Raw genomic sequence first — 141,915 nt, 5'->3', positions numbered from 1 at the left:
TCCAAACCTGAGCATAAACATTAGCAAAAGGGTAAAAAAATCTGTCTGTCACTTGCTCATTTTAGGCAGCTGCACAGTTACAAATATTAGAACCATAACTACCGTGTTTCCAGGGCTTTTAGGCTCTTGTTGCGAGGCTGCTGTTCCAGACAGCTAACTGCTGGGTTGCCAGGAGTGGGAAGGGTCATGGCACTCAGCACCAGGCTGGTGATGGCTTGCACTGCTAACACATTCAACTGGGTACGCTCCAAGTCCTCCTAGAGAAAAACAAATAAGAAAGACATGCAATAAGACGGCAACAGATGTATTATCTTTTTGCAAGGCATCATAATATTTAGAGCATGTGCTAAATGACACATGACAAAAATATAGACTATTACATACTCCAATATAAACAAATAGTTCAGTCCATATGAGCATGCTGCAAAGTTTGTACTTCCATAAATCTTTCTTCCCAGTAACATTTCTAGAGTTCAAGTTGTGTGCATACCTCCTGTTGCGGGTCCTCCTCCTGGTCTTTAGTGATGGGTTGGGTGACCAGCACCCCTAGTAGAGTAGCCCAGGTCTCCTCAAATTGAGTCCTGCTGCTCCAGCCTGAACAACCAAAAACCCACACAGATGCTTAATGCATAGGGTTTTTTTTAAAAACAAAAAAATGTATACTTAAAAAAATAATGTAATTTAAAAAAATGAAAGCATCATCGATGTGATAAGAATGGACTGATTGTATGTTTCTGTACCCAACGTATTGATACGGTAAAGAAACTCTCTGAAGACATCCTTTTCCTGAAGGAAGTCCACAGGGATCTCAGGCAGCGTTGTGCCGAACTCTCCTCCTGGCTGAGGGGACCAGCCCAGTTTCCAAACCTAAACCACAAAGACAGAGCATATAAACAGGTTTTTTTTAAAAAGAAGAAGAAATGGATTTTAATTATGTGTTAAATTCAGTTACCTACTGGCACAACTTCTTTCAAAAACTCACCAGTGGAGGTACTCTGGTGTAGCTGTTGACCAGAGGAAGCCGAGACAGACTGATAACAATGTTGCGCAATGTTGGTGTGAGAAAAGTGGGTAAAATGGAGTTTCTACGATGACCAAGCGAAAGGATGCTCGGCAGACCCTCCACCAGCTCAGCCATGATCTCACATGCTTGCCACTCACACATGTCTGTAACACAAAGACTTAAATGTTACCCTAAGGCTTTCATCTGAGAAGAATTACTCACAACAACACCAACAAAAAAGATGACTGCAATAATAAAACTAGATGAAACAACCCTGAACTTTAACTCAGTGTCTAATTAAGATTCTTACGGTCAGCATGTGCTGCATCCACTTGGTCTCCATCATCTTTTTCTCCTTTTGCCATTTTCTTCTCTTGATGCAGCAACTGGTCACCAGGACTCACAGCCACTGCAAGGGAAAGGCGAAAGTGTTTTAACTAGCAAAGATATTACAAAAAAGTGCAAGAATGCATCTTTCTGCTTTGATTACCTGCAACAATAATAAGGCGAAGGCAGTAAATGAGGGAGCAGGTATGGGTGGTGTACTCTGGGGTGGAGAGCTTGTTCCAGACGCAGGGCTGCTGCAACGCCAGACACAGGCAAGAAAGTGCCCACTGCAAGTCCACGCTCAGGGGCAGCCGGTCCTGGAGCAGACGCCACACTACAACCTGTGTAACCATGATGTCACATTCACAAAGGTTTAAGACAGTTGTAAAGAAATCAAAGGTTGTGCAAAGCAGTCATATCATACTAATTTGACATGGTCTTCAAGCTTTAATTTTCTGAAATCAAATCAGTCGTTTACCTCAGTGGCAGTGCAGGTGAAGGTGGTGATGAGGTGCTCCTTGTCTGAGGGAATATGTAGTGAAGAAGGGAGCTGGCTCACACTTAGCAGGTATTGAGATAGTGCTCTACAGAGTGACAAAACTCTGGGGTAGAACCCTGGTTCATCTGAAACATACGGTAAAGAATTTAGGAAAATAATGAATCAAAACTTTATTTTGAATTAAATTTAATTAAAAGACTCCAGTGAACAAAAACCCAGACAGAACAGATACTTGTGGGGTTTTTTTGCTAACTTTTTTCTAATGCATTTTTCCCCTCCTTCCCAGTCTCACCATACACATCACCCAGCTGGTCCCAGTAGGGCTGGGGTTGGGACGGTGGCAGAAAAGACTGGTGAGGTGCAGGAAGTGACCCAGTGACCCCTGCTAGTTGTTCGAGGGTCACCTGCAGCGCTGTCTCCAACAAAAGTGACCCCTGACCGCGTGCTAACCGCTGCATTCCCATACTCAAGCATGGACAGAGAAGGCTTAGATTGAACTCCTGGGGGAAAAAAATGACAGAATTCCAGGTTCATTTGTGAAATCCTAAAAAAAAAAAAAAAAAAAAAAAAAAAAAGCCCTAATATACAGGAATTGACATATTTAAGATTTTTTTTTATCATCACTGTGGGCTAATGTTTGCGCACTGGAGCGCCAATGTGTCTGGATGCTTCTATTATGCAGATGATAAAATTTAAGTGCATAATAAGACAGTGTGTACGTTCTTTACCTTGCAGCTCATGACACTGAAGAGATCAGCAGGAGGTAGTTTGGTAAGAAGTTCTGTCGTCTCCAACAGGGAAACATCTCCACGGAGACAGCACTGAGACTTCACCAGAGCCACATACCACTCCTAAAATCAAACAAACAAACGGGTAAACAGATGGTCTGCACAGTCTGACAAACCTGGATTATTAGATTCATCAAGTCTAGTTCCTCACCTTGTCTGCAATGACCAACTCAGGAGCGGGCGGAGGATCCCCGTCCAAGGGATGTGATGTCACTGGAGGAGTGGGACTGCTTGTGTCAACAACAGTGGCTCTGAACCTGTCCAGCAGGGAGTAGAACCTCTGATGTCTGGGACAGAAATAACCAAACAAAAAAATTTACAATTTAAAAAATAAATCAATCAATCAATTAAAATTTGTTTTTAGTTAACATATGGATATAAGAACCTGCAGATTCAGTACAGCCCTCTCAATAACCTACTGGGTAAATTAACTCAACACATATCACATTTTAGTTTGTGTGCATTATTTGGGAAATCCAAACAACATACAATTCCTCAGTCTATCCTTTCAATGTGGTCTGAACAGGTGACTAATCCAAGGGCAAAACTAATTTCAACAGGCACAAAAAAAAAAAAAAAAAAAAAAAATCACACTTAAAACAAAAATACAAACTGTGGGGTAGCTCTCAAAATGGCTGCAGTACACAAGGTTTTACCTCTGAGCTAAACCACTGTTCTGGAGATATTCTTGGATCCTATCCAGTTCCTCCACAGGAAGCTGTGCTATGCTGTTCTGAAGGGTGAAAGAATGAACACAATCAGGGTTTTTAAACACACAAAAAGTTTGACTTTAACAGTTCTTCCCATCTGATCACTTTAAAATTCGAGAACAGGTCCCAAATTGGACCGGGAAAAACATAAGAAACATGTTCAGCTTTTAGATGCACTTCCAATGAAATACACACTTTACTAAAACGTACCTGTAAGGTCTCAGCCAGCAACATCTCTACCCTGCGACACGCCAGTGTGTCCACCATGCGAGCCAAAACGCGAAAGGGTGTATTAAGAAGCTTGTCAACATATAGCATCAGTAGAGATCCAGACTGACTAAGGTGGATGCCTTCCAAACACTGCAAGGTCTTTTTCAACATGGTAGGCTACAAAGACGAAGAGAACAAGATAGTAAGGGAGGGCAGTGGGGCATGAAATGAGTAAGATGCAGGGACGGGGAAGAAAGATAAATTGAGAATTAAAAAACAAAATAAAAATTTCAACCAGGTAGTCAAGAGATTAGAAAGATGAATAGGATGTCATCTTACAGTAGTGAGGTTGTCACAGCGGGATTGGATGGCCTGGATGAAGAGGCCACTGGCAGCAGAGTTGCGGTGGACAGCACTTATGAAGTCCTGCACTGGCGGCTCATGGGAAAGGCTGATGAGGTCACGAACATGATTGACAATCAGCCAGGTGAGATGCTCCGAGTCATGGAGATTCTGACACTACAAAGGTGAGAAAAAAAACAATGCTTTTATTATGTAAAGCACTTACAAATCTAATTTACTTTTGCTCATTAGTGTTTTGAGATTTAAATATTGTTCTTCATAGATAGTAAAGAGCAAATATATCCAAATGTAATTTTCAACATGTTTTCTAGCTGAGAATAGTATATCGTGATCTATGTATAATTTATCCCAACAGTATGGTCCCATATTCTTAGTAATCTTACCACATAGTCACAGAAGAGGATTACAGCTCCCCTGCGTACAATCTCTCTGTTAACCATTGCTAACTGGGACTCAGGCTTGTCCTCTTCACCTTCCCCTGAGGAATGAGGGCTCAGCAGCTTTGTGGATGAGAGACTGTGTCGTCTGATAAAAAGAAAACAAAGCACAGTTTTAAAAGGGAGAGTTTTTCCTCATTTTATATCCTCATTGACTCATTTATAATAATTAAAAAGTGCACACAAATACACCTGACCCCAGTCAATCCCCTCGCACTGTTCTTACCTGGGTGTCTGATGAACCTCAGCCCACCAAGAGTAGTTGGTGTAGTTAATGATGAGAAGAACTTGGCACCAGAGGAGCACAAGGGATGGGTGGGTGGTGATGAGGCACTGTACCATGCTGTTCAGACCTTCTAAGGGGTAGAAGAGGTTGGCCTCTGTGACTGTCTGTCCATTCTCACCCTTCAGGAGACGGCTGGCTGCAGCTGTGATCCTGCGAAACATTCCTAGGAGGGAACAGAAATGAAAAATAGGTAAAAGAACTTAATCTGAATTATATTTGATATATTATTTTTAAAATATCATTATGGGAGTTTGTGCATTTCCCAGATTTTACATGCTTACCACTTTTGAAGACATGTATGAGACACATGAGCAGCGTGCCCAGCTGCTGGCAGTAGAAGGTGTGCTGCTGCTCAGTGATCTCTACTTTAACCTGCCTGGTTGAAATGTCATCCAACAACACACCTACAAGCTGGAGAAGGAATCTAGATGGGAGGTGCAAAAGAGAGAAGTGAAAGAAAGTAAAAAGGCAAGAAGAGTTAGACCCTTGGAGGCAATCTGGTAGCTGAGAAAACAGAGCAGAATAGAAACCTTTCTCAGCCTGTTAAAGACAGTAAATAATAACCTGGCAAATGTTTCCTCAGGTGGAGCCTTTTGCGTTTCACCATTAGTTTCCTGTTTGTAGATTGTGTCAGCAGCAGGCGGGTCGTTTGGGGAGGGGCTATGCTGATGCAGGCGGCGGATAGCGTGGCAAGAGAGGAGATTTGGAGAGAGTGCCAGCTCATGGACACGGGAAAGCACAATGTCTTCAGTGGACTGCGAGACCAGTACCCTAAGCACTGCCAGGATACCAGATACCCACAGCTGGACTGTAGCTACAGATGCCTGCAAGAACCAATGTCAGATTTCACATCAAATCTTACCTTTTCCTGTTTTTTTTTGTTTTTTTTTTAATAAATCAGTCACTTAAAAACTAGAGGAATTGTGAAAAAGTGCACACTATCTGATGAGATGTCTCACCATGGTGGCTGGGATGGTGAACATACTCTTGAGCAGCATGTCAACAGGTCTGAGAGAGGAGGGTGCCACCGTCTCAAACAGAGTGTTTAATACTCCTAATGCCTCTGGAGAGTCCAGATGCATCTGTGTAGACCAAACATAAAAATATGCTTACTGAAACAAACAGAAATTGCCTGATCACGCATCTGTATAAATTACTGCAAAAATCAGTTGGCTTTAACCATCAAGGTTAACCCAACATATAAACTTGCAAACAATTTCCTACCTGCTGCTTGGCAATCATGGGAAGTATGACGTCTGCAATCTGTCTGGATAATCTCTTCCACTTGTCTTCATTCTCTTTGTGACACTGCTGCAGTACAAGAATGAACATCTCCAACACCTGCAGCAGACACATGAAAGCATGAGCAAGGCAGAAAACAAGTGGGTTGAATATCTGATGATGTAGCATGCTGTGTCTCTGCATCTACTTGTAAACATACCTGATGGTACTGCACAAGTCTTAGCAGCATGGAGACCACAACTTCTTTCTGTGTATCCAGCTCCTTGCCTGCATCAGCTTTGTTTGAGCCCCTCAAGACAAACAGATCGTGAACTATAGGCTGCAAGGCTGGGATGGCTGTAGACGAAGCAGAAAAGTGTAAATGTAACCATCAACAAGAAAACCTTTGGAAGTTAAAAGAGGAATTAAAAATTATATAAGTCATATGCATTCCTCTCACCATGTGTGACAGCTTTTCTGCCACTTGCCATAATGCCATCACACAGCTGGATGATCTTGGGAATGCTGATAATCTGCTTGGAGTGGTAGCGTTCATAAGACAGCAGCACCAGGAAGAAAAAGATGTTGGGAATGATGGCCTCTGAATCTCTGTAAGTGATGCAAACAGTTATTTTATTTCCCAGGAAACATATGTAACAAGCTTTTAAATAAATAAATACATACACACACACACACACACACACACACACACACACACACACACACACACACACATATATATACACACACACACGAGAAATCTGAAATTTTTACTGACTCAAAACATACCTGAACTGCCCCACTTCAATGTACTCAAACTGTTTCAGGACAAAGCCAATGAACACCTAAAACATAAATTTCTGAATGAGCCATACTATAAAATTTGAAGTTGGAGATGACCACAAAAAAAAAAAAAAGTACATGTGTTTGTCTTACCTGGTCTGAGTCTAGCAGGCAGTAGTTGACTCTGAGCTGCACAAGCTGAGCAAGCAGGTCCAGTACTTGTCTTTGCAGCGCCACAGATGTGCTGGTGGTATACTGCTTCAAAGCTTTGATCACCAACGGCTCAAACAGTCGAATGTGGTTATGAATGGCATTCTGAGAAAACACAAGATGCAACTCTCAAAACAGCAGCAGACCACATAAGCGACTCTTAGCGCATAATATCAGTATGGAACAGCAGCAAGACAATGAAAGGGTACCTTGTCTCCTCTGTGACGCGCTGCATTTGTGATGCTGGATCTCAGTTGATTGGATGCTTTTTGCATTACATCAAACCATCTTAAATTAAAGAAAAAAAGAAGAAGAAAAAGCACAGACTTATTATCGCACTTAGTTCATACATTTTATATTACTTACACACACACACAAGCCCGTTCAGCTATCTTAGTGAGGACGTTCATTGACATAATGCTTTCCCTAGACCCTTACCCTAACCTTTAAAAATGAATGACTAACCCTAACCCTTACCCTAATCCTAACCATAACCTAATTGTAACCCTGACACCAAAACCACATTTTGAGCCTCAAAAAGGCCTTCAAACTTGTGAGGACTGGTGTGTGTGTCCTCACAAGTGACTGTTGGTTCTCACAAGTATAGTAGAATGCAGATTTCGGTCCTCACAAAGATAGCTAGATAGGAACACACACACACACACACACACACACACACACACACACACACACACACACACACACACACCTATAAAACAACTGAATGCACACTATAAGCATGTGCAGGGGTGGAGAGTAAATATGTGCAGAAAGTCACAGAAAAAAAAAAAAGGAGCGTTTGCGATTTCCTAAATAAGGACATCTATGCATACGTATGGGAGACATGTGTTACTAGAACTCACCCAGAGGTATCCTGATCCTGTTCAGCCTGCACCATGTTACGGAGGCTTGCATCAGCAAGAGCCTGGGTGAAGTGAGTGTATGGAGCCATGAAGCAGTAGTGGTAGAGTCCTGGCCGCAAGCTGGAAGAGCCAAGACGTAGAGCTTTGCCCTGGGACCGACTGGGTCCACTCAACACGCCCTCATACTGGGAGGCCAGGTTGTTCCCAAATAGTGTCTTCAACAGCTGGAGAATAAGTCAACTTATTACCACAAGAACTCTTTTGCAAATATATATAAGCATAAATATACAAAAACACTATAATTTTTAACTTCACATAAAATTTGAGAATCCAGTTGATATATTTGAAGTATTCCCTTTCTTTCTTTCCCCCCCCCCCCCCCCAAAAACACAGCAATAATTAAGCTCCAGTGAAACCTCTTTTCTTTAGAAGCTCCTCCACCCGTAGGATTAATAGTTATATAACCAAAATCACTTCACCATTTAATTCTGCTTTTATTCATAATTGACATGCTGTGAATAACCCCTTAAACACTGACTTCCTACGCTCCCTTAAAGTCCCTTTAGTATGTCTGTGGACTTATCAAAGAAACTGAAAACTAGATTACCACTGAGACAGAATACTAATGTATGTTGTTCTATAAATACATGAATGTATGGAACCATCGCACAGGGGAACCAATGCCTTTACAGGCCCTGTCGGCAGGAACCAGCCTCACTTTGTGTGGAGTCACACCGGCTGCAGCACACTGCTCAGTGCTAGAACCACAAAGACTGCCACACATTCAAAAGGATATGCATCTAACATTCACAGGCATTAACACATGACATACTAACCTGTTGCACACAAACTGTGGCCATGGTTGGTTCTCTGGAGAAGCAGGACTTGAGGTAGCCCAAAATTTCCTCCACACACTAAAAGAAAAGAAAAAAAGGTTACTTCTTCTATTGATAAAGAAGAAGATTATCAATAAATTGGTTGTTAACAAGAAATGAACAAGACCCCTTGTTAAGGGATCGCACCAAACTTAACACTGAAAGACACTGAAATTCATCTTTACCTTCCCGATGTCATGAAGTGTGGCTAACTCCAGCAGCTGAGAAAGAACATCTAATGTAGCGCGCAGGAAACTTCCAAACTTTTCTTGGCTACTGTGAAGGTCCAACGTAACCTAGAAAACATTAGACCATCCATAAACCACCATACAGGCAGCAAAAATCTATTAAAATCATTTTAAGTTTAAACAAAGAAGTGTTCTGACCTTATAGTTGGCATGCGTAGCTTTGAGCACATCATGGAGCTTGAGGTAGGGAGGCAGGTGGTAGAAGTTGCCAAAGGTGGTCGATTTGTTTACAGTTGTTGAGCCTGTACTGTCTGTTGGCCTACCTGCTTAGAAAAACACTACTTAATATTCTGAGACTCACAGAGATGATCTGTACCCTTTTTTAAGCATGGTGAGGCATTTACCTGTGTTGGCCTCACTGCCTTTCTTTGGGCTCATAGGGGTGGCACTGGGGTCGGCAACCTCCTTCTCCTTGCCTTTCCTACGAATGGGACTGAGGGAGGGGGTGTTGCTCAGGGAGGGGAGAGTGGCCTATAAAGTTGGTATAGAATGCAACAACAGAACACAATATATCAGACATCCTGTGGATCAAACTTGTGGTAAAATGCACCTGAATGCATGGTGCCAAATATTTTCTTTCATGAGTCTGTTAAACCAAATAACTCTCCTTATCAAACGCACCTTCATTGCTGGTCCTGGTGGTGTATCATCCAACACATGGGCACAGATGTTGAGGACCTTCAGCAGATGGGAAAAGAGTTGCTCCACCATGACCACCAGGGAGCGTTCTGATAGCGCGGCCCAGGGTTCCTCCAACTTACTTGGGCCTCCACTACTGGTCCCACTGCTGCCTTCTTCCTCCCCAACCCAGGGATTGCGCATACATTTAGGAGCCACAGCTGAGAACATCATTAGGGTAGTGATGAATCAACAAATGTCAGAGTAAAACATCTTCATGTCATATTAAATTATATGTAAAATACCTGAAACTCTTGAAGTAAATTACCCACCAGCTATGAGGTTTCCAGAAAGTAACAGTGCATCCTGATGCGCAGAGAGATCCAGTGGAAACCAGGCAGAAGACAATAAGGAGAGCACTGTGTTGGCAATTCCTACAGTCAGAGTCCTCCGCTCTGCATCTGGTGCAGATGAGGTGGTTGAAGAGGCTGGAGCACTGCTAGGCTGTGATAAACTGCAGAAAGGAGTGAACAGACAGAAGGTAAGGGGAATCTAGAGAAAGAGTTGAAATGATTATGTAAAAAAATGTATTAATCAGTGCAGCATACAAACCTGAGGGTTCTGCCCCTACTGCGGTTAAGACTAGAACGGGATGAAAAGTTGCTATTGGAGCTAACGTAGCCACAGTGCCAGCCTGTGCTCCAATTGCCCACTGGAAAATTTGAAGCTAGAAGGCACAAAGCCTCACAGCAGCCAAACTGCAGAGAAGACAGCATGATAAATATTCAGATGTTATGAAACAAATGCCATAAACTTGCTTTAGAGCAGGCAAACAATGAGCTGAAAACCTACAGTTAGAGCTCTGGAGGTAGACGAGGTCAAAGCATGCGAGACGGCAGCAACTACTCTGGACAAGTTGTTCTCCAACGTGACATCAGAGATAGTGTTGGACATGTTGTAGCCTCGGTATGTCCTGGCGACAAAATTTTAAGTAATTATTCCAAGGTTCCCTCAGGAATTGTGTATTTAACTGCAAAATCTTATAAAAGCTTGTGGCTCAAAGCATTTCTTATCACAAGAAAAATATGTCTGGGGTTGAAAATAGCTCTTATAATGAGTACAATAAGACACATTGTAATAAAAAAAGGATAACCAGGTCAACAAGGTTGAGAACTTCTTCATAGTAATATAGGCTAAGCTGACCTTTGATGAGGCACGAGATATACTGGAAGTGTGGGCGCGTGTGTACCTTGTGATTGTGCTAACTGTGAACTGGGATGGGGGTTGTGTCTCATGCATAAGCAGCTGCAGATAGACTGAACTCTGGTCTCGGGCGATTGCTACCACTGGGTCAACCTGGCCCTGGTCACAGTCATAGAACAACCTGGAAACTAGTCTGTAAAGAGACAGGAAGAGAGATATGACGAAAGTCAAAAAGGGCTTATTTACAGTCCACTACATAAAGAACATAGCACGTGCTATATGTGAAGAGGCATGTTACCTTCTGACCACAGAGGCAGCCACGTGCCGTACTCTTGGATCGTCATCTCCCAACAGATGTATGACCACATCATTCAGGACTCTATCTTGCAGCCGCAGACGCTAGAGAAATGTAAACAAACAACACCAGTCAACAGCTGAATGCAGAAACCCAGAAAGGATATTTCAAAGAAAAGATCATTAAAAAAAAATTATCAGAAAATAACCTTACCCCAGTGTAGTGATGATCTCCTTTATGTAAAGTCTCAGTTTTCCTCTCCAAAAAATTAACTAATCTAAAACACGGGAAAAAGTAAAAAAAAAAAAACTTTAAAAAGCAATTATAGGTAATACAAAGTAAAGGCGAGCTTAAGTTTAAAGTTGAGTTATTATTATTTTTAGAAAACAGAGACTGTATATAACAGGCATCAGGATACAAAAGTATCCTACCGGAAGTCTAATTCTGCCAGAGTTTCCAAGAGCTCAGTGCGAACAAGCCAATAGCCGCAGTCCTTCAGCGCAAAGAGGTCAATCACCAACTGCAGGCCAATCTCACTCAGGGTACTGCTGCAAATAGTCGTGATGCAGTGCTGAAACAAAACACACACAAAAAACCAATGGGTCAGACTCACAAACAAAAGCACAGACACAAAAAAAGAACTTGAGGGACAAAGCAAGACAGAGATAGAGTAGAGATTACCAACACACTCACACAAAACCATCTTACCCTCACTGCAGAGCAAGCCATCTTGCAGGTGACAGAGGATTCATCTTTCAAAGTCTTCTGAAGCAAAGGCACCAAGTCCACCAGGGACAGTGGGTTACCTAGAGTACAGACAGACAGGTATGATAGGCATCTTTAAATACTCTCAATTCTTTGCAAAATGCAAGTAAGACAAAGACCAACACACAAACCTGTTGCACTCTGCACACTGGCCAGCCAAGTGTGTATGTTGAAACGTGTTTTGGTGAGCGCAGCCTGTATGATGGCTGCACATAGGATAGCTGTAGCTCCTCTAATCTGGGGGTCTCCATGGTCAATGAGGCCCAGGACATCACTAATATATTGTTGCTCTGAAAAGGTAAAAAAAAAAAAATAAAATAATAATAATAATAATAATAATAATGCCAAAAAGTGTTAAAAGACACACAAATACAGTTGTACAAATAAGTTACTATTCTGTAAATGAAAAATGCTTTCACTGTAACACATGTTGTGCAGAGCGCCTTCAAACAAGACATTTTTTTCCAAATCAGAGTATGAAATGCACATGTCAAAATGCAAGTAACAATAGCTGGAGTGTATTTAGCGACCGTGGCTCAGGGGGTTGGGAAGCGCATCTGTAACCGGAAGGTCGCTGGTTTGATCCCCGGGCTCTCTGTCCTGGTCGTTGTGTCCCTGGGAAAGACACTTTACCCTACTGCCTACTGGTGTTGGCCAGAGGGGCCGATGGCGCGATATGGCAGCCTCGCTTCTGTCAGTCTGCCCCAGGGCAGCTATGGCTACAACCGTAGCTTGGCTCCACCAGTGTGTGAATGTGAGAGTGAATGAATAGTGGCATTGTAAAGCGCTTTGGGTGCCTTGAAAAGCGCTATATAAATCCAATCCATCATTATTATTATAGTTTCAGTACTGGGAGCATACACACTGGTTTACTATTGCACATTACTTAGACATCTACTAGATAGGAGCAGTTTTTTGTTTTTTTTTCCCCCAGTTCTTACCTACAACTGGAACGCCGTCCAGCGGCTCCAAATAGAGGGAGTTAAAGAAGGCTTCGGGATGCAGCGCTGCCGCTGCTCCAACACAGCTGAGAGCCAAGGCTTTCACACTTACTCGCACCTCTTTGTCAGGAATCAAGCCTGAAGAAACACAAAGCAAATAATAACACACACAGATGTCAAAAAGTCACAGGAACAAGCACAACTCCGATATATGAGAGGCCTGAGAGTAGAAGTTGTACTTTGCTGTTAGATATATTTTGACAATCAGATCAAGGAGTCAAATTTTCAGTTTCAAAACGAAAAAAAATTTTTTGGTATTGAGCAGAACACCCACTCACCATTTTTTTGTCCTGTTAGTAGGAAGGAAGCAGCAAGAAGCCGGACACAGTGCACTAGTGGCTCCGCACTGTGGTCTGTATAGTGCCCAATTGGACCTTTTATGCGTGATGGCTGACAGAAAAGCAGACAAGTGACATAATGTTAACCTTTCACTTCAACCATATATGACAAGCACGGAGAGTTTTAAGTCACTTTACCTTATTATCGGGCTCGGGTTCAGCAGGTTCATCCTTTGGTATGAAACGGTCCACACTGCTGTCTGAACCCTGCCGGTTGTGACCGCGGCCGTCGAAGAGATGAGGCTTGCTAAGAGCTATACACAGAAACAATAACCACCATTAAAGCTTTCTATTAGGCAGAGCCCATCTGCGTTTATGTGTGCATAGCTGTGTACACAAACGCACCAAGTGCTGACTGCAGGAATGGTTCTTGGGGTTCTTCTTGGGAGGAAGGTGCTGTTCCTTCATCTTCTTCATCCTGTAGTGTTCCAATCTGCATTCCAGAGTACTGACTCTCACTGCCATCCAGAACCTTATGCACACACAAGCACACACACACAAATCAATTAAAAAGAAACCATCTTCAGAAGGGAAAACTCAAATTCATAAATGTATTAGAACTGGCAGTTTGCCAAACTTTGAAATGTAACCGCATGCACATGATACCTAATAGTTTCGACTCACCGAGTTAGTTACTGGACAGAGGAAAACATAACAAATGACTAAAACTACAAATTAAATTTAAAAAAAAAATTCCCCCATTAAACAGGTCTACTGAATCATGCTTGGGTCAACACAATTCACAGCAAATCAACTGCATACAGGAAAAAGCACAAGCTTAAAAAGTCAACAATCCAGAGGAAGACCAAGCTTTTGCTCCAACCTGACCCTGAAATCCTAACAATATTTTTTATTAAGCAGAACTACAGCTCTTCTAAAGTGCATGTTATTCTCTTGGTTTTGGTTTGCATGACTTCTGACAGTAAACCAGCTTGGTAAGAACAACTCTCCCTCACAAGATAAACCAATTTAATGGTACAATAAAAAAGAAGAGAGGAAAATGTGAATATTGTCTTATTCTCCAAGTTTGGCTGGAACAAAAGCCCGTCACAGCCTCTTCAAATGGTAGAGAGAACCAAATCTGAAGAATTACAACAACAAAAAAACAGTTGGCCTTCATGCCTCTCCTTTTGAACTTCACTCCAGGCCAGTCACACGGGATGTCAAAGCTGCTTGCTTTTATCAAAACGCATCTGATTTTCAGGAGGGAATACCTCAAAATGAGGGGGGAAAGAAAGGTGCATAATCTACTGTCGGTGACAACAGGAGGGGAAAAGAGGCAACAAGCTAGGAAAAGTCTTTGCATGGGTTGAGCCAACCAAAGGAGAAAGAATGAAGAAAGCCAAATGTATTGAAACAAGCAAGCCCATCCCAGTCTGTTCACTGTGTCCTGCAGGCTGACCTTGTCACTACTGCTGGAGGAGGAGGTGGTGGCATAGAAGGAGGAAGAGGAGTTGAAAGAAAATGAAGAAGACGAAGAGGAGGCAGTGTAGACAGATGAGTCGCTGTCTGCGGCATCGGGACCCTCAGTGGAAGCTGGCGAGGGTGGGGAAGGCTCAATCACCCGTGGCAATGAAGTGTGACTGGTACGAAGTGACTGGTACGAAGGATATAGGAAAGGGGGGGCAAGACCACAGAGGTAGAATTATTATGTAACAAAAGTTCTGTAGTCGGGGCCAGAAAGGCAGATTAACCTGACACTCCAGGTACAGCGGCAAAAATCTGCAAATTAAACTTTTTCTTAAGTAACATTTGAAAGAGTTAGAGTTTTATTAAATGAGTGGATGACAGAGTTAAAAATCTAAGATAGAAGTTTTTTTTTGTTTTATTTTGCTTTGTTTTTATATGTACTAGATTTTAAAGAAAGTGTTGCATTATGCATATGCAGCCTTTATTGTTTCAAGTCCTGAATGCATCATCTAGGAATGATGCTCGTGATTTTTTTAACCTTAGGAACATGTTTTGCTGCTGATAAGAAAACTGGTTCCAGAAGAGTGAAAAAGATTGAAAAAGCATCCCCCAAAATAATCCTAACAGGAGAAACAGACCGTGAACTTAATCCACAACCAAGTCCAACAGTCAAAATTACTGTGTCATGATTAGGAGCATAATAAAAAGACAAAAAATTAATGACATAGAAAACAAGTCCAACTGCTTCTAAAAGCATAACAGGGGAAAATAAGACTTATCCGCTTCTCAGTCTGACGTCATTAGCTGTTTCCAGGTCCAAATTCCTCTTCAGTTCCCAAACTCAAACAAACACTGGGGCATCATTGAGAGTTAGAAACTGTCTAAATCCTTTCATCTTTGATAAAAATGATCAGTGTGGCTGCTCTACCGGTTTAACATCCAGGCATTCATGAAAAAACAGAATTTCTGAAGTTTACCAGAATTAGAAGTAGGCTGGGAGTTAGCTCGTTGGTTTCCATCTGAAGATAATGTACAATGTTCTGACCGAGGGATTTCTGAAAAACTAAAAACGCACAGCTCTGCTATCACGTCAGACATGAATGAAGACAGAAAACTGAACAGCGGCGACGTTTGTAGGGTTACTGAAGTTGGACTAGCTGGTATATAATAATGTGCTACGTTGTGGCTAGCTACAGCGCTATGGTTAGGGTAATATAGAAACACATTAGCATAGTGAAGCTGAAGGATAGACGCAGACTTTTTTTCCCCTCGGTAAATGTTAACGTGAGGTTCAGGGATGGGCAGAGACAAATGCAATCGCATGGCAGGAAAAATGCTGAAAACGAGCCAAACTTCAGTCAGAAGTGATGATCCATCTCCATCACGAGGTAAGTCATTAATATACTGCTGCATGGTTTGGATTACTAGCTGTGACAAATTCCTCATCCTCAGCTTCATGTACCTGTTCAAATCTTTATTAGCCTCAGGGTGACCTGATTCAAATATTTGGTGTCCAGCAAATCGTGAGCCAATAGGCTGTAGTTACATCGCAAGGTTTTAAAAACTGAGCTTTAAAATGTCCTGCAGATGAACACTAGCAATAAAAATCCAGAGAAGCCGACAGTGATCACTGACTATTTTTTAGGGGCTTCTTCAGATTAAATTTAAGAAGATTCAAAGCATTAAAACACCATAAAAAGACAACAGCCTTAATAAACGCAGGGTAGTTTGTAAGCAGGGTTCATACATAATCACTTAACAACAAGATTGTGACTTATTAATGTTAGCATTATAGTTGAACACTTAAGGATTTCATGTTCCTTTTTTCCTGCACAAAAGATTTAAGGATAAAAACTGATCTTCTTGAAAGTATTTCTAGCTGCTACTCTGATAAGCTGCTTTTTATCTTTTAAAAAGTCTTCAGAAAGAAATGCTAGTGCAAAGGAAGTTGTTTTGTAATCACCTCCTGTTAATATGCTACTCAATATCACTACTGGAAGAAATATTTATTCTCAGGGACAAAGAAATATATTTGACCCCAAAATCTTTTACAATCAATTTAATTCATTTTAAATGTAATGTTATTTTTAGCACCAGTTCATAACAATATCATGGATTGTTATAGAATATTACAGGAGCATTCCCACCTCTGAAGAACTGAGCGGTAGTGGTGGTGAAGAGAGGAACACCATCTACCACAAGTCTTCAGGAAATCGAGGGGGATAATAAAGTTGTGTAATTACCAATATTACCAATATTCCACTAATGTTGAAGAAAATAAGATGTTTTCAGTGGGATACAGGTTTCGTAACTCATCCAAGTGACTCAATAAACTACATCTAGATCAACAGAATCAACGTTCTGGGAAGTGAAGCATCATTTTCAAACCAAGAAAAATGCCATCAGAGACACAAAGGTTCAGAGGTAATTAATGGATTGCATGGTAATTAAATCCATCATTGTCTAGGGAAGCACACTGTTCATTTTATTCAACAGAAACCCACACAATTACTGGATGTACAAGCTGTAGTCTCAAATAAAATTAGCCATGTGCAGTCCTACCCAGTCAACTTACCAGTTCTGCTACATCCGAAGGGGTGACAGCTGAGTCCGGTCCCTCTGTGGTGGTTTGGGAGGAGTCGCTGGGTGGAAGTGAGCGATCATTAGTGCCTAGCAGTGTCCCACTTTCTCCTAGAGGCCCTCCCTCTGGAGTCGCATTCTCTGGGGTGGTGTAGTCAGCAGTCTCTGGGGTAACATTTGCCCCACCACTGGAGCTCCGACTCAGCATTTCCTCCTCGTTGTCATTGGGTGACTCTGGAGTGCCTGATGTAGATGTCCCACCTCCGCCACCACCCTGTTCTGAGGAGGCACTGAGGTCCACAGAATCACCAGGCTGCAGAGCATGCTGGGAAGACCGAGGCTGTTCAGTGATGATGTCCACCTGGGCTGCAGAAGAGCCGTCTGCACCAACAACTGATGCTAAAGTAAGAAACACACAGAAGCTTTATTTTTGCTCCACATACTTACACTGTGAAATTAGGAACACAGTCAAAGTTGACATAAACTTGATAATTTGCATCTCACCTGTGAAAGCACCAGTTGTGACCTCAGTCCTCTCAGGGTCATCCTCCAACCCATCCTCCTCTCCAGAGAGCATTTTACCTGGAAATAACAGGTTTATTGTCAATATGAATCTGTAAGATTAACAGCAGTTTAAAAAAAGGAAAGGCACTCAAACCTAAGTGTGGTGATTTACTTTAAATTGAGTACAAGAATAAAATTTAGATATACAGGGATAATAATATGTAATTTTAGGCAAGTCCACGGCCTTTAGTGCCTCACAGTTGAAGGTAAACTTGTTCAAGCCCTGATTGGCACATCTGAGAGAGGAAAGAGGTGAACAGAGGAGATAAACAGACTAGTCACCTCTCTGTTTCCTGAGAAGGAGTGGACTGCAGGAAGACCCTCCCCCCGCTGCAAAAGGCATGAAAACAGGAAGCAGAAATAGAAGTTGAGGAGTAGGAAAGTAGTACAGGCTCAGAGAAGCTTATAAGAAACAGAAACTATTATTTAAGGATGTCAGAAAATTAGTTAAAATGCAAAGAAAAAGGCCACGAATAAAAGAAGAGGCTAGGGTGGAACCCCAACACAGTTTGTCCATGCGGTTCCCTGGCAAAGTCAGCATAAGTGAATGAATTATAAACTAGTTGAAACAGATAAAAATCGTGTCTCTAGAGCTGGTTAACTGTGTAAATATTTCTAGACACATATCTAAAGGGATGATAAAAAGCACTGTTTAGATAGTATTAGTCAATTCATGTGATTACCAATGAATTCAAGGATGCTGCCAGAACGTGAGCGGTTCTCAGTGTCCTGACGAAAAACGGTGGCATGTGGGATGCTACCAGCAGTAATGAGCATATGCAGAAGCTCTGGTGGGGGAGTCCTGAAGACCTGCTGCAGCAGCTCCAGAGCAGCTGTGACCACATTGTGATCCCAGTGCTGTGTGTAGTGTAGGGTTAGCTCATACACCTTTAAAAGACATGCATACAGAATTATTGCACATCCAATTATACAAGTGTATACAAACTCTTTTTTCATATTTAAACACAAACAAATTCCATCTCACCTGCAGCAGTTGTTCGGGTGTTGGCTGTACATCAGCTTCCTTTCTCATGACACCAAAGCTTCCTTTAAGACTAGTGGAGTTGACATGCTGCTGCAGCAGAGGCATCAGGTAACGAAGGGTTAGCAGCACCCCCAGTATTAGATGGCTGGGGTGTTCATCATCCACCGGAACCAACAGACCTGGAAAAAGGCGAAAAGGGCAAAAATTCTAAATTAGCTCACATATTTTAACACAAATGAGCTTAGTAAAATGTAAAAGGGTAGAAAAGACATGCCCAAGGTCTGTGCTTGACAGTGAGCCAGTGTGCAACCTACCCAGAAGCACATTAAGGAGCCAGGTGTAGAAGTAGCTGGTGCGTCTGGAGTGCTGGCAAATACTAACAGCTGAACTGGCTGCTGTCCGTCTAATGGTCGGGGAGCTGGACTTCAGATTAGCCACAAATGCCTTCAGCAGCACCTAAAACAGAAATAGTTGGATGATGTTAAAAAAAAAAAAAAAAAAAAAAAAAGAGTTTCCACTGGCCTATGATTTTTTTTTCTACTTTAGCACACAATCAGCAGGTGAATACCTTGATTTCACCATCATTGGCAAAGTGTCCCAGGGCAGACATGATCTTGGGCATTGCTGTAGCAAGTGTCTCCTGCACAGTCTCTTCCTGCCGCTTTGTGATTCTGGTGAGGCACGGCAACAGGTTGACCAGGTAAGGTCTGTGCCATAAGGGAGAGAGAAGAAGTATACATGAAGTAGAAGCAAAACAAAAATATGCATATGCAAGTAAAAAAAGCACAGATGATACTTTGATGTTGTCCCCACAAAAGCAGCAGACTATAAAATAAGACATGTTGTGGATAATGGTTTAAAAAAAAATGTAAAAATATTATAAGTTTGCATACCTGCATTTCTGCGGTCTGATGAGGTGGGCAAGCTCAGCAAACCTCCATAAAGCTGCCCTCAGACTCCGAGAGGCACCATTCTATTGAGCCACACAAGCACTGATATTACCATGTCTAATATCTGACCGTACTTTCTCTAAAGAAACGTCAAACAATTTCTTTTCACATCTAACACTGGCCTATAGTCTGAGAGTAAAGACATATAAGGTGTATTACAAAATGCTCACTTTACAACCCCATGCCTTACCTTTTTAATTTCTTTGTACAATTCCAGCTGCAGTCTAGGCAAGTTGGAGTCCATCAGTGCCTGAAAATTATCAAAATGAATGATTAACACTACCACCAACAACACCAAACTTATTTTGACAATTTTTGTCATTAATATTCTTATTCATTTGTCCCATCTTGCAGATTTTGCTCACTTTGATTATTTTGTTCAGGCACTCATCGGCTACCATCCGAACATCTGATTCACTGTCATCACTGCAGAGCAGGAACATCTCCATGGCAATGCCAAGCAGTTTCTGAAACTCTGGAGATGTTCTATTCCCAGGACCAGAGAGAGGAAAAGCCAAAAATATATACATTTTTTCCCTTTCTCAAACTGTTAACCCCCTAGCATAAACTCATAAAACTTAGGTGCAATAAGTTTTTTTTCAAAAAGGACATTACAGAAAAGAAAAATATATATATGTAAAGACGAACATGTCCCCACTTCATTCCCAAAATACAAAAGTGAAACCAAATATCACAGAAATCAGTGAAATCAGATGTAAAATCACTACTGAAGAAGCTCTGGTTGCAAATGACATCACCCTGCACCTCAGACATGCTTTACAGAAAAGCTATCTTACCGTTTATACAGTTAGTGAAGGTGATAGGAAACCCTAAAAGAATATAAAAAGATATGACTCACACCAACACATATTTAGATCAAATAACAAGGAATACCTCAGTGACTGAGCCACAATGTTTTCACATATTGTCAGACAGTGGGTCACCCTGTCCTTCTTTGTGGCAGCTTGCTCCTTTTTTCTGTGGAAGATAAGACAAAATGCAAAAGATGACGTGAGTGTGTGTGTGCACAAAGAAAGACTGAATTTAGGTATCTTGCTTATAGCCAAGGAATGCAGTGATTAAAATAATAACTATAAGTCAGAGCCATCCCCTACAACTGTATTCCTTACGCACTGATCCCATCAATTCACTTCTTTACAAGCTATATAAATGAATTCCTATCCCTGTGTTTCAACCAACAACGGACTAGATCTGTAAAACTTCTTGGAGATGAAGCAAGTGCAGGAAGCCCCGCTATGTTCATCATTCCATTCATAACCGTTTGCATAAGCAGTTTAAATATTATTATGAAACTCAATGTCCTCTGCTACTGAATACACAAAATTACGTCCTTGAAATTGATCCTCCTGACCCTTTCACGTGTTCTTGGCATCAGCCTTCTGTGTTAGCCATCATTCAGCTGTTCTGATCCTAAAATCAGGCTAGCAAACAATCAGATCGCGTTAGGATAGCGAGCATCGCTAAGCAGCGATCTAAAGCATGGCAACAAGTGGACCTAAATGGGCTGAGAAGTATGAATAACACCTTAGCCTCATTCCCAGTTTACGTTTTAGTGCAGCTGACTTAAAGCCATCTATTAAACGTTGGTTATCTACCCGAAATGGACCAACGCTGCTAGCACGATAAGCTAAGGGTCTAGCCTAACGGCTCCTCGCCTCCTATTCTGTCACCGCTGGACAAAAATCAACTTACTGCCTCTGAGCGAGCTCCTCGGCGGTCGGTGGTCCCTGCTGCTGCTGGAATGACTTCAGAGACTCAAAGGCCTTCATCAATTTCTCCATGGTGGCCATTTTAGTAATCTACAATAAGCAAGCTTGCTTGACGAGCTAATATTTACTATGTGAGCTAACTAGCTAGCAGAGTAGAGGCAAGTTAACGTTTGCGCACGTAGAGAGCAAGAGGTGCGTAGTGCGGCGAGAGTGCTAACACTGCTCGCGACAGCTACCACCAGCTCTCCGCCTTGTCTTCTCGGAGAGCGCCACTTATTCTTTCACACTACTATTCCTAAATAAATCAAATGCAGGTTGATAATAAGCCATCTTTGATGCAGCATTGCGTTTTCCCACCAATCACACCAGGAAGTAGCTTGTGTGACAGGTTTACCGAGAGGGGAAGGGTGCAACGTCAGCAGCCAATCAGAGTCCGGATTTTTGTTGAGTGGCTTTAGAAAGAACCAATACGACACTGTGATTTTTTTTTCTTTTGTTGTTATTGTTGCAGTCACGAGACCGCTGAAATCTGGAGTGCAGGACAGATTTGTTCAAGTGTAATTTACAAGTATTGACTTTAGTGTGTGCGCTGATAACAGTGGGTGTCAACTGATAAGAGAGCGTAGGAAGGAAAAACAAATGCACTGAAACCAGCCCCTCCTGACACAGTTATTCGATCATTTATTCATTTGTTAGTGCTATGATCTCTGACAAATTGGAAGAAGCAGGTAATGAATGGAACAAAGGTAGGTCTAATGGCATAAACTTTAAGTATTTTACTCCGGATTTCGTTTCTTTTTTATTATTATTTTTTTTTTCAGATCAAACTAATTTCAATATTAGACAAATATAACCCAGATGAATACAAAATGCTGTTTAAATGATTATTTCATTTATTAAGGGAGGAAAAGCCACCCAAATCTACCTGCTCCCTAAACCTAATAACTGGTTGTGTCTCCTTTGGTCGCATCAACTACAGTCAAGCATTTATTGGGATAATTGCTAATGCGTCTTTCACAGTGCTATGGAGGAATTATGGCCCACTCTTCTTTGCAGAATTGTTTTAATTCAGCCACATTGAAGGGTTTTTTGTTTTTTAGCGTGAGCGACCTGCTTAAGGTTATGCCAAAGCATTTCAATTGGATTTGAGTCCAGACTTTGACGAGACTGTCCAAAACTCTTTTTTTTTTTTTTTAGATGTGGACTTGTTGGTGTGTGTAGAATCACAGTCCTGTTGACCTAAGTGTGCTTGACTTTCAGGGTTTGAGTTAGTGGCCAGATTCTCTAATTCAGGATTGTCTTGTAGAGAGCAGAGTTCATGATTCCATAAATTACGATAAGTTGCCCAGGTCCTGAAGCAGCAAAGTAGGCCCAGACCATCATACTATCACTACTTTAGAATTTATTCTAATAGGCACCAAATCAAAACTGACTAAAGTTCCAACCAGAAGTCTTTCATTATCCAGTGATAACTGTGTTGGCACACCTTCCCCTCCGGTTAAGAGTCTTGGTGTCATCCTCGACAGCACGGCACATATGAATAATATCACTCAGTCTTCTTATTTTCATCTTCATCATATTAACCGCCTTCGTCCTTCAATCACTCCAAACAGTACCGCCATACTTGTCAATGCTTTTGTTCCATCTCGTTTAGATTACTGTGTGTGTCTGACAAGGTAATCAGCAACACAGGGGCACCACAAGGGACCGTCCTCTCCCACTTCCTCTTCACCCTCTACACCACAGACTTCAGCCACTGCACAGAGACCTGCCATATTCAGAGGTTTTCTGATGACTCTGCAGTGGTTGGGTGCATCAGCAGGGATGATGAGATAGAGTACTGGGCTGTGGTTAACTCCTTTGTCACGTGGTGTGAGCAGAATCATCTTCTGCTCAACATGGCAAAGACCAAGGAAGTGATCATGGACTTCAGGAAGACCAGGAAACTCTTGACCCCTGTTTCAATCCAGGGGGTCAGTGTTGACATTGTGGATGACTATAAATACCTCGGAGTATACATTGACAATAAACTGGACTGGGCTAAAAACACCACAGCACTTTACAGGAAGGGCCAGAGTCATCTGTATTTTTTGAGGCGGCTGAGGTCCTTCAACATCTGCCGGACAATGCTAAGGATTTTCTATGAGTCTGTTGTGGCCAGTGCAATTCTCTACGCCGTTGCATGCTGGAGGAGCAGGCTGAGGGTCGCAGATGCCAACAGACTCAATAAACTGATCCGTAAGGCCAGTAATGTTATGGGGATGGAGCTGGACTCCCTTACGGTGGTGTCGGAGAGGCGGATGTTGTCCAAAATAAAGACAATGTTGGATAATACCTCCCACCCACTCCATGACATGCTGGTCAGTCACAGGAGCACGTTCAGTGAGAGACTGAGATTACCAAAAAGCACCACTGAACGACACAGGAAATCATTTCTGCCTGTGGCCATCTCCCCGTACAACTCCTGCACTTAACACACTGTATACCGCAATAGCTACACCCTTTTTTGCACACGCTCTTCTTTCTTTAGATGTTGTTCTGGGTTTTTTGGTGACCTTCTGGATAAGTTGTCAATGAGTTCTTGGAGTAATTATGGTAGTCGCATCACTACTGGGAATGTTTACCACTCTTCTAAGTTTTCAACATTTGTGGATAATGTCTCTCACCTTGGTTAGAAATGGTTATGTAACCCTTTCCAGACTGACAGATGTCAGTGACTTTGCTCCTTAATTGTTCTTGAGTTCCTTTAGATTGAAACACAATGTGTTGCTTTTTGCAATATTTCTGTCTACTTCAGATTGGTTTCTATTTACATGATTTCCTGATTAAGAAGGCTGTGATTTACCAAGGGTAGCATTACCTTTCCACATATGGAGCGTGATGGCAAAATGCAAACTGCATCCAGGACAGAAACAACTCCGTTTTGCTGCTAACACAATTTCGGCTCTTTGCAAGCATCTCAGCAGACAGCATGCTAACGCTTAGATAGCCAACAACCCAGAGTGATGTTAAAGCTGATTGAATATTGACCACAGCCCCAGATATGCTGCTTAGTGATGGTGATGACTTTCAAAGCAGAGCCAATGAGAATCGATAAGGATTTTTAATCCATAAGTGATATCGATAATGGAATTGCTAAATTCTTATGAATTCCCATCCCTAGCTTCATCATGCCTTTAAAATGAAATAATTTAAAAATTGATTTTGTAATTACCTGGGTTATCTTTGTCTTACATTAAAATTTGATGAATGCTGAAACATCTAAGGGTGACAAATATGCAAAAAATAAGAAAAGAGGAAAGGGGGGGGATACTTTTTTTTCCCCCAGCACTAGATCATTACATTTTATACTCTTCCAATCGATGGCCTTTTATTCACAGTAATAAAACAAAAAACACAGATCAAATAAGTCAAGACACAAGTATTTTTATACAAATGGCAGTGTATTATTTCATAATTACAAATGTCAGATATGGTACAACAACCAGTGATACAACTTGTACAAGAATTAACAATGACTGCAGTGGTTGAACGACATGACTGTACAGATACAAAATAAAGAAGAAAAATCAAGAAGTCCCAGGCCGAGTTTGAAAACCCATAATCCATCCATCATTTCTCCCTTTCTCGAAAATATTACTTAACTGACAAATCTGGACAAAAGAACGTGAAACCCCGCAAAACCTCCCAGCCTGTGTCGGTGGTCATCCCAAAGCTAGACTTGAGTAAACTAAATAACTTGCGCTTCGAAACGTCGCTGGTGAGCGCCATCCCAGTGTTCGGGAAGTGGCTTGACTCACCATCAGAGTCTTGGAGGAAAGGCAGAAGAGAAGGAATGCGCTTTATGAATTCAAAGACTCAGCTGGTCGCCTTGCGATTCATAAAGATGTCCTCAGATACCAGTGAGATATGTTGGCACTAGAAGGTCATAATTTACATATACAAGGAACCTGAAGTATTACAAACTGATACATGCTTGAGTAATAAAACATATGCATTTTTCTAAACAGGCATTACAATGCACTTAGTGCGGACATTCAAAACTGTTGAGCTGTTTAAAGTTCCTTTACGCAAAGGGATTTCTCTAAGAATGGACGGAAGGATAAAGAGGCTGAAAAAAGGCAGGATGTCAAAAATTAACTTGGTTATTGGCACATTTAATAAAGGCTGTCAGTCTTTCTCTACTAAATTCTTCAGATAACAAAGAAATTCTAATTTAGTTTATGTCGCTTTTGGTATCACTGGCAAAAAAAACAAAATAAAAACAAACCAACAAAAGTTTAAAGACACTTTTCCCATAGTCATTGTCAAAACACACCATTAGTGCAATGGAACGAAAAACAGAATTTCTTCACTGCTATATGGAAGGTGTAAGAGTAAAGATGGTCAAAACAATGATAGAGTCATGGGTGGTGAACACAGTTTAGTTTCCTTGTGAGAATGAGTGAATCAGTTACATGTTAGAAATACATAATTTACAAGGTTTTTGAGGCTAAAGAGCTAAAAGGCTAAAATCTACAGAGGCAAGCAAAATCAGCTTCAAATGTGCCTGAGAGCAACAACAAACGAAATAAAGACACTAAGAAACTCAATGACAAGAAGCCGGCGACAGCTAGATGCACCCATCTGATTCCTGATAATGGAATGTGCAACAGGGGACAAACTCTTAGAATAAGCCACTTCTCCAAATTAGGTAATTACATAGGGGACCTATATGTGTGCCACTTTAAATGTATACAGTTTCAAAAGTGTTAGGAATTGAATCAAGCTCCTACATGATTCTGAAGCGCTGTATTGACAAAATGCAGACTTTGCTTTTCTGTAGAAAAAAAATTGATTAATCATTTAGGTTATACACATAAAACTAACATGTGCAGGTGGGGTATTCACAGCATTAAAAACAGAAGGTGGAAGTAAACAGCAACTGCCTCCAAAGCTAAATTCATAAAATGGGTCTGAAATGCCTCAGAAAAAAGCAAATGGTGAACATGTTTGTTTGTTTTTTTATATATATATAAATGGGGAAAGTAAAGAAAATGTATTTGCTCTTGGCTGATTAACTTGGAAGGAAACAGGGCTGTAGGAAAATGTAAAACAATCTTGTTTCTGCAATTCAGAACTCAACTGATTGTTAATTTCTCGGCATCTGCGCACATGAGCAACTTTCTCAGGTCATTCCTGAGAGAGCAACATCCAAGCTCTGAATATAGTAGTCAAAGGTGCCCATCATCAGTAACAAATTCTACATGTATCTCAAACAGTTATAGCTAGGGAGGATAAATGGAGGCCAACTAGCGATCAGCCAAGCACAAAGGCCAAAGACGGCTGACATCTGAACCAGCTGATCAGGCGCAAGAGTTTTTGTTGTCGTTTCTTTTTTAAAGAAGCAGTTGTCAGCTGCAGGCCAGGTCTATGTTACATTTCCAACATCGCCTCCTTTATCATCTGTCTTCCTGTTCCAACTCAGTCAAATGTGTCCAAACACCCAGAGGCTTTCTGGTCTGCTTAAAACCATATGCATGCTAAACAATTCAAAACAACTGGACACAGTCAGAAAAGGAAATAAAAGCCAGAGAACACAGCAAAGAAAAAAAGACGAGGAATAGAGATAAATCACCCCAAAAATATTCAACCTAAGTGAATAATGTAACAGACTTTTACTCAATAGCTGTGCATCTAAAAATTAATGTTCTGAGCTTTTGCAGCTCATGAAAAAAAGATTTCTAGAGAGGTCCAGTAATGATGGGGATCAGGCTTCATGTTACTGCAAATGGCCTCCACCATATCATATTTACTATTTAACTCTTACACGTGCTAAATAAACCACAATTAGGAGTAAACTCGCCACCTCTGCTAGAACTGGGTCGGTACAGGCACCTAGAAGACAGTTCACTACACGGCCACCTGCATAACTGGGCTGAAGAGAGGGATCAGATTACCTCAACCAATTTAAATACACAGGGGCAGTAAGTCCTTGAAACAGACAGGAAAAGTTAAGCAGTGTGGCATTAACACAGCAACGGTAGTCTAGATTCATTTTTAACCCCGTTTCATTAGAATCTACACACTTCATTTAGAACTACCTGAGCCTTGAGGCATTTGGAGGCTAGGGTTAGTTTGAAACCAGGCAGAGCTGATGTACTAAAAACATGTCACGCTGGCCAAATCAAAGACAAAATTACAGCTCACAAGAAAACAAAAAGGCCTTATGCTACATTGAGAAAATAAAAAGACTACTGGTACTGTGCTTCTTAAAAACAAAACAAAAAAAAGCTCCCCAACACACTTTATCCATACTCATTCCAAAAGAAAATAAAAAAGGAAATAAAAATGTAAATGTATGCATTCAAGTGGTACTTTTATGGCTTTTTGTACAATACAACCTTTAGTGAAAATATACATCTAGACATAAATTCAAGTACAAATGTACAAAATCTTTAAACTCATACTTTTTTCTTTAATTATAATACACTTTTAATACAGCTCATAAATACAGGTCAACATTCACTGAGTTCCTAAGATTTGCGCTCGGTTGGAGTTTGTGGAGAAGTTCTGCGGCGGAAGGGTGCAGGTGAAGGGAGTGGTTTAAAGTCGCGAGGGCCCTTCAGTCTCGTCATCGCTGTAACTGCCCTCAAAACAGATCTGGGAAGGAGTAAAAGTGAGGATATATCACTAACATTGGAAACCTGCATCGCTGCACCAGCTCACATGTGCAAGATGATGTCACCCTTGCCTGTAACCCTCACTTAACCACATTAGATGTGGTTTTTCGGTAGGGCCAAAGCTGGAATTAGTAAAATACTCAACTGCAAGCGAGTTAGAAGATGACATACTGCAAGACATGCAATTCAACGTATCCATAATAACCAGAATAGAAAGTGGGACTGCTATGTAAATGTGTGCTGTTAAAGCACAAGCTCTCTCTAAAGATGTGAGCAGGCATCTTTTACTGCAAAGAGATGGCTGATCTTTGACTGATGTTCATTTTCTGAATCCAAGAGGGACCAGAGAACAGTGTCTGCAGTCTTCATCTCAGTCTTCTATGATCCTGACAGCTTCCACTAATAAGATAAGTTGGCCTGGAAGTAACCTGAAAGTCTAAAACAGGTCAGGAAGGGAAAAAAATCTGTAACTCTCATTCTCCTTATTATCTCTCATGTTCAGTGCAGCTACTTTTCCACATAGGGCCAGGCATATTTGGATGACTTTTTTTCCCACGATTTAAAACCAGAATTTTTGTATTTACTCTTGTTAAAATTTGTTTGATAACCTGAAACACCCAAGTGTGATGAGTATACAAAAAAAAAAAAAAAAAACCAGAAGACATCAGGAAGGGCGCAAATACTTTTTCATGACTTGATACACTATATACACACAATATTGCCCCACCTAAACCATGGGACCCTAAAGGGCAGTAAGGGATCACGTATCTTCTTATTCAAATCTCTGGGATCAAACAGAAGTTGTGACAAAAAAGGTAGGAATCTGTGTGAAATTACAAGAATTCAAGGGAAGTTTAAAGCACAATATAAGGTCCAGTAATAACAAACAGGAGGGACATAGTGAAAATACCCTGTAAGCTGAACAATCCTGCAAACAAACATGCTGTTAGAATCATTTATCATCACTGAATTTACATCACTATTAGCACATCCCCTAAGCACAAATCACCCCTTAAGAATATGCAAAGCTTTAGTGAGGAAGGGTTACAAAGAGAAGACGGGCCTTATTCAAACAAAGTTTCACAGCTTAGAGATAATATTTCAACATGCTGAGTTTGGATAAGGCCTTGGGAAAAAAAAGAAGCAAGGAAAGTAGGAAGAAAGGAAGTACCTTAGCCCCCACCCCCTCGCACAGTTGCCGGAGCACTAGCACTTGCCTCTCTTCTGAACAGGCGGTAGAAGAAGCCTCTCTTTGGTGGAGGGTTAGGCCGGTTCATGTCCAGGTCTGGGCACAGTGTCCCGTCTGTCTCGTAAACGTTGATTTCTTTGAAGCACTCCATCTCGATCATCTACACACACAAAGAGAGTGTGAGTAATTAAACCTCAAACAGGTGGAAATTAGTTAGTAGTCAAATCTGCTGCAAGGAATCTTTTGTCTTTTGAGATGCTCCCTGCTAATAAACACACACATAAAAATTAATATGTTGAACATTTTGAAAATAAAGTCTAAATTTCAAGGTTAAAGCCAAAAATGTATTTTGAAAAAAGGGGAAATGTGGAGATTATCGTTGTTGTTGCAAGACAAACTGCCATGTTTGCTATACCCTCTACAAAACGCAATGTTTAGAGCACCCAGTTAAACAAATTGATTGGTCGTCTCGTGATATAAAATACATCCACTTTATTGCACGAAGGTGTAACCATCGATAACCTTGCATCTGTCCATTGCCAGCCCTTTCCTTTTGTCCGCTCTTTCAGGTTGTGTTTGTCCGTTGGACCAGATGCAGCTTTTTGCACCATCTTTTCATCGTCCTCATATTTATCACCACACTTTATGTGCTAAAAGAGAAATCATTTCTTTCTTGGTTACAAGAAAGGGCGAAGGTGGCTCAAGAGTTGGGAGTTCGTCTTGTAATCGGAAGGTTGCCGGTTCGAGCCCCGGCTCGGACAGTCTCGGTCGTTGTGTCCTTGGGCAAGACACTTCACCTACCGCCTACTGGTGTTGGCCAGAGGGGCCGATGGCGCGATATGGCAGCCTTGCTTTTGTCAGCCTGCCCCAGGGCAGCTGTGGCTACAACTGTAGCTTGCCTCCACCAGTGTGTGAATGGGTGGATGACTGGATGTGTAAAGCGCTATACAAATTTGCCATTTACAAAAACCAATTCTTGAGTATGATTTCACTAACTCAGAGGGTACAGAAACTGCGGCAGTTTGCCTTGAAGCAAAGACTGTAATCTCCACATTTCAACTTTTTTCTCAAAATAAAATTACAACTTTAATCTTGAAATTTCAGCTTTATCCTCAAATTGGTCGTTAATATTTTTTTCTTATCGTGGCCTTAATACTCCTTCGTAGGAGTGACTGTCATTCCCTCTCCATTCACGTTGGACATTTAGGACATAACTGAACACCTGCACTTACACACATGCGCCAACTTCACATGCAATGTACACTTATTATTACTCTGTCTTCCAAATTCATCTTAAAGCAGAGTGCACATCATTTATGCAGGTGTTTCTATGTGCTGTGGGTGTAAACAATGACATCATCTCAACGGCCTGAGCTCGCAGTACCTCGTTCTGCCAAGGGATGGAGACACTGCCTGTGACAAACTTGGAATAAAAGTCGTCATCTGTGGGGTCAAGGTTCACGCCTTTGACAGTGGAGAACTGCTCAATGTCCAGGACATCTTTACAGTACACAGCTCGAGGCTAACAGAGAAAAAAAGAAGGAGAGCATTGGAATGACTCAGTAATGTCTGAATGATAAGGGAAACGCTAAACCAGACATACAGTGGGGCAAAAAAGTATTTAGTCAGCCACCGATTGTCATCATTTTAGGTGGGGGAACTTGCACAGAGGTCAGTAATTTGCACCAGAGGTACACTTCAACTGTGAGAGACAGAATGTGAAAAAAAAATCCATGAATCCACATGGTAGGATTTGTAAAGAATTTATTGGTAAATCAGGGTGGAAAATAAGTATTTGGTCAATAACAAAAATACAACTCAATACTTTGTAACATAACCTTTGTTGGCAATAACAGAGGTCAAACGTTTACTATAGGTCTTTACCAGGTTTGCACACACAGTAGCTGGTATTTTGGCCCATTCCTCCATGCAGATCTTCTCGAGAGCAGTGATGTTTTGGGGCTGTCGCTGAGCAACACGGACTTTCAACTCCCGCCACAGATTTTCTATGGGGTTGAGGTCTGGAGACTGGCTAGGCCACTCCAGGACTTTCAAATGCTTCTTACGGAGCCACTCCTTTGTTGCCCAGGCGGTGTGTTTTGGATCATTGTCATGTTGGAAGACCCAGCCTCGTTTCATCTTCAAAGTTCTCACTGATGGAAGGAGGTTTTGGCTCAAAATCTCACGATACATGGCCCCATTCATTCTGTCCTTAACACGGATCAGTCGTCCTGTCCCCTTGGCAGAAAAACAGCCCCATAGCATGATGTTTCCACCCCCATGCTTCACAGTAGGTATGGTGTTCTTGGGATGCAACTCAGTATTCTTCTTCCTCCAAACACGATGAGTTGAGTTTATACCAAAAAGTTCTACTTTGGTTTCATCTGACCACATGACATTCTCCCAATCCTCTGCTGTATCATCCATGTGCTCTCTGGCAAACTTCAGACGGGCCTGGACATGCACTGGCTTCAGCAGCGGAACACGTCTGGCACTGCGGGATTTGATTCCCTGCCGTTGTAGTGTGTTACTGATGGTGACCTTTGTTACTTTGGTCCCAGCTCTCTGCAGGTCATTCACCAGGTCCCCCCGTGTGGTTCTGGGATCTTTGCTCACCGTTCTCATGATCATTTTGACCCCACGGGATGAGATCTTGCGTGGAGCCCCAGATCGAGGGAGATTATCAGTGGTCTTGTATGTCTTCCATTTTCTGATGATTGCTCCCACAGTTGATTTTTTCACACCAAGCTGCTTGCCTATTGTAGATTCACTCTTCCCAGTCTGGTGCAGGTCTACAATACTTTTCCTGGTGTCCTTCGAAAGCTCTTTGGTCTTGGCCATGGCGGAGTTTGGAGTCTGACTGTTTGAGGCTGTGGACAGGTGTCTTTTATACAGATGATGAGTTCAAACAGGTGCCATTCATACAGGTAACGAGTGGGGGACAGAAAAGCTTCTTACAGAAGACGTTACAGGTCTGTGAGAGCCAGAGATTTTCCTTGTTTGAGGTGACCAAATACTTATTTTCCACCCTAATTTACGAATAAATTCTTTACAAATCCTACCATGTGGATTCATGGATTTTTTTTTCACATTCTGTCTCTCACAGTTGAAGTGTACCTCTGGTGCAAATTACTGACCTCTGTCATCATTTTAAGTGGGGGAACTTGCACAATCGGTGGCTGACTAAATACTTTTTTTCCCCACTGTAAGTGAAATCAGATGGATTCTTGATTAACATGAACTCTTCACATGCTTAGGATTTCCACAGTGCTCTGTTTTTCCTCAACGTGGCCTACTCTTGTGTATAACCCAAAATAGAACCACAGATAACACTATCTATTTTCAACTATTGATTTAACCCCTTAGGTCAGTACTCTCCCTCCCTCATTCCATTTACGGCACTGAAAATCCAATGACTTTCACTTTTTTTCTTTTCTTTTTTCTTTTTTTTTTTTTTAATCTCTAAATCCCAGTTAAAGAAAACATAAACCAAAAACAAAATTACAGTGCTACAGAGTTTCTGGTTAAACTAAATTTATCTGGGAACATCATTGCCATTAAAGAAGGGCAGCTAACATAACGACAGTGAAATTACACACCCACTTCTCACCATGATAACAAGCTGCTTATGTGCGTTTGTTTACTGTGACAGTGGCATTTCCTGCAGAGTTTTTCCAAGCTCTGAAATGTTCCTGTGTGTACTGTGAGTTTGGAGATGTGAGGCTCTTACATCTGGGATGAAGGGAGGGTCCAACATGTTGGCCTCCAGTCGTTTAAAGTTGATATTTCTGAAGATGGGGTGCTGCTTGACCTCTATGGCCCCGCCACCCTGACAGCCCAGTCTCTCCTTGGGGTCCTTGGCCAGGAGCTAAGACACAGCAAAAGAAGAGGAAGAAGGAAGACACTTATAAACACTGCAACCTTCAAGAATGATCTGCATTTGGCTCAATTGACCGAGGTAGATAATTTTATTGCCTTATACATTTCTCACTAGAAAGGACATCAAATTAAAAAACCCATTTAATAAATCACACACAAAGAAGAGGGAGGAGGTTTCCTGTGATGCAGGCTTTTACGACTAATCCCTCCAGTTCAGTGTATACAAAACACACATAGCTGAGTTGCATGTAATCCTCTTGACTGTTTGTTTCCGACCCCACATAATCTAATAAAGACTACGCAAATCCATATGCTCAAAGGTTAATGCAGCTCTATTATGGCTAGAATTAGAGAGCGTCACTGTAAGGACTTCTGGGTAATATTACCAGCACACCACCTACAGTGCAGCAGGCTGACGGTGCGGATTGAGGGCTGTTGAGTGGTTTGATACTAGCAGACACTCTCACTGGCCCCGTTGTCATCCTGATGCCGATCGCTTTCACAACCACCAAACCGGCAGCGTCTCACTTTTCACCACATCTTTTACGCTCTCTCTCTCTGGTTGTCCTTCGTTTCTCTTGTCCTTGTGCAACTCTCGTCCAATTTACACCAGGATTCAAAGCAGATTTTCACTCTCGCTTTCTCCTCTTGAAAAATCACATCACTTGTCTATTTTGGGATGTGGTAATAGCCATCTCTTTGGCACAGCAGATATGGTCCCCCACCACCCCCACCCCTCTCCTTTGCTGCATTCTCTCCTCTTCCTTATTTTCTTTCTCCCATTTCTTGCTGAACCCTTTCGTCTCCCTGCTCCCCCAACTCCTCCTCTCCCTGGGGAGTCTTTAAATCTGCTGAACCGTGGGTCACAATGTTCCACGGCGTCACACAAAAAAATGTACCAATGCTGCTTATAAGCAGAGCAGCTCAGTGGCTCCATCATGGAGATTGTGTCAGACAGAGGAGGGGGGGAGAGATAAGCTAAGTGAGCTGAAAGAAGCAGCTCATCTCCTTAAACAAACTGAGACACAGGGTGAAATGACCATGTATCATGTGAATTAGGTAAACAAAGCTTTTCAGCTTTTTTCAGCTCACTGTTTTGTCTTTACAGTGAATTCCAGCCAGTAAAACTGAAAGTGCTCGCCCAAGCCAGTGGTGTGATTCCACCAGATGCAACTCCTCTGAAAGTCTATTTTTGACAGGAGCCGCGTTGAGGCGCACAGAGCAGAAAAGAAAGGCAGGGAATGCAGGAACATCATATAGCACACAGCTTAAACATACCGTCCAAAAGCTGACTGTCACAATCCCGCCACAATGACACAAAAGGAAAAAAAACAACATCCAACCAAAAGCATCCATGGCTGCCCGTAAAACAACATGCATGACCTTGACCTGGAGGCACAAGATAAAATAGGTGATAACTGTTTGCAAGCGGAATTCTGACCAATACTACAGCATTAATTGTGATTCCTGTGAATTGGGATCGATAGATAGACTAAGAATACCTTGGCATGGCATTTTCTTCTGACGATGCTGTCTGTGTTGAGAGCTCAGTGGATCTGCGTTCGACTACTCCGCCTAGGCTGCACTGTCGAGCGCAGATACACTGAGCGCAGCGCAAGCTAGCAAGACAGAAGCTAAGCTCGTTGCAACATGGCAAATGCCTCAACGCTACCCGAAATTGAACCTCCCCCACCCTCATTCAGATCTGGCGTTTGGAACTATCTTGGTTTTCATGTGAGTATGACCCTGATGGTAAGTGCGTCATGGACACAAGTAAAACAGTATGCCGGATGTGCCACGCAATGCTCAGTTGGTGGGAACTAGTGCGCAGTTAGCTTGTTAACGTGTTGACGCCGTCCAGCCCCACGCACGGGGCGATCCGCGGTAACTCGTTAACAGAGATTTTCCGCGTTATGACGTTAAAGTCATTTTAACGAGATTAACGGTGATGGATATTTACGCCGACATCATCCTAATGCAAAGACAAGTGGAAGCAGACAAAACAACAAGCAGCATGCTACAAACTTTACCGGAGTCATTTAGACAGCCGTTAGCACATGATTCTCCTTATGGGGACCTGCTATGTTTAATATGCTGCTGAGAATATAGCCCAGAAGAAGCGTAAAGTATAGCTTTTATTTTGAAAAGAGCCATTTCTCTGTAATAAACTCTTTTCCAAAGATGAGGGATTTCTCGATCAGATAGGTTTATTTACTTTTTTTAAATTATTTTGTTGTTTCAGCAACATTACATTTAAAAACTGTACTTTTGAGTTAAAATATATATTTATAATTTTAATAAATGACAAATTAAAAAGGCATGAACATTTTTTTGTATTGAAAAAATATCAAACCGTGACACCCAAGTATCGAACCGAACCGTGAATTTTGTGTATCATATATATATATATATATATATATATATATATATATATATATAAAACTAAACTGAAAAATCTCATCATTGTTTCCAGGATCAGCAGCTATGTCAGCTAAAATGAAGGTAAAACTGATAAACCCTCCACCAACTCAACCCCAGTTTCTCCAGGTCAATGCTCTGGATACTGATGGGAGACACTGCAAAGCTTCTTATGACAGCAGATACATAGGTGCCATTCTGGAACAGCTGGACTAACTGTGGAACATGAATGGGCTACAGGCACAGTAACAGGTCTCATACTAACAGCAGTGACAAGGACATTGGCAAAAAGCAAAACCAGTCACAGGGTTTTGCTTTAGCAATAGTCTCTGCAATCCCTTTCCCTTTTTTGGGGGTTTTGTGGTTGCTGCCTCTCCAGTGCACCTGTTGCCACCAAAGCAGGTGACAGATTCAGAACTTTTCAATATTTCCTAATTTGACAGAAAGATGAAGTTTAACTTACTTCAAATAAAATGTTCCCTTAAGTTGTTGAGCAGTGTAGTCGTCTACCTCAGTGTAAACAGTGTAGCTTTTTCACAAACAGAGAACTAGGCACACACTGACAGAAAAAATGTGCAGTACGGTAATCTTGGCTTGCCTCTCACCCACTAATTTTCTCCTTCCTACCTGAACTGAATGAATGAATATAGTTAAAAACTAATGTGTAGAATTTGGTCCACGTTAACTCAATATATAAAATAAAAACACCTCTTTAAAGATCTTATAGTAATTTAGAAATTAAGAATTTGTAGTAACATAACTTTACTGTAAAATTCAGCAAACGAGTTTTTCTTTAAACCAAATAAAAGCTAATAAATGAACAAAGAAAGAAATAATGCTACTCAGAACATAAAAGTTGCTACATATGACAATAATGACACGCTATATAAAAAGACCTGAATATTAAGTCATTGCTGCCACCACATCACTTTGTATCTTCATTTGCATTTGTTGGTTCCCGTCCTTCCACCTTTCACCTATTCTCAAAACTCTCGCTGTCATTTCTTCAGCCTCACCTGTCTGCAGATGTCTTTCGCCTCCTCAGAGAACTTATCAGAATATTCCTCCTGGTCCTCCCGCACTCGTCTGTCCACCTCCTCACGCTTGACACGTTCCTTGCGCTTGCGGAAAGGTGACTGGCCCTGGATCATCTCAAAGATCAGACAGCCCAGCCCCCACCAGTCCGGACTGAAGGTGTAGCTCTCATTCTGGATCACCTCGGGTGCTGAAATGGGAAGGAGTCATGAAGGGTGAGGAAAACTGACAGACAGCTGTAAAATCGGAACTTGAAATGTTGGCTTAACGTCAAATCGCATTTTTCCAGAAATTTCAGCGTTGCCAAAAAACCACCATACACACGGCCCGTTTTACTGACAGTGTCACAAAATGAGAGGATGTGGTATGCTCATCATTAGGTCTCAGGTGGCCATAAAACTCAAGAGCTGCCAGTATGTCCAATACAATAAAACAGAATAATATTATCATAGGTTGTTCTGTCTCGACTCTAGCATATGGCACATTCAGTTCAATTTAATTTATGTAGCATGACTTCACAATTACAACAATCACCTCAACATACTTGCACATTGTTTTTAGATGTGAGAATGTGCCAGACTTTGGTCTTTTACAAGTCTTGTCAAACTCTTCCAGTGTATCGGAGGCATAAGGAGAACTGAGATAGATGCTGAAGTTCAAATAAGGAAACCCAATACATGTGAAGAGAAGTTAGCAGAACAGTGCTGTGATTTTGCTAAATCAGTGCCCTGAGCAAAGACTTGAGAACAAAAAGGAGGAAGAAGATCGACATCACTGGGCACAATGCAATGAAAAGGAACCAGTTCTTACCCATGTATCCAACGGTGCCTACTCTCCCTCGTATCGTCTCCCCTTCAGGGATTTGCACAGCAAGGCCCAAGTCTGAAATTCGAATATGTCCTAAACGATACCCACAGATAAATCGCAAAATGAGAGAGTGTTCAATTTATGTTTCAGATTTAAATGCATGCTTTCTTAACAATAATTTTCAAGTTATAGCTTACAAGGCACACGACAACATGCACACAAGACATCCACAGTGCCGTGGAAATGGCCACGTTACACTGACTTGGAACAGAAGCGGGGAGAAGGAGAACGAGGGGAAAAGAGCGGTGCTAAAAATGAGCACATTCCTCAATTTCAAGATATGCCCAATTTGGAGAATAAATGATCTAAGTGTGAGTCAGAGGAAAGAGCGTGATGTGAGAAACTTGAGATGACTTTTCAGCCCCAAAAGATGGGGAGACGTTCTGCTGCTGGGCTTGAACATTATGAACACGACAAGTTACAAAGTGCGTGTTTGTTTTGGACATTATGAGCCACAAGTTACAGAAAAAAAATAACGACAAAACAAAAAAATGTCTTTGGAACACACGTGAAGTAAATTAAACAAGAAAGCAACAGTGAAAAAAGAGCTAGGACATACCACGGTCATCCAGAAGGATGTTTTCAGGTTTCAGATCCCTGTAAAGAGAAAAAAAAAATGACACATTAGAGATGAATTCTGATTTTGTGATAATTTTAACAACAGGGAGAGAACATTAAACCCTTGGATAAATATTTGTATTATTTATGAATTTACTATTCTGTTTTCATTAGTTGCCTCTTCTCTTCTTGAGCTACTACAGCCTTTCATGTATCATATATCTTTATTTGCTTCATTTATTGCACCGGCCTGTAATCTCCTGGCTGAAGCTTTAAAACTTAAGCCTTTTTTAATTAAGCCCAGTCTATTCTATTCTATTTAACTTGCACAGCAACATGTTATTTTACTCTTTTGTAATCAAATCTATCGGACTGCTGCCAACTTAAAACCACAATGCCAACTGTGAAGGTTACTGTAACACATGCTGAGATCAAGACGCACGGCATGTTGTTATAACTACACCGGCCATGTGCATGTGGGTCTTTTAAGAACATCAGTGTTTATGTTAACATTACTCTCAGGCCCCATTGAGTTTGACATGTGAATTACACCTCACTGAAATCAGTACACCATTAATCTGGTCACACTTCATCATTCAAGATTTCCTTCTGCACCCTTCCCACTGTTACCCTCCGGTGGAATAAATCGCTTCATAACACCAGAGCTGGAACAAATGGTTGGAAATAGTGCTGGGTTTTTTGTTGTTGTTTTTTTCAGCCATCTTGAGCACTGAAGTTTGCCACTTAGGTCTTTTTCCTCAATGTATCCATATTATATTACTCTGCTGGGTTAAATTTGTTTTCAAAACGCACATTATTATTCTCTTACTGTACATTGTTACTGTACATATCTTATCACCCCTGGCCTGTTATGCACCATTATAGTTCCTGTTTCTTTAAGGTCAGACTGGACTCATACAAAGCCCAGTTTGCTTTGACTGGTCTGTTGGAATGACAAAAATGAGGCACAGCTGGTTACATAATGGCGTAAGGTTAAACTATAGCTCCAACCACAGTATAGCCACTGAGATTTTTGATGGCTGTGATGACTTGGAAATCCCAAGTTATACTTTTATGTTTATATATGTCATCTATTTTTAATCTAAATGTGACTTTTTTCTTTATAAAAAGGAACATCCTAGTGTATTTAATATGAGAGGTTTTTTTAATGCAGCTACAGAAAATTAAGATGGTACACAAGCTTAGGACAGAAGGCTACGCCCTCACAGTAGCTGAAAAATATGGCTAACATTGCAGCACAGACATAAATTTGTCACACGGCATAATTAGTACAAGTTCAGGATTTTAACACTTAATAGCTGCAGATTGAAAAATAGCCTGGTTTACATTAGTCTTTATGAGCTTCTGTCACTATTTTACAGTTGTTCCCTTGTCTGATTAGAAAAACAGAAAAGCGTGTCAGGGAGAATGGGTTTATTAGGAATTCTGCTGTTTTAAAATACAGTTTATAGAAGTACACAGAGTGGAAGAGAATAAACAGACGGTAATATTAGTCCAATTTACCCTTAGCCACACTCGAATGTATCTCCAAATATATATCATGTTTGGATATTGTATATTTCCTACATATTAATTTCATTGGACGCTTTGCTCAGCCAGTAACAGAAAATTTGGTGTGCTATAGCTCAGACATTTCACAGTTAAAAGTGATGAAAACCAGCTCTATCAAGGAAATAATGGCAGGCTATCCAGGTGCAGATGGGTGCATCTGGATTTAGCTGGAGCAGCTCTTCATTCTTTGTTTAACTGCATTTTAAAGTAGACTCTTAGTGGGTATTATGCCACCAAAGTTACATAGATACCAGAAAGGTTTGGACTACAAACAAACTTTTTTGCAGCTTAACTGCAGTGTTTTCTGATGTTGAAAATAACCACATTTCATCTAAGACCACTATAGGCAAAAACAATTTCTATTCCATCTGCAGTAATTCATATTTGGCAGAAGGCTTCACCTTTCCATTCACATACTTGGAAAGGCAGAGGCGGGGGAGCAGCAACAAGACAGTCAGCCACAATCAAATATGGAAACATGACATGAAATATGGAGCTGGGTTCCAAGCAGCTTGCAGATCTATACTGAAGGTAGGATAAGGCAGCTTAAAGTATGCCTTATGTGAGATTTACTAGTTAGATTTGTACAAGGATCTTAGCTGAGCCACTGGGTGATGTGGGTTAGCACTGAGATCAGGTGATTTATCAGGATCTTGAACTTGACAGAACTGAACTGCCAGAAGTAATGTTGGGCATGGACTTTAGCCTTTGTAACTTTCCAAAGGTTTTACAAGCACTTTAAAATAGTATCCTAAAAATTTGCAATACAGGGAGTGCAGAATTATTAGGCAAATGAGTATTTTGTCCACATCATCCTCTTCATGCATGTTGTCTTACTCCAAGCTGTATAGGCTCGAAAGCCTACTACCAATTAAGCATATTAGGTGATGTGCATCTCTGTAATGAGAAGGGGTGTGGTCTAATGACATCAACACCCTATATCAGGTGTGCATAATTATTAGGCAACGTCCTTTCCTTTGGCAAAATGGGTCAAAAGAAGGACTTGACGGGCTCAGAAAAGTCAAAAATAGTGAGATATCTTGCAGAGGGATGCAGCAGTCTCAAACTTGCAAAGCTTCTGAAGCCTGATCATCGAACAATCAAGTGTTTCATTCAAAATAGTCAACAAAGTCGCAAAAAGCGTGTGGAAAAACCAAGGCGCAAAATAACTGCCCATGAACTGAGAAAAGTCAAGCGTGCAGCTGCCAAGATGCCACTTGCCACCAGTTTGGCCATATTTCAGAGCTGCAACATCACTGGAGTGCCCAAAAGCACAAGGTGTGCAATACTCAGAGACATGGCCAAGGTAAGAAAGGCTGAAAGATGACCACCACTGAACAAGACACACAAGCTGAAACGTCAAGACTGGGCCAAGAAATATCTCAAGACTGGTTTTTCTAAGGTTTTATGGACTGATGAAATGAGAGTGAGTCTTGATGGGCCAGATGGATGGGCCCGTGGCTGGATTGGTAAAGGGCAGAGAGCTCCAGTCCGACTCAGACGCCAGCAAGGTGGAGGTGGAGTACTGGTTTGGGCTGGTATCATCAAAGATGAGCTTGTGGGGCCTTTTCGGGTTGAGGATGGAGTCAAGCTCAACTCCCAGTCCTACTGCCAGTTTCTGGAAGACACCTTCTTCAAGCAGTGGTACAGGAAGAAGTCTGCATCCTTCAAGAAAAACATGATTTTCATGCAGGACAATGCTCCATCACACGCGTCCAAGTACTCCACAGCGTGGGTGGCAAGAAAGGGTATAAAAGAAGAAAAACTAATGACATGGCCACCTTGTTCACATGATCTGAACCCCATTGAGAACCTGTGGTCCATCATCAAATGTGAGATTTACAAGGAGGGAAAACAGTACACCTCTCTGAACAGTGTCTGGGAGGCTGTGGTTGCTGCTGCACGCAATGTTGATGGTGAACAGATCAAAACACTGACAGAATCCATGGATGGCAGGCTTTTGAGTGTCCTTGCAAAGAAAGGTGGCTATATTGGTCGCTGATTTGTTTTTGTTTTGTTTTTGAATGTCAGAAATGTATATTTGTGAATGTGGAGATGTTATATTGGTTTCACTGGTAAAAATAAATAATTGAAATGGGTATATATTTGTTTTTTGTTAAGTTGCCTAATAATTATGCACAGTAATAGTCACCTGCACACACAGATATCCCCCTAAAATAGCTAAAACTAAAAACAAACTAAAAACTACTTCCACAAACATTCAGCTTTGATATTAATGAGTTTTTTGGGTTCATTGGGAACATGGTTGTTGTTCAATAATAAAATTATTCCTCAAAAATACAACTTGCCTAATAATTCTGCACTCCCTGTATACTTCCGTAAAGTTGGCAGAGTTTAATCCAAGATATCCTTTAGTGAGAACCAAATCAAAAACTGCAAAATCTTAAAATTTGAGTCAAGACCATTCCCTCTCAAACTTTACGTCCAGCCTGTTAGGCATCGTGTTACAGGTAACTTTGATGGCATCACTGTGAAAACATCACGGTTATTTCTGACTTTAGAGAGTTCCTTTCAGAACCCCAAAAGACATAATCTATTTTTTTTCCTTTTACTGGTAACGATTCACATGAGAGCAAGCTGAACTTTAAATGCCAGGGCATTTAGCCAGCTGTAAGCAAATACTCTTGTACCACAACATGCTTACATAACGTGGTTCTAGGGCTTTAAACCTCACAATATCGTCCACAGAGACACAGATCCTTAAATATCTGTGAACAATTCCCAGCTCCTAAGCTCAATGCAGCAAATATGATGTCAAATCCATCCATCCATGTGGAGCATATCCACAAGAGGTGGGGTACAGCCTGCACAGGTCAAACTCACCTTCACACTTACAGGCAATTTAGAATCACCAATTAACCTAATAAGCACATCTCTGAACTTTGGGAGAAAGCCACGGTATCCGGAGAGAGCCGAAGTCATGAGCAGCACATGCAAACTCCACCCAGAAAGGCCAAAAGCCAGCCCGTGAAATCGAACCTAGGATAATCATCCTGTGAGGCGGCAGTGTTAACCAGCATGCCACCCATAATATGGGGCTACTGTTTAATTTACTATCTACACCTATTCCAAACTTTTTTCTGACACCATGTGTGAGCTTACCTGTAAACTATCCTCTCACGGTGCAGGTCCTCAAGGCCACAGCAAATCTCAGCAGCGTAGAAGATGGCTCTTTGCTCATCAAAGCCTGAGTTCCCCATGTTGTAAATGTGAAACTTTAAGTCACCGCCATTCATTATGGTCAGCACCAGGCACAGCGCATCCTTGGTCTCATAGGCGTATGCTAGACTAACCTAGGAGAGGGAGGCAAATTTGGGGAAGAGGTAATAATGGGAGGAGGCAAGAAGAAAGGAGAAAATGTTGAAGAGGGCATGAGTGTGCTGGAGGAAGAGGGAAGAGAAGTGCTAAGAGACTACTGAGTGGCTAGAAGAGCATAATTGCTTTATTTGGTTTGCTTAATGTCCCAAATAATCATCCATTATCCAGAATGGAACGTCAAGAATGTACACAAAAGAAACAAGGAGATATATAACAGATACAGAAAATCATCCTCTCTCTAATCCCACCATCCGTCTCTTTTCTTCCCTCATTCCCACCAGCCTCCCTTCATTTCCCCTCCCTGTGGGTCAGTGACACACAGGGTACAGTGTGCGCATACGTTGTTGTGTACAAGCAGGAAGTTGCTGCCATCAGGAGGATTTCCATCTGCTAGAGCATGTAGTCAGAAACAAACCACAAAAGGAGATGGGAAATATTCTCATGGGCCAAGTGAACAAAACACACACACTCATATATACATATATATACAAAATGTACCTAAACAAACACACAAATATGTGCTCCAAACCAAAGTAAATAATCTTTCTAAATTCTTGTTTATGTGCTGGCAAAATACATCAATTTATTGTGGCACCACAAAAGCCTTTTAGTTTGCTTAGTGATTCATTAAAATGTATGAATCACTATGAGCAGACATCCAAAAACTCTCCCAAATATCGAAGACGTTCAAGTGTGTAATCAAATGTTCAGTAATTGCTACTCTAGTATTATCGGTTCAGCTTTTGTTGTGTATGTCTTGCTGTATTTATGGTTTACACGCATGCAGCAAGACCCTTAACGTCCTGAGCTCTACTCCTTTGCCTAAAAGTTAAGCATTTTCGTAGAAGTGTGGTTTATTTCATTTATTCTTATTTATTTTACTGTGAAAAGGGAAAAATCCTGTTTCAAAGAATATGAATAAAAAGTGTCAGCAAAAATAATAGAAATATTCAGATAATTCTCATATTTATCTTTGTATTTTCATGCTGTTCTTCTATGGAAAAACATGAAATTACAAGTCTGACTTATCTGCAGGGGAAAAAAATATATTATATAATAATTTCATTATATTGGTACCAGTATCAAAAAAAAATTCAATATGATATGATAGTGAGTCAAATCTGCATCGCAGTGAGGCAGCTCTACCTCATCCTCACCTGCTGGAAATTTTAAAGCAGGGTCACCCTGCTCCGTGTCTCACACCCACACACAAAGAATATGCGGATAGGTTATTGGTTAAAACATACAGCAAACTAACAGTATGCACTGACTAATACCATGCAGTGATCACAAAAAGGTAAAGCAGAATAGCGAGAGAGAGAGAAATGAGGGGTTTGAGAGAGCACTTGACTCTTCTGCTTGCTACTGCTGTTTGGTCAGTGTTGCTAGGCAACAGAGCTGCTCTCGTAGGTAGAGAGGCACATGAAGAGTCATCAGTTCTGCCTGCAGCACCGCGAACAAACACGCACACACACAAACACGCACACACACAGAATCATGTGCCAATCCCAGGTGACAAGAGCTGCAAGTCTGAGGTTCTGTAACAAGCCCACTCTAGCCTGTGTGTGCGCGCGTGTACGTGTGTGCACATGCATGCTCGTACACATGCTTCTGCCATGACTCACTCAAACAAGGACAGGCTACATAGCTCATGCTGCATCACAAACCAGCTAATCCAGCGTGTAGTACAACTCAAACGGCAGCCAGTACATTCAAACAGTGAACATGGACAGGCTTTGAGGCAGGGCTGCAGGAAAGCCAGGTTACTGTACTACAGATAAATATCACTGTTAAGTCAAAGTCACACAGTATTTTTTCCTTTATGCACAAAGTACACACTGCATACAGACCAGACATTTACATGAGTATTAGCCACTCCTTGCCATGTTCCAAGAATGTTAAATGAGGACTTGGTGTAATTTTGTTGTCTTTGGAACAATCAGTTTTGAAATAAGAAGCAACACTGAGCCAAAGCTAAGCTTTCTTTTCCGGCCTGAGCACCTGAGATGTGTTTGTGCATGCAGCTGGACGAAATGGAAAGAGAGGCACACATCCCCAGTTTTCCAGTGGGATCGGAGTCTTGATGAGAATATGTAGTATTTAAGCTGGATCAAAAAATTCAAGCATTTCATTTTTTATATTCATGACATGTTGAAAGGGGAATAAAGAAAATCAGAGCGCAATACAAGAGGAAGCAGTGCACTGCTAGACAGGTATGCACAGTCAGACAGAAAAGGGGGGCAAGAAAACTCAACTCAGTTATTCCACAAAACTATCGCTTAATAAAGTCCTACTTTAAATATGAGCCATGACTAATACGATATTTCTTTTAGTAGTAGACTTCTCCTTTTGGTTTAGCACTGAAATTAAAAGATTTAACAATAACCTCTACAGCAAGGGAATCTGGTGGCTCTGTTACATTGTGCTAGCATGCTTTCATAGGCAAGAGTGACTGTAGTGTTACTGCGGTTATACAATGAAGAAACATTTTTATCCTGATGTGAATGGTCTCTTTTTTTGTCCGTAAGACACGAGGGTTTACTAAATGGTTTAACGAATCTAAAAGTGATTCAAGTCATATGTTATGGCCTTAACATATTTTGGAACAAAGTGTTATATAGCACACTTCAAATCACGCAGTGAGGGAGTATCTCAAAAGAATTGTGTTCCATCCATCCAGCAGACTTCTACAGACTTGGAGAGTCAGTTCAAAGGCACACTGAAGCTGTTCTGTTAGCATGCGGCAACCCAATACCACACAACGACACTTTATGTTGTTTTTTCCTTTAATTTGTCACCTGTCGGTAGGTGACTCCCTAAAAAGGTTTCCGATGCGCTGCTAGCCAAAAACCACTGCTTACTCATGCCTATGGTTCAATTTATAGAAATCCTCCATAGGAAAATCAGCCAAGAGCAATGGCATCACTAAGAGCCGGAGGCACAGTGGCAGGCTAATGATTTTTCTTTTCCTTAGGCTGGCACACATGCTCAGAGAAAGGATACTGTACCATTTCATTCTGCAAGCAGCTGCTCTGCTAAAATGTGACTTGTGTCTGCAACTCAGATGCGGCGGGTTCTCTTTTTAAAAACAATTCAACATTTCTAACAGCCTTTGTTTTAGGTGGTGCGGTTGGACAACAAGGAAGAGCAATTTTGATGCCATTTCCTGATGAAGGTGGCACCAATACTATTGTGGCATTCTCTGGAGATCGTTTTAGCTTGTTCCTCAGATTGATGCTTCCTCAGAATTTTCAGTTCCTTAAATATCACATTTGGGTTACACACTTTAACATGCTGCTTTTACTTGATGACAGATTTGTTTTGGTGAAATGAATTCCAGTCACATATGGCAGGAATGTCTGAGAAACTTAAGAGTGTCTGCGACGTAATGCTGAGCTGTCACAGAGTGGCAATCTTAAAGTAAACCATCACAGAATTCTGGGGGGAGCATTATTTTAACACCTCTGCCCCAAGAAGGCAAAAAACATTTTTTATTAATCTAAAAATACACAGGAACAAAACAGTAATTCAGTAATGCATTGACAGATGATTGAGGGCTGACAGTATGCTCCAAATGAAATCAAATCTGGTGTGTTTGCAGAATAGCAGGTTTCTTATGAAAATAGCCAAGCTGGCTTCGATTGCTGCAGCACAATCAGCGAGCGCAGCTGAACTTGTCAACGTGTTTCCACATCCTCCCTAAACACCCCGCAGAATGCTCTCACCTGCCACTGTTCAATAAGATCATGCGTCTTTTCCCCCCTTTTGTAGTTTTATCTCATCATGTCTTTTTTCCACTGTGGCTCACAACCTCACTAAACAAACAGAGCTCGAGTTGTGGCGTCTATCTTTAAGAGCTGATCGACAGCCTTTGCAAACACGCCATTCCGTTTCATTTGCAGGATCCTGCAGCCGACAGTGCTCTCACATTCACGCATGCACGGTCTCGCACATAGACGGGCAAAACAAGTAAAATTCGGTTGAAAGGTTGAATAAGAAAAAAGTAGTACTTACTACAAAACTACTGTTAACTTTTTCTAAAATGCGTTTTTCGTTTAGTGCCATTGCTTCACCTTTTCTTTTCTTCACTCGTTTCTTTTCCAGCTTTTTACAGGCGTACATCTTACCGGTGGCACGTACTTGGCAGGCACAAACCTGGAAAACAAGCAGCGAAAAAAAACGTGATCGCACTCACATGCGCATTAAAAATAAAACACACGCCCCTAAAATATAACTAATGGAAGTTAATATGTCACACTGCAGATTTTCCCACCCAGCATCACTGGAGTGGCGACAAACGCTGGTGCATTAACTGACAGTTAACAGTTACTTGTAACCAATTAACTCATTAAAGTTTAACTATAACTTTAGTCATTATAATTCCACCTTATAAAACATTATTTATTCCTCATTTCTTACCTCGCCAAATCCACCTTTTCCTAGTACTCTGTAATGTCTGAAGGTATTTTTGGTTACTGGTTGCCTGCAGAGGTGCAATGAAGAATAAGAAAGGGATAAAGACAGAGAGACAAAACACAGAGGAGACATTAAATAGGAGTTTATTTCATTTTCACAGACCATGTGATGTTGCAGACAGAGTAATGGTCTAATATATTATTAATCCACCCTGATGACTGCTGTTTCCACCCTGCTTTGGTTTCAAAGCCATTATGCAAAGCATCATCAATTATTAACCACTCACACAGAATCACCGATTGGCACTACCACCTGTTTTAGTGCAAAAACCGTTCCTGCTGCTATACTTTAATATTTACTTTTTCGTTATATATCTCTTTTACTGCTTTAGCGACAGTCAAAGACAGTAATTGTTCAGCCTCAGACGACCTGAACAGGGAACGTTTAGTATGTGCATGTCACGTTTTTGATGTAAATCTTAATGTACATGCTTTGCATGTTTGCTTTTCCAAGTGTGTAATACGCTGTGACTACCCACCTCTCCAACCATTTCCACTGCAGGAAGCGAGAGAAGTACATGGACTCCTGGTAGGAGGAAAATGGAGCTCCACTCAGATAATCACGAACTATTCTGGAGCAAAGGAGAGACAGAGAAGGGGGAGTGGTGACCATTTTAATAACATATCAAATATAACAATAACATCTTACATGTCAGAGTAAACCAGGAAAAAACCCAGATTTCATGTTACCCCTAAACACTTCCTTTTTTTAAACCTTGGCAGTGACTACAAACAGACACATCCTTTGACTGAATACCCACTGGATTACATACGGCCACATCTGTATATATCTGTGAACTTTTGTGTGCGCCATGGACATTGCAGAGTTCAAAAGTCACTCTCAGTGGAAAGATGGAAAACACTGAATGTCAATATGCCACCATGAAAAACGAAAAATGCCTTTGAGCAGGGAAGTTCCACTCAGTTCAACCAGGAAACGGGATTTATGGAAACCGTTTTTTAGTGAGTCTGAGGTTCAGCGGAACATCTAATCTCATTTTACCTGCCACGTGAATGTGGGTGTAAGTCTGGAAACACACACACACAAAAAGGACTGCATTTTTCTTAAATTCTTAGCAAAAGACGGAAGCCACTAACACCCAGCAAAAATATAACTCTCTGCGGGGTCACAAAGGGTGACAGTCTCACCGTCTCCTAGCCGTGCATAAACTGCCACTCCGCTGGGAGTTGTTAGGACACGACTCTTTGACATCCGTGCGTCATCCTCGTAGATCAGTGTCTGTTTTCAATGGTCTCACCACAGATGTTTGACTTAAACACCATCTCTTGACACTAAAGCGGTGAGCTAAACAGCACTGATGTGTTGCGGTTACTTTAAGGCTGAGCTATCTACTGTGCTTGCGTTGAGTGTTGGCAGATTACATATTTTAAAAAGTAGACTGACATAACCACCAGGACGTCACCCAGTGGCTTTGGATTCTGCATTTTGAAGCTTCAGCGTTGCTGCTCTTTAAAAAAAAACAAAAAAAACCCCCCAAAACCCAGAAGTAACTGTTATGGATGAAAGGGTGGAGTGCTGAACAATCAGTTAACGTTAGCTAGCTTAGTTAGCAAACTGCATTCTTAATCTGTACAGATGCAGCATACAGACACACATATTCAATGCAATTTTATTTATATAGCACCAAATCACAACAGTCGCCTCAAGGTGCTTTGCATTGTAAGGTAGACCCTACAATAATACATACAGAGAAAAAGCCAATAATCATATGACCTCCTATGAGCAAGTGACAGTGGGAAGGAAAAACTCCCTCTTAACAGGAAGAAACCTCCGGCAGAACCAGGCTCAGGGAGGGGCGGGGCCATCTGCTGCGACCGGTTAGAGTTGCATATCAACTATTTAGTGCTAAATAACAGACTAATGAAATAGTAACAGAAGCACAAACATGTTAGATGATCTGTACTACACAGCAAGTCATATTATTAGCTTTGTAATCTATAAAAAATGTTTCAAAGAGCCTTTTTCAAACCAGCCTCAACAAACCAGCCTGACACAATGAGGAAATGCAGTTTTTAACTACTTTTTTTTAGATCCAGGGGGTGCTCCTTGAATTAAATGAAAGGTCAGTTTCTATTGCTAAAGTCTCTACCAACAGAAAATGGCAAAACTGCAATTCCTGAAGTGGCCACTTAAGGCTGAGTCAGTCATCATTGAAAATGTCCAAGTTATCAAGATAAAAAGGTCACTGATAGCCTGGTACAAACATTTATAAATATTTTAAAAAGGGTTTCGTCCCTATGGGCAGCTTCCCCTTCAATAATAATCATAGGATGGGAACATTCTTTCTAACTCATCTTTAAATGCCGGTAGGGCTTAAACTTTATCGGCAGCTACAGTCGATAGCTGTCTGGCGTCACCTCAACTAGCTGAACTGGACCTCTTAACCATATTTGTGGTTTTGGAGTCTTTGGGTTCATTTTTAATGGATCGTGACTTGCTGTTTGATGCAGACTATTCAAGGACTTTATGCTTCAGTTCTGGTGAGAAATTGAAATATTTTAATAGTCTGTCACAAATTAGAAGGTATTTGTGTTTGTGCACGGATGGAGCTTTTTAACCATTCTTCATCTCATCCAAATACAGAATAATAATTTAAACAGAGAGGAGTCATATGCAGATACTAAATTAACGAAACTTTCCATGAAAGATGGACCTTAGCAATCCAAACCCCAGGTCGCAATGCAAACATCAGCTTAAAAAACAATAATAATTTAATTATTAAACAATAAAACAGACTCCCAAAGACTCCTTACAGTGCCCCTCTAAGCCATTTAACTGTCAACTATAATAGTCAACATGATGCAAAATGATCAGTTTCTTCAAAGCAAGCAGTAATCATCTTCATTACATTTATCCTTGTGACACAAGCTGCACTATTCCCAAACTACAAAAACCCCACATGAAATAACAAATACTCTGGGACAGTCATGACAACCACTGCCCGGTGTGATCACAACCTCCTCTACCAGCCAACAACACATGACTAAAAACCAGAGTTACAGCACACATTCTCCTCAGCCACCCAAATGTCAAAGATATGCTCATATTTATCCAGCAGATTTTCCTTGACCATATTTTAAAATTACTTCATCACTAAGGAGGACAAGGATAGCTGCCTGTGGTTACCAACAGTGCTGGAGTAGCTGTTCTTGGCAAAAAGACTTGAGAGTAGAGAGTTTCCATCGGGGAAGCACCCTCGGCTGTGTGAAAGAAAACTGAGTTATGTCATTATGGAACTCAGTTGCTCTGTAAATTAAGTGAACATCCATTTGAATTGTTTGCAGGAGTAGAGTGTCAACAGGATTTTATCAATCTACCCTTTGTTGTTTCTCAGCCTACAAGGGGTTTGTGTACATAAAATCTTTCTCCTAAACACGTGCATTAGCATGTTTCTTGTTCCTTGTGTATCAAACTTCAGTTTCCACTCTGTCACTGAAGAAATCAAGAAACAAAAACTATTTCCTCCCAGATTCTGTTCGCTTATCGGTTTGACAGGCCTGAAAGGGGCTCCAGAAAGGAAAGAGATGAGCAGAGCTGCAGACAGCCATCACTGGGAGTAGAAATAAACACAGCTACAATATGGCTTTTGTTAAACAAAGGGAGCGGGAGAAGACAAGAAGAGGGAAGAAAAATCAGCAGTGAGACCTTTGTCAACACAGCGGATATACAAAACATCACGATACACATGAGATGGGCCACACACACACTACTCTCAGTATGACATAACAATATGTTCCACTGCACCAAGAAAATAAAAAAATAAAAATCCACAAGTGAGCTAATATATTTCTGTTAGTGGGAGTGCAGCTCTGCCAAAAGTCACGTTCACACGTGCAGCACCATGCTTTCCTACAGGTTTTCCCTTTGAGAGAAAAAAAAACAAACAACGGAGCAAACGCTGGTTCAGAATTACACATCGGAATAAAATATGAAGTTACACAACGGAATAATACAAATAATGATAGTGAAAGGAAGAAGTGATGACCAGAGTTGGACGGGAATCCCATTCAAAAACATCTGAGCTGCTGCTGCACGGCTTCAACACGTGCCTGTGTTGTTCTCTTCGCCGTTTTGCCCCGCTCTCCTTCACACTCTCTTTCCATTTCTCCTCACTTTTCCCCTAATTCTCCTTTTTGTCCTCCTTTCCTTACTCTGTGTAGGTTTTCTAACGATGCGTCCTCATGCTCTGCATTTCTTCAGACTTATCACTTCATCACCTGCTGAGTTTTGAATCCAGTCAAGAAATGGAGCAGATGCTGTGCTTCTCACATCAACAAAAGCGCAGTATTCTGGTTATCCTCTTTCTCACACCGTTTCCCTGCTCTCCCTGATGCCCTTTGGACAACTTGGAGGAAGACATTTATGCAGGAAGAAGGAAACTTGCCTAACTGAACATGACTTGAGATGAGAGACTCTGTGGAGGTTTTTCTGGGTTTTGCTCATCTTAAACATAACCAATGAAGCTCCCAGTTTTAGTCCAGCACAAACCACATCACCTCACTTCTTCTACACATGCATTTGCCAACTTTTTCCTTCACACACCACCTCCTGCTGTGTGTCTGCATTGCTCACTCAGCCTCTAAACCCTCAAGCAAATCTCCCCAACACAGAGAAAATTAAGATATGTGAATAAGCTTTAGATAAACTAAACAAAACTTCATACTCAATTAAAATCATCGGGTCGAGGAAACTTTTTGGGAAAAATTAATCACTGCTTCAAAACATTCTGGCAACCGCACGCTTGTCCCTGTCAGCCACTTTGACTAGCTAACTTTGCATTCCTGTCTTCATGGGTCTGTGAAAGTGGCCGCGCTCTGTCAATCAGACATTTGCATAAAGGTTCCCTATACCTGAGGGAGGGAGATAATATCTGACTGTATGCAAGAGTGCATGCTGATGTCATAGCTGGGTGTTTTCTCAGCAATGATCCCCACTTCTCTTGAGCTCCTGTTTGGTGAAGCTTAAGTGAATCAAAGGTTAGTGACAGCATTTCCAATCCAAATCCATTTGCCCTTGTGGTTATGAGCTCAGACTTCACAGAAATTTTGATTTTGCCAGCAATGACAACACATGGCTCCATCAGCCCGCTGATTTAATGCATGCTGTACATGTTACATGTAAACCTGATACATTTGAGTTGTTTATTTTCTGTTGTTTAAGAGTAAGATTTATATTTTATGTGCTATGTGCATAAACTAAATTAATCCAGTTTAAAAAAAACGTGGTGGGGGCGCACCATCTTCCCAGAAAGGAAGCCCACAGATCGAGTTTTAATTTGCATATTGCCCAGAAGCTTCCTGAAGATGACCTCAAAGATCTTATCATCAGGAAGCTTGAATCTATTTAACACTACAGTTAATAATGTCTTCTTCTGTGATGTGATCAAGTGATTTATCAACCAGAGACTGATAACAGCTAGATGGGTGCACAACATTTAAATGCTAAAAAGAAAGGTTGGGTTTTTTGGTTTGTTTTTTGGTAACCAACCAACTGATTCCATGGCAATGCTGTTTCATGTACCAAAAGAAAAATATATGAATTATAGTTCCAGGCATTGATTACAATTATTTCAGTAAACTAGTAAAAATAAAATAAAATACAGGAATAGACCCCAATGTGTGTTAAGCAGACCTGGGTCACCGAGGTGGTTTGGTCAGTTCACTGTTAAATGTCAAACAATCTGAAAACATCACCTTTGTAAAAGTAATCTGATGTATTGGTAAATATCAAACTCGGGATAAAATAAGAATTGCAAAGCTGCTTTAGTAGAATTACAGAATCGCAATGTGCACCAGGAAATTTGGCAGAATAAGCTCTCTTTAATAGTAGACTTGTCGTGGTCCTTGGTCTTTGACCTAGGGTTATCCTTGGTTTTGTTTTTTGGATCTTTAGTTGTGATTACCTTTGTGCTATGGGTTCTTGTTTACATTTTAGTATAGATGTGCATTTACTCCTTTGTGTGTTTCAGGTTAACCTAGCTTCCCTAGTGTTCCATTGTAGTTTGTTGTCAAGTTTTTGTCTCAGAGTTAGATATTTCACTGTTTACTCGTTTCCTGTTTTATTTTGACAGTCATGCATCTTTGGATCTTTTGGAGATTCTTTGTTAGCTTCTGCATTTTGGACTTTGCCATTTTCTGGACCAAGAAGCATGTTGTTTCAGGTCCATGAAGCTTTTTCCTCCACATAGTGTTTCTTAAGAGCCTGGTTAGAGTCTGGTTATCATTTTCCAAACATCTTGCCAAACTAAATTCACCCAGTTGGAATCTAACTAAAACAAATGCAATCAGCTAACCAATCGGCACACAGTGCAATCATCTTAGGGATTAGGAATAAGTCACTACAACGACTTTAAGTAATAACAACAGAGTATAGCATATGCCATTAAAAATATGTAATATGCCTTTTATGTGTGAAATGATTACCATTGCACTTACCACTGTAATATAATTAAGAAACCAAAACACAAACTGAGATGATACTACAAATATGAGCGCATACCCGAGTATCGCTGAGGTGTACGTGTGTCACTGTATGTTCAATAAGAAGTACATGTGTGGGTAATAATCCCCAGTCTGTTTGCTTCTCCTGGCTCTCAGAGCAGGAAGGAGAAACACCTGCAAGTGTGTTTGTGTGTGTTTGTAAACCTGTTTGTGTGTGTGTATGTGGCGAACACTGAGGTGGCTGTTGTTTTCATGCCAGCCATCCGGATGCTCTCTCTGCCCACTGCTCCTTTTCATTTGGCTCAACTATGCGTACGTATTTGCGAGTGTGTGTGTGTCTGTGTGTAGTACGGCATTCCAGGTGCCCGCTGCCTCATCATCAGCAGTGACAGGGAGCAATGGTCCACACACACACACACTTTCTTTCTCTCTCTAAAGATTCTGCTAGTGCCTACACTTAGATGCCCAGACGCAACCATGGCAAAAAAATAATCATAATAATTATATTTTTTTAAAAAAAGAAATAAATCAATGTATAAAATTCCATTTGAATTTTCCCTCCACAGCCTGTCTGCATGAGGGCTGAGCAAATAAAAGAACAAATAAAAGCAGCAAGTTAGATTTAAAAACATACTTGGTGCAGTCATTGAAGAGCTCCTTACACGGACTCTGCTCCAACCTCTCCCGGCACCCAGCGACAACATCCTGGGGTATGTCAGGCAGATGGGCTGCCGACTTGAGGGTTTAAAGAGACAGAAAAACAGCAGGTGAGGCAAACAGATGCAGAGAGACAGAAGAGAACATGCTCAGTGTAACATGGTCACAGATTGTTGAAGATGTGAAAATAGATTTTATACCAGAATTGTGCTTGAATCTTTCTGTTAGTGAAAAAACAAAACAAATTGAAGTTCCCCTGTCTGTTTGCTCCGACTCATTTCAGTCAGTGAGAACATTAGCATTTATGTGAATCAGCTTAAAAATAACTGCCTTGTGCAGCTGTAGTGAAAACACAAAAGAAGACCTAATGGGACAGTGAAGTACACATTCACACATGTAAGAGCCAGAATTAAATGCATGACTTGACCATTTTATCTCCAGCTTACTTTATTTACCGATAGCTGAGCATATTTCCAGTTAACAAACAATTAAATAAACCCTAAGCAGTTTTATTACACTGAATAAAATTCAATGAGACGATCATCTGGAAGTGCATGTATTAACTTAAACTAATATATAAATCATTTATGGCCGTATCATGCAGCCCTGTAATTAAATGAGCAGGTTGGTGCATCTTACCCCATTATTAAAGTATGTGTCTAAAACATTCAGTCCACAGTCCCTCCTTTTCTCATCGGGAGCTAGCTGATACATAGCCTGTCACAGAAAAACAGAAGTTGTAGGAACCACAGCAAGCCATGCTCATTCAGCCATCTTTAAAACTTCTCCAAATAAGGTCAAAGTCACAGAGAAGAAAGCAAAGAAGGCTGAAGCAAAGAGGGAAAGATGCTGTGTTAATGAACAGAGGAAATCAGGGATAGCTGACTAATGGTGGAGAGTTAGCAAAGACAAACATCTCGTTTTAGTCATGGCAGCAAACTGGGAACTATTTTCTTCTTTTCACCATCACAGATTGTGTCTTTGGTCAAATATGGCTGTAGGCAGGGACACAGTCTGGAGTTTGACTGCTTTGCGCCGTGTGTTTTGTTTGAAAACACGCTCCGCAGAGACGAATGGGACTGAGCAGCACTACTACACATCAGCCAAGACACAAAGTCCTCGGGGAGACTCGTGGCACATGTTGACGACTAAAAAGTTGCTCATTAAATTTCAAGCATTTGTCAGTTGGTGTGTATATATGTGTCTGCCTACCTTAAAAAAAACCCCTAAAACTAAAAGAAACAAAAACAACACAAATCTAGGACCCCATTAAATTCCTCGCCTGTTTTCCTTCTTGCATACCATCAGGGGCCTAGACACAAGCTTGGGCCTGTGTTTGCCTGCTCACCCAGGGGACCTGCCTCTGACGTTGGCTTGACCTCATGGAGGAGTGCATGGAGGAAGGGGAGGAGTCTGCTCCCTGACAGCTTCTCTAAGTCGCTAATCACCCACTACGCCCACCCCACCCACCTCCCTATGTGACTGCCAAGAACAGGCAAGGGGACTTTGCACTGACTTTCCTTTCCTGTCCTGTCCATTGCTCTGCGGGCCCTGATCCAGGAAGGTCTCGTGGGAGAAATCATAGACATATGAAGGTAAAAAAGACGGAGAAAGTGAAAGACTGGCAAGAAGGTGACAAAGGGGGTTCTGTAAGACACAAGAATACTTATAAGGATATCAGAGAATATGCAGAGTAGTTGCAATGGACTCAAAGTCTTACCACAGCATCCATAAATTCCATGCAGCGCTTCAGCTCTGGCCTTGTGTCACAGTACTGACGGAATAACAGCCGACCAATGGGCTGCTTCTCACATAGACTAGTGTAGTCCCTCTCTGAGAAGAAGACAGGGGAAGGAAAAAAGATGAGGGGGAGGGAGATAGAAGGAGAAATGTAATACAACACACACTGGACATTACGCTACACCAGCGAGTCCATGAGATGATTACGCTAGGAGGAAATGATAACCCTGCGGCATGAAACTGTAAGTAACTGTATATTTTTGCCCAGCGAAACAAAAAATTGTTGGAAACCATTGAGCTATATCACTATATTAGTGGGCTTAAGGGATAAATTGTTTTCATTTGAATTAACTTTGCGTTGTGAGCCAAAGTGAGAAACGAACTGGTGGATGCCTTTTATAGTTCTCACAGTTAAACTCGAAATAGTCGCAAAAGGGCAATTAAAGGGCAGGAACTGTCACGTTTCCTGGTGACAGCAAAACAGTAAGCAATTTTTTTCTGCTTCTGTTTTGAAACACATCTCCATCCACATGAAATACAAAAAAAAATGCATTTAAAGAAACATATACATTTCAAAATACAGGACAGGCTTAATGTCTGAAAATTTGTTTTGAGGAGCACAAAGAAACACTAAAAATTACAGTATGTGTAGAAACACGAATTGTCAATTTTGATCACCCCATTCGCTTGTGAAGCGCCCCTTTAAACATTTTAAACCTCAGCATGAGCATTTTCACAGCTGCCATCTTAGTGTTTTGACGTGGAATGTGACAAGAAGGGGCAGGTCTGTGTGTAAAACCGCACACTTACTACAACAACCTGGCTGTCAGTCACAAAATCATAAGCCAACGAGCATGCCGCAGATAATCCACCATTTTGAAACATAATATGTATGTCAAACATAGTTTGAGCTAAAATGAGTGGCTGAGTCCACAAGCTCAGAAAAACAAATGTCTCCAGAGTTCAAGACAGAAAACCATTTTCTATAGGAGTGTTTTTGCAAACACACTTACTGTCATCTGGTGGTCTACAAATAAGAAGCTTCGTTTTTCACACCTGAAAGCGACGTCCATGTTTTACAATGACAACGTACCAGTCCTCTCGTCCTTTGTTAGCTAACAACAAGCTAGCACTAACTAGCTGCTTTACAAAAAATACAATAAATAAATTTAAAAAATTAAACTTTTTCCCCAGCGTATATTTTGTTTTTTATTATACAGAGTGAAAGATTTGTATTTGTATTGCTTGGCATGTTTAACCAAAGAAAAGCAATACTTGCTATAATCAATAGATTAGGATAATGGACACTGAAGTTGCGTAAAAGAAAAGCTTAAAAACTGGGAATCTGAGAAGCGATTATCTACAGTACTCTGCAGAGGTTTTCAGCCACCCGTCATTTTTTATATTTTTCTAGAAAAATGTAAAATGTGTGCAGTGATTTTTTGAAACATGCAAACCTAGATGGAAATATCGTATACAAAGCAAAAACAGGGGTTTTTTTTCCCATCTGAAAATACAGATGGAGGCACTTTGAGCAGACTGAAATGTAGAATGCAGAATGGAAGTAAAATATAAACAAATAGGGAGTGGGTCAGGACTTTTCCTCATTATTTTATATCTAATACGTCTTAGCTAAAACAAGGTTTTTCCTACAAATAAACACACTTTTTCCCCCAGACAGATCTAGCTATTAATTTTCCACAAAGTAATGGGGATCTACACAAAAATAAAAAAAAATAAAATAAAATGTAAGGGTCAAGTTAAAAGAAATTCAGCCTCCACACCACGGAAAAAAATGAATTCTACCTTAAAAAAAAGAAAGAAAAAAGAAAGAAAAAGCGACGTATTATTTTCTGGAAAAAAAGAAAAGAAAAACACCACATGATGTCACATATCTGTTTTTTCTGTACATATCTTAGCATTTTTGGCCCTATTAGCACTAATGGTGTCCATTTGAGTCATATTTCCTCTTGTACCAGCTTTCCATCATTGGTTGACGCTAAGGATGCGCAGGCACACAGGCAAGATAAACATACAAACAAAAACAGGCCACACACATTCATATACACAGAGGAAGAGAGATGCTAGGTATGAAAATTTGGGAGTGCTGACAGCTACAGGCAAACCTCCAACAGTAAATGAAATCTTCACAACAGCCCTCTCTTCTGCACTGTTTATTACACAGGATTTACTTCTGCAGCTCAGCGTTTCCTATTCAAACTTGCCACTTACATGAATACAGCACCTAACTTATCAGGTTGGTCAGCAAACAGAATAGAGATAGGATTTTTTTTTTTTTATTACTTCCCTTTACACAATGAGGCTGCTGTATTTAAAATCTGACCAACAGAAGCCCTTTCACAAAACTTTATACTGTACTTTGTTACACTTGCTTTCAGACATTATCTTTCATCTTTGATCACCAAGATTTCAGAGGCCTGCTTTGGTGTTTCCCCATCAGCTCTGTGCGGGAGCGGGGAAAGCCCTTTACACTCATAGCTGATGAAGGCAATTTCAGAGCGTTTGAACAGTATTTGGAGCAGTTTATTTGAACTCTGGAGTGGAGTGGTCTGGCTGGAGGAGAACAATGGTGTAGCTGTGTATGACATCTGTATCCCCAAATGTGGCTCGCGCGCTACTCTTGACAATCATTGAAGAGGTTACTGACAGCGTACGATTACGAGAGCACAAGTGGCTTTTATTTAACAGGGGACAATAGGCGATGCGAACCACAGGAAGTTGGTAAAAAGAGACAGGGCAAGATACTCGTCCCATATTCATTAGCAGGCATAGAGAAATCAAAATATAAAATGCAAATTAATTAATCATCCAGTTGGTTTAAATAAACCATTAGATCATCGGCACTGTAAAAAGCTGTACTGTGAAGTGGTGTTGGTAGAGGTGGTGACAGAGGAGAACCAGCTCAGGCTGTCTTCTCTATGTCAAGATATTTCATGTGAAGTAGAAAGCTTGAAGAGGCCATGGTGGTGCAGTGGTTAGCATAGTCACCTCACATTAAGAAGATTCCTGGTCCAAACCTCCTTTCTGTGAGGATTCTGCATATTTTCCACATAGTCTCCAGGGACCCCAGCTTCCTCCCCCAGAGTCCAAAAGGCATGCATGGCGGGCAAACCGGTGATTCTAAATTGCCCATAGGTTTTAGTGTGAGCATGAATGGTTGTCTCTGTCTCTGCATTGGCTCTGTAATGGACTGGCATCTTGTGCACAGTGTACCCTGCCTGTGTTCCTGTGATAGCTGACAATTTAGGAAAATAGGTAGAGAATACCCAAACTAATAAATGGCCAAAGCACAACATCAACATTGGCTTAGTCTGATAGTAATTTTCAAGCAACAAACCACCAGTGCTAGAAAATTTACCAGTGACGTGCTGAAGAACTGCTGGACTAAGTGTGAGAATGGATTTTTACTTACTGTTGCACTCTGCTCAACCAAGACATTCTCTAACTGCTCTAACTTTGTCCTCTTTAATAAAAACAAAAGCCAAAGAAGACAACTGATCTTTATATATCTCTTGTTCTTAGACAACTGAATGCATTAACACCCCTCACAGTGGCCGTGAAGACAGTCTCCCAGAATATAAAGTACTGCATATAAAGTGTGTGAAACCGACCCAGAGGCAGAACTCAACACATTTTATATTTTCATTGTTTTAGTGGTTTTTGTTTTTTACTTTCAAAAGCATAAGACTGTAACATTTCTGCTATAGCACACAGGGTGCTGCACCGCACCTCGCATAACTCAAAGGCCTCAACAATCAGAAACAGCTCAGGCTGTGCTTTACAATATCGTCCGTGATAAAACCAGAATACATTTTTCTGTATAATAAAAATGTCGTAGTGTGATATAACAGTCTATAACAATACCATGAATTGAAATGCCCTATGTGCGCAACTACGAGACAAGCCCAGGCATGTCTGAAAGCAAGAGCACATGTCAGTGTCCGATTGAGACTAATTATCTAAAAAGACTTCAAAAACATGCAACAAAACAGTACTATGCAAAATACGTGAGAAAAATGTTCCTGCTAAATGTACAGTAATGTCGAAAACAAGGGCTTTAAGCAGTTATTTTACACTTTTACCTGAACATCCTAGGCTATTAGTCCCATGCATGGGACTAATAAAGGTTATCTTATCTTATTTCGCCTCCATTTCCTACACTTCTAAATGCTGCTGCCTGCAAGCTGTAAGCATCAAGAACATTTTTTCAATCTTTTTTCTGTATCATCAGAAATTTCATTATTATTATTCATTTGTAATTATTACTATTCGTTATCCATTACAACAAATTATCGGATAGTTTTGAGGCTAACCTACCCGTCCTGACAAACAGGTATAGATCAACTTTCTAATGCTTTCTTTTTTCACCATTTAATTTCTCACTGAGCATTAGACTAGTGAGTTCAGCCAGCTGACAAAAAACATGAAACTTTGGGTTGGCGTCCCGTCGGCCGTTCTGAAAATTAAACAAACATTTCTTTTGTTCAGAGAAAATGACCTCTGACAAGGTTTCAGTCTAGCATGAGAAGTTTTTCAAGTATTTCGGGACATTTTCATCCTAATGACGAGTTTTGCTTGTTGCTCCAGTGGTGGCAGTTCTCTGCTGAATCACAACACAACTGGCTGACTCTTTAGGGTGACAACATCTAATTTGCGTAAGAAAGAAGCCACAGAAACTATTGTGAAATTGTCTGGAAAGCATTTTTTTCCCCCACTAATTGCAAAAATATACCCGTTTTTCAGTAGGACTGTCAAAATTAAGAAAAGTATCTGTGTCACATTTCATTTTTACTCAGTAAGTTTCTCAGAATTATTTAAATAAATAGTACATTTACACCAGTTGTTAGTGTTTGATTTTTGCTGTACCCATTCACAGGTTTGCAACACACAACAAATCTTTTTATGAATAAACACTGGAGAAATTTTTCTTTATTTTTTAACAATGGTAACAAAGCGTTTCTATGACACTGCAGATCCACTTCATTGATGTTGTGCCTTCTCTCTCCAGTAGATTTTTCGTCCTATTTGTTGTACATGGTTTTCCATCCCAACCAGTCGAGGCAGATAGTTGCCCCTTCCTGATACTGGTTCTGTCCAAGGTTTCTTTCACAGTTGTGCTTCCTCAAAGGTGACTGCCTGAATGTTGGGGTAATCTCTCTAATGTTGTAGGATCTTTACCTTACAATTTAAAGGATTCATCTAGAGATGATTGTTATTGTGAGCTGATGCGATATAAAATTTAATTGGACTAATGCTTTTGACTTTTTGACTGTCATTTGTGTAGAAGGGAGTAGTTTAAGCAATTTGAAGCACATACATTTGTTTCTTTTAATGCATACTCCTTATCTACATTTATATTTCTATGAGGATGTTTACTCATACTTTTTGTGCTCCCCAACTGCAAAACCCCCCTAATTTCTCAATAATGTCTTCCTTGCTTATGAGGAACTTATCCAATTTCCTAAATATGAACAAATATGAAAGGAGATTGGGAAAGAGGGAACGCACACAAGGCAACAAGGTGTCAGAGAAAAATGGAACTGGTAAATAAGGGGATTAAAAAGAGAGGAGGGAGCACTGTAAGGCTCGAACTAGCACGGGATACTAACTGTCTGAGCCAGTGAATGCAGCTGTAATTACAACTCAATCAAAACTCCAATTTAGACCAAGACAGAGTAGATTAGTGAGACAGTGAACAGTCAGCTAAATGCTCACAAGCGTGCAATGGGTGCAGGAGTGCATGCCCGTGTTTGTGTGCAAACAGACACCTGCACGGCCAGTGCGCACTGCTGCTATGCAACAAGCATTTAGTCTCCATCCAAAATACCTATGCTTTCAGGACCATGTTAACATGCTAACGTGTTTGCAGTGATCAAAAGTAAGAGGTGCCCATATAATATATGTATTAACTATGCCAAAAAAATAGAATGGTAAGAAAGAGATGGACAAAAAAGAAAGAAAGATGGAGAGAGAGGTCTAAGGCTGGCAGACAAAGTGCCTGCAGCCCACATAATGTAATCTAAGCTTCCTAGAATTACCGTTCACTTGTCAAGGCTAAGGTCAAATGCCTGACATTATCAAGACACAACAAAGACTCTGCTATCAGTCGCTACACTGTATTCTGTCCACTGTGCTCGCACTCTGAACGGGCAAGTGTGAGTGTTTCTGCACGTGTGTATGTGTGCACGCACATAACTACACGCCTGTGTGTTTAAGCACACCAGGAGGATTATTTTGATCTTGTACTCAGTGTGATAGGGAAATTACGCAATAGCATCTATGTAATAGTGACGTACATAAACCTTAACAGCTGCTGTATGCGCGCATGCACACACACAAGGACAAACACACACATGGGCAGGCACTTATTGCCCATTTTTAGAATCCTGTGCACATTAATATCCAAATGGGAATAAATACATGCAAGGTTATATTTATGTGCTCGGTACCATCCTCCTCACACATTAATAATAATAATAATGATAATAATAATAATAATAATAGATGGATTGATTTCAGGTTACACAAAGAGATTTTACATTAAATAACCAGAATTGCTGCTTTGCTGTTCTAGGCCTGTGCCTACCAGTTAAGCCAGCGGCCCCCAACCCCCAGGCCATGGACTGGTACTGGTCCATGAGTCGTTTGGTACCGGGCCGCGAGAGTTGAGGCTCGGGTGTGAAATTTATGGTTTTCAGGGTTTTTATCGGTTTTATTTTGTTGTATTTATCCACGACACCTTAAAGGCCAGTCCGTGAAAATATTGTCGGACATAAACTGGTCAGTGACACAAAAAAGGTTGGGGACCGCTGAGTTAAACTACAGCTTACGAACACGTCTGTCCAGACAAAGGCAGTGGAGGCTGTGAAAAAAGCAAAAATGATCATAGAAACTAACACATTCAAACAAATAACGGATAAACATCGTGAGTTTTGAGTAGTGATCTGAACATCAGTGCTGGCTTGGAGATAATGATCCAGGAGGAGAGAGCTTTAAAGAATTCTTTCGCTTGGTCCTGATTGGGGTTGACAAGAATTTGGCATTAAATGAGTAGAGGCTGATGGAAGGTGTGTGGTGATGAACAGAAGGACTCTGAAATGGATTCTGGTGTGGGACAGGAGCCCAGTTAAAGTTTTGAAGGGACAGGAGTAATAGTGGTTGCAGGACTACGGCATTTAGCAGAGTTGTACAGGAGTTTGATTACTTGTACTGTAAAGAATGCAGTTGCAGTAGCAACATCTGGATGTGCTGGAGGCATGGATAAAAGTTTTGGAAGTAAAGAAAAAAAAAATTCCTGGGGAAAAAAATGTTCTTTGCTGCGACACGCTGAGGTTAAAGGAGAGAAGTGCCAAAAATTACTCAGGCGCAGAGTGGAGTTGCTGATGGTGAGGCACATTTGGGGGTTTGGGACCAATCATGTCCTGACTTATCATTTTAGTTTGAGCCAGTAAACTTTCATCTGCGATTTAATGGTGCTGGTGTCCAACCACATCATGTTGAAGTATGACGCTATCAAAGGGAGAGGATCCAGAGGATGAATAGAAGAGGGACAAGCATTAAACACAGGGGATATCCTGTGATAGAGGTGTGCCTGGGCTTAAGTTCATGAACTGTTGCTTTGTTGTTTGAAATACATGACTGAGAGGCTGTGGCAGGGTTATTAATGTCGGGACAAAAGAACAGTGTGGTTGTTGGTATCAAAACTCGTACTGAGTTCGAGGAAGATGAGGATGCAGTGTTAATCAGAGGCCGAATGAGGAAGGGAGAATGGTGAGAAGAGATAAGTACACACTGGGGAATTCCCCAAGGAACTACATGCCTAACAAGCATGTAAAGAAATGTGTGTGTGTGTGTGTGTGTGTGTTGGGGGGTAAGGATGTCCATATCCATTGTGATTGTTAGCTGGTGTATTGCAACTCCTAGACACAACCATGACTGTGAATATGAAAGTTCACCTGACTGTGGACAGGTTGCCACAGACAGGCCTTCAGTTTCTCCTGTATGAAACTGAAGGCCTGTCTGTGGCAACCTGCCACTGCATGTGGCGAATAAAATTTGAACTTGAACTTGGTTCCAGAAACTGTACAGCCACTTACAGTTATTAATATTATTATTAAGGCGGACATGGAAATCACCTGGGATAGGAACAAAAAGGTGAGAATGCACACAACTGGACCAGAGATGGAGATCGATTTTTTTCAAGATTTGGATAATTAGTTCTATGAATGAAGACTTGCGATCTGAAATCAACACGACGACGAGTGCAATCAACACCGAGTATGAGACATGTCCTCCGCGAATATGTGCATCTACATCTTTGACTCTGCCTTCTTCCTATCCTCTCCTGTCCTCGAAAGATCTTTTCTCTCGTTGTAAAAAGCCTCTCTTTCCCTCTATGTTTCTGTTTTCCACTCGTGCTCTCTGTAACTCTCCTGTTCTGCCACTCTTATGTTTCTCTGAAGTGGCTGAAAGAGTGAGAGAGAGGGAAAGAGCTGCAGATAGTGGGAGGGAAAGGCATGGAGATAGAAAAGAGGGAGGGTATGCGAGTATGTGGGGGAGGGTAGCACTGCAATCTCTGGCAAAGATAGCTGTGACGCACTATTACACACACACACACACACACACACACACACACACACACACACACACACTTGTGCTGTGGCATTCAGGGAACCATGGTGGGTGGGGGCTGGGGAGGTGAGAAGATAATGAAGCCCAAGAGTAGAACTCTTGTCGGGGGCCACAAAGAGAAAATCCTGCCAGTACTTTCAAGTTAGACCTGGAGGTTGAGAAAAGGAAGGAAGCTGGGGTGAGCATGCTTTCATTTGATGTGTGAACAAGCACAGCAGAAATGTTAAAGGAGAGCTTGAGATTCAGAAACAGCAGTACAAACAGATTCCCTGTCTCAGTCACACGCACACAAACACACACACAGGGTTTCCTGTCCCTTGCTTGTAACTACGGGTGGAGACGGGTAGAAACAGGAAGGAAGTCCAATCTGAACTTCCTCACAGAGTCAGGCCCACCCCAACGACACAGCATGGCAAGTTATCTTTTTGTCTCACACCCACATGCACTACCAGTTTCTTACCGATGGTGCGACGTAGCTCCTCACACTGGCTGATGTGCGGGAGTTTTAGCATCTCTTTCCATTTCTTGCTGCGGCCATTCCTCTTTCCTCCTCCACCTGAGACACAAAATGAGAGTTTCCTCGTCAGCCCATCTATGCTTTAATATTGCATTTGGAGTCTTTAACAGTTTCCATCCATTGGCATTTTCAACACAAACATATGAATAGGGCTGCTGTGAGGACATAAGCCCCACCCATCTGCTGTTCAAACCTACTGTGTGCAAGGATCAGCCAATCAGAATAAAGAAAGGGAGAGGAGCTAAAACAGCTTGTTTTTATTTAGTTATCCTTTACTTCATCCAATAAGGATTATTTTTTAATTATGGAAAACAATTCTAGTACAGTCAAAAAACATAAAGGTGGAAATATGGAAATGAGCACAATAGGTTCACTTCAAGTGTTAGGAAAAGTCTCAGTTATAACCACATGTCTAAATTAAAACCTCTCACAAGAGAAAAGATTTTAAGACATTTCATAACTATCAAAATGAAATGAAATACTTCAGACTTTTTAAGACTCATGGGAACCGTGTGTGCGCGTCTATGCATGTGCGTGTGTGTGGGTGTGCACAAGCTTGTTCATGTTGACCTTGCTTTGACCAGAGGCCAGAGCAGGTGGTTCATCTCACCAGTCGCCTCCATGCATCATGGCAGGGCATGTGGTGAAGAATGTTGACAGCTTCAAAGATCATGGGGCACACACATATTGTGTGTCTCTCTCTCTCGTAAATGCGTGTGCGTGCACACACACATACACTCGCACGCACACACGGTAATGTTGGGCAGTCGTCTTGGCAGATCAGATGACCCTGATATGAGTGGTAAACGATCTCAAGGCCCAACAGCGCTCTACAGAGGACCCCAGTCACTCTGTATATTTCACAAGGAATCTCATTCCAATAGCAGCAGGGGTGTGTGTGTGTGTGTGTGTGTGTGTGTGTGTGTGTGTGTGTGTGTGTGTGTGTGTGCGTGTGTGCGTGTGTGTGTGTGCGTGTCCAGAGAAATAGGGAAGAAAAGAAGTCAGGAATGGGAAACAATCCAACTGAGGAGGTTTGCCTGCAGACTGTCTCATCTGGAAATCCCTTGCATTTCCCCTCGATGACCTTCTCATCTCAAACTCTTGCCTCAAGCTCAGCTACACCGGCTATGCTGCAGACATTACATAGTCCACACCCAGCCAGATCCTTTACACAAAATCTACGCAATGTCCAACTGAGCCAATGTAAGAATATAGCAGAAAGCTATCCATGTAATTCATAGTGGGCAACCAGTACTCTTGTATCCTGCCTGTAGCACACTCATGCTATGTAAGTTGTAAGTACAAATCCAAAGTGGATGGTTTCCTGATATTTGCTAGATGTGAGCATGTGTGGATACTGTTCCAACCTTATTCCGTGGACATTATCCACAGGTCATCATTCCATCATTACTGGATCACACACACACACACACACACACACACACACACACACACACACACACACACACACACACACACACACACACACACACACACACACACACACACACACACACTTAAAGAGAAAATCTGATATTTTATAACATCTGTCTGCAAACTCGGCCATTATTAAAATAGGTGATCAACATTTTAAAAAGTAGCTCGACACACATTTGCTGATTACAACATCATTTGATTAGGACTGGTATTTTATGGTTTACACGATGCCAGTAAAGTTCCTCTGTGCTATCTCACAGCTTTCCTGCCTTCTCTTCACTATCCTTTCTTAATAAAAGCTACAAAGCGTACATAAAAATATATAAAAACAATGATCCTTGGAGGACCATCCTGACAAAGCACATGGTTCAACACAAATTCACAATTACCCATTTTCCACTATTATGATGGCCTACTTGTGCATCCCAAATCATTGCTAACAAAGGCTGGGGGAATTATACAAGGAAGACAAAAAAATAAATAAATAAATAAAAATATCACAGTTGTATCTGTGAATAATCTATGAATATTCCCTCCCACAGCCGCTTGCGTCAGAGGTTCCAGCTATTTTGTGGTGCCAGCTTTTAGGGACTAGGAGCAGTCCTTTTTTTCTAGTAGGAATACAAAGACCTGGTTCTAGATTAATCTCGTTCATTAGGGCTGTTCGATATAACGATATATATCGGATGACGATATAAAAACGTCTATCGTTTAATTTTATCGTTTGTTTCGTGGTATCGCAAAATAAACTGTTTACGGCAATATTTTTTCATCGTTTTGATGGTCACTGTAGTGGCTATATTAATTTCTTAAAGTTCTCTCTTTCTCTTGTATTTAATATAACCACACTACAGACGAGCAAGCATATGCGTTGTCGTTAGCAACAACGACGATAAAACCATCGCGGCACGTGTCCGCTTATTTATTTTCCACATAAACATTTCACAATAAAGCTCAAGATCCTGTTGAGACTTTTCAAAATAAACTGAATCATGTGAAAGAGTATTCAGAGTGTTTACGGATGAGAAGCAAAAAAGAGCCGCCAGGTGCTAAAAAATAAACCTTAGACTCAAACGTTAGAACAGGCTTTTCCCCGCAGCACGCTGTGTAATAAATACTCACAAAGAAAACGGCGGCCGTTACAACTCATGTCTAAAAATGTATAGTTTCATGCATCGGTTAAAACACTCGACTCCAGGTACGCAACGTGCAGCTGGAAACACTTCACGCAAGTCGAGCTGCCCGAGATTCACAGAATTTACAAAAAATGTTGAATTTTTGTGATTTATATCGTTATCGGACGATAGATGTCTTATATCGGGATATGAGATTTTGGTCATATCGCACAGCCCTATCCATCATCAGTGGAAAGGGGACAATAAAAAGATAAAAATAGCTAAATGTCTTTAGCCAATTCTCATCTCTAATCATTTCATATCTGCCTCTGGACTGTCTATTATACAAAAAGGATGCAAATACAAGGCAGTCTACCTTCCTGAAAACCTCCTCCCTTCAGACAGGCTTGCGTGTTTGCTTATGCCGCAGACAAATGGATGATCAACCCTCTTATGACTATGTCTGAAGATCTCTGAATATCAAGATCCTATGTGTTTAAAAGTAAAATATGCAGACATGTGAAAATCTGTCAACAATCCTGGAATAGATAAAGTTTTTTTGTTTGGTATGTTTTCCCATGATTTGGTTAAGCGGAAGAAAATGGATGAATGGATGGATAGTTGTGGACTTTTTGTGGATAAATGTTTGAAGCTTGTGGTAAATTTATGCAAGTGGTTACCTGATTTTAAAACATGCAATACTGACATTTTATGCGCTCACAGTACTGTGACAGTCAACAAGGAGAATAGGGGCCAGTATTAATGTTTGATAAGTCTGTGCATTTCTAATTCTGAAAATCTTTTCTTTTAAAAATTTAAAAGTAGATGCATTTCTGCATGTTTTAATAATTAAAAAAAAACATTAGTATTTATATGTGACAAAAAAATTCTATCAGGGGAAGAGAGCAACCCATCTTCTTGTTTCACAGTCAGTGAATTTAAAATGATTAATGTTGGTTTTTCTCGATTACTATGTTACATCAGTACATCAGCCAGCCTAAGTGTGAGTGAGCAACATAGACAGTTTGATTATGAAAACAGAGAGGGAAATCCTCTGCCCCAAAGTTCACTAGACACCAGCTGGCCTGGCAGAGACTTGTGACAGCTTCAGCACAAAATCTCACAGGAGGCCATGACGGTCAAACACCTGCAGAACGAACAGTGTGCACGCTCAGAACACTACAAAAACAACATCCTCATACAGCTTCTTCTGCATCAAACTACTTTAAAAAATAAAATATGAAAGAGTTCAACTTTCTGACTTTGCTGTCTGTTGCTTGTTGATTTTCACCCTGAACAAACTGCCTGAATTAGTTTTACATGCAACATGCAACAGTAGTACACACATTACAAAAAAAAAATGTTTTTTTTTCTTTTAACCGTGAGAAAACTTACACTGTTTAACTGGAACTGCTTGTTGATATATGAAGCTTTTAAAATCATGTGGCATCAGGTTGTTGAAGACAGGTATGCTGACGGACCTGTTGTGAGGCTCCAGGGCACACACACCACACACACATACACACACACACACACACACACAAAGCTATGTTTCCTTGTTGCAGGAAAACTGAATACACAAACAAAAGAGGCCAACGAAGAAAAATGTTGAAGCCAAATGTTGGATTGGCTGTTGCACAGCTGTTGCTGTGTGATGATGGCCAGTTGCAGGAAAAGTCTGCAAATATATTGAGCCAAAAACACTGCAAGATTGATGAATACAATCAAACTTGCTCTGCAGAAAGTAAGAAATAGACAGAGATTTACTTCTCTCGTGTTGCCTTCTTATACTGTGAGTAGGAAATGTGAGTGTTTCAGCTAATGGGCTCTATACTGTAAAATTACACGAGACTCAAATTTCCGATGGAAAGAAAGAGAAGGAAACAGGAAATAACTGACAAAAAACACCAGATAGACAAAGATATTGAAAAGAAAAAAGATTTTAATAGCAAGCTTTTGAAGAATGTGTGTATGCGCGAGTGTGCTCATGCTTGTCAGAGCCGGCTGGGCCACCCCACCCTGTTTAAAGTCACTCTGACGTCAAAGCCATGTGTGCAGGCCCTTAATGCAGACAGGATGGAGCAAGTATTTATTTTACTTTGGTTCTCCCCTTCGAGAAAACGGGGCCCTCCATAAACACTGACTTCAGAGAAGTTTTGCTCATTCATAGCCGAGCTACAGCCAGCGCTGAGATCACCAAGCAAGATCTGCAAAAGTCCAACGCATGTGCTGCAGTGACGAGACAAAAAAACCTAAGACGGACTGAGGAAGTCTGACATCAAAAACAAGACATGCAGCTTGAAGATATGCGAGAATGCACATTCCTTTCCTGAAAGAAAAAAAGTTATAGAAAGCGGGGTCATCCCGGTCGTACATCAGTAAGATGTAGCAACATGTCACCAGCTTTTCTGGTTTGAGTTAGACTGGCCACAGTTGCCTCACATCACTCCCCTCTCCATTTCCCCTTGTTTCCTGTCACTCGGTACTGTCACCCATCCAACCAAAGCAAAATGCCACAAAAAAGGCCAGAAAAACTGCTTTGGCAACAGCTGAATAGATGACCCAACATAACACTCAGCTTGTTTAAAGTAACTTTATGTAACCACGTCTTTCTTTTTGATAACAGCCAACAGTCTGTCATTTGTTAAAGGGGACACAAGTGCCATTTGTTCAAATGTGAATAGAGAAATTATATACGCACAAATATATATAAATAAATAAATACAAATTATAGCAGACAAAGTCACTAGCAGTGTTATTTATCTTCCTGAAGTGTATTTTAGTGTATTTTCTGAAGTTTCAAGTCTAACCGGTTAGACACGTATAAAACTGAGACTGCAGAAAAAATAAAAAGAGCACATGTGTACACTAAGTATCTTCATGGAGCTACTGTTTGCAGTTCTGTCTGAGGTGAGTTATGGCTGCTTTAATGAATGTACATTCATTGTCCTCTTTTGAGTCTGCTTTTTCTCCTACTCTGTGATCACTGGTGTGCTTGTAGCTCATGTGCAAGACAAATTCAGTCCGGTGACATCCCTATATCACTGCCTTTACTTCTTTCATCTCTCTTTCATCTCAAGTGAAAGAAGAAGCCAGACTGGAGGTTGCACATTCGACTGTAGCAGTATCGTTTCAGCGCAGCTCCCCCTGCCCAGCCACATCCTAATTCCTGCAGCAGTTACAAATCCACACTTCAGATTTGCCTTTTATTAATACCAGTTCAAATAGAGTTCACTAGTTATTTCACAGAATGTGTAATAGTACAATTAGGCCTTACAAGTGAGACAAAAACAGTTTCTGCCTGGAAACAGGTGAGACAAAACAGAGACGCAAATCAGTCAGACGATTAGTGCATCGAGGATGCATCTAAATCCAAAACAGCTCTGCACTCCATGGACTCCACAAGACGTCTGAGGGCTTTAGGCACCAAGCAGCAGAAAGTTCAGTAAGGTACAAGGTGAAGCCTCCGTGGATCGAACCTGTTTTTCTAACAACTTCTAGAGATCAGTTGAGTCGAGATATGGCGAAACCTTTGTCATGTTTTTCAAAAACATTACATGTTTTCTTTAGTGAATCAGATTATATTATCCCACCATCGCCATGAAGGGTCATAGCAAACTAAAACTGCAATAAAAATGTTAAAAAACTGCAATAACATTTAGGCAGGAGGTACATCTCGAAGTAATAACCACATAGACCCCAAGTTTGCTGGCCTTGATATGGCCCTTGTGTGGCTGGTGCCACTGACATCAGGAGGAGGGCAACTTTTTATCTCTGTGTGCCACAAATGATCATTTTAATACTCAGAAAAATACACTCTAACAAAAAAGCGTTATTTAAAAATAAGATGAAAAGTCTTATTTGCTCCGATATTGGGAACTAGAAAACAACAGTTCTAAAACACTTAAACGACAAAACACCATCACCGAGTATTTTCTCTGCTGTGATTCCCAGCTTCTTCAGATGTTACCGTGAACATAGAGCAGCGCTGCTGTCATCACAACTCGTTTTTATTTTGAATCACCATATGGCGGAAGACGCCCGGCCATCTGATGAACACATGTCACATGCTGACACTCGGAATAACAGCCACAAGGCCAGAAAATCCAACTCGTCTGTGACAGTCACAGCCTGACCGTGGCAGTAAGCAGCCCGTATTCACACAATATGATTCAGCCAGTTAGGCTACACACTTACGCAGAGTGACTTTTAATGAGTACGTGAAGGTTTACTTCTTTGAACTCTGACATAAAAAGCTGCGTGAAGGTCAAAGATGGGGGTCACCATGTACTTTTGGCACAGAGAGAGGTAATAAGCCAAAAACATTGTTGAGTAAATTAACTACATTGCACATGAGAAACGTTTTTCTAACTTTCAAAACACTGATAATAATGTTTACCAGGATAGTCTTACTCAGTACAATCACATCCTGAATATTCGGCGCTTCTTCTGATTTGAAGCCTGTCCAACAGCAGCAGCATAGGTGGAGGTTTGTATTGGACTGCCGCAGCCGTCTCCCAAAAACACGACTTAAATAGTAGGAAATGAAAGAGGGTCACACATAGTTTAGGCCCATTGTAATACGAGCATGCACACGCACATAGGCACAATGGAGCCTGGCCATGATAAATGAATGGTCTGTTGCTTTCCCAGTCACTCTCATACAGTGTGTGATTGGCTGGTGCAGCCCCTGATAAGGAAAATATTAGCTGTGAGTATCTGTGTTGCCTATTGAGAGCAAAGGCCCAGTGTTTGCGTAAGGTAATCCATCTGTATACTTGCACTGAAAGACACACATCAGCTGAGAGAGAGGAAAAGAGAAACGTGAATATCAGCCAGCTCTGCTCTGCTCTACTCCTCACCTCGCTCACATGTTCTGATTCAGCCTCTTGCTGCCCTCCATATATAAACAGTTCTCTTCTCCCGTTATGCCTTCATTAATTCTTTATAACCAGACTTTCCTCCTCCTCCATATGGCCCTGAGAGAAAGAGTGGCTCGCGTGCAAAACTGCGAGGAACGCTGCAACATCACAGTAAATTCCAGTGACAACAAACGAAGAAGTGCGTGGCAGTGCGTGGGGGGGGGGCAGCGGATCTCACATGAGGTAGGACAAGCAATTTCTCACATGAGCAAAATGACAAGCACGAGCACACACACACACACAGAGCACAGCACTTTGCACATAAACAAGCTCCCGTGCTCATTCCAGCAGCGTGCTATGGTGTTTTGCAAGACCTTTTCTTCCTCATGTCTCTGTGCTTGAGGTATTCCATTAAACCGAGCCGAGGCGTGCTTGAAAACTGACCCTTGTTTTCACAGTGTCTTAGGGGAGAAGGGGGAGGGAAGGACAGTACGGGAACATGGTCAGACTAAACTTGAGCAAGATACCGACAGACTTCATGTGGGTTTAAGAGAAGAAACTGAAAGGTTAATCATCTGGGAGTTATCTACAGCTGTCTCTTCGACGAAGGGTGGAATGGTTAATTTCATAGCCTGGCAGGGAAAACTGAAACACAGAAAAGAGGCCTTCCCAGAACGGGGCCCTTGAGCACAGGACACATAGAAGAGATTACACCTTGAAAATGAGCTTTAACAGGACAACACATCGAGTCATATTTGAAGGCAGGACTGACGTGAAATTTACCAAGGACAGAATCTAAAACTGCGACTTTATTAATGTTATAAAAAGAAAAATGTATAAAGCATGAAAAATCTTTAAGGACATTTAATACACTTCCTACAACTTCTAAAAAAACCTCTTTAGAGAAACAAAGCATAAGTCACCACAACACTCCGAATCCGCTCTTACACATAACCTACACATTGTTAAAAGCAGACTGACAGCTGGGTTGTCGTAGGAAGAATGCCCATTTAACATTTAATAGATGTTCATAAAGTGCTTCAAAAGTGCCTCTTCATGTTTACTCAGCTTGCCAAGAAGACATGTTAATGAACATCCCAGCAGCCACCCAGCTAAGCATCCCTGCTAAAGGTATGCAGCAGAGCCGAGTACGCAACACAGTGCATCTCGTTCTCCGCACAGCCCATTTGTGGGTGTAATAACTGTAAAATGAGTCCCACATCAAGGGACAGTCACAAAGCAATGTGTTTTATGAGCCTCAGCTGGAGGAAACACCCCAGAGTGATGACAACGAGTGTTAGCCCAGCTACAACCACAAAACTAATAAAGCTACGCTGGCTAACGTCACAGAAAAACCCTCACAAGTGGTCTGAGAGGAGTGACGGGATTCAAGTTTGAATGGTGGTAAGGAGAGGGCAGCGCACGCACAGAGGTTAGTGACACCAACACCAACGCAGCCATATCTGCTTATACCTGTATTGTTCTATTGCAAAAGAAATTTGAGAGAAAAAAAAAATCAAAGCTCATGTGAGCGCTGGACAATCCACATTCCTTCCATTTTAGGTCTGTGATTACATTTAATTCCAGAAAGTCCGAGATTGAAATACCACGTAGGTTCAGTCTCTTTAGCGTAACTCTTGGTGATTACATGTCGAGGTCTCCAGTGGAGTTATCTAACCCTTTACCATAGTCTTCTGTAGATAATTCACATTACTACTTAGCGATTATACTGCGTTTGCGTCCCAGGAGATGAATGTAAAGTTGGTGACAGCTGAAACAAATTAAGATTTCTGCTTTAATAGGATACAAGAGCATATTTCCATTTATCAAATGCATAATACTTATATTGCAGGACAGTCAGATCAGTGCATTTCCAGTCTCTCAATATTTAAGAATAGTTGCTGATGTTTTTTATTGTTTTGTAATTTTTTTTTTAAAGCTATCGGATTTCTGTGACAGCTTCGCATATCTGCTGTTCTACAGAAACAAACAGAAAACACCATCAAATGACATGAAAAAAACAAACTAAATATCATTCAGTCAAAGACAAAATGTTCTGATTGAAGAGATAAATTTTTTTTTTCCTCTTTGCCCCCATCATGTCATCACCAATCCTCTTCCAGCAACTATATTTATAACACACAGCTGAATACAACAAGTCAATGCAGGCTCTCAAAGAGCACTCTGGGAAACGCAGTTTCAAAGGCAACTAATTTCTAATACCGGCACCAAAGACTCGCCAACAGTAACACACTGTGTTAGCAGTTTCAAGTCAAGCTTCACCAAAAGGCCCGAGAGCTAGCTGAAAAAAAAAAAAAAAGTACTACAACACCCATGATCCTCAGCAGTTTAAACTTGTAAAGTGCAGCTTTAATACATATGGTAATACCAGTTAAGGCATTTTGTTTTGTTCTAAGATATAAATTAAGCCTGAGATGTTAAAGTGCTGTCATCTGTCAGCATTACTGGATACATGTCTGGATTTTTCTAGGAACCTTTTCCGTTTTTAACTGTTTACAACACCACTGCTAATATTAAGCTTCAGCATAGAGCTGGGCGATATGAGATTTTTTCATATCACGATATGTTTTTTTCATTTCAGGCGATAACGATATCTATCACGATATAAGCCAAATAACTATATTTGTAAGATTTAAATGTGCCGTTGCTCACAAGTAAAATGTGAAATAATCAGCAGCTTGTTTTTAAATATTTATTTCCCATAATAAGTTCAACAGGGTAGATGTACTTAAGGAACATGAGACTTTTTCAGATAAATAAAGGCAAATATTGCAAACTACACAAAAGGCAGCCGCTAAAGCGTTTAAGTTTCAAAATAGAACAAATGAAACAGACTAAATTGTCAATTCCACTTAGAAACAAAATATTAATTCTAAAAATAAATCTTAGTTTGTTTTACAGAAGAACAGACAAAACTGACTAACTTTTGTCAATATCAAATAAACTGAGAACTAAAAGGAAATTCTCAATCTCTCCTTGTTGTATAGCTTAGCTTTTCAAACAGTTTTAACAGTTACTTTAGTCTGACAAAAGCCGAATGACGAATTAGCGCTTCCAGTCAGAGACTGAGGCTACGTCCACACGTACACGGGTATTTTTGAAAACGGAGATTTTCTGTTTTCGTTTTAAAAAATAATCCCGTCCACACGTAAAGGCAGAAATGAAGGAAAACGCTGCTATGAACATGCCAAAGCAGCAGGTGGCGCTAGATTCCTAACCGTGCAGAAATGTTGGCCAATCAGAAGTCTAGAAGCCTCGGTGGGAAAAAGTAAACAAAGCTGCGGCATAGAAGCAGAACCGAGTCGTATGTGTGGAGGGACAGTAACTGTGTGTATATGTAAGCATTTAAACACTGCAGAGAGTAGAATTAACAGTAACAGTATTGTAGAAATTCATTTCACCGAAACAATAACGCGGCGCACAGTGTGACGCATGCACCAGTTTATTGTATTTCCAGACTTGCTTTCGGCACAATTTACAGTGCACGCTACTCTGTTTTTTGTCAGACTTGAAATAGCCGAAATACCTTCACACTACGGAACTTCTTTGGCTCTTCCGTTCGACAATCTCTCCGGCATTGGAACCATCATCTGTTTTCTCTTCGGTCACGCTCGGTTGATTTTTCTAGTCGGCACACTCATTTCCTCCATTATGCGCTGGCTCCATTACCCGCTGGCTGCTTCCCAAACAAACACACGTGCGGCTTGGCACTTGTGCTGTGCGTAGCAAGTCACGCGACGTGACGCTGCGGCTGTGATTGGTTCAGCTCTGCGCTACTGAATTTGGATCGGCTGACCTTTTTTTTTTTTTTAAGAGGACAAGAGCGGCGAGGTCTATCGCGATAGCTTAATTTCTCTATCGAGTAAAAGTTATATCGCGATACATATCGTTATCGTTCTATCGCCCAGCTCTACTTCAGCATTAGTTTATTTTTCCAGGTGTACAAAGGGAAGACGTGTCTCATAAAGTTTCTGGCTTCCTTCATAATCTCCTAATTAAGACACAGCTGTACTGTTTGCTTAAAAGCAATATACCAGTGTGTGCCTAAACATCTTTCCCATTTCACGTAAACCACTGTTATATTGAAACTGATCACCAAAAGGTCTCTGCAATGCAGCCATTAAAAACACTCTGACATATAAGTGCAATGGGAGGAGAACTTTTTACAGCAGAAGAGTAAACATAATTTTTCCTCAGCACTCTTCACGCCACCATCTGCTCCTCTGTGATAGGGTGCTCTGCCAACTCAGGTGCCTGCAAAGTATTGTAAACAGTGGAGTCTGCAAGACAAACTATGATAACAGTTTTTTGGGGTTTTTTTTAATGATCTCAAGTGCCCGTGTTTAAATGTCATGTATTAAATATTTTCTGTGAACATGAACCACCAAAACCACACATCAAATATGTAGTGGTCAGGTTTGTTTATTTACAGTTAAATATTGAACATGGTTGCTTAACACAATGATTAATACACTTCATCGCGGGATGCTTAATGAAACTGCTGCGTTAGGAGGAACTCTTGATTTTTCGGTTGAAGTCGTTTTCTTCTTGGTCTTCCCCCAAACGTCTTCAAACTTCGGGACTTTCTGTTTAACTTCTCGTCACAGTTTAAGACCGCCGCCCCATCAATTAAATACCGTTATTGTTACGCTTTTCCTTTTACATTTTATAACAAATGCATGTGTGAAATTCGCATAGGCAGGGGTGTGGAGCATCAGGAGCAGTGTCATCTCAAACCACTTCCTTTGACGCATGTCATTTCCACTGTGCCAGACTGAACACACCCTATTATAACACTTCTCACTGTGGCCACCCAGTTTCACATGCACAGGTGTATAAAGAATGACTGTATAAAGTGACACTCAACAGTTTTCTGGACACCAACAAATGTGTAGCGGTGATTCAGAGAAGACGAAAACTGTCAACAGAACCCGAGTTGGTTTGCACAGCTTAAGACTAATAATCTGTAATTTTCTCTCTCCACAGTGAGGTCAGAGAGCTACAGAGCAAGTGATTTAATGTCTTGCTGAAGGACACATCAGCAGGGTCACGCAAACGCTGTTATGTACAGTATGGCATGAAGGTAACCAAAGAGAGACTCTTGGATAGAAGGCCACTGAAATGTGATGCATAGAAGCTGCTTTCTGTCTGGATTTGTGTGCTTTTAAAGGTGCTGTTCGCTCTGCAACTAGTTACTCTGCCATTGTGAAAGACTTTGCCAGCTGAGAACACCCACCTATGGAAAGATGATTTAACATCCAACTAGTCTCCAGTGAACCTTCCAGACATAAACTGAGGGGCTGTTGGCCGTTTTAGGCTTAATGATAATTAAGACAATGAATGGTGAATAGCATAGCAGGGAGAAATATAAAAACGCAACTCTAACTATAAGGAGGATGCTTGTGGTGCTGGTGATTTCACTTTCCACCCTTTCCAACCAAATAAAAACAGTGTAAAGGTGTAATAAGCTAGAGCTTTGTATTTTCGCTCAATAAACTGATGTGATCAACTGCCTGTTAAATGACTATCCGGTTAATCAATAAATCTTTCCGTTTCCAGTGCTTTAATTATGTATAACATTGTGAAATTGTTGACAGATGTGCTCTTCCCACTATCTTTGTGCTCCGAGGGCCTCCGAGGGGGGTGATAAGAGAAGGTGAACTCCGGCAGGTATTGAGCCTGTAGATCCGACTCTTGTGCAGTAATATCGGGACATTCGTGGGAAGCCTTTGCCGAGCACCATTTAAAGGCAGCGAAAGGAGAGCCTGGTGCTTTGTCTCGTACGGAGCAACTGCTGCTATGAAATGGATTCACAGCTGCCGTGAACAATCCATTTCACGGCAGTGTTGGCGTTCAGTCTCCAACTGAAACGCATTCTGAATATAATGTAAACCATAAGCAGGGAAGGCCTCTGCACACCGAGGCGCGACCCCCACTCCAGCCTTTCGGGCTTGTGAGTGAATTTGCTTTCGAGAAAAATGCATCAGCTTGCATAATATCATCTGAAATCACAAAGCCTCCTGCTCGATTTTGTTTGGAAGGGGAAGAAAGAGAGAAAAAACATGAGTGGAAATCGTTGAGCAGTAATTACACTTCTTCTCTCCCCCCGCCCCTCCTCAGGCTGCTGATACAGTGTTGCACACCCACCCAGCGCCCACTCACTGGCTACAAAAGTGGCCTCGCTGCTCTGCCATCTCATGGAAAACAGATGGATACTCGCCTCTTTTCCACCTCCAGGTGAGCTGCCTCTGTGGGATCCCCGGCCCACTGAGCAGTGTGCACGATCGAGGCTGTGGAGCCTGGGCCGCCGGGGCTACCTTCTAGTCTCCAGAAGCCCCTCACTATCACATAACCCCCTTCCCGTCTAATCAACAGCCAATGCAGCCGCATACTTCTGCGTCAAAACACCACACGCTGACTTTACCTGCCTAATTAGGCTTTAAACACACCGAAACCTACAATGACAGGTAAGAAGGCACCGGCGCAAAGAGCCCCGCTGCGCAGCCGAATTTCGCTCCACAGTCAATAACGTGGATATCATTAAATGTCTGTTATGTCATCGTAAATATCCACCAAACCACTGCCGCCTGTGTGAAAAAATTCGCTCGACAGCCTTCATTTAACGCAGCCATCTAAGCACGATGCTGCAAACACTCCCTGCCTTGTTCATCTCCAGCCTTCGGGGCCTTACGTTAAGGTGCCCCGGTGAATCTGCGTGCAGTTCTTGTGCGAGCAGCAGATTTCGGCAGAACATGTTTGGGTTCTGCCCGGAGACAAAGCACTGCGCAGGGATGCGAGACAGAGAAGGCATAAATCCCGAGAAGGACAGGCGGAAAGCTACGGCCAAGTCGCCGAAGAGGGGGAGAAAAGACGATTCATTCTTGAAGCCATTAAGCTGAACTTACCTTCCCGTGCCTTCAGGAGAACCGTGTTGGCCACGATATTTTCAATCTCCATTGTCAGAATGTGAATCCCGAGCAGTCGCGATACATTTCACTCAGAGGAAAAAAGACGGTTTTTCTGATCAAACGTGCCGACGACGGTGAGGCTGCTGCACGCGCGCAAGGCGGACTCTGCGCTGGCGCATAGTAGGAGTTTTAATAGTGGTCGTCGTTCCTCTCCATTGCAAGATGTGTTATCAAACCCTACCTACACAGCTATACGGTTACGACGGGGCTTGTTAGCATTCACAGCCTCCCTCCCGTCCCTCTCCGCCTGCTTTCCTTCCTGTTTCAGCTCCCTCCTCCTCCTTTTCTTCCTCCTCCTCCTCCTCGCCCCTTCTCTGCACAACGAACCAGCAAGAGCAGGAGGGATCAATTTACAAGCGGCACAACTACACACAGATCCACACACAAGTGCATTCATGTATACATGCATGCATGTCCAAGACTTAACCTCCTGAAACTGCCTATGGTTATGTCATTTATTTGGGATTAAAACGTGTTTATGTGTGAGGTTTTTTCCAAGTTTCTCCCGGGAAGAAAAACATAACGTGATACATTGAGAGCTTACTGGAAAGATCTAGGAAAGGAGACCCCCCCCATCCCCATTTTTTTAAATGAATCCAAAAAGCCTTTCTAAACATGAATGACTGTGTTAATTGGTAAAGTTTCCCTCGCCAGAATTTCCTGCTCAGCTGTTGCATGAGCCGCTTGCTCAGGAAACACGGATGTCACAGAGGCCTAAAGTTGTGTGAACAATGGTGTCGGGGTTTAAGCTGCTGCAAGTCGAAGCCTGACGTACAGCGATAACAAGTTGGTTTTCCGCCTATCATGTCCCAGAAACCAACTGGGACTGTAATCTGACTCATTGATCTAGTAAACCCTTAGGGGGTGGGGGTATGCAAAAAGCACTCCGCCTCCTGAGATAATGTCGAAGAGGTAACACTTTATCAACTTTTGTTTAAAAATGTTTGGAGTTTTGTGACTGGTTTTGCTTCTGTGCATGAGAATGAGCAACTACTACAACAACACAAAGAAATCTCTTTCGGTTTATGTTTTGCTACGAGGGTCATGCAAGAGCGCCCAGGGGTAGGCTGTGGAGAATCAAAGAGCTCAAAGGTCACTGATTCTCACAGGCTTTTGTTAGGCTTTTGTTCAAGATACAGAATCGATCAAACGTGTTCTGCCTGGACTGGATACGCGGTGTGAAAGCAGTAAGACCGAAAGTAAATGTCAGAATAAATGTATTTGTTAATAAGGATGTGTGTTGTGTTGCATAAACAATAACTGCCAGCTTCCTCGTCCAGACCAACACAAATCATACTTGACAAACAGTGGCTCGGGTGGTGCGCATAGATTCAATGCCTCCACCTTGTGGTGATAACACAGAAATACAAAACATGCATTACGTCATACAGAGTTGCATCGTTACAGTTTAAGTAGTATTTTGAGAAAAATAAGCTTTTATTTAGACAGATAAACGTATCATGTGTGAGTCTGACATGCAGCTTTTGCATATTTACTTATTTATTGTATGTAAAGTATTTAAAATAAGTAATTTGGCTAATTTTAAGTCATTTAAATTAACATAATCACCATGTTGTAACAGAAACCTGGTTACTCGGATTGTTAATCAACCATAGACAAAGAGTTTTAATTCATTTGAAAACCTGAGGTTTAGCCTTGGTCACACTAGCTGGAAAACTCAAAAAACAGTTTTATTTGTTGTTATCTATTGCCCACCGGGGCCTTACTCAGACTTTTGAATCTGGTTTAGTGCTCAGCTCAGATAAAATAATCATTGTGTGTGATTTTAACATCCATGTAACTACTAAAGCTCATCAGGTCATATAATCTATTATTAGACTCAACTGGCTTTATTCACAATGTAAAAGAACCCACCCACCACTTTAATCACGCTCTAGATCTTGTTTGAAAATGTTACAAAATCGTGTGACAATCTCACAGATTAATTGTGTGCTGCTTGTTTTAACAGATTGTGATGTTTTCTTGAGGTTAACGATTCAAACAGATAATGGGTGGGATGAGATAAACTTTCCAGGTAACTGTCCAGGTAATGAGAGGTAAGGATGTCTTCCAGGGTAGGTAGCTGTTGGATTGTGATGTTTTGTGAGCTTTTATGACTCTCTGCAGAGCGTTTCTGTGTGCCTCAGTACCTCCTCTTTGTATGCACAATCATTGTTTTTCAGAATTCTGAGAAAAAGTCTGAACTTTTGTCTTTACTTGCCTTGGAAAAGAAAACTTATTTACCACAGATCATAACTGTGATTGCAAACGTTGCCAGAAAAGACTAGTTACAAAAAAACAAAACAAAACAAAAAGGTTGTGAAAGCAGCCTTCAATTCTAGGTAATTCCGTTCAATTTAACAGCCATACTCATTTAAATATATTTAAATAAAGTTAGTATATAATTTATAAATATTTATAAATATTACAACCATTAAGCACTGTGATCACTGCTGTATCAAAAGAAAATGCCATCTATAATTATCAATATTAAGTCAACATTAATTAACCAAACACAAAAATGTTCTAGTAAACAAATTTGTTAATTCATGGCAGAATCTTCTTGCTCTGAGGTGAGACTACTAACCACTGCAACACCATGTCTCCCTATTACAGATCTATGTAAACGCCCCCTCTAGCAAGGCACCTTTTCACCTCTGTAGACCTCTGTTCTTAATGTGCACTACATACTCCCACTTTACTGTTTCACTGCTTTGAGATTCCCACAATATCCTTCAAAGTTCAGCAGGTGTCATATAGGGTATTTTGACTGCAAATGTAAAAATAGGTCAAATCTTCCCTTAAGGCAACTTTCTTCTGCTTGGCTGCGTCTAACCAACCTTAGAAAGTTTTGAACAGCAGGTGGGTGTGGCTACTGTGCTCACAGTCTGAGATTAATTATTTATGCCCTCACTAACATCATTAAGATCCAACAGCATGATTCTTTTGCTGACACGGGACATTCAGAGCAGCCTGGAGTCTGAGCCCTTTGCTCAGAGGGATTATACAGACAGTAACCTCATTAATTGAAACGTAAAATGTGAAATGAATATCCACCATTGTAACAGTATATATAAAGAACTTGTACTTTTTTAGAATAATTTCTTTTATTCCTTGTTTTATACTCCACCACAATTTAGAGTAAAATATTGTAAAATTCAGTTTAAACTAATGAATTACTGCCTATGCAAGGTATCTTAGAGCGAGAGGCAGGGTACACCCTGGACAGGTCACCAGTCTGTTGCAGGGCTGACACTTAGAAGAGGACAACCATTCGCACCTATGGACAATTTAAAATTTCCAGTTAACCTATTCCCACTAACTGCATGTCTCTGGGAGGAAGCCAGAGTACCCAGGGAGAACCCGCGCAAACATGCAAAATCCATACAGGAAGACCCTGGCCTGATGGTAGAATTGAACTCAGAAGCTTCTTGCTGTGAGCCAACAGTGCTAACCACCGTGCCAACAATTCATTTTCATTTTTTCCCACCCATTTCATTTTAATGCAAGCCACACTGACAATGCCAGATGGTGCAGTTGGCATTAACGACTGTATGAAGATGAGGTGATGATTTTGAATCAAAGTTCTACACAGTCTCAAAACATCTGAAAACTCAACGTTTGCAAGACTGACAGTCATAAAAATAAGTGAATGAATTTAATAAAGTTGTATTTCCTGTTTTACCTGTATTACCTGTTCATGGTGAGAGATTCATTAGATTAGGGCCATTTGCAGTTTTGGAGAAGTGGTCAAACCAGGCTTTTCTCACTGTATGTTAGAGGTTACGCACATATCCACTGCATGTAGATGGGGATTACAGTTAAAAAAGAATTTGCATCTTGGTCCTGTTTTGGACCACAGAGAGCTAATCCTGACGTGTTTTTTTTTTCCAAGTCAAGAAAACTTAAGCGAATGGTTTATAGAATAAATGGCGGAACTAGTGGATCTTTTTTTCCCGCTGTCTTTACTGGCCTGGTGTGTTCATGCATGCAAGGAATTTAGTGAGTGTGTAGACACAAACATGGCAATAAAGTTGAGAAAAGATGGAAGCAACCAAATTATTAATATTATAAGATTATGACACTTAGAAATATAGTCTTTAGTCTATGTCTACTAGTGACTTGATTTTTAAGCATATAGGACAAAAAGTTTCTGTATACAGACAGTGCAAAGATCTGAATGTCAAGGTAGCTTAAATAGCACAAACCAGTTTCCCCCTCAGCCCCAACCCCCCCTTTAAATTATTGTGTGGTGTAAATAAGTTTTACTATGTGCTTAAGATATTCACCTTCAATTAACATTCTATTTAAAATAAATAATTAAGGTCAGTCTGAGGTTTGAGAAAACAAGTGCAGGTTGAATCTTCTCAGTTTTTCCACATTCAGCCAATTTAATTACAAAGACACATTACTGTATTAAATCAGAGAAACCTGTCAGCAAGTTCATTGGACGTTGGTGTAGGATAACTGGCCATGGCTGTGATTTTTATTAATGAGAAAGCTGTAAAACTGACGAGTCAGACATAGGGCTTGGATTAAATTGCACCTGCAACACAAAGCTCTCTATGGAAAAATACAGTGAAAGCATAAAATGCACATGTGGCTTCTTTGCAACTTTTGCAATGTGCAAACCCATCCTGTGGGCTAAATTGAACTCTTTTGAGGGCAAGCTGTATTAGATGTGGCTTAAACATTAAATAGGTTGTAGGTAGTGCTTAAACACTGTGTTTAAACACTGCTCTGTTGGTATTAGGGGCCAAGAAACTATTGCCTACATCATTAAACCACCAAGGCAGGATGGAGCCATGCTTGCCATCCTATCATCTCAAAGAAGCCTGAACATTCTCCTTTGACATTTCTCAAGACATGTTTGCTCAGAAAAATTACAATTAAATACTTTGTTACTGTACTTTTACAGGTATCTGACTTTACTTGAGTATTTATTTTTCTGACAAGTTATTACTTGTCAGAAAGCGGAGCGCTGCTGACGTCGACTGAGAAAATTGTCAGGCGGTGGAAGGAATACTTCGAGGACCTCCTTAATCCCACTGACACGTCTTCCGAGGAGGAAGCAGAGTCTGGGGATGAGGGGAATGACCCGCCAATTTCCGGGGGCGAGGTCACTGAGGCAGTTAAACAACTCCTTGGTGGCAGAGCCCCTGGTGTTGATGAGGTCCGCCCCGAGTTCCTGAAGGCTCTGGACGTTGTAGGGCTGTCCTGGTTGACACGCCTCTGCAATGTTGCGTGGAGATCAGGGGCAGTACCTGTGGACTGGCAGACCGGGGTGGTGGTCCCCATCTTTAAGAAAGGGGACCGGAGGGTGTGTTCCAACTACAGGGGGATCACACTCCTCAGCCTCCCTGGGAAAGTCTATGCCAGGGTGCTGGAAAGGAGAGTTCGTCCGTTAGTCGAACCTCGGATACAGGAGGAACAATGCGGTTTTCGTCCTGGTCGCGGAACACTGGACCAGCTCTTTATCCTCTCCAGGATACTTGAGGGTGCATGGGAGTTTGCCCAACCAGTCTACATGTGTTTTGTGGACTTGGAGAAGGCATTCGACCGTGTCCCTTGGGGTGTCCTGTGGGAGGTGTTGCGGGAATGTGGGGTGTCTGGCCCATTGCTACGGGAAATTCGATCCCTATACAACCGTTGCAAGAGCTTGGTTCGCATTGCCGGCAATAAGTCGGACTCGTTCCCGGTGGGTGATGGGCTCCGCCAGGGCTGCCCTTTGTCTCCGGTTCTGTTCATAATTTTTATGGACAGGATTTCTAGGCGCAGCCAAGTGGCGGAGGGCTTTCACTTTGGTGGCCTCAGAATCTCATCTCTGATTTTTGCGGATGATGTGGTTCTGTTGGCTTCATCGGGTGAGGGCCTCCAGCTCGCACTGGAACGGTTCGCAGCCGAGTGTGAAGCAGCGGGAATGAGGATCAGCACCTCCAAATCTGAGGCCATGGTTCTCAGCCGGAAAAGGGTGGAGTGCCCACTCCGGGTCGGGGATGAGTTCCTGCCCCAAGTGGAGGAGTTCAAGTATCTTGGGGTCTTGTTCGCGAGTGATGGGAGAAGGGAGCCGGAGATCGACAGACGGATTGGGGCTGCAGCTGCAGTAATGCGGACGCTGCACCGGTCTGTCGTGGTGAAGAGGGAGCTGAGTGTAAAAGCGAAACTCTCAATTTACCAGTCGATCTACGTCCCTACCCTCACCTATGGCCACGAGCTGTGGGTAGTGACCGAAAGAACGAGATCGCGGATACAAGCGGCAGAAATGAGCTTCCTCCGAAGGGTGGCTGGCCTCTCCCTTAGAGATAGGGTGAGAAGTTCGGCCATCCGGGAGGGGCTCAGAGTAGAGCAGCTGCTGCTCCACATCGAAAGGAGCCAGCTGAGGTGGTTCGGGCATCTGACAAGGATGCCCCTGGGCGCCTCCTGGGTGAGGTGTTCCAGGCATGTCCCACCGGGAGGAGGCCCCGGGGCAGACCCAGGACACGCTGGAGAGATTATATCTCTCGGCTGGCCTGGGAACGCCTTGGTATTCCCCCGGATAAGCTGGAGGAGGTGGCTGGGGAGAGGGAGGTCTGGGCCTCTTTGCTTAGGCTGCTGCCCCCGCGACCCGGCCCCGGACAAAGCGGATGAGGATGGATGGATGGATGGATGGATGGATGGATGGTTATTACTTTTACTTCCTACATTTTAACACAAATGTCTGTGTTTTCTACAGCTCAACAAACATCAGCAAATATCACACAAACTTTTTATGGAGTTTGTCACACACTGTGTCTGCTTTCTAAATGTACAGCTGTTGTATTTCCCAGAATGAGAGATAAGGTCACTCAGAGAAGGGGAAAGATATAAGAAAGACAGGGTCGGAGAGGAAGAAAAGCAGTTATAGTTAAAGGTAATGTCTGCCCATTGGCATTTGATAAACTGGAAATTTAAAGCTTACATGTAATTTCCTAATTATTAATCAGGTATTGGGTGTGTATGTTATATTAGATATATATCATATCTGTTATTTTTGTTCACATTGTTAAACAAACTGTTAGTGACTAAGGTATACTAACTTAAGTATTTAAAGGTTGAATGAAAGTACTCTGCAGTTTAGTTCAGAATAAACAGATTAATAATAATAATAATAATACATTTTATTTGAGGGCGCCTTTCAGAAACCCAAGGTCACCTTCCAAAAAAAAAACTTTTAATAATAGGAACAATAGTCATAAAATACATAAAATAAGTTAAAATTACAAAACAGAGCGTGACAACAGATAAAATCAGCATTAAAGCGAATAAGCCAGTTTAAACAGATGTGTTTTGAGCTGTGTCTTAAATACGGAGAGGGAGTCAATATTTCTTAGTGCAGGAGGAAGAGAGTTCCAGAGCCGAGGAGCAGAGCGACTGAAAGCTCTGTTCCCCATAGATTAGTTTGCTGTACTGTGGTAAATATGCAGTAAGTAACTGTGAATGGTTAATGTTGGTTTACATCAGTTGTAGCAGAAATAATTTTGAATTTAAGTTGACAATATTATGCTTAGATTCATTCTTCTACCAACTTTATATTGTCTAACATAAAGACAGAATAAACAGTACGCTTTCAGCAAAGGGAATGGAAATTAGCCAAGACAGCTTGTGAAATATTGGGTTACATTTTGTTGAAATCAGCTGTGTAAGTCCACAAAGAGCCTGAAACCTCAGAGCAGCACCAGCACATGTCAGCTGACCACAGCCAGTACACAAAGAAAATCTGCTGGAGCTCAAAAAAAGAAATGATTATATATATATATATACACGGATATCCGAACTTCTACTTAAATGATTAAAGTCTACACTTTTTCCTCACTTAGGAAAGTGTTTGAGGTGTGAAGAAGCTTCAGCCGTCGGTCTGTACGCTGATGCTGTTTCCTGGCTGCGTGCGTTTTCACGTGACCCCACGAGCGAGTGAGCCTCAGAGCCAGCGGCTGACACTTAAAGCAAAAGCTAACACAACAAGCAAACGTATTCACTTCGGCAGCGGACGCCTGTAATTTTCGAGGATGTTTTCACTCGGGGAGAAAATGGAGTTTCTCATAGGAAACCCATTTTCAACGCCGGTCGGACAGAGAATCGGTAAGCAGCTGCTTTTTAAAACCGCTCAGAGTGGTGTTCAAGTCGGTTCAGTTTGCTTCCATTTGTATATTTTCCGTTTTGCTTTTAAAAACTCCGCTAACACGTGACAGTGGCGACAAACCTGTTTACTTCCGGTTTTCGCATTTTATTCTATTTATTAATCAACTCCAAATTTGCCAGGAAAAATAAGATAGTTTTTACAGTCAATGACGCAGGAGAGGCGGGATTAATTCCCTTGATTCTTCCACGTGATTGGTCGATATAAATTGAGTGGCAATTCACTTGGCGAATCCGGAAGCCGCTTGGCGTTCCTTCTCACTTCCTTATCACTGATGTGTTACAGTTTCACACTATGCCTAAGTGTCAACAAGTGTGTGCCGTCACACATCTTATGAAGCATCTGCCATTTGCTCGTAATGGCACCGGGATAGTTCTCTTTATCCAGCCACTAAAAGCTCCCACAATCCACTGCAAGTGCAGATGCCTGCAAAGATGTGTAACATCAGGACAGTCATCGGTATTAAGAAAATGTCACACACCCATCTCATGCCTTCCTTCCTCTTATCTCCTCCACTCACTTTCTCACATATAAATGTCAGCTACTTCTGAGGCAAATGAGAGCAGAATCAGCTGACAGTCACATGAAGTGGAAGGGAGCTGGGGAAAGAGAGTGGGAGGGAAGGGGTGAGGAGGGAAATGGAGTAAATGGGATCGGGGAGTGTGGGGAGTTTTGGAAAGGAATGAAGGAGATTTAGAGACTTATGAAGAGCCCGTGTAGGGTGGAGTGGGGAAAAAAAGCAGGCTTTGATTGCAAAATAGTTTGGAGGATGCAGGATTTTAGGGGAAACCTTTCTAATCAGCTCAATGCTACAAATAATGAGTTACTGAAACGTTTATCAAGAAAGTGTTATTATATTTTAAGTTTTTTGTTGGGTTAAAAAAGGGTGGGACCTTTTGGTAAAAGAATATGACCCATATTTAAATTTTTTTGTCAATTTATAGGAAAAATTACTTTAAAGAAAACACAACATTTTTTTTTTATCTTACCCTGGAATTTAAAGTGGTCGGTCTGTCAGACATTGTATTGCTTTGTAAGAACTATTCTTCACTTTTCATGTTTAATGCTGCACCTGCTTAGTCAACACACAAACAAACGCACAGCTCTCTCGTGTTTGCATCATTACATCCACTGATGAGGATGTCGTCAGTGGATGTAATGTCTTTTTTCAGGCTACTTTTGTGTCTTGTGGTTAACCAGCTTTAATATGCATGCGGCAGCTGTTTACCTTAGAGTTAAATGAATTTATTTGAATTATAAACCCTGACGTTTAGCTATCTTATAATGGGTAGCTGGATGGGCGGATACGTATTTTGGCAAGACTCCTGCCCGTGTTGTAAAACTGACTGTCATGCATGTCTGACTTTTAAGAATCATGTGTAGCTCAACTACATTAATGAAGTCTAGTCAGGCAACATTACACTGAGGATTTTTATCTGAAAGCAGTTACATATTTTGAGGTTCTCACCAGTGTTGTCTTCGTTAACGGCTTGAGAAGGCAAAGAGTTAGAGAAGCATAACTAAATAAGCTGTCAGGGGTTATTTTTAAAACAGACAAAAAGTTCTCATATCTCTGTGCAGCTTTTAGCTGTGCTTTTTTTAGTGTTCTCATGAAGTTCCATATTTTATTCATTCTGTAACTATTACTGTCCTTAATGAATGGTACTAATCAGTAATTTTATGTGAACAGTGAATGGGATGTCTCTGTGGCATGCACATAGTGTCTCATGTAGGATTTTATCTGTCACATCTTCACCTTTTTGCCTTTTTTTCTACTAAAAGCTCCAAAACCAACTCAACCTAGTCAGCACTAAACAGCAGACAGACACACACTTGGTAATGCCTCTGTCAGTGCGCCCCAGGGTGGCTGTGGCTACAATGTAGCTTGCCATCACCAGTGTGTGAATGTGTGTGTGAATGGGTGGATGACTGGATATGTAAAGCGCTTTGGGGTCCTTAGGGACTAGTAAAGCGCTATATAAATACAGGCCATTTACCATTTTTACCATAATGACCTGGTAGACACAGAGGTATATTTAGCATGTGTATTTATGAAGTGTTAATAAGTGTGTTAATAAGGTATCAGTCTGCTTAAACGATATCGATTTTACTGTATGTTTCCCAAAACATAAAAAATCAGTTAACCCTGGTTTAATCTGTGCTGTTGCTATTTAATTCCTAGCATAATGAACACTATGCAAATGTGTAAACTGTTTCCCATTGTAACTGATCATTTTTTTAAACCCTCCTCGTGAAAGCAGAGCATAAAATGATCACATGGTGACCTTTCTTTTATAAATATAGACCATTGGTTCACATTTTTGTCTTTTGCATTATGATAAGTAGACCTTCAAGTCTGGTCTGTGAAACAGAAATATTGAACCCTTAAATGTGTTGTGTTATGTCGATGTCATGAAAGAAGGGGGAAGTCTTCTGTTTACTGTGATTTTCCAAATATTCCAATTTCAGTATTATCATATTAAATGTAGTTTGATCTCATTCCCTTACTTTTGACAGAGCAAGCGACCAATGGATCACTACAATCGGAAGACTGGGGGCTCAACATGGAGATCTGTGACATCATCAATGAGACAGACGAAGGGTAGGGATGATGTTATTTGTTGTGTTGGGGTATTTTTGGTCTGTCAGTGAAGCACACATGCAGGAAGAGACAACAGTTCTATTAATTCCTTATTTCTTGTTTTCTCTGCACAAGTCACATCGAAGTCAAACTTGTTATTACACATGCTCACTATATAACATTTTAGCTTTGTTTATAATAGTATTAGTAATAATAAATGACACAAACTAATAAAAAGTTTAAATTTGTTTTTTAATAACTTTAAGAGATAAATAGCTAAGGCAAGTTATGTAAGCATGTTTCCATGTTTTGCTTTTGCATCACTGTGTCACTTCCTTTACGGGTTTGTTGCTACTTTCAGTGCTGGTTGTCACCATTGACCTACTTACGTCTAACACTGTCTTCTAGTTAATTACGCATGTTTTCTGCTGAGAAAGCCTCTCTTGACACATGTTTTTCTGAAGGTTTCCTGTTGTAAGGGACTTTTTCCTCCCCACTGTCATGAGGTACTCACGGTGGATAGTTTAATTGTTGTATTATAGGCTCATTACCTTCCAATATCAAACACCTTAAGAAGACTGGGCCATAGAAATAAAATTAATGAAACGGAATTGAAAGTAGTTAATTCAGAAGAGACGGAACAGATTAATAGGGTTAAAAGTGTAGGTTACCTGTCCCAGTTAAGACAGTTATATTTTTTGTTTTGCTAGTTTTTACCCCTCAGCTGTAAAAGGCTAATGGGGTATTGTTGAGCTCATCCCAGCTGCCATGTGGCATGAGGCGGGGCACACCCAAAACATGTTTTAAAGCTTTTGTGAGATTTTAAAGGAGGAAAGATTTTAACATTTTATGTTGTCAGTGTTAAAGGTTTTTGTCACTGCATAAATACTTGTGGTAGCAGATAGTAGGAAAAAAATCAACTTTCACCATGCCAATGGAAGTACACACTTCAATTAATATAAGTGCGACTGAACTGAAGATTTACAATTTACAGATTAAAAAATTAGCTAACAGATATGACCATGAAACTGTGAAATTATGCATAAATATGCAAATAATTTTCAAACATGTACTTATTTCATATATTTAGTTATTTGTCCACTATAAATAACTATATATATAGTTATGTCCACTAGATAAACTGTGGAGAAGTAAACACTAGCATGTGCATTTTCTTTGCACTCATGTTGAAAAAACAGGTTAAAGCAGCAAAAGAAAATATCTAAATTCTCCATTACAAAATAAGTTGTTATATATAGTTTTGCCAGAGAAAACCCATTTTTAATTTAATAATCTACAGTCTTTTGTTAATGACTTATGTTGCATATTTAAATTTTTAAACTTTAGTATGGATAAGTAAACAAACATCATGTGATGCTTTTCCCCAGGCCGAGAGATGCAGTTAAAGCCATTAAGAAGAGAATAGTAGGAAACAAGAACTTCAGAGAGATTATGTTTGCTCTCACTGTGAGTAATTGTCTGTCAAAGATTGTATGTTTTTCTTTTTGTGTTATTTGTTCTGTCATGGCCTGTCAGATGTGAGAGGAATATTTTGCAGGTCAAAATGATCTTTGTCCTGGTTGGCTGTTATCCAAGAGGAGATGATTTCTGTGTTTACTTGTGCAAGTAGCTCAGTTAACTCGGGTCTTAGTTAACCCATTGACGTCATGCTAGAGAGAGATAGATTTTCATTTTGGTGCAGCTAAAATCACTTTTTTTTTTTATATGTTACGTGTTGTGTTGATTTTTTCTCACTCTCATATAGGTTCTGGAGACGTGTGTGAAGAACTGTGGCCATCGTTTCCACGTTTTGGTTGCCTCACAGGAGTTTGTTGAGGGGGTTTTGGTTCGTTCTATTCTGCCCAAAAATAACCCACCCACTATCCTCCATGACAGGGTCCTCAGCCTCATACAGGTATGTACATGACCGAGTGTTTGTGCACAAGTGCAGTGGTGTCAAACCCTACAGCCTGAGGGGCAGAATCGGCCCAGCAAAGACTCAAATCCGGCCTGCTGGATGGCTTTGGAAAATTTAAAGGAGGGCATCAATTTTTTTGACTTTTTTTGAAGCTTTACAACCCCAACACCCCCACAACCACTTATACTACACCAAAGTATTTAATCAGAATCAGGATATTTTAATAATCCCAACAGACTGAACTAATTAAATAATACAATATATTGCAAAGTTTAAAATTTTAAGGAATAGCACTATTATATACAAATCGCTCAATTATAAAGATATTACAGAGGATATTACTCAAGATCAAAATAGGCTGTATGTGGTCCTCCATGTAAAATGAGTTTGACATCCTGGCACTAGAGCTTTAGCTTAAGATGATTTGTATAAAAAAAAATCAATTGCCACTGTTTAATTTATTAGTCAATTCAAATTAGACAACCTAACAGAATCGCTTTTTTAATTTACATTGTGAGGCTGGAATCAGTCTCACAGACTCTGTTATGTCTATGGAAATGTGCAACAGTGTTATTTTTAATGCTCACAATCCAGGTGTCTACATTGATATGTACATTCCTCTGCTACATGGTCAGAGTTCTTGTGGGTAATCATAAACAAAGACCGCTAACATTAACATAGTCTCAGGCTTAGAAATGCTCTAGGACAGTACACTTCTGTTCTCTGCATGTTGCCTTTTATGTGTCGTTCTATGTGCCACTGGATGCAGATTTAGGGGTCAGTCATCTCTTTACAATCTGTTACATGCTCTCTTTCATCTTCAGTCATGGGCTGATGCATTTCGAAGCTCTTCCTCCCTGGTGGGGGTGGTACATGTATACGATGACCTAAGAAGACGAGGTCTGGAGTTCCCCATGACAGACCTGGATGCTCTGTCCCCCATCCACACACCAAATAGGGTGAGACTATCTTGCAGTGAAAAAACAAAAGACCACTTGAATGTTTGGATAGTTATTGTACCGTACCTCTCTGACAAATCTTGCAGAGCACCCCAGAAAATGGAACCGCTGAGATGCCCCCTGTCACTGCTCCTACAAATGAGTCACAACTGGAAGCTGCTTCAAGTATTTCCAGTCAGAATACATCACCTTCATTTCAGCCCAGTGAAGGACCAGTCTCACTTACTGCAGAACAGGTTCCACTGACCAAAAATACCTCTCATTGTATATAGACTGTTTCTGTATCTGAAAATGGCTTATCTTATTTTCATGTAACATTAATGCATCACTGTGGCCTTTCTAGCAGTGTTTGACTGCTTTTTGTATTTTTCTCTAATCTAGGAGCAGAAGCTGCGAAGTGAGCTCGATTTGGTGAGAGGAAATCTCAAAGTGATGTCTGAAATGCTAAATGAGCTACTCCCTGGACAAAGCCAGCCAGATGATACACAGCTGCTACAGGTCTGTGTGTGTGTGTGTGTGTGTGTGTGTGTGTGTGTGTCAGAAGTGCCTTTAGGAGCTGTGGACTGTGAATATAGTGTATTTGCTGTTGCCAGTTTAAGGACCTAAATTGTGTTCTAAAATCAATGCACCATATAGTTTCCTTACAATGTTCTATTGTTGTACATTTGTGGTATTTCATCCATCCATTTATTTTCAGCCACTTATCCAAAGTCGAATTGCAGTGTCAAAAAGCTAAGAAGGAAATTGCAAAATATCCTATTCCTTAGGAACATTTTCTAATCCCTGCTGGGAATAAGTTCTCAGTCTGCACTACCTGGGTGAGACTGAAAAGCCTCTAAAGGAGAGTGTTCAGGAAGCATCCTTATCATATGCTGAACCACACAATTCCTTTTTGACACAAAGAATTGTCACCTTAATGTGGTTGAGGGGTTTCTCTGCTACTGTGATCCTAGGAGCATAACTTCTGAGCTCCACCACTTTAACGTTGTAATGATGTATGCTTTATTGATTCCTGTGGGGAAATTCCTCTCTGTGTTTAACCCATTCACTCAGTGAAGCAGTGGGCAGCCACCAATCTAGCACTCGGGGAGCAGTGTGTAGGGACAGTACCTTGCTCGGGGGTACCTCGGGGAATCCAAACCCCCGACCTTCCGATCATGGGGCCACCACTCTACCTACTGAGCTATCACTTTGGCCACTCCTTGAGCCAAATTGGATGGGAAGCTTACTGCTGAGTGTCCAGTGGCCTAGCCTTAAGCCGTGGGGCCCAGCCATTCACAGCTCAAATGGGCCCACAGAGATTGGCTTTGAGGTTGGATGCATTTTGAAATGTGTGGGGGACAAAGGCATGGACCTGGGCACCATGAACCCCGCATTATAGACTCTGGTGATATTGCTAATTGCTGAAAGGCAGTTGCACTAGAGAGATTAGATTAGATAGAACTTTATTAATCCCTCAGGTGGGTTCCTCTGGGAAATTCGATTTCCAAAAAAGCACAGCACCGACAGAAGTTAAAGAGTTATACACACACACATATATATAAATACAGAGACAATATAAATAAAATATACGAAGGGGATAAATAGAATAAATAGGAATAAAAATAAAAATACAAGTGAATTGCACATTTCAAGTATTGAGTCTATTGCACTGTTGACTATTTACAAAAGTATTGCACAAAAGGTATTGCACAGTGAGGTGAAGAGGCACTACAGCTTAGTTGTTCCCCCCTCCTTTGTCCTCCTGTTTCCCCTCCCTCTCCCCTCCAGAGAGGAGTTAAACAGTCTGATGGCGTGTGGGACAAAGGAGTTTTTAAGTCTGTTAGTTCTTGTCTTTGGGAGAAGCAACCTGTCACTGAACAGACTCTTCTGGTTGTTAATGGCCGTGTGCAGAGGATGCCTGGCATTGTCCATAATGTCCATCAGTTTCTTTAGTGTCCTTTTCTCTGCCACTGTCACCAGAGTGTCCAGCTTCATGCCGACCACAGAGCTAGCCCTCCTGATCAGTTTCTCCAGCCTGGATGAGTCCCTCTTTGCTGTGCTGCTCCCCCAGCACACCACAGCATAGAAAAGTACTCCAGCAACCACCGACTGGTAAAACATCCTCAGGAGCTTCCTGCAGATGTTAAAAGACCTCAGCCTCCTGAGGAAGTACAGTCGGCTTTGGGCTTTTTTATACAGGTGCTCTGTGTTGCATGACCAGTCCAGTTTATTGTCCACCCACAGCCCGAGGTACTTGTACTTGTTGACCACCTCCACCTCCTCCCCCTCTATCTGAACCGGCAGTGGACTTGCTCTAGACCTCCCGAAGTCCACAACCAGTTCCTTAGTCTTTGAGGTGTTGAGTTGCAGGTGGTTTGTGTGATTCCATGCGACAAAGTTCCTCACCAGACTTCTGTACTCCTCTTCCTGATCATCCCAGATACACCCCATGATGGCCGTGTCATCTGCAAACTTCTGAATATGGCATAATTCAGAGTTGTAGCAGAAGTCAGAGGTGTACAGGGTGAAGAGAAGAGGGGACAGCACAGTTCCCTGTGGTGCTCCTGTGCTGCTGACCACAGTGTCAGACGTGATGTCCTTCAGCCTGACGTACTGTGGTCTGTCGGTGAGGTAGTCGGAGATCCAAGCCACCAGGCAGGGGTCCACCTCCATCCTGTTCAGTTTTTCTTGAAGCATATAGGGCCGGATGGTATTAAAGGCACTGGAAAAGTCAAGAAACAGGATCCTGACCGTGCCTACTCAAAAGCTTATGGTGATGATGAACTGGGTGTTCCTCCAAGAGGCAGTCAAGTGTGTGTTGAGTGGCCGGGGAGGTGTTGGAGAGCCCCACTTTTATGCCCCTTTTCTACATTTACTTTTAGGTCACAGATAACAGTATCCACATTTCAATCAGTCCTGTCCACTGTAAGACATTATTTGTGAAAAAAGACAAACATAAAATGTTTTTGTATATTATTTCACATAGTTTAGTTTCTGTTGTGACGAGACCACATTAGATTACCAACACTGACTGAAAGGTTTCAGAGGTGTTTCAGGTTTTAGAGTGATTGTTTTCCATTCTTTAACGTCACCAGTCTGAATCTAAATTAATGTTTAGCTTTATTATTTTGTTTTTACTGAAGTGCACGTTTGCTTTGATGTCTCATGCCGCCTGTAAAACCGTTGCCTTTAGTGTTATCTAAGTTTAGAGCATGACTCGTGTTGTTGTCAATGGATTAAAATCAGGATGAAAACAAAACATGAAAGTAATTTTTGATGTAGCAGAATAATACCAATGACTGAAAATTATCTATTTAAAATCACTCTGTCATTTGGGGACAAAATAATTAGATTTTTCTTTCCTCCTCTGTCCAAGCAGCAGCTTTTCTCTGTCTGTAAGAGCATGCAGACTCGGGTGGTGGAGCTCATCCCTCAGCTGCTGGATGAAGGATTTATTGAAGAGCTGCTCGTGGTCAATGATGACCTCAACAACGCCTTCATTCGCTATGAGAGGTGCATGTTTCAGATTTTATTTGTAAGGCAGTGTTGAGATGCAACCACAGTGTGCTCAAAAGTGTGCTGCATTGTTTTTTAGGTTTGACAGATTGAACAAGGCACAGATTGCTAATACACAACAGGTAAAAGATCCTCTTGTTTAACTTTCTTTAACATGACGTGTGCTGCACCGTGTGTCTGAAAATAGTAAACTGTCATTTAAGCAATGAGTATAAGCTCTCACCCACTTTTCAGAGCTCTTCAACAAACCTTATCAACCTCAGTTCTGAGCCTTCCACTGTCAGACAACCAGCTGTCATTTCAACAACCAGCCAACCAGCCGCCAGCACCAGTACCAATCAGCAGCAATCAGCCAATCACAGTCAGTAAACTTTGAGTAACTTTGAGCTTCTTTACGGTTCAGTTCAAAAAACACTGTCTTTTCCTCATCACGTTTCTTTGAAGTTGTTGGGAAAACAACCACTTAGAAAATGGGAACTATGATACTTAGTCAAAGGAGCTTGCAAAGAAAAGCGTCTGGACTTCTTTAAGTTGCTTGAAGACTCTGATTACATTCACACATTTAGGCGCTTCTGACATAGTGAAACTACAATTCAAAAAAGGGCATTTTGGTTACTTTTCCCTGTATGTTTTTACAAAAACAACCAGTGACAAATGTGACTTCATTACCAAAGTTTGAATTTTAAAGAAAAGGGAGTAAATTGAGTTTAAAGTGAAATCAAATGGTTCTCACACTAGTTGCTGATCTTATTCATATATCACTTCTCTTTCTGCTGGAGAGATGTTCCAGTATAACCCTTGTTTTACTGAGGCTTCCTGTGACTGAAGTCAATTTAATTAATTATCAATCTAAAGACTAGAAATACAGCAATGGACATCTGTCTGTGTAGTTTCTTAGACGTCCAGGTCATGGCATTCCCAGGAGCTTGGAACAAAAGCAACTGGACTTTTTAAAAAACTGTAAAGATGTTTCACCTCTCATCCAAGACGCTTCTTCAGTAATAAAACTGAGGTGGAGGTGGAGAGTCCCAGGTATTGATATCCTAGTTGGGGTTGTCCCGTAGGAGGGTCGTTAACCCACTATCAATCATTATCACATGAACCAAGGTGTGAAAAAAGGCGTGGGTCATTATCACCGGAGGTTTCGGGTGAAACCATTGTGAGACGTTGCCTTACGCTATCATGTGGTCTATTGACGTCACCTGACACAAGACGTGCATGGAAGTTGAGCCATCTGGGAAGGGATTTCATGATTTCATTGTAAGTGGATGACAGTTGGTGTCATAAACCACCCCATGCTCGTTCACAGTGGACATAGAGGGCGTCTTTTGCTCCTCTTTCAAACCATCTGTCTTCTTGGTCCAAATGTAAACATTGGCATCTTTGAAAAAGTGACCTTTATCCTTTAGATGCAGATGTACAGCTGAGCCTTGTCTTGTTGAGATAGCTCCTCTATGTTTCTATCCACTGAGTTGATGTGAAAAGTGAAGGGTTGGAGTAGGTGAAAGGTGGAACCTCTTTATGAAACTTAAAGTACTCCAGATGTTTTTTCCCCAAGCTCAGAAGAAAGCAATGAACATAATTAATGCAAACTAAAATATTGCAAATCTGAAAATCCCTGTGATCATGATTACAATTAGTTTTAGGATCTTAATTCAAAGAGCTTCCTTTTAAATAGTGTATATAAATTTGTGTTCCTTAGGCAAGGCGTTAACTTCATAAGAAGCAGATCTTACTTCCTGTGGGTTAAACAAAGCCTGTTGGTGAAGTTTCATAACATATCATCAGGTTATGATATGAAATGATAAACATCCTAACAATGAACACTTACATAATATTCTGCATAATAATCTGCATTGTTATTGTTTTGGGGAACTGTTGGATAGTGTGTCGCTGAAAGAATTTTGGGAGAGCATTATCTCCTTTCCTTTCATAAAGAAAAGGAGATAATATTGAATAGAAGTAATACAGGAAGTGCTGAATCACCTTTTTTAGTGTTTACAGTTTCCGAGCAGATCTTTTAATAGCAGCTCTATAGAAGCCTCTGGGTAATTGTGCTCCTTGAGCAAAATTGATTATTCAGCCGTAGCATTTGTCTTATGATTGGTAAAAACAGGATGCTGTGGCTGAACGTCACAAGGGAATGTTTAAAAATGCATAAGCTCCATGTTGACCGGTGTCACCTCATGTGATGAATGGCAACAACAATGGTTATAGGAACTTCTCTTCTGTAACTGCTGTAACTTCTATGCTACTTCTGCTTAACATTTTAAATATATGTTTTTGAAAACATGGTCAAATTTAATACAATTTTGTTTTTCTCTAAAGTTATACCACAATTTTAATTAACAGCAATTAGATAACAAAGTAAATAAAATGAAGACTTCTGCATTGCAGATGAAGAGGAGGAATTTGATATGTTTGCGCAAACCAGAGGCAGCTCTCTGGCTGACCAGAGGAAAAGGTGAGTGTTACTTACTTATGATGGATATAAATGATATCATCTATGCGTTTTATATGTTAGGGATCTGCATGCCACTGATAACAAGTCGATTTATTAATGTGCTAGATAATGAATCACATTTATACTTATCAAAACAATACCTTAAGGCCCTGACAATTACAATCTTCCTATCAGAGCTGTGTTTCATTTCTTAACATTAAGCTAAGTTTTGAATTTTGGACAGTTGTAAGCAAATACGCTTTATTAGAAACACAGAGCCTTTAACAAAGACCTTTCCAATAAGAAATCCAAGCGACCTTGTCATCACCATTTATATTTAACAACTAGTAAATGATTTAGAGCAGCAGTCCCCAACCTTTTTTGCACCACGGACCAGTTTAATGTCACACAATATCTTCATGGACCAGCCTTCAAGGTGTCGCGGATAAATACAACAAAATAAAATGATACGAGCAAGACAAAAACTCTGGGGTGACGTGGGCCACAAGTGGCCCCTGGGCCGCGAGTTTGAAACCCTTGACTTAGAGCAGGGGTGGGCAACTCCAGGCCTGGAGGGCAGGTGTCCTGCAGGTTTTAGATGTGTCCTTGATCCAGGACAGCTGATTCAAATGGCTAAATGACCTCCTCAACATGTCTCGCAGTTCTCCAGAAGCCTGGTAATGGACTAATCATTTGATTCAGGTGTGCTGACCCAGAGTGATATCTAAAACCTGCAGGACACCGGCCCTCGAGGCCTGGAATTGCCCATCCCTGACTTAGAGGAACCCATCTGGTACCAACAGCCATGCATTGCTTAAAGTCACTTAACTCCCCTTTCTCCACTGTTCTGATGCTTGGTTTGAACTTCAGCCTACTTGTCTACGCGCGTAAATGCAGTGAGTTGCTGCTCTGTGATTGGCTGATTAGACATTTACAATAACGAGCAGTTGAACAGGTGTACCTAACAAAGTGTCTGAGTGTTTTTATGTGCTGTATATGCCTGATCTGTGTGTGGTTGTGTGTGTTCAGTGTTAGGTATGAAGATCCAGGAGCTGTAGAGGGCCTGGCTGGAGCTCTTGATACCAGGCTGCAGGTCACAGGAGGAGGGAGTACAGCAACAGTAAGATGCAGCTGGATTTTGTTTGGAGTAATATCCCTGTTTTAATATTACGAATAAATAAAACTCAGGGTCATTTAATTTATTTTAGATTCCGCCAGCGACAAACTCTATGCAGAATGATATTGACAAATGGTTATCTTCTGATGTGGTAAGAGAACACATGTGTGTGAATAGATAGATAGATAGATCAGGGTGATAATAGCATGACATAATCTTTATTCTTTGTCTACGAAAAAGCCGGAAGAGCAGTCTTCAGTTTGCGAGGGAGTTTCCAGTGAAGGTATGTCTGGTCCTGTCGCTTCTTTTGAGTAATGATAATATTTTCAGACACACACAAATATTAAATTATACGTGTCACCATTTCAGAGTTTGATAAGTTCCTGGAGGATCGGGCGAAGGCGGCAGACTACAGCAGCCAGACGATTCTCAATGTGCCATCTTCCACACCCAGACGGCCACCACAATCTAGCCAGCAACAGGATAGCACACATGATCATCTGTTCTCACTCTGAGTGTGTGAATAAGCAAGACGACAGGATGGAGGTCAACACAGGAGTATCACAGACTGAAATATGGTTACATTCACACGTATAGTGTGCCAGGTCGGGTTTTTTCTAAAGGACACACACACACACACACACACACACACACACACACACACACACACACAGATGGAACCTGACACTACAGAACTGCTAATCAATCAGCTTGTTTCATAAATGCTGTATTTCTCTGTTAATTCTGCTGTTTGTTATCTGTATGTGCGTATATACAATTTTATGTGACTGTATTTATATGTAAGATTATAACATGGGAGTAAACTGGATGTTTAGTATGATGCAGAAAATATACTTGATATTACACCAAATGTGCCTTTGATCCACAATGCTGATTTTGTGTAGATGAAAATAAATGGGGCATTTGCCCCATGAACATTTTTCATGTGGTCTCTTTTTAAAATATTTTACTCCTTAGTCCAGTGATTTACACACCAACTTTATCCAATGAATATTTCATTGATAACCCATTTAAAGTTGGCACTTTGCAAAAGTGTGAAGTGTGGAAATTTTGGTACGTGACACCTTGCATTAAACCAAATTTCAGCATAGTTGTCTTATATTCAGATTGCAAGTTAGCCAAAATATCAGTCTTGGGAACTCAAGTGTGCCATACTCAATAGAGTGCTGCTTGTGTGATAAGACACTGAATTCAGTATGTTGTTGTTTAAGAGCCCAAGGATGTCTGGTGTTGGGTACACAGAGTCCCTGAAGCACCTAGCACCAACTGAAAGCATAACTAAAGGACTGAAGGGAAAAGCTAAAAGAGCAATTTTTCATTCTTTGAGCTACAGTCCAGATCTGAAGACCATGTGTGGGCAGTTTGCCATTTGTCTCTGTTGGATTTTCCTATCTTTTCTCCTGGATGCATCTCTGGCCTTTATTTCCAACATTTCAACTCAAAATCAGCATCCAAATGTGACTGTTGCTCAAGACCAGGATGGCACAGGCTGGGATTCACCATTTCTTCAGCTGGGAGCCAGTCTCCCATCCTTCTCACAGCCAATCCGTCCATACACCCTCATCACAAATGCTGACGACTACCACTACATGCCCAAAGTCAGACATCGCCAGCCTTCTCGCCTCCTGCGTCTTCTGGGATCCTCGTTTGACCCGTTTTGGATGTCTGTAGATCACCCTTTTGAGTCCCCCAAAGGAAGTCAGCCCACCCTTACCACCTTCAAAGAGAAATTTAACCTGCGTGTGTCTCCAGAACTGAGAAAGGCTTCAGCAAAATATCAGCAGAAACTAGAGAAGGAGGCTGCAGAACTGGACCTCAGTTCTCTGCCATCAGATGCTGCCAATTCAGTCAGAGGATGGCTGGTGCGCTCAGCAACATGCAAATTACAGCACCAGTGGGTCGATCTGGGCCCAACCTTCTGGCCACGGTGGCTGCGGCAGACTGACTGTGAAGGGCCAGATGGAGGGCAAAGTTGCTCCTTTCCCAGTGGGATGAACTGCGTGCGAGCTCAAACAACACACATAAAGATTCTGGCTTGGCACTGCATTGAAGTCAGAGATGGAGATGATCGCTCCAGAAAATTGAGAGGTGAAAACTCTGATGGCAGTGCTCAGATGGGGACAGGTGAAACAAGGAAAAGATGTTTATGGAGACAAGTGCCTTATCCTGTGGTGACTGCATGCATGTGTTCATGTAAATGAATGTTTTTTATCACTGCAGACCGGCTTTTTTTCTGTGCACACTGTGTTTTTTATTATTTTGTTGATTTTCAGTGTTATAGTTGAAATGATCGAACATGGCTACTTTTAATTACTAAGACGATGCCGCTACCTGCTCTTTCATTTTCTCTGCTCTAAACTTTCAACATTTTTAGTACAAACTGGCTTAATAAATATTTAAGTAAATGTTTTACGTCAGTAAACTGCAATTTCTAAGGCGCTGAGTTTAGTGTAGTTCGTGCTACATTCATGTTTATGGTAAATTCGTGGATTGTGCATGTTTCTTCCAATTTTTCTTTTTCACTCTATTTTTGCACTTTCATATTCAAACAGTATCAAACATTTTTTGTTTACAGAGAACATTAAAAATGAAAGTGTTTTTGGTAACTCACTGTTGTGTTTGATTGATTGATCATACTTGACAGTATTAATTGAAGATATATACTAATCATTCTAAATTCAAAATCTACATAAACCTGTTTCTAGATGACTTCCTTGCAAACTATTCTAATGTACACATGCGCATGAATATAATATGAATAAAATATAATTGTCAGTGCCTATGTGATTCCTTGTCTTCTTCTGTCAAAAATTAATAGTGTCTTCAATATTAAAACTACCAAATGTCGTACAACCCTGCGGCAGTGTGAAACCTTGCGTGGATCAAAACTCCGAGGAGCAGTGAATGCATCAACTGTGGATACGTCTTTGCGTAACTCCTGAGCTGTACGTCGCTGACTGTACACATACAAGATGGCAGCTTTGGTGGAAGACGAATTTGAAGATGCGCCCGATGTGGAGCCGTTAGAACCAACTCTGAAGAATATCATCGAGCAGAAATCTTTGAAATGGATATTTGTGGGTGGGAAGGGTGGCGTTGGTAAAACGACATGTAGGTAAGTTGATTAAAATGCTAAATTGCCTCCGGATACTGACTCGGCTTGAGCGGCTGGCTAGCATTAGCCGTTACCATAAGTTGACGTTGATCATTGTCCGAAAATGAATTGCGTGGGTAATTTTCCCACGACGAGATTAGACTGGTATTAAATTTCTACCTAAAGACGCGCTAGCATCAAAGAAAAGTGACTGTTATGTTTTAGATTTGAGTAAGGAGTCCTTTCGCCGGGCAGTTTGGTAGCTGTGAAGCGCAGTGAGCAGCTAACGTTAGCAGCTGACACATGGATTCACGACTTTCTCAACACCTTCAGTAATCACCGTATAAGCCATCATCAATAACCTGCTGCTAATGTTACCTGTTCTTTTACTTCACCCAGAGTTAAAGGAGACTCCAGAGTTAGGCTGTCAAGCCCGTATTATCATATCTTTATTCATAACAAGAAGAAAAAAATATGAATAAATGCGATTCCAAATGAACGTGGATCTAGTCTGTAGCGGACTTATTTCAAACAAGATAACTAACAAAAATCTAATGTGTCAAACAAATATGTACATCACATCAGAGCAGCCACGATAACATTGCGCATAGATCAACCACTGTCGCATATGCTATCCCTTAAGTTATCTACTGTGTTTCAGTTGGAATATAATTGCATGCGAAAGTTGCGTTCATCAAAGTAACTGGGGGAAGGTAATGTTCACAAAGTGGAAATGGATTAGAATTTTACTTTGTGCTTTACACGGCATGCATGCACATGAAGGATTAAGAATTCAAAACATTGCGGATCTCATTGTTGGTCAGTTGCACAGCATTTCTTACATGCTTACATTGGGCACAAAATACTCTTAACAGGCTCTTTAAACACAAACCTGTCCCCTTTCCATGTCCTTCTGACAGCTGTAGTTTGGCTGTCCAGCTGGCTGCTGTTCGGGAGAGTGTGCTCATCATTTCCACAGATCCTGCCCATAACATCTCTGATGCTTTTGACCAGAAGTTCTCAAAGGTACCCACTAAGGTTAAGGGCTATGACAACCTCTTTGCAATGGTGAGTATATGTGTACACCTAACAGCTATTAAATGTTACAAGTGTGAGGTGCTGCTTGATGAGATTAAAAATTGAACTCAAATGTTTGCAAATATATTTTTTTCTGAGAAGCATGTTATTAATAATATTAATAACATTGATGAAGTCTATGAAACAACGATGAGCAAGCATCCACAGTACAAGGATTTTCTTATCCACATTTTCATCTTTGCATCATATTAAAGACTAACGTTTAGACAGAGTTTAAAAAGCACAGAGGGTTTGTTCATTCTGTTTTTGGAAAAAACAAGTTAGTGCATGAGATCACCATCTTTTCAGAGTCACGAGGCTAGCCAGTTCCACATGTGAGTCTCACAAGCACCACTGTGTAACAAACTCAATCACTGGAGGGCATAAAAACATTTGCAATCTATTTGAAGTGTTCTGATCTTAGGATTTGGGCATGTGTATACAGGAGATTGACCCGAGCTTGGGTGTGGCAGAGCTGCCTGATGAGTTCTTCGAGGAGGACAATATGCTCAGCATGGGCAAGAAGATGATGCAGGAAGCGATGAGCGCCTTCCCCGGCATCGATGAGGCTATGAGCTATGCAGAGGTCATGAGGTAGTTTTGTATTTGAGTTTTCTCGCAGCATGTCTGAAGTTTTAAGGACAGTTAGTGAGTGTTATACTTACCACTGTTGTTTGCCTGTATCTCAGATTAGTGAAGGGAATGAACTTCTCAGTGGTGGTCTTTGACACTGCCCCTACTGGTCACACACTGCGACTGCTTAACTTTCCCACGATTGTGGAGCGAGGTCTAGGCCGCCTCATGCAGATCAAGAACCAGATTAGCCCTTTCATCTCTCAGGTGGGTGCTGAGACGAGCAGATCGGTTCAAACCATTTTCATTATTCTGCACATAAAACATGATTTCTGATTAAATATATTCACTTTGTTGGCCTTTTTCTTTCTCCAGTGTTTTCTCTTTCTCTCTTCTCTTGTTTTCACTCACACTGTCCATCTCTTTTGCTGTTTCTAGATGTGTAATATGCTTGGTCTGGGTGACATGAACGCAGACCAGCTGGCCTCAAAGCTTGAAGAAACCCTGCCAGTCATTCGCTCAGTTAGTGAGCAGTTCAAAGACCCTGTAAGTCACATTTATATATTCTTATACAACTTTGGGATTTATATAGTAATAGCTTACTATTGATTTGATGATTGAGGGTAGAATTAACTGCCTTTTAACGGGAAGAGCCCTGTCTGGTGGAAATCAGGTTAAGGGAGGGTGCTCCTCTCTGATTTTATTATGTATATAAAAATGTGTTTTCTAGTTCTCTTACATTTGGGATCAACTGAAAGCTTTTCAGAGAGCCTTTAGAACAACTCGATAAAAGAAAATTACACTTGTCTAGCCTAAAAATAATAATGATCCCTGGACATTTTTTTTTCCTTCAGCCACTTTCTAATTTTGGCATTATTGTACAGATGAACCAGATGCAACATCATTGTCAGTTAAAGATGTAATTGCTTTAATGGTTGTAGTCTCCACCCACCCACGATGAATAAGCCTTTTCACACTACACTTCAGTCATATACTGTTCTAATGAGGTGCTGTGGTAGCTACATGCACACCCTCTGTAACAAGTCTTATCTGATGACAGAAGAAACTTTAGCTGGTTCGAGTGTCAATAGTGTGTGTGGATACAAGAGTTTTTTTGGAGTGACTCACTGTGCACAGCGGCCTGTTGCACATGCATGTATCCCTCTTATCAAGCCCTCTTTATACTATTTTGTCATTAGGACAAAAGAAGTTTCGACAACAGTTTCACCTTTTTATTATTTTCTTTTAAAGTTCTAACTCCACCCCTGTTGAGCCCTAGTAGCTAGTCTGTTTTACTTGACTGCTTTAGGTTTTGTTGTTCCTTTTGATTTTGTTCTTTGATGGGAACTCATCTACCTGTTTAGACAAAATATTTAATGTAAATAACGAATTCAGTATTTGGAGGAAATTTGAGCTTCATGAAGTCATATTAATAGTTTTTATCTATGTGTGTTGTGACGCACCTTCCTCTCACCCTTCAGGAGCAGACCACCTTCATCTGTGTGTGTATTGCTGAATTTCTGTCACTTTATGAGACAGAGCGGCTGATTCAGGAACTGGCCAAGTGCCGCATCGACACGCACAACATCATTGTCAACCAGCTCGTTTTCCCTGATGCAGACAGGCCATGTAAAATGTGTGAAGCCCGCCATAAAATTCAGTCGAAATATTTAGACCAGGTATGAATCAGGAGAAATGGGAAAGTTTATTTACAATATTTACAGTTCAAAGTCACACAACTTTATTGGTGGTTTGTCTTCTGCCCACAGATGGAAGATCTTTACGAGGATTTCCACATAGTCAAGTTACCTCTACTGCCCCATGAAGTTCGAGGTGCCGACAAGGTCAACACGTTCTCTAAGCAACTTCTGGAACCCTACAAACCCCCAAACAAGTGATGTCCTGCCCCCTCGCAGGGCCGCCTCCTCTCCCCCCATTCTACAGACACAGCTCTGCAGTCTGAGTTATCCTCCTCTGAGCTCCATCCCCAGCAAGCCTCAAATCCTGCAGCAACAGCCTCAAGACGATCCATTCACTCCTCAACACGGTATCTTCACAGCACGGTTACAGCGAGACACCCGCCTGCATTGAAGGGTGCCCCACCCCCCACGACATCACAAGTAAACCCATAGAGAAGCTGCATTATTTTTGGAGATAAGATGGTACATATGCGTGCCGCCTTACTCTCACTTCACCTTCTCTTGTCTTCATATCCACTGTGGCAGTTCCTACTTTAAGCATTTAACTTTTTCTCGACAGAAGAATTGAAAAATCGTCCCCTCCTCCCCCACACCCTGTGCAGCCTCAGTTGTGAAAACAAAGTGTTTCCAGTGACAGTGCTGTGTGTTTGAGGAGAAAACAGCTTTCAGATGGTTGATGTTTATGACTTGTTTATTCTGTGTGATTCATGGTGACTGTGTGTCTTCTTCCATTTGATTTGCAACTTAAAAATTCAAACAAACTCGTGTATCACACTTTTTCCATCCAGATTTCTATATTCAGGTTGTGGTGGTGGCAGGGAAATAAAAAAGAAAACACTAAAAAAAACCCAGGAAGACAGCTTGTGTGGTCTTTAGTTACAGCCTTGTTATTGCAACCAAAACAAACTGAAACAAAACAAATTTGAGTGTCTTTTAACATTTATTAGATGACAATAATGAGAACATCAGTCAGATTTATTGTTTTCTATCCATAAAGGACACTAGTTGCTTTGGTTGGTATGTGGAGGAAGGTTGCGGTTTTATTTGATGTGACTGGTGATGTTTGAGCTGGAAGCTAAAGCTGTTGGGCACTGCTGATCTCCCTGTTCATGTTCCTATACAGCGCTCATAAACTCATCCAGTGTGTTTCTGTCAAACCTGTGTCCATCCTGTTGACTGAGAACTATATGGGAACACCATTGAAAGATATTAGTAGCCTTATTCAGCGCTTTGTTAATTAAAATACATATTGAATGTCACTTGATCAAATGTTAAATGAATGGTGAGGTGAAGGAAATTTAAAGCATCCTTTCCCTTTTGATTGAATATCAGATTCCTGGCTGCCTTGATTGGTGCTTCCCAAGTGAAACATAAATAAATGACAGGATAGTGCACTCTCAGTTAAAAGCTCCATTTCCCCTCTCTGTCACGGACAGTTTTTGAGTTGGTAAGAATCTGTTTTCTATAGATTTTCCTTAAATTATAATGTCAGTGTTGATTAAAACAAACTTGCCTCAGCTGAAAGTCTTTCATGGTCATTTCTTTTTCATCTGCGTGCCAGTTGAATTAATCGTTTAATTGGAGGGGACTGAAGCAAATTCTTGCGTGCGCACAGACCACCAAACTGAGCAGTGTGCAGATCGGCTCCGACAGAGCATGAAGCCCCATTTAACCTTCCAACAAAGCAGTTCAGGAGCAACATAAAAGCCTCCCACTGAAAAGAACAAAAAAGTGGGAGGAAAAATGACACAAAATGACTATTGTATCAATGAACGCCAAGAAGTGTCTCAGTTTAAAGTGTGGTCGATAAGTCGTGTTGGGTACTTTGGAGACATGATTTTAAAAAAAGTCTCAAACTATATCCAGGTGCGGAGCTCCACTCCACTGATATCTCCTTATTACAGTACAACTAAGTTTAAGAAAAGTGGAGGAAGCTTTGACATAAAATGCTCCTTTAAGATGGTATGAGTATCTTAAGATGTTTGTTATTTAAGCTGCAGCACGCAGTAATTACTGATCTGTAACTGGAAAATTGGGTGATTTTCTTTCGTATCACTTAACACGAAACTTTGCCATGGTTCACTTGCTATTGTTGCATAATTTTCTACTGTACTGCACGGTCCTGTGCGCTCCTGGTGCCCCGGCGCTGCGGCCTGTCGCTTGTGTTCCATCACCTAGCCCCGCTCTCCCGGTCGGGGGTCGCGTTAACGAGCTCCTCCTCCTTCTCGTTTCGGGGATTTACCCCGGGGCGCACTGACCACTGGACGCACTGAGGAGGCACGTAGGATTACTGCCACGCAGCCGAATGAGCTTCAACTTAACGGAGCCACTTGATCACAGGCTTCCGAGCTCATTGAAAAAACAGCACAGAACAAGGCAAATGGAAGACGGTACTACTAAATGAAAATATGAATTCACTTATCCAGAGGTGCCAATTACGCACAGGGGATGCGCTGAACATTTCAGCAAGCTAAATCACAACAAAAGGTAAGTAGATGTTTTTGTTTTTTTTAAATAACTACAATAACTAGAAATAAAAACTTTTTTTGTGAGATCATGTTCTCATTGTCTCTGGCTCACCCGAGTTTAGCTGTTTCTTCCAAACAGCTGTTTTTTTTTTTATTTTATTCTGGAGACTTGTAGATCTTCTGTCACTGATGACGGTCACATACACGGCTAGAGTTGCAAACGCCCGATTCTGTGGCTTCTCCAAGCTGCTCTGGGCCTGGAAAGGGAGCATCTACAAGGTGTTATATAAAGAATTCCTGGCTTTCTTTGCCATGTATACCGCCATCAGTATTACTTACAGGTGAGAAAGGAGGATTGCTTTATCAGTGCTTTGATCCATTCATCATACTAAACTTTGGAAAACTTTTCCTCTGTTGTTTTTAGATTTTTCCTGTATGATGACCAGAAAAGGTATTTCGAAAAGCTGGCAATTTACTGCAATCACTATGCCAGTCTCATCCCCATGTCTTTTGTACTGGGTAAGCTAATGATCACCTTTTTGCTGTCTCCCAGATCTTTTTCACTTTTATGATTTACTCCTGATGTTTGCATCCAGAAAATAGGAATAGTTTGCTAAATAGGACAAGGCTCATGTTTTATAGATTTTTGTCAGCGATCCTCAGCTCTAGACATCGAGACCCTTGTTTCATGGGTTTGTAGCTTCTAGAGTTACATATCTGCTGTTTGTAATTGAAGGTTTGATTATGCAAATATTAGAATAATGTTTTTAAAAAGAGATCTACACATTTTTAACAGTGATAATAGCAGATTTTTGTGTGGGTCTTAAAAACCCTTTAGTGCATTTACTACATGAGGGATTTTCAGTTTACAGACTCCGCTTTTGTTGAAGTTCATCCGTCCTTGCACTGTTTGCATGTTTCGTTGGTTTTACTTTGTGGATGTAAATCACCTAATTATTCTTATGCATCCTGTGAGTCATTAGTCAAGGTTACTGGTTCTCTATTGGGATCCATCGGGCTTAACAAGACATTATGTTCAATGCTGTGAAAAAGTATTTGCCTCTAATTTTTAGTTTTTTGGATATTTGTCAGATCATCAAACAAATTTTATCATTAGACAACGATATCCTGAGTAGATGGAATTGCTGCTGTGTTTCCGATCATTGTCCTGGTGCATAATCTGAGTGTGTTTGATCTTCAGGACATGAACTGATGGCTGAGCATTCTCCTTCAGGATTTTCTAGTAGATATCAGAATTCGTGGTACCGCAAGTAATGGCAACTATGACTACTATGTTTGACTGTTAATAAGTGCTGTGTTAGTTTTACATCATTAAACCTTCCAAAAAGTTCAACTTTTGTCTCATCAGTCCACAGAATACTTTCTAAAAGTCCTGTTTTTTTTGGGGTTTTTTTTGGCAAATGTGAAAAAAGCGTTTGTGTTGTTTTTGGTCAGCAGAGAATTTCTCTTTGAAACTCTTCCATTAAGGCCATATATTTGCCAGTCTTTTATTTTAATTCACTGGCTGCCCATTTCTTTTAGGATTAATTTTAAAATGATTTTATTTGCATTTAAAGCCTCCATGGCCTAGCCCCATCTTATCTCTCTGAGTTGCTACAGCATTATATGCATAAGCTTAGAGGAGATCGTACTTTTGCCGTAGCAGCTCTAAAACTGTGGAACAATCTGCCTTTAGAGATTAGACAGGCCTCTTCTCTGCCTGTTTTTAAAACACTTCTGAAAACCCACCTCTTCACCCTGGCCTTTGACTCCTTGTGAGATGTTGTTTTTTCTTTTCTTTTTTATTTAAGTTGTTGTTCTTTACATGTCATTTTGAGCTCTTTGGTGATCCTGGTTGAGTTGTCAGTGCACTTTAGGAATAGTTTTGGTAGGATGGCCACTCCTGGGAAGGTTCACCACTGTTCCAAATGTTCTCCATTTGTGGATAATGACTCTCACTCTGGTTCACTGGAGTCCCAAAACCTGTGTAATCCTTTTCAGATTAATAGACATCAGTGACTTTGTTTCTCAGCTTTAGATTTTTAGACCACGACCTGATGTGTTTCTGTTAAGATCTTTTATCCTATTTCACTTTGTCGGGTAGATTATATTATGTGATTTCTTGATTTAGCAGGTCTAGCGGTAATCAGACCTGGGTGTGGGTAGTGAAAGTGAACTCAGTGTTTCAAAAACGTGGTTAATCGCAGTTAATTCATGATTTAACATGAGTTGGGTTACTTTTTCACATAGGGCTGGATAGGTTTGGATTAGCCACTCAGGAAGGGGGCAAATACTTTTTCACAGCACTGTAACAGTAAACTCAAACCACTTGACATCCTTTAGGCCCCTTTATGGACCTTACAAGATAGCATATGATCTCATGTTTTTTAAAAGTTCCAGTTTTTTACTTAGATCTTCAGTAGTAATCATCTGTCCACTGCTGTTTGCAGGTTTCTATGTGACCCTGGTGGTGAACAGGTGGTGGAACCAGTACACCAGCATCCCACTCCCTGACAGACTCATGTGCGTCCTGTCAGGCGGCCTCCAGGGGAGCGACGAGCGAGGCCGTCTGCTGAGGCGCACCATGATGCGCTACGCCAGTCTGTCAGCCCTGCTCATCCTCCGCTCTGTCAGCACTGCTGTCTTCAAACGTTTCCCCACCATGGACCACGTGGTAGAAGCTGGTAAGAAGGATGGTGAAGGAGGGAAGATGGTGATGGGAGTGGTGTGGGTCTATTCTTAGCTGTTAATGTAAAATAGCCATTCACTCGCTGATGCTGATGATGAGTATCAGTGATCAGATGTTTCCCAGGCTGTAGTCAAGAAGTGACCCAAAGTGTTTTAGCCCAGTCACACACAAATGACTCTCCTGCTTTGATTTACAATGTGAAGTTATTTCACAGAGTCACAAACAATTCTCAGAGATTTGAACAGCGTCAGAAGACTATGTTTGTTTTCTGAAGCAGTTCTTTGTGACTATTGTCTATGAATCCTCATCCCAGTTTCTTGCTGTTATTTAAACTGAAGTCTTACATAATAAACAAGTCCGGTTTTGGTCCATGCAGGATTCATGACAAGAGATGAGCGAAAGAAGTTTGAGGGTCTCCACTCTCCATATAACAAGTACTGGATTCCCTGTGTTTGGTTCACCAACTTGGCTGCTATGGCTCGCTGCGAGGGCAGAATCAAAGACAATCACACTCTCAAACTACTGCTGGAGGTACAGCAGAATTAAAGTTGTGTTTTGGTGGATATGCAGGCTTAGATATGCATTCACACAGACAGCTAGTTTCTTTATTTGTGTGTGAACAGGAACTGAATGCATTCAGAGGGAAGTGTAGCATGCTGTTTCATTATGACATGATCAGTGTTCCTCTGGTCTACACTCAGGTAAGTGCTGACTATTATCGCACTGCTATTAACTCTTACACACATCTTTAATTAAACTATGATTTTCTTTCACACAAACATTTTTTTTTACATTAGGCTTTTGTTTCAATTTTATTCACTGATGTCAAAGAAATGACTGCGATTGCTTCCAGCTGAAGTGACAAAAACTTACAGGTGAAAGACTGCATCTCTCAAATTGTAATTGTTCAAATATAAATAATAAATTAGTCCCTAGTGACAAGTCATGTACATTCATTTGAAATAAAAAGTTTTCACAGCACTCTATGCAGTCTCGTGAAAAACTAAGTACATCCTGTGATTTAGTAGCTTGTAGATTGACCTTTTAGCAGCAGTAACTCAAAGTAATTATTTTCTGTATGACTTTATCAGTCTTTCAATGTTCATTGCTTCAGTTGTTTTAGATAGATGACTTCACATTTGACTCTATAACATTTGGTGCACAGGGGAGTTTATGGTCAACTCAATGATTAGAAGGTGCCCACGTCCTGTGGCTGGAAAATAAGCCCAAAACACCAATGTGCTTCACATCTGATATGAGGCGCTTATGCTAATATGCTGTGCTTGGTTTTCATTAAATGTGGTACTGTGTGTAATGTCCACCGGACATTGTTCTGGGAGTCTTATGGTTTCTTTCAGGTGTAACTTAAGTCATGTTGCCATGTTCGTTAGAGAGGAGAGGCTTTCTCAAGGGGAAGCTTCCAAACAAACCATACTTGTTCAGTCTTTTTCTAATTGTACTACCATGAACTTGAACACTGAGCGCTAACTGAGGTCTGTAGAGTCTGAGATGTTGTTCAGAGTCTAATTCTTGCAATTTGTCTGAGCGCGACACACTCTAACCATGGGATGAATTTGCTGGGATGTCCACTCCTGGAATGATTGCGGCATTGTGTTAACACTTACCTGAATGCTTCAGACTGGCAAACTGCTAAAACCTCTGCTTGTACAGAGGTGGTCACACTTGTTGATTATCATTTCATTAAGTGCATTTGATTAGCAACACCTAGCTGCTACTTATCCTCTTATTTCCAATGGAAACAGTAAGGACGTACTTAGCTTTTACAGTGATTTTTATAAAAAGTAATAATTTTAACTAATAAAACAAATCTATAACTACAGCTGCATTCTAGAGCTTTGTGATATATAGAATCAAACATGCAACAATCAAAAATAAGTAACCAAAAAGACTTATTTACTGTGTTAGTGTTTATAAGTACATAACTTAATTAAGGAATATGGCTCAGTGTATTTGTATGCAGCTATTAAATAAATTTTTGATTAGTCAGATTGCATTTGTTGATGTTCACATAAACTGTCTTTAATAAACACTTAATCTGTTGTAAATGTAAAATAAAATAAGTGTATTTTAGTGCTTATTTTTGATCATTTTAGTATTGTAATGATAAAAAAGAGGTTAAAGAAAAGCTGCAGAGTAAACCACAAAACCACCTAAATCCATCTGTCCCTCAGGTGGTGACTTTGGCCGTGTACAGTTTTTTCCTGGTGTGTCTAATTGGTCGCCAGTTCCTGGACCCCAGTCAAGGTTATCCAGGTCATGACCTTGACCTCTATGTGCCCATCTTCACTCTACTGCAGTTCTTCTTTTATGCAGGCTGGCTCAAGGTCAGATTTAGGCTTACAGCACATTTATTCCCTGTTTGATTCTAAAAAAAAAAAAAAAAAAGTAACACATGGAGAGTTATTGTGGGTTTTTTTCATATTTTATGTTTTGTTCTGAAGGTTGCTGAGCAGCTGATCAACCCTTTTGGAGAAGATGATGACGACTTTGAGACCAACTGGCTGATAGACAGAAACTTCCAGGTTTCTTAATGCTCTTTTTCTGATCTTGTAGCAATCAACTTCTCAGGGAGGAACTTTGTGGCCTCATTATCAAATGCAGCTTCTTCATTGTTTTGTTTTTTAAATTTCTCCTCCATATCTCTGGCCTACTATAATGACACTGTGGCAGTTATTGTAATCTGTTTTAAATGTTTTCAGAGAGCGACCATCAGGTAAAATTTGTTTCTGTTGTGCTTGCTTGATTTTAATTGGACTTTTTTTCTTATTGTGGATACTTATTATGTGTGCATCTCTTTGCATTTCATTCTGTAGGTTTCCATGATGGCTGTGGATGAGATGTATGGAGATTTGCCGATGATGGAGAGAGACCGTTACTGGAATGACTCCAATCCCCGTCCACCCTACACCGCAGCCACTCTCTTCGTCCTGCGTAAGCCCTCGTTCCAGGGGTCCACTTTTGACATGGCGTAAGTTTTACATTACCTTCTCATTGTACGTGTACTTCCTTTGTGACTTTGACACCTTCAACTGGATTCCCCCCTCATGGTGGGAAAATTTCAGTTGTGAAAATGAAAGTAATGCACCTAAATTAAATCAAGTACTTTGACGTAGTTAGGGCTGAGAAATGGTAAAACCTGTTCCCCAGAGGAAGGCTGAAAACGCAAAACACAACTCTGAACATGGAACATAAATTGCTGTATCGCTTGACAGGATTCCTAAAGAGGAGATGCACTTCCAGCCTCTGGAAGATATTGCTGAGAACTTGGAAGAGTCAGGAACTCGCCATCCTAACATGGCTCTCTTCAACCGCCTTCTCAACTCAGCCCCATCACCGACTGGCCTAATGGGAGGGGCCCTTCGACGCACCTCAGCACAGCTCCAGAGACAGCGCCACTCCCCCGGCATTGACCAGTACAACAGCGATGATGAAGACGAGGACAGCTGTAAAATAGGTAAAGCGGGGTCTCTGCCATCAGGGCTCGGGCAGGAGACACAGAGCACTGTGTGCAGTTTTAGGGATGAGAAGAGTGCCAGAACGCCTTTGCTGGAGATTCAGTTTGGGTCTGAGCAGGACAGGCCAGGAGAGCAACCTGCCATCAAGGAGAGGAAAGAGTTGAGTAGAGTGGAGAGTAAGTGCAACGAAGAGCACCAGATTGGGGAAGAAGAAGGGAAAGGAGAGAGCGGAGAGACAACCAGAGCTCCAGTGTCTCTGCTTCCTCCCCCACCTAAGTCCTCCAGAGAGAAGTCTTCTCGACCATACTCCTCCATTCCCATCACCTCGAGTCACCCCTCTGCTCTCCTCTTTCACCCAGCTGCCCACTCTAGTCTGGAGCTCTGCAGCTCCCAGCCAGCTATCAGTCACAACAAAGCTGTGTCCACCCCCAAACCTCCCTTGGGAGGAAACAAAATGTCCTTCCTCACTGTGCCGTCCTTCAGTGAACCTCAGCGTTTTCGCAGTGTGAGCATGGGGTCAGAGCTCACAGGGTCTTAGGTGGACAGTTGGTAGGTTCACATGAACTTGCGATGGTTTGAAAATATAAGGCTTGATGCAGTGCATGCTTTCAGAAGTGAAGTTAGTCACTGAAGTGGGACTTTCAGTCTTACTAGTTAGTAGCACCTTCGCGGCCACAGTTTTTGGAAATTAGTTTAGTACATAAAGCACTCTGATTTTGTCATGCAACTTCTGAAGTTTGGCTTTCAACGATGATCTGTAATTAGTTTCAAAAATCAAAAGGAAGAGAGGGATAGGAAATATGAATAACACTATGTTTTGATATGTTTAAAGGAATACGATGACCTTTGGAAATCCATGTTTGTCTGAGATAGAAAAAATCTATTTAAGTTTGATCATTTTGAATTACTGTAACCGGAAGCAGGTGGAAAATTATTGTTATTTCTATCATTTTTAAAAGGGAAGAGCTCAGAGTAATCTGGATGCTGCATCTTGATAGTCGATGAGAGATAGCAGATTTTATTTTAGAGTTGTAAAACTTAAAACTTTTAACTTTAACCAAAGTTTATTCTGAAAAGAAAGCAAAATGCATGCGTGACACAGTTTTCTATGTTCATCTAATTCATCTTGATTATTTAAAAAAGTAAATACATACACATTTATGACTTATTGTTTTCATTTTCTACTACTTATTATAATATATTCATAATAATAATATTGGCTTAAATTAATTAACACAATAATTCAACAAAAAATTATACATTTGATACACTGTTTCAACAGACCAATGAATGAGTATCTAAAAACACATGTATAGTTATAATATAGCTACAACACTGTTATCTAGGGGTGGGTTCTTATAATCGATTCATCGATTAAAATCGATTCTGGCTTGGATAACGTAAAATCGATTCATTAAAATCCTGAATCGATTTTTTAATATAAATTTATTTTGCCCAAAATGCCAGAATCTCAGGTGAAATCTCACAAAATTTCAAGAACCACCAAACAGTTAAGACAGTAAATGAGAGCAGGAACAGGGATTCTGCACAAAGACTTAAACACACAGCGGGACCCGCGGATCAGAATCAGTTAGATGTCGCTTTTCTCACAGTCGGGGCTGAAAGCCGACAGCTCGCTGACTCTGATCTGTCGGCGGGTCTGCGCTTTGTGTGCACGCCCTTTATGCGCCGATTCTAAAGCTGTTAGTTTGATCTCTCTCCAAACAATATTGACCGAACCAGCAGCAAAAGAAGATCCAAACGCTTCACATAAACATCGTCATGAATTCACTCAGACTTTTACTGTTTTGCTTCCACTGCGATGCACAGCTCTCTCTCTGTACTTCAAGAACAGTTTCCCTTTCTTCATTATTCGCTTGCTTGTTACGCACAAGTCTACTGTTGTTTACAGGCTGTCGGCCGCTGTTTTTTCCCTTTTACATTCTTCCGAAAAGAAAACCTCATTTCTGCTGTTCAATACTGAACAAATTTAAACTTTTTAAAATTATTCAAAATGCAAAACGCTGTGTCTGTAATAAAACCGCTGTAACTTCAGAGGTGATGTTCATATGTTGATTAATGGTTTTCTTTCGTTTTTGATGTACTGCAGAATATTTTATAAAATCCCAGGCCAGGAAAATCACCTTCATGTTTTTCTGTGTTTTATCCTCAGCTACTTTGACACAAAGGCATCTGCTGTGATGCTCACACCTGTGATAAAGTCTTGCGTGTGTCAGCTTCCTTTTTATTGATACAAAAATATGTAAATGTACTGATCTGAATTATAATATTTCTGACTGTCAAAATTTCCCAGATTTAAATCGAATCGAATTAAATCGAATCGTGGATCGAATCGATTCGAGGCCTTGTGAATCGGAATTGAATCGATTCTAGAAATCAGTGACGATACCCAGCCCTACTGTTATCTGCAAGTGCCAAATGTACATTCTGTACCAACAGTGACCAGCAGGGGGCGATAGCAGCAAACAAAAAACAGCACAGGCACAGAAGTCAGTTAAAAGAAAAGTCAAAGTACTTAAGCAAGCCTCACACAGGCTTTGCTCCTACAAGAGGATACAATATTTTTCACATTTCAAACTAAGGGATGTTAACTACAGTTTCTCCCGTCACGAATCACCATTTCGATCATGTCTAACAGTTGCCTCAGAGCTATATCGGCTCTTTGGATTAATAAACTACATTTTTAACATCTAATAAAATGGAACTGATTTGGGAGTATGGGTTGCCCAGAGCCAAAACAAGACTAAGGAGCAATTATTTTAGGTGGCTTGGTTGATTTATAGGCAGTGAAAGACTTATTATGGGTGGAAAAGAGGAGTGCAAAAGGTCACCTCAGTAAAGTGGGAAGTGGGAGTTGTTTGGTCGCTCATATTTTTAGATTCGTATTGATGCTGGCTCAGTCTGATCTTCTTAGAAGCAAAGGAGATGGGTAAATAACAAAAACAAGAAACAAACAGTGATATTGTTTAATCCATGCAATCACTTGTGGACTTGTTTTTAAGTTAGTGTTATCCTCAAAGCCATTCTTCTTAACTTGTATGTATGCTTTCTGAACAGTACTGCAGTACTCGTAATGCTTTGCCAGGCTGCCAGGATCCATTTCCCCTCTTCTTCCTGTCTGGGCCTTGTTTAATAAATCTGTGACACTTAAAATCAATTTAGAGAAACAAGCAGATACGAGCTCACCTCTGAGATAGATGCCTTTGTGCAGACTTGCCTCTGCATTGCTGCTCATTATTTCAGATGGATCAAAGACAAATATGAGCAGAATATAACCAAAATGCAACTGCATGTCTGACCCAATGACACAGCAGAAGGCCCAATACCTACCCTCATCACAGCTCAGTGCCGCTCTCGGCTGTTTTGGAGCAGAAGACCTTACGTACAGAACAATATGGAGAGGTTCTCCGAAGTGTTCTGCACTCCTCTCCAAAGTCAAGGATCCCATCCTGCTGATCTGGGGACATTCACTCAGTCCCTCGGGAGGGGATTAGTGCAGTGACACAACACAATAAGCTTGACACACGTGGAAATAAATAGGGTATAAAGCTGCGCGTCATAAAGTGTTATCGGCACAAAAGTTACGACCTGGAAAACAATGCTAATAAATTGATGTTAGAGATTGAGACTGAATCTTTTTATGAGCTGCATCATGTCGCAACAATCTGATGTTTCTACAAAGAGCTGGCACTTACTACGGTTACACAGACAAACATGTTTGTTTGTCTGTGTAACTGAAGTTTCAGTGACCCAAAAATTCTGTAATTCCCCTCATTATCACTTGACCAGCATCAAAGGCCAGCAGTATCTGCATATCAGGGAACATCAAGAAACACAGAAACTGTCCGGCCACATGTGGCTATACTTTTGTACTGAAGCCCTCTTTTGTCAGTCTCCCAGAGTCAGTTTTTACAAAGGTCAACCCATTCCAGTCTTTGTGCTGGCTTCAGGGGAAATGTGGTTGATGCTTCTGTCATTAAGTGTGAAAACATGAGTGTGGGGGAGGATTTCAAAGAAGTGTGCATTTCTCTGGAACCAGGAGAACTGAGGTCAGCAAGCAGGCTTACTGAAACTATCTCAGTAAGCCTAAGACTCAGAGCTGCTCTGCCGTCCAACAATCAGCCCATATTTACCACATAGTAGTGTGTGTTTGCACACTTCAGTACTCACACTGTTTATATGTGTTTGACACTGTGTAGTTTCAGTTTATGGACTTTGTGGAAAAAGAAGCGTGTTCCTGAAACAGAAAAAAGCAAAAGAAACAAAAAATGTGGGAAGAAAGGAAACTTTCACAAGATAAGCTTCTTGGAATATGAAACCTGTGAATGTTTACTTTGTTATGACAGATGTGGATCACAAGACCACAACAGACACAAGAAATGCTGCAGATTCCTGTTAGTTAGCATTGCTTGAACATCAGTTGTGAAAGCTTCCTCCTACTTACTTCAATTTCTGCTTCATCACAGTCAGTTTCCTCGCATCAGCTTACCCATACCAAAACCTATAAATATAAAAACACTCAAGTTAACGGAAATTCTTATTTATTCCATCTATATTTATAGCTTTCACTATAACTCGATCGGGAATGATACACCGATACACTTTAGTCCTGGGAACACAACACACAAGTCCAGCAGGTGTATTAAATATGAGTGGGTGGATGATCAGTGAGGCCAACCACAAGAAGACGGAGCTCCTAAACCGCTTTATTTCAAACTAAAACTGAAAGTGAGCACGCCCAAAATGTCAGTAATACGTTTACATTGCTCAGGAAAACGGTGTGTGTGAGCAAATATACTGTAAGTACAGTAGAGCAACTCTGGATCAGGAAGACGGGTTTTGAAATGTGGCAGCTTACAACAGACACTCATTGTCTGTGTTTTGTTTTCAAGTACTTGGGAAACCTGTCTGTCCACCGGACTGCTTGTGTTTCCTGTCCTGTTAGACTTTCCTGTAATTTTGGCAAAATCTCGGGGAGGAAATCGCTTTTGTGTTAAATGAAAACAACACAAGACAACACTAATAAAAAAAACTGTTTAAATACAAAGAGAATATTAAATACACGTTATTGCCACTGAAAGAACTTTCTGAGCTGCAGTGTCTTCATGATTATAATAGATAGTAAAACACACACACACAGACACGTGAATGCATGCACACATTAAAAACAAGTTGTTAATATGGCAGCAACAATATTTTTATTGATTTGATTTTCCAGTGAACTGTGCAGACACTCCGTTTACTACCTCAGCAAAGTCTAACGTCCTCTTTCAACTGCGTAAACACACATGTGACTGCAGTCAGTGTTTGTTGTACCGTTTCTACCCTGTACTTTCACATTTGTTTTTGTCTGGTGTGCATGTGTGTGTGTGTGTTTCGGGGCACTCCCTGTCTTACACGCCCTGCCTCGTGAAGCGGTAGCTTCTGTGCTTAAGGACTCGTCTGTCTCGTTCTCCCTGTGTGTGTCTGTCTATCAGCCCTGTCTGTTACAGACTGGTTGTCTCTCTCGTATCTTTTTGCTCTGTACCAACTTTGTTTAAACAGAACCACTCTATCAGTATCGTCTGTCAGAACAGAATGAACCTACTGTTTCTGAATGGTCTCCTTGACAGTGTGATGTTATCAAGATGAATGGCAGAACAAAGACTTGATTTAAGACAAAGACTTAAAGCTTTGCTAAGTGTGTCTACAGGAATCTTAAGTGTGTATTTAACCCAGCATGTAGCTTATTTCCTTATTGCACTTTTTTCAGCTGGTCAACAGTCTTCTTATCTTTCAAAGGTAATATTTGATGCAACGTATTAATTAAAGTGCCTCGCTCGTGGGTGGATCTTGTTACCTTCAGACACAATCAAGCTTCTCGTTTCCAATATTTATGCAAAGCTAAGCAAACCAGCTTAGCTCCTGTTTGAAAACATACACTGATTATCTGGTCACCCACATACGCTGACAAATATTTCATCACAGCAGGGTGCAGGAGACCCCAGGGGGCCCAGGGTTGAATATCAGGATTCCAGATTCAGTATAAGCATGTCTTAATGCCTAAGCAAAATATGTAAATATGTGGACTATTCTCTTGATGGTGCTTGTTCTTCAGTCTGCTGGCATCAGATGACACTTATATAATTCTCTGCCAATTTATATTTAACAACAACAACAACCTTCTCAGATGTACTTCCAAAGGATCATTTTTAAAAAATCTAATTAAACAGGGTCCATGGTATAATCCGAATCAGTTTTTTTTTCCTTTTGGCAAAGGGTGAGCTGTGGGTGGAGGTGAAGAGACTTTGATATGAAAAGGTTTGAAATCCCTACACCCAGTGTGCTCGCTACAGATTCACTTTTCAAGTGTTGGCATGCCAAATGACAGCTCCCCAACAAAATGACTCTGTTTCCAGAGCGTGTTTTAAATTTGGTGAGTTTGCACCTGAGTGTCTCCGTCTGGCTGCCAACCTTCATCCGCAGCAGCAGCGGCGGCCTCAGAGCTTCCTCTGCCCGGCCACATCGATGTTTATGTCTGGGCTGCAGCCCTTCAGAAGTGGCCAGAAGCAACAAAACATGTTTTTTCCCCTTTAGGGTCTGAAAATTGGGCAGACAATGTCTCCACAGTCGGACTGCAGCTTATTATCCAAGTCAACCTGAGCATGCACCTGACATTAAATAACCAGTCATGCAGGGGTTTCCCTTTAAAATCTACTGGTGGCAGTTCTTAAAAATATTCCATTTTATAAAAGTACTTTGCTTTTTTCTCAAAAAAACTGACAGTACTGGTTTTAACTCCCCAAAAATAACTAACAGAGCTTAATTTGAGGTAGAATTTAACCTAAAGATTTTGGACGCAGAGATTAGATTTAGGAACTGGCAGTTTAAACCTTAAAAAAATCACCTAAAAGTCTGCTGACTGCTGTCAACAGTAAAAAACAAGACAAAAAACTTTCCTTAAACACTCCATCATCAAGTACAGTTGTCCAAATCACAGACAAGAGTTTATTCTATTTTTAAAGAAGTGAAAACCAAAAACTGGTGTCCATTCAATGGTTTATTAATCATGTAGTGACAGCATATCTTTATCAGGACTGGTTTAAATAGCTTATCTTTTGTTTTCACTGGTGAATACCTTTCTAAATCAGCCCTCTGAGCCGTTATGCACCTGAAGGGGTTATGCTGAGTCCTCTGTTTTCACTATACACATTGCTTCTTCTGTCTATTTTTAAAACACACAACACGTCTCTGACGACACTCATGTTTGCTGAATCCGGCCACTTGCTCTCACTTTTTGTCAGTTTTCTAGCATTTAAGCTGATCGCGGTTCTGTGAGGTAGTATTGCAGAAATCATGGAAGGGATCTAGTCGTTCTTTCTTCTATTCTGTTTAAAATGAAAATGAAATCTATCCTTAACTGTTTGTCAGGCACATAAAGCCAATCAGGCGTTCTCCCTGTGAGCCCTGAGAGTTTGAAATAACCTTCAGATCAGGCTTTATTACTATTAATTAGTTTTAATTTCTGAACTGAATAGCCTAAGTTGTGTTGTTTTTTAAAAAATGTGCACCACTGTATTTGTTGTGTGTTACATGTACAGTAAGTGCATTATCTAGATTCTAGATAATATTACTAGTAAGACTGATCTGATTTGTTTAGTGGGCTTGTTAAGTATTTACCGTCACAATATTTGAGTCATAAAGTGACCAACAGATAATGTCTTCTTTAATCTAGATATTAATGAGCGGTTAATACAAATATGCTTATCTCACTGACACTTGCATGAGAAAGTTGATACCATGGGAGACTGAAAAAATCCTTAAATAAGGGAGAAATCTTCAGCAGCAAAGATGGTGGTGCAAATATAACTTGTAGGGGGAAAAGATCACGTGATATCAAAACAATCTGAAAACAATGATTGCTGGAATGTTTGGCGCAGATAGTGTTAAAAATCAGTCTGGTTTTTATACTCATTAAGCAATCAGCCCAGCTATTGCATGTCTCCCACAAAATCGCCTGAATTGGTTGCTTTATTTTTCACTTATTCTGATTTTCTACTCTCCCAACTATAAATGGTATGTTGCCAGTTAACATCAGTAGCGTGTCTGAATTATTTCTAGTTAAATGCATTTGGATGCGAAACAAAACTATCATGGCCCTGTGAAGAATATCTTGATAAATCCAGCAGCTGGAGGGCTGCACATCTGCACTGTGAACAGATGGTAAGGGCAGAACAAACAAGGCTGCTCCAAGAGCTGAGGGATGACTAGTCGAAGGCCGACTCCCTGCCCCGACCTCTACCCCCCTCCTCCTCCTCCTCCGTTTATTCTTCCTCTTTTGCCTGCTCCCATGTCACCCCTTGGCTCCCTGATGGATGCTGACAGTAACGGCTGTCCTCCGTTCCCTAACCCATCACCCCAACCCTTCCACTCCCATCTCTCCCACCCCCTTTCCTCATCCCTCCTTCACTCTTCCCTTTTTCCTCTTGCCCATTCTGGTCTGACCATGGTGACCTCGCTTTTTGAAGATGTCATCCTGTGGCTTGGCTTTGAGCTTCTCGAGGGACAATAATGCCTGAGCTCGGCTGTCAAAAGCACATCGAGAGCAGGATGTGCTGCCCATCCATGACTATTAATCTCTGGTGTTCAGTTAGATTTGCTAAGACTGCAAGCAAATCACTGCATACGTCTCTGAAATACCAAAAATGTAGTTTTACAGCAGGTATCAATACTTGTCTCAACTCAAATGAAACACAGAAATATTTTTTGAGGTGAGTCATTTTGACATCTGTGTTAAGACGAAACGGTTACTCAACGTGTCACAAGTGAGCTGATCACCATATGTCAATTGTTTCTTAAAACTAGGGTGTGGCATAGCCTTAAAAAAAACCCCTCGCACTCAGTCAGACGCATGCACGCGTTCTTCTTCACTTCCTGTTGTGCAATTTCATAAACCTCCGACAGCAAACTTGTTGAACTGGATAAAAGATGGCAAGATAATGGGCACAGAAGCCCGAAATAAAAGTGGGGCAAACTTACACACAAACACTCCACATTTCAGGCTGACATGGGTCAGTAATGATGAAGTAAACTTTATGAAACAGCACATGAGAGGGAGGGGAAAGTGGGAGATGTCATCTTTCGGTGAGGACATGCATTATTCATGCTGTCAGAGGAGACGTTGGTGAAATCACAAGAGTGTAAGTAACAGCGTGTGTCACATATATCAACAGCAATGATGACCTCATTTTTAGCGCATAACTATGCCCGCCCACACAATCTTTAAGGAGCCCCAGATGCACGAGGGTGCACACACCTTAAAAACACGTGTGTGCTGTTTTTTTCTTTTCTTTTTTTAATCATTAAATTATAATAAGTCTAAAATAATAACATTAACTTGTGTTGATAACAGGGAGTAGACATTCTGTAGACTTTCTTAAAATGTAATTACTCTGAAGCATTTTTATCTTTCTCTCGCCTGCATATAGATACACACACTCTTATAGGCACAGCCAGCGGTGCAAGAAGAACCCTTACTCTTTGCAGCACCACAGCTACATAAAATAGCACTCTTTTATTTAGTATGCCAGTTAATATGTCCCAATACTTATGGTATGATAACAGTAACTGGTCACATTTTGCAGGATGAAAGCCAGCACGCTTTTCTGCCTAATCTGACCTCCTGTGCAGGAAACTACAAGACATATATCAAGAGGGAGCACAGATGCTTTAAGTTATATATCACATGGTCATGTTGCGTACCTTTTATTTCAGTTATTATGCTATATTATATTTAACATAATATTTAGGCAGACAAATGTATACCCACACTCATTTAAGGTTCACAGCTGGAGCGTTTTCCTCCATTGGGATATATGTTTTCTATCGCTGCATGCCAGGCAGCATATGACTTACAGCTGTGCAGAAAAAATGCACATATACTTTATAAGTAAAGTCATGTGAAAAGAAAGTTTTCATGCACTAAGTACTCTCTTATTTCTTCAGTGGGAAATTAGAGAGTAAGTAGCAGCCAGGTGCTGATAATCAAATCCATTTGATCAACTGATCATTGACAAGTGTGAAAAGCTCTATAAAAGCAGTTTGCTGGTCTAGAGGATTCAGGTGTGTGTTAACACAATGCCACAGCCTCAGGACTGGGGTGAAAAAAAAAACCCTCAAGAGCTACATCTCAGACTCTAAGTTAAATCTTAAAGTTCATGACAGTTGGAAAGACTGAAGCCGGGCGCGGCAGCAAATCTGCAACACAATGACAGGAAAAGAAAAGAAACAAGGTATTGCAAAGTTTAGACCTCAGCTTAATAGAAGTAGTGTGGTGAGATATTATGACTTTTGCATAAACAAATGACTGCAAACCTCAATGAAGTGAATCAACATTATAAAGAAGAGTGAGCCTAAATTACTCCCCAATGATGTGGGAGACTGATAAAGTCATACAGAAAACAGTTACTTTGAGCTATTGCTGCTGAAGGTGCAGCAACTGAATCTTGGAGTGTACTTTGGTTTTTCTGCTCATAAATTGGTGGTTCATGATGATAAATGAACTTCTGAACTGGTTTAACCATAAGTGCAGTGGCTGGTACATTCTTTGACGTATATGTCAAAAATGATTAAGACGGTCACATTGGTACAATTCAATTTTATAAAGAAATCCTTGTCTCATTCTGCGCTTTCATAGTATGACATGCACTTTCTTTCTTTGCCGCACTCGTGGGCGTATTAAATGCGATAATCTTCCCAGGAGTGGACCGTTGTGGGCACAGCCACACTTTGGGAGTCCATGATTTAGAGCCACCAATTAACTGAGCAAACATGGAGAAAACACACCCTTTGTTTAGAGGCCAACAGAAAAAATATCTGAGAGTAATTACATGATTAAGAAAGGAAAGAAAATGGAGAACTCCTCTATCACTTGGTACTTTCCTTGGTATAATAATGTCTTCTTTCTTTTTACTAGGGAAAGTGGGCGGCTTTCTAGAATCTTTTGTAATGTAATGTAATGAAAACACACACACACACACACACACTAAACTGTGTTCAGCTGTTTTTGTCCACATAGGTGTAGTACCTGGCAGCAAAGCTAAACACCCGTCCGTCTACTGCCACACCTGGCTGGAACCGCAGACAACCACTTGGCAATAAACTCTCTTTCATACAAGCAGACATGAGTGTACATAACAACACACACCCACACACCACCACACTCTCATTTGTAGCCATGATGAGATGATATCTGGGGCACAAGTCATTGCCATTGTCACAACACAGACATGCTCACAGACAGACAGACAGTGAGGCCGCACGAAACATTTCTGCAAACACGAAGCAGACTTCAGTACACTCCCACCTTCTCAAGGGGAAAGAAACTCCTCTAAAGTAGTGAGCAGTATTTTCCCATGGCCCTCAAAGCCACACACACACAAACTACTCACATAACAAAATATAGTCATCAGCTTTGTGGTAAAGACCTTAAAATATTGTCGACACCTATCAAACACATCTCCCTCTCTTTAGTTTCACAAAGCAATATGTTCAGTGATTGCAAATACTTCTTCAATGACTTCTTCAGTGAGGAGACTGCGGGGCAGGTTCTTTCCCGATTCCTCACCTCAGGCAAACCTGAAGCCAGGAGGGGATGTCAATAATTTCCCAAGCCTTCATTTTCCACTTCTGTTCTTGTCTTGTCTTGCTGCCTGTTGTTTTGCTGTTCAGGAGTCTTGAGAGGTGATCTCATCTGTGCCATGCTCCTCAGCCCCTGCTCCCAAAACAACAGTGTATTTATCTGACCAAAATAGCCACCTCAGGCTGGAAAAACCCTAGACAAACAGAAATAGTCCAAGAGTTTCCAAGGAAGCTGGTCTGGACTGGAGGTGATGCTTTTGACTGACAGCAGCCACGGGGCAACAGAACAAGACTCTACATTTCCAACACTTAAAGTGGTGTTTAAACGCAGATAAATAAAAGCTCCTATCATTACAACTACTTCTTAGAACCACAACAGCTCTAAAGTGCAGTTCAAGGGAGGAAAAACAAAGCAATTTAAACTCATTTATATGAATTATTATTATATGAATGATTCTTTTATTACATGCAACTTTTATTATGAGTCCCTTAGAAGCAATGTTATTCAACGTACTAAAGGCTAAACATGAAACAATCCAAACTATGATAGATTTATCTGTATTTATGTAGTATTCATATCGGCAGCTTAAAGCATTGGATTGGAGGTACCTACCGAGAAACAGCTGCTCCATTTTCACCTGCATTTTTGATTTAATGAACACTAATGAGTCTTTTCATGAATTCCATCAAATGTACTTAATAACCAAGAAGTTCTTAAACTGTGGGTCATGGGGCCACTGCAGGTGAGGTGTGGAGGACCAGGGGAAAAACTCTGAGTGTAACTAAACTGAACAATGGAAGTACAAGACTTTGTTGATGTTACATTGCTGACTTTGGAGGGTTTTTCCTTCATTTTCTATGACTGATAAAAAATGTGGGGTGCTGAGTGTGAAGTTTTTCAGTCTGAAGTAGGGTAGGGCAAACAAAAGCCTGCGAACCACTGACCTAGCTCAACTGAACAACTTCCCCTATATATCTGTAGACCTTTGAAGAAGTTGTTTACAGCAGCATGTTTAGACTGTCTTGTGTTTGAATCCAGGTGAGGCCCCCGCATGTTCTTCCCATGCTTGAGTAGGTTTTTTCCCAGAGCTCTGGTTAATCCCACCATGTTGTAAAAGACACTGGCGAGAGTGTTTCTTAACCTGTGGAGTTTCACTTCCAGATTGACAAAAAAAAAAAAAGAGTTCACTTTCTAGAAAAGTCACATAGGTAGCAACAGTTAGTAAATTGTTCCAAAATAATAGCCTTTTGTAATAATTTTGAGGCGAGTGTAAGACAATTATAATATATTCCATCATATTCATCAGTTTAGAAAGTTCAGATTACTCTGAAAAATGCAATGGAAAATACTGGTGTATTTTAGGCTATTTTAAACCGCTGAGAGGAAAATTAACAAAACAACAAAAAATGTTCTGGGACTGAAAAGGTTAACAGGAAAAAAGGAGACAAACCTCATGATTTTCACTTCTGTTTTTAACTTGTGCTGTGGTTTTAAACCTGTGTTCACCCCCCGGTACTGCCTTGAAGAAATTGTTTAACCTATCTTCCTGTCATTATAAGGTTATAAGGCAGGAAACCAGCGAAAACTTCAGGAAGTCACTGCATCCAGCCAAGAAATAATGGCATCAATAGAAACCAAGCTGCAACTTCCTTGCTGTAAAATAAAGTCAACATGACGTGGTAAAAACTGCAGTTAATGAAGTCGCTGCTTGAGTCTGTCTTCCAAGTTACAATGCCCAACTTTCCATTAGAAATAAACATGTTTATGGCTATTTTGCATGACAGGTTGGTAGCTGTCCGCTAGGCTTTACCTTAACTAATTCAAGTCACTGAATCAATGTTGATGCCTCCAAAAATTAGTCAAAATTGATTTGCTGTGTGTTGGTATTTAAACTCATTTTATCCAATACATTTCTGTTCCAGTTTCAGTGAGAGAAATTCTAGTATTTCATATGTGTCACTTAGTAGTAATTAGCAGGTATCTATGTGTATGCAATGCACCCATGCAGTCTATGGATATACCTCGCAAACCAATATTTCTAGTTAAGCCTCTATTACACAGGTCTAGAGACTTGTTACCCAACCCCTGGCAACCTGTTGGTCTCTAGAGAAAAATGTGTAATTGGTGTAGCTGAAAACCTCTTTGTTATTTTTTTGTTTGCTAGAGGTTGCCTTGGTCACTAGTGGTTTCAGTTCAGTTCAATTCAATTCATTTTAGCTGTATGTATATAGCACTGAATCCCAGCAACACGGATGATCTGATATCATCGTGTTGGTGTTGATCAACATTGCAAGTGACCAATCACATTGTTGTGACGTTATTCTTTGGCGCGCCAAGCCATTCGTGCATTTATGAAATTCCAAAGTTGCAAGGACAATATCAATTCTGCTTAGCGTTTATTAAAGAGTTAGGGTTAGGGTCAGGGTCCGTTGATCGGCGGACAGAGGCGGTTTCTCGCAGCTTAAGTACAGTTCTTTGTTTTACGGCGGTTTTTCCTGAAGTCGCAAAAGTATGACGTCACAACATTCTGATTGGTCACTTGCAATGTTGATCCTGGAACAACATTTACTATGTTGATCTGGGAACAACACCAACACGACGATATCAGATCGTGCCCAACAACATATTGTAAGGTAAAGACTACAATGATACAGAAAAAATCACAACAAATAGACAATACCCTATGAGCAAGCACTCGGCGACAGTGGGAAGGAAGAACTCCCTTTAAACAGGAAGAACCCTCCAGCAGGAGCAAGCTCCTATCGCCAAGTGCTTGCTCAAAGGGGTTTGTTGTTGGATTGTTGTTTTTTTCTGTATTATTGTAGGGTCTTTACTATAAAAAAACCTTCCGGTGACTATAAATAAAATTGAAATTGAAGGGAATTAACTTGAAGTGAAATGTTCTCTGCTTCTGGTTTGCATCACACTTTTTAAACTTTTACTACCACTTAGCATATAGCTGGCAAGTGTTTGCAGACAACTGAGTATCTTCCATGCAACTTGCTAGCTACCAGAGCGATCACAAAAAGGTTTTCACCACGCACCGCTTTGTGATGAGTTTCACCTAGCAACAACCAGCAAGTACTTACAACTGTGAAATTACAACCAGTGGGGAATTTTGTGTTTTTCGCTACCGACCAGTGGTCCCTGAACAGGCCTTGGCCAGTAACTTAGCAATCGTCTAAATAATAATAATTGTCTAAAATTATGTCACTTATGGCTCCACAAAACCAATAGCTGGTCACATAGTGGGTTTTAAACGTCATAATAGAAACATGACAGCTAGTGAGAGTAACCTAACACGTCAGTTTTACATTTCAGTATTTGTACAAAATAAACTAAAAAGATGTTCGTGTAATTGGTGAAGCTTACAGATGTTGGCAAGTCTATTAAAATTACTACGGAAAGAGGAAAGCTAGTTCCTTCCCCATATTCTCATTGGTAAGCTAAGCTGTACCCAGTATGACATTTAAAAGTTATTTTTTTGGAAGCATAACCTTTATTATAGTTTCATTTCAGTTTCAGTTTGACAGTTTAACAATGTATTGATTTGTTATTTTTTTGTTACTTTCAGTTTTAGCTGGGAATATTTTTCAAGGGAACTAATATGGGATTAGATGTTATAGATTATATTACAAACAACAATTTCAGAGGAAAGTTGACTCAATGTTACCTTCAAGTCCTGATAACACCCCCCTCGTGTTTACCATGTAAAACATTTAACCCAACTAACAGAAACTAAAACTCAGTAATCTACTCTTTAGATTTATTTTTAGTTTAGTTTCTTGTTTGGGTTTTAATTTAAGCTGATCAGAATAGCTATATGTACTTATGATTTGTGCTTTAACTTCAATTATTTACTTGATTCCAAAGCAGGTCTTATTCTCCCACAGAAGCACTTTCAACATTTCAACTTTCTCTAGACACCTGTGAAACAATTTGGGTTATCTGCCCTGAGCTATAGACTTGAGACACACAGACGAACAAGCAGACACACCACAGCATTCACACAGACAGACAAACATTAAACCACAGTCTGACGCTCCTCTGCTCCACCTGAGCATGCAGCAGGAAAAAAAAAAAGGCGAAGAATTAAAAACACATCCCGTTCCCGTAAAGCCGGGAGAAGGAGCAGTGAGTCACTGGAGCAGTTAGAAACTGGCCCTTTTTTTGTCTTTGAACATCTCCACAAGGCGCTTTCAACCTCCGTGGGTCGTCTCAGACGGATGTTGTTGATTTTGTTGCTCCTTCCATCGTCACGCCTCCTGCCATTTGTCCAGTCTGAACCGAAACAACTCATTTGCTGACTGCGGTTCCTTACAGCTGAAAGTTATCGTTGATCTCATCTACTCAGTTCATCTGGGGGTCATAAAGGTACCGCATATTCTGGGAAGAGCTATTTAACTCTAAAAAAGCTACACATTCATCACAGTTTAATATGTTTTTAATCTTTCAGAAGACTTAAACATCTAACACACATATACAACCACAAAATTACACACATAAGCACACATGATGTAAACTCCCAGCAAGAAAACCGCACATTTAATCACAGCTGAGTGTTTGTAAGAGGCTACGGTTTCTTTTTCCACCCTTGATGATGCCAGGAAAAAGAGTTTTACAGTAAAGTCATACTACAATCATGAGAATATACCCTCCTCTTTTCTCTCTTTTCATCTTTTACATCTATTCCCCCAGTTCAGACAGAGACACCCCCCAAAAAACAGACAAAACCCCCAAAAAATTCTGGTTTTCCATTTGGTTCACAGGCATCATCCTGAGTCACAGACTGCTGGTCCCGATACAATCACACACACATGCTGACAGCTTAATTGACTCCACTAAGGAAGAGACCATGGTATATGTTCTCTACCAGCTCTCCTGCTGGTGGGACTGACTCAGACGCTGAAGCTCAGGTGGAGCAGCTCTCAGCCGAATCTGTTCACTCTTAACAGGCGGTCTGATTAATGACCAATCACACGATTAAGACCAGCTGGATGAGGGCTTCTTGCTGTCGTTAAGTCATCATCGTGTCCATGCTGTTCTCCAAATTTTCAGTTCTTGCTATAATGACTTACTATCTCACATACTTGCTATCATTGTGAATTCAAAAGGGAATGAAAAAATGGCATTCACATCAAGTTTATTCTTTCAATAAGACATAAATCTTTAAATGTTAGACAGCTGTTGTATAACGTTTGTATAGAGGTATTGGGCTTTTTTCCAGTGTCAATCTAATACACTAGACTTGTTTATGGACTGAGAGTTCACTGGTGATTTTGGACTATTAATATGATTTCTTACTGCTAAAGTAAGACTACTATTTATACCTCACTATTCTTATTTTATTCACATCATTTGTGATTCATCATCCTACTCAGTGTTGGGGCAGTTTTAGCTACTTTTCCCTTTACTTTAAGAACACTTTCTCCTGATTCGCTGCCCCTCACGAGCAGAAACTTTTAACGCCAAGTGGGTGGAGTTTCTGTGCTCACAGCCCCGGCTTTGTGCCTGAGATGACCGTATTAGGAATATCTGCTCCCTATGACATCATGCAGTGACAAGAACTGAAAAAATCTTCAGCTTTTGTCTCATACGTCTTGGTTTAATAATCTCATTTCCTGAACCTTTGGTCGTGTTTGATATGAACACCACTGTGACATTATGACAGATAATGTATTAAATCACTTGAAGAAAACTAAAAAATTTAAAATGATGAACTTTAATGTGAACTGTGTGTGGGAGAAACTTAAACCAGGCAGTAAAACTCTCTTGAAAGAATATAGATTTGAACAGATTCAGGACTGGATGCACTCAGTCTTGACTCATCCGAGGAGAGTGCTCAGGTCTGGGCAGCTCCACAGGACAAATAAACACACAAACACACCAATATATGGATGCTATTATCCACACATGTGCATACAAACATGTGCATTCTCCTCACTCTCACTAACCCACACTCGCACATAAACCCGTGTTCATTGCCCTGGCTGTGCACCCAGAAGGGCAGCGGTGACTCAGAGCGAGTCATATGCACACACACGCAGCACAAACTCTCACATACACGCAAACAAAATGCCAAACTTTATTGGTTGTGGTCCTCTGAGCTCCCGTAGATGCGAGCTGATTATGACGAGTGACGTTATATTTAGTCTGGGAGTTAAATAAGCTGGACTCATATAAGTTGAAACAAAGAGTTTCCTAACCTCACTTCGAACAGAAAGGTGGAAGATCCGATGGCATATGACTATATGATGTGTCATCACATGTGCTCACTTCTGTTTGTGATTATAAATGAAGCAGGAACGAATAAACATCTTTAATATATATGTTCAGAAGCTATAAAAGTGTGAACACAAACATTTAATTTACTTATCAGTAGTGAAGGATGGATTTGATGGTGGATTAAGGATTAGTCTTTAAAAATAGCTATTGTTGTCATGTCAGAATTAATCCATATTAGGTGGCACAGCCTTAAAAAATGCCAAAAGTGTTATACAAGATCTTGGAGCTGCTCAGATTTCTTATTTACGGGGATAATTATCAGATCAGCAACAATAAAATCCATGTCATGTGGAAAGTGACAGCTGGGCAGCCTTTCACTCAACAGTCAGATATGAAAATAAGATTTATGTTTGCCACCAGATCATCGTTGTTGTTGTATAAATGTAGGCTGTAGATGCCTTGAAGGGACAGAGGAGAAGGGATTCTGGCTGAGCTTTCCATCCTCCCCCCATCCTCATGTCGAACCATTAATCAGAGACAATATGAAGTCATCACTCCCTCATGGGATTTTACTGCCTGTAAAAATAAACCTTACATGGCTCATAAGCAGAGTTGCTAACACTGATCTCACGAACTAACAAGCTTTGGCAGCCTGTGGTGCATTCTTCTCTTTTCCCGGTGAAATATTCTGGTTTTTGTAAACTTTTTTCAATAGACATTAGACTTGGATTGATCAGTAGTGTTTCTGCTGAGCCAATAAGATGTTATGACTGAAAAGAACAGTAATCGATCAAGGAGATAAAGAGAGCGTTGGATACGATGAAAGGAAAGGAGGAAAGACAGATGAGAAGTAAGAGACCACCAGAGCGAGAGGGAGAAAAGAGAGAAAGACTGAAGCATGAAGAGGAGAAAGAAAAGAAATGGAAAAGGAAAAGATCAGAGGACAGATGGATGTATGTTGTAACAGAATGGGGAGGTGAAAGAGGGCGGTTAGCTGGCATGGTGCGAGCAAATGTATGCGTCACTGAAGCTATTCCAAGATTTACTAATGTGCACACACACGCACACGCAAACACAAACACACACACGCAAACACAAACACAATCACACACACAGAATAAGCTTTGGCTGTTTCCTTGACAACAGTATAGTATTTTCAGGGATCAGAAGTAGCAGCTCTGTGTGTGTGTGTGTGTGTGTGTGTGTGTGTGTGTGTGTGTGTGTGTGTGTGTGTGTGTGTGTGCGTGTTTGTGCGTGTGTGTGTGTGTGTGCGGGCATGTGCTCCATGCACCTTGTTAGTCAAGAGGGATGTGGCCGCAACTGCAGAACAAGGTCATGTATTCTGGTGAATTCGACTGTTTACATCACTAACAGAAGGTCTACTTCTCCATCTTAAAGTCATTACAGGTGTAAAAGTTTATCAAACACAAGTCGATAAAATGTAAGAAAAGTGCGATGTATATGTAAAGGGCCTCAGGCAACAGGTTTGAGTTTTTATTTAGCAGCACAGACACCTAATCTTATCAGTGCGTCAAATCTCTTATGTCAGATGACCTAATTTCTTAGAAATTTACTGACATCATTTAAGGCAATAAGAAAACAAAGTAATGACAACAAAGCCGGATTGATTCTACAGTATCAGGTGCTCTTGATTAAATGACTGATGGAGGTGATAAGAAAGATTTTCACACTTAAGTGATGCTAATGCATCTATGGCAATCTAATAATCACCCAGAAGAGCCCTGCCCTTATCCCATGTTTTAATGTTTGAATGTGTTTATCAAGTTGCCTTTCTAAGAGGATCTTTCTAGCAAAAAAAAAAGAAAGAAAAAAAAGATAGTGGGTGACAGATTTCCAGATAAAATGTAGATTCTAACAGACAATCATACACTCTAATGTGTCAAATATACACAGCGAGCAAATATGTAATAGCCCCCACCTACACTTCACTACAGGAAATTAAGCATTTCCTGCTGCTTTTACACAGGATGTGAGGTTAGTGCCTTGCCGTGTTTCAGTCTCTTATGAATGAGAGCTACTCTCACTGTGTACCACAGTCTCACTCACAGTACTTTTGAAGTACTATAATCAGTGGTAATCATATTTATATGAGGTCCTCGTTCCCACATGTTTAATGAATGAAGATCTGTGTCTTTTAAAATGCCACAATGGTATGAGTGTGAGAGATGGTAAATTAAAAACAAGATGCATGCTGAGAGAACCAACTGAGTATTTTCAAAGACAGGAATTAGATTTAGCTCATTACATCAATTTATTTCAAAGATTTTTCAAAGGTTTTTTTCATGCAGGGCTGCAGTTGTTTTCTTGAAATAAGCCCCAAATCCCTCCTTATGTGTAGTTCTTTTAGAGTAGAGTTTAAATGCAATTTAAAACTAAATTATGCACACTAGGTCACCATGATTTGGTACTTTACTTCATCAAACTGTCTGTGAGAAGCATCGTCCTTCATTTAGGAAAGTAAAAGTCTGTAAAATAACACCCAAGATGGTGAGCTTCATTCGACAAAGAGGTGCTGCACATCTGAAGTGTTCAGCCAGATCATTACTGATTATAATTAGTTAGATTAACAGGTTCTCATTGTGGCTTTGGTCATTAACACTTATCATTGTGGGCAGCTAATTAGCAAAGCTGGCTAATTAGCTGACCACATACAGAAGCAAACTAATCCTGGCTTTTAATGAACTTATTCACCACATGTTACTTTTATTACTCACCATTTAAAACGTGTTTTTAAAGCTCAGCCTGTAGTGGAGTATACCTACATTATAATCCAACACAACACTGGTATATGAACAGTGGTAGCTAGCTACACATTTCTACATTTTAACTCTTTTCTTTTAAAACAGTGTTTTAGGAAAAACTGGGGTAAATTCCAGCTTCTTTATTTTCATTTCATCTCATGTAGTATGAACTGATTACGACTTTGTTTTCTTTTAATTCTGGGGCAATCAGATTTAGCATCAGTGTCTCAGGTTTGGGCTATGGGCATGACAATGGTAATCCATCCGCTTGGCTGCAGACTTAGCTTTTTGTCATGCAGATAGCTTATAAAATAAGATTACGTTATTCTCTATGATAGAGAAGAAAATCTTCTTAGATTAGGCAACTCTTGCACAGCAAACCAGACAATATCAAAACCCTTAAAAAGGCACACTTAGGGAAGAACTTAGCAAGTAACAAATTCAATCGTCAACTTGAGATTTCATTTTCAGTCAAGGTACAAAGTCAGTGCAGTAAAACAGATTTTTTTTTTCAAATAAAAAGCATATGTTCAACAACATTTGTACAAACTTAAAGGCTTGCTTAAAGAACTATAATGATCTCTGTGCCATGCTGGGGCAGAAGGCGAGGCATCAGTTAGTCGAGCGTCTGCATGTGCACACTTGCAATCCTGTTTAGTTTTATAAAGTTAAGTAACAACATGACAAGAAGACTTAATCTCATCATTATTGTGGATGCACCTGTGCTGTAAACAAGGGTCAAGTGTTGCCCTGGGCAGAATTTTAAGTACTATGCTTGTGCCAAGAATGTCTGCATTAAAAAAAACACCCAAAGGGCACACACCATGCTCAGCAAAGCACGCATAATGTATGCATGCCCACAAGAAGAAAGAGGAAGACAAACAGGTAGAAGTATGGATAGATAAGAAGAGAAGACAGACAGCAAGAAACAAAGGGAAACAGTTTTCCCGAGAAAAATCTCAAAGACTGTTTTTTCACGCATTGCCTAATGGTTACTATCATACCCATCTGATTGATAACACCCTCCACCTCATTTCTGGGCATCAGGCTCCACCAGTAATACCAGACAGCTGGGAGGCAGAAAAAGCAAAAGTGCAGTTTAACCGTTTCACTGCCAGACAGAATTGAGCTGGCTGTGGTTATCTGACTAAAAGCTTTCTCTCTCAGTCTCTCTATATTAGTAGTTTCATTCTAGTGAGTATTGATGAAAGTGTCCCTAGCCCTCTCCCAGTCACGCCCGTCTCTACTGCTACCTGATACCCAGCTGAACGCTATGAGGACGCATTTTTAAGCCTTGCGCCTCATCGCTAACGGCTGGGTGTTTGCTCTATAATTTGCACCTTTCTGAAATGAATCCAAATGTTTTGATAAACTCAAGAGTTCTCAAGGCAAGCGCATTTCCTTCACGTCTTGTGAAATGCTGATAAAGTGTTCACCACTTATGTATTTCAGTGCTTGTGCAGGAGGGTGTTTTTTTATGACTACAAATGACTCTGCATTTCCCCCTTGCTCTATTTCTGTTTCCCTTTGCTCTCATGGGAGTCTAAGGGGGTAAATATGAGGGGTGAAACTATGTAATGAAAAACAGATGAGGATAGAGAGTAGACAAATTAGTTTTGCTAGCATTTACAAATAAATGTGAATAAGGAATAAGCAAATTGGTACATTAACTGGCATGTACATTGCACTTTCCTTGAAGCACTCTAACTCTTCAAACCACATTCAAACAGTCATACAGCTCGTATTTTACATGTACACCACATTAACTGTCACATTCACACTCATACACTGATCGATGCATCAGGTGCAATCTGAAGTTCAGTACCTTGCTCAAATGCACTTGGACTCCTTTTTTCTTTTAATTTGTGGAGCAAACTGTGCTAACCGATTGATTAAATGTCGTGCTATCTGAATGAGGAGGCTTGATTTCACAAAATCTTTGCTGTACTGAACATTTTTGCCCGTGCACTGGCCAATGGAATCAGGAAATTATGCTATCAACACTGCTCGATTTTGCAATAGTTGTGCAAACTGAAATTATAACACCAAACAGAGTCGTGGTTAATGATGAAGACGTTTATGAAATCAAAGTTAATGCAGGCTTTCGGTAAGTTCTGCCTTACTTCTGTTTTAAAGTGAGTCTCTGGAACTTTGGCTAACAACCACAGTATGTGGTCAGAAGTGACATTTCTGAGGAATTCTGAGCTGTTAGAAAAGAGCAGATCAGCAACACGGTGAACTTACTCAGTAACAGCAGTCAACGACAGAATCCCACTCACGGTTCACCATAAACTACTTGTCATAACAGAAAAAGTGGGTCTGTGAGGGTGATTTACTTGAAAAAAGAAAGATATGGTGGAGTTTTTAAAAAAAAATTATTTCTAGGATGAGCATGCTAATTAGCGCTAACTTGCTCATTCATAATATGCAGAAGATTGTTTAAAAAGTAATCAGACCGCAGAAAGCTAACCACAGTGGAATCCACAAAAACTGAAAACAAGTAAAACCAAAACACTTCACACCTATGTAGTTGCACATGTATTTTTTTGAGGTGACGCAGCTGAAAGAGTTTTGCAATCCCACGGCCTTGAAAACCAAGTTTAAATTCATCATGTAAAGTTACATGCAAATGCAGATTCAATCTACATTTGCTCGGTTTAACAAATCTGCTGCACAGGGATAAAAAGTTTTCATTCACATTAACACTTGTTTCCAATTGTAGACCACTTCAGTGCAATCAAGTTAGTGAAACTACTTTTTCTCTTGACTCTCTTTATCTTGACTCTATAAATGACAAAAGTTTCCTTATGTCTGTTTTGCAGGACTTGTTTCAAAACTGTAGTGCTTCGGAATCAGTGCAATGAGTTGGCAGCTATTAACTGAAAAAAGACAACACGATCACCTTTGCTTTTCCCACTGATGGTATATTAACAGTTACTTTAAAAAACAGACTCTTAGTTATTCGGAAAATGTTTTAACTTTTCCCCCATAAAGACAGCATGTGACCTCCTGTGTACCCTTGATGACGAATTTTGACACCACAATATATACATCAATAAAGACGTGGTTTGACAACCATTAGAATAGGTTCTGGGTTTTTCCAAGGGTACCCCTAGTACGCTGTATAGGCAGAGATCACCCTTACTAACTTCTGATGCACACCCAGCCACTTTGTTCTGAAAGCAGGCCTGAAATATGACAGAAACTTCTCATTTCAGAAAAGAGAAACAAGGAATTCAAGGGGGAAAGAGTTAGAGTCACGTTATCAATAGCAGCCTCCCCTGGAGAGCCGTCCGCTCTGTCATATTGCAAAACCTGGTCAGAAATGGTTCAACAAGCCAGGAAGCTTCCACCTCCTCTGAACCCAAAAGAGCTTCTGCGGGATGTGCTGGAACAAACTCGATTCACGTGGGTCTGCAACCCACAGAACCCAAAGGATCAGCTGCAGACGTCATACGCAAACGCCCACAGTGGACTCATACCCACGCCCCAAAAGGGTCGGGGTCGTTTAAGTGGCACAGGGGCAATCCACGGAAGATTAGGCAGGTGGTTTTAATGTTGTGGCTGGTCAGTATTCCTTGTGGCTAGGCAGAATTTTACAGCAGTACAAATATGTCTTAGATTTGGTTAAATACTGGGTGCTAAAATGGCTTTCTCATATGTGTCACATGATAATTAGCATATCTTTCCCTGCACACTGTGTGGCGGATCAAGGCAGCCACCTATACACCTTTACATATGTATTACACTACAAGATCTGTAGGCTGCAATATGATGGTGAGTAATTTATCAGGAAATTCTTTTTACATCAGAGAGCTGTCAGATAACAGGCATCCCAGTACAAAAGGCTGACAGAATTATCTCTCTCACACACACACACACACACACACACACACACACACACACACACACACACACACACACACACACACACACACACACAAACGTCAGTAAAAAGACTTGAAAACAGCAGATCCAGTAAATGATGGAGCAGGCTGCTCATTTAAGGACTGAAATGCCTCTTTTCACAGTTTGATTCGTTTACAGGTTGGCCCAAATTATTGCGGAAGCCAGTTATAGCGCTGCGTGAAGGCATTCAGTGCATGTAGATATAAAAAGCAATCCCCTTTGACCGCCTTTGTACTCTCTCACTTGGCTTTCTTAGTATGAGAACAACTATCCTTTGACAGGAAAGTTCCTGTCGGCGTGTGTGAGTGTGTGTGTGAGTGCGCGCACATATATGCGACTGTGTGTGAAAACCCAAGCTGGTGAACCACTTCTGGTAAGTTAAATAGAAGTGGGCTTCACTTGCTGGTGTCATCGCTACATTGCTGTGAAACAGACAGTAAATAATGAGGTTGAGTGAAACGCTTCTTACTCCTGAATTCAGATGAAAGTTTGAGGGGCTTGAATGACTAATTAGGAGATTAACTTAGCATGTATTATGACTGTAACCCCTCTCACTGTAAGAAATTTGAATACGAAAATAATATTATCTTAGTTTTGTGTTAAGTATTTGATATTGTTGGTTGGTACGCTGTAATGAAATTGCTTTAGAAATCGAAACAGTAACTTCGAAGTTGCACATGCTTATTTAAAAGTTTAACAACATCAATAATCTGATTTTCAGTCTCTTTAAGAAGCGGTCATCTGGAACAGAGTGGCCATCAGGATTCAGCACTGTTATCAAAATGTACATGGCTGCATTGAGTACAGCATGATGAACTTGCTGTTCTGATGAATGAATCAATGGGTGGGGAACCACCGTTGAACCACTGAACCCACTGAACGTAAATTAGCAAGTCGTCTAGATTCCCTCTCTCTGTATATATAGCTCCCGTTTGCTGGTGCACAACATTCAGACTTTGATGATAATGGCAACAGCTATATTATTATACCATGGCATCTGTTTCTATGCACGTCTCTTTCTTTTCCAGGAAGCAATGGAGTTCAGAAGTGCTGAGTTCAATGATCATCAGTGACAGTGAGTGCATCAAAAATGCGCTTTTGGCGCCTACACAGTTTCACCAAGACTCGCAACATTGATCTCTAGTAAACACGCAATTAGATAGACTGTCCTCCCCCTTTGTGTGTCTCTTTGGTAAACATTTCTCATAATGAAGGTGCTCTCGGTTGCATGGCAGTTAAACTTCTGAGGTCTAAGTCATCATCGGTGATGACCTCAAGCCTTTACTCTAACCCTAACTCTCACCACTACTCAGAATATTTCATTTTTGTTTTTATTAAATTGTTCCCTCACGTTTTAGAAATCAGGGAACAAAGAAAATTACACACAAATCAAAAACTTTTAAAATTGAATTTATGTAAATACAACACACGAACAGATTTCCAAGATATCCTGGAAATCTGTTTCCTGGGTATGCTGTTTGGGTTTCAAACTTTTTTCTATATCAGTAACATAATCTAACATTAGCAACACTAACTCTGCCCTGAAAGATAAACATAGCTACCATTTCTCATTTAAATTACCTGCTGGGAAATTGTGTAGGCTGAAGTGAGGCTCTCACCTCAAACCAATACCACAGCTTCTCATTTGACATCCCGAGAGTAAATAACCAAGTCATTTACCCGCTACTGTGATTAATGTTATGATCAACCATCATGTGAATGAGTTCTCTTTCTCACAGGTCAACATATATTTTAGCTCTTTCTTAATTTCACAGGAGCGATTTGCTCCTGTGAAATCGCATGCGCACAAATCCAAAAGGCACAGATAAATTCATGCCCACAGATGAAGCCTTAACATGATGAAAATAAATCACAGCCCTGCTCCTGCTCTCAATAATAATGTTAATTACAGTAATCTAAAA

General features: G+C 40.9%; 6 protein-coding genes and 1 non-coding gene across 19 annotated transcripts in view; 4 read left to right on the top strand and 3 right to left on the bottom strand.

Moving 5' to 3' along the window:
• The window catches only part of htt (huntingtin), a 31,236-nt gene extending 9,580 nt beyond the window's left edge, over positions 1 to 21,656 (bottom strand). For 3 of the 10 annotated variants that reach the window (XM_085277818.1, XM_085277820.1, XM_085277826.1), the window contains exons 1-56: positions 21,246 to 21,656; positions 20,427 to 20,510; positions 19,898 to 20,018; positions 19,723 to 19,782; positions 19,476 to 19,555; positions 19,151 to 19,289; positions 18,897 to 19,038; positions 18,583 to 18,761; positions 18,281 to 18,485; positions 17,880 to 17,927; positions 17,538 to 17,615; positions 17,029 to 17,432; positions 13,389 to 13,515; positions 13,182 to 13,297; positions 12,984 to 13,095; positions 12,646 to 12,783; positions 11,836 to 11,994; positions 11,648 to 11,745; positions 11,371 to 11,510; positions 11,153 to 11,216; positions 10,943 to 11,043; positions 10,691 to 10,837; positions 10,294 to 10,414; positions 10,054 to 10,199; positions 9,774 to 9,955; positions 9,445 to 9,662; positions 9,168 to 9,294; positions 8,962 to 9,089; positions 8,761 to 8,871; positions 8,537 to 8,614; positions 7,701 to 7,924; positions 7,047 to 7,125; positions 6,781 to 6,942; positions 6,634 to 6,689; positions 6,305 to 6,453; positions 6,065 to 6,201; positions 5,848 to 5,964; positions 5,583 to 5,705; positions 5,188 to 5,447; positions 4,905 to 5,047; positions 4,564 to 4,786; positions 4,284 to 4,425; positions 3,877 to 4,056; positions 3,538 to 3,714; positions 3,274 to 3,350; positions 2,769 to 2,904; positions 2,558 to 2,680; positions 2,122 to 2,329; positions 1,809 to 1,954; positions 1,494 to 1,671; positions 1,314 to 1,412; positions 983 to 1,167; positions 741 to 867; positions 491 to 594; positions 103 to 257; positions 1 to 7 (exon numbers count right to left, since the gene is read on the bottom strand). The exon at positions 1 to 7 is cut by the window's left edge and continues 133 nt beyond it. In XM_085277818.1, coding sequence (XP_085133944.1) covers positions 1 to 7; positions 103 to 257; positions 491 to 594; positions 741 to 867; positions 983 to 1,167; positions 1,314 to 1,412; positions 1,494 to 1,671; positions 1,809 to 1,954; positions 2,122 to 2,329; positions 2,558 to 2,680; positions 2,769 to 2,904; positions 3,274 to 3,350; positions 3,538 to 3,714; positions 3,877 to 4,056; positions 4,284 to 4,425; positions 4,564 to 4,786; positions 4,905 to 5,047; positions 5,188 to 5,447; positions 5,583 to 5,705; positions 5,848 to 5,964; positions 6,065 to 6,201; positions 6,305 to 6,453; positions 6,634 to 6,689; positions 6,781 to 6,942; positions 7,047 to 7,125; positions 7,701 to 7,924; positions 8,537 to 8,614; positions 8,761 to 8,871; positions 8,962 to 9,089; positions 9,168 to 9,294; positions 9,445 to 9,662; positions 9,774 to 9,955; positions 10,054 to 10,199; positions 10,294 to 10,414; positions 10,691 to 10,837; positions 10,943 to 11,043; positions 11,153 to 11,216; positions 11,371 to 11,510; positions 11,648 to 11,745; positions 11,836 to 11,994; positions 12,646 to 12,783; positions 12,984 to 13,095; positions 13,182 to 13,297; positions 13,389 to 13,515; positions 17,029 to 17,432; positions 17,538 to 17,615; positions 17,880 to 17,927; positions 18,281 to 18,485; positions 18,583 to 18,761; positions 18,897 to 19,038; positions 19,151 to 19,289; positions 19,476 to 19,555; positions 19,723 to 19,782; positions 19,898 to 20,018; positions 20,427 to 20,510; positions 21,246 to 21,343 — 7,668 coding nt within the window. In that variant the 5' untranslated portion in view covers positions 21,344 to 21,656. Of the gene's footprint in view, positions 8 to 102; positions 258 to 490; positions 595 to 740; positions 868 to 982; positions 1,168 to 1,313; positions 1,413 to 1,493; positions 1,672 to 1,808; positions 1,955 to 2,121; positions 2,330 to 2,557; positions 2,681 to 2,768; positions 2,905 to 3,273; positions 3,351 to 3,537; positions 3,715 to 3,876; positions 4,057 to 4,283; positions 4,426 to 4,563; positions 4,787 to 4,904; positions 5,048 to 5,187; positions 5,448 to 5,582; positions 5,706 to 5,847; positions 5,965 to 6,064; positions 6,202 to 6,304; positions 6,454 to 6,633; positions 6,690 to 6,780; positions 6,943 to 7,046; positions 7,126 to 7,700; positions 7,925 to 8,536; positions 8,615 to 8,760; positions 8,872 to 8,961; positions 9,090 to 9,167; positions 9,295 to 9,444; positions 9,663 to 9,773; positions 9,956 to 10,053; positions 10,200 to 10,293; positions 10,415 to 10,690; positions 10,838 to 10,942; positions 11,044 to 11,152; positions 11,217 to 11,370; positions 11,511 to 11,647; positions 11,746 to 11,835; positions 11,995 to 12,645; positions 12,784 to 12,983; positions 13,096 to 13,181; positions 13,298 to 13,388; positions 13,516 to 14,445; positions 14,641 to 17,028; positions 17,433 to 17,537; positions 17,616 to 17,879; positions 17,928 to 18,280; positions 18,486 to 18,582; positions 18,762 to 18,896; positions 19,039 to 19,150; positions 19,290 to 19,475; positions 19,556 to 19,722; positions 19,783 to 19,897; positions 20,019 to 20,426; positions 20,511 to 21,245 lie in introns of all 10 variants that reach the window. The other 7 variants (XM_085277819.1, XM_085277821.1, XM_085277824.1 and 4 more) reach the window with 4 other exon arrangements.
• On the bottom strand, positions 8,351 to 8,480 carry LOC146573193 (small Cajal body-specific RNA 14). The gene has a single exon (XR_014892957.1).
• A 3,016-nt stretch (positions 21,657 to 24,672) lies between the features above and the next one.
• Positions 24,673 to 79,944, bottom strand: grk4 (G protein-coupled receptor kinase 4). Of its 2 annotated transcripts, none has more exons than XM_085277815.1 (16): positions 79,625 to 79,944; positions 65,228 to 65,323; positions 56,096 to 56,208; positions 55,015 to 55,092; positions 54,353 to 54,453; positions 47,736 to 47,828; positions 47,201 to 47,264; positions 46,796 to 46,936; positions 42,566 to 42,756; positions 37,872 to 37,909; positions 37,256 to 37,345; positions 36,427 to 36,635; positions 32,844 to 32,981; positions 30,498 to 30,635; positions 29,096 to 29,273; positions 24,673 to 27,904 (listed from the first exon to the last, which is right to left on the bottom strand). In XM_085277815.1, exons 1-15 carry the CDS (start codon positions 79,674 to 79,676, stop codon positions 29,097 to 29,099), a joined length of 1,719 nt encoding a protein of 572 aa, XP_085133941.1. In that variant the 5' UTR covers positions 79,677 to 79,944; the 3' UTR covers positions 24,673 to 27,904; position 29,096. The 2 variants fall into 2 exon arrangements, with proteins under 2 accessions (XP_085133941.1, XP_085133940.1); XM_085277814.1 differs by having other exon boundaries at positions 29,142 to 29,273.
• Positions 79,945 to 87,557: 7,613 nt separating this feature from the next.
• On the top strand, positions 87,558 to 101,299 carry LOC146573190 (target of Myb1 membrane trafficking protein). The gene is made up of 15 exons (XM_085277811.1): positions 87,558 to 87,784; positions 90,360 to 90,444; positions 91,812 to 91,890; positions 92,189 to 92,338; positions 93,166 to 93,300; positions 93,387 to 93,536; positions 93,682 to 93,798; positions 96,662 to 96,795; positions 96,878 to 96,920; positions 97,033 to 97,159; positions 99,196 to 99,262; positions 100,271 to 100,361; positions 100,450 to 100,509; positions 100,599 to 100,641; positions 100,728 to 101,299. The coding sequence occupies exons 1-15, from the start codon at positions 87,712 to 87,714 to the stop codon at positions 100,871 to 100,873; spliced, it is 1,500 nt and encodes a 499-aa protein (XP_085133937.1). The 5' UTR covers positions 87,558 to 87,711; the 3' UTR covers positions 100,874 to 101,299.
• A 111-nt stretch (positions 101,300 to 101,410) lies between these two features.
• On the top strand, positions 101,411 to 103,117 carry LOC146573189 (noggin-2-like). Its single transcript, XM_085277813.1, has one exon. The coding sequence runs from the start codon at positions 101,576 to 101,578 to the stop codon at positions 102,578 to 102,580; it is 1,005 nt and encodes a 334-aa protein (XP_085133939.1). The 5' UTR covers positions 101,411 to 101,575; the 3' UTR covers positions 102,581 to 103,117.
• A 202-nt stretch (positions 103,118 to 103,319) lies between these two features.
• Positions 103,320 to 108,347, top strand: get3 (guided entry of tail-anchored proteins factor 3, ATPase). Of its 2 annotated transcripts, XR_014892791.1 has the most exons (8): positions 103,320 to 103,494; positions 104,394 to 104,541; positions 104,996 to 105,144; positions 105,240 to 105,390; positions 105,562 to 105,669; positions 106,605 to 106,802; positions 106,893 to 107,243; positions 107,383 to 108,347. XR_014892791.1 is itself a non-coding variant. In XM_085277810.1 (7 exons), the coding sequence occupies exons 1-7, from the start codon at positions 103,352 to 103,354 to the stop codon at positions 107,019 to 107,021; spliced, it is 1,026 nt and encodes a 341-aa protein (XP_085133936.1). In that variant the 5' UTR covers positions 103,320 to 103,351; the 3' UTR covers positions 107,022 to 108,347. The 2 variants fall into 2 exon arrangements, 1 of the variants encoding a protein (XP_085133936.1); XM_085277810.1 differs by having other exon boundaries at positions 106,893 to 108,347.
• Positions 108,348 to 108,855: 508 nt separating this feature from the next.
• On the top strand, positions 108,856 to 117,980 carry LOC146573187 (bestrophin-2-like). 2 transcript variants are annotated; one of them, XM_085277809.1, is made up of 10 exons: positions 108,856 to 109,310; positions 109,459 to 109,632; positions 109,716 to 109,810; positions 111,742 to 111,975; positions 112,357 to 112,511; positions 112,604 to 112,681; positions 114,173 to 114,325; positions 114,443 to 114,523; positions 114,815 to 114,969; positions 115,214 to 117,980. In XM_085277809.1, the coding sequence occupies exons 2-10, from the start codon at positions 109,481 to 109,483 to the stop codon at positions 115,992 to 115,994; spliced, it is 1,884 nt and encodes a 627-aa protein (XP_085133935.1). In that variant the 5' UTR covers positions 108,856 to 109,310; positions 109,459 to 109,480; the 3' UTR covers positions 115,995 to 117,980. The 2 variants fall into 2 exon arrangements, with proteins under 2 accessions (XP_085133935.1, XP_085133934.1); XM_085277808.1 differs by having other exon boundaries at positions 108,856 to 109,632.
• Positions 117,981 to 141,915: the final 23,935 nt, after the last annotated feature.

Source organism: Mchenga conophoros, linkage group LG6, assembly GCF_057382185.1.
Source record: "Mchenga conophoros isolate Kocher_MC1m ecotype Shallow Benthic linkage group LG6, M_conophoros_male_GT1.1, whole genome shotgun sequence".
Classification (NCBI taxonomy): domain Eukaryota; kingdom Metazoa; phylum Chordata; class Actinopteri; order Cichliformes; family Cichlidae; genus Mchenga; species Mchenga conophoros.
The sequence above is the reverse complement of the archived record's forward strand: the minus strand, read 5'-3'. Positions and strand labels throughout refer to the sequence as shown.

Bases quoted from the DNA above. Each gene is read 5' to 3' on its own strand.
- grk4 (XM_085277814.1), bottom strand. From the start codon at position 79,676: ATGGAGATTGAAAATATCGTGGCCAACACGGTTCTCCTGAAGGCACGG. The intron at 47,265-47,735 runs GTGGGTAGTCAC...GCACCTCTGCAG, and splicing joins CAGTGGAAATGGTTGGAGAG to GCAACCAGTAACCAAAAATA. The intron at 37,346-37,871 runs GTATGTCCTAGC...GGTATCGTTTAG, and splicing joins CATCCTTCTGGATGACCGTG to GACATATTCGAATTTCAGAC.
- LOC146573190 (XM_085277811.1), top strand. From the start codon at position 87,712: ATGTTTTCACTCGGGGAGAAAATGGAGTTTCTCATAGGAAACCCATTT. The intron at 87,785-90,359 runs GTAAGCAGCTGC...TACTTTTGACAG, and splicing joins GCCGGTCGGACAGAGAATCG to AGCAAGCGACCAATGGATCA. The intron at 96,796-96,877 runs GTGCATGTTTCA...ATTGTTTTTTAG, and splicing joins GCCTTCATTCGCTATGAGAG to GTTTGACAGATTGAACAAGG.
- LOC146573189 (XM_085277813.1), top strand. From the start codon at position 101,576: ATGTTGTTGTTTAAGAGCCCAAGGATGTCTGGTGTTGGGTACACAGAG.
- get3 (XM_085277810.1), top strand. From the start codon at position 103,352: ATGGCAGCTTTGGTGGAAGACGAATTTGAAGATGCGCCCGATGTGGAG. The intron at 104,542-104,995 runs GTGAGTATATGT...ATGTGTATACAG, and splicing joins ATGACAACCTCTTTGCAATG to GAGATTGACCCGAGCTTGGG. The intron at 106,803-106,892 runs GTATGAATCAGG...TTCTGCCCACAG, and splicing joins AGTCGAAATATTTAGACCAG to ATGGAAGATCTTTACGAGGA.
- LOC146573187 (XM_085277809.1), top strand. From the start codon at position 109,481: ATGACGGTCACATACACGGCTAGAGTTGCAAACGCCCGATTCTGTGGC. The intron at 109,633-109,715 runs GTGAGAAAGGAG...TGTTGTTTTTAG, and splicing joins GCCATCAGTATTACTTACAG to ATTTTTCCTGTATGATGACC. The intron at 114,970-115,213 runs GTAAGTTTTACA...ATCGCTTGACAG, and splicing joins GGGTCCACTTTTGACATGGC to GATTCCTAAAGAGGAGATGC.